We start from the raw sequence: 144,179 nt of genomic DNA, 5'->3' as shown, positions 1-144,179 counted from the left end.
ATACAAAATTTCGACAGGTTAACATGGTGACGATGAAAACAACAAATGGAAATCGGACATCCATAGCATTAAACTTACAATACTTAGTCACCAACAGGTTGAAAGGGTAACCAGTAATTGACAACACTTATGGACACTAACCTTTGAGAATGTACTGGAATGCCAAGCATATTAAAAAAACACTGGTGTGTTGAAAATTAGTTGTAAAAACCTCACAAAGGCACACATACACGGGAGGAAGAGTTTAGCTGATTACATTTTGAACACATGAAACAATAGCAAAACAATATGAGTTCTCTAATAACGATGATAATAAAATCACGAAATTTACAGATATATTAAAGCCGGTATGACAGGGTGAAATGATAGGGGTAGGGATAGGGATAGTAAAAAGATACATCACTAAAATTTATAATAAAAGGCTGGAGGTATTCAAACAATACTACAGTATTACATTACGAACATTAAAAACGTGGATTAAGTACACTTCATGTAACCTCCCTTACTTAATAATGACGTTGGAAATCGTCTTAATTATGTAAAGTTACTGTGAAAAGACTTCAGTAGTATCATTTGTATACCTAGAATCTACAACTGATGCATTAAATGCAATTAAAATCTCCTTGTTAGAAATCTTACTAGTGTTTATCAATTACGGCCTGTAGGTTGTGCCTTACTGCCACACGAAATCCACTTTTTCATAACAAACAATCTGAACCAGTAATTTTGAAAACAAAGAAAAAACGAATTCTGCATGATTTCATATATATATCAAGATTGACCCTCATCATTTATTTTAACAAGTTAAATCAGTGGTCAATGGGAGTTTGGTATTTGTTCTCACTTTGCCATAGGTGCCATCTCTACTTATCAATTAGTTTTAGGTGTAAAGCATAATTTCCTTACAATGTCACATTCATTTATCAAGTGTTAACAGTTTTTTGTTGTTACTACTTACAGAAGTAAAATATTATTTTTTGATTCAGTTTAAATCATTGTCATCGTTTTACCGTTCTTTTCCTTTTAACTGTGTAACACTAGAAATAAATTGACTTGGATTTACTTGAATTTATATCGAAACAGTTTTTGATTTAATCGAAAGTTTGTGAATTATGTTATAGAGGATTGTTTCCTTTTCTGTGTTGTGGAGAACTCTGCCCAATCTGGCATCAATTCAAAGTCAGCAGTATTATTTGTTAAACAGAACAAGCTATTGTTTACTAACAACGATGTCATATGTATACGTATCATAGTAAACATTTCTTATCAATATAATTCGTAAGGTTCAAAGTAATGAACCGCATTCATGAAACCCTACGACAGAAATAAAGCCTTTCATTCTTTTGCTGTATTTCATCATATTTATTTCACTGCACGGGAAAACTAAATGCAAATCATCCCAGAAAAAGATGTAAATGAGCTGATTATGAGGGTAGTTCTCGGGGCAATAATTAATGGAAATGAAAATATGCCCCGCCTACGTGTCCTGTCAACCAATGACTTTAGACGTAACATAACACGCTCCAATGTTCAGCCTTTATGTGAGTTTAATGAAGCTGAAAGCTTTCCTATTTAAGAATAAGTGAAAAGAAAAGATATTCAGAGAAATGCGTTTTGCTAGAGAGGACATGGTTGAAACGTGCGTAAATAAAACTCTGTAATCTTAGCTATTAACATATGGCCTCGAGGTCATCAGGCTACTAGGTCAATATATTTATACCCACACACATGTTGGTAGCTAACCAAAGAAACTGCTCTACACTTTACAGTCACACAAACATAAAGGATTATTTCAAAGTGTCCAACTTGAAAATATGATTGATCATTTAAGGTAATAAAGTATTTGTCAGATATCATTTTGTCTAGGATGAAACAAAATATATTTCACTGTTTTTCATTGACGTTACTACATAAAAGTACTAATACTTTTTATGTTGTTCAGAACTAGAAAAAAAACATTTCATTCATACTGGTGTTCTGAAGGAAAATCCTAAAGGGTGACTGTTTTGTTCGAAATAATCTAATTTTTCTGATATTTATTACTTATAAGTATGGATAGAGTTAACAAACAATGTATTTCTTTTCTTTCTTTCTTTCACTCATATTTAGCTTTTAATTTAGCATTGAAGTCGAATTTAAAAGAATTCGTTTATGATAAAATGATACGTGAAAAGCGTCGTGAATCAAATGATACATGAAATGTTGTGTGCCAGTACATAGTGTCGGAGATCTACAACTTCTTTTCATCCTGAAGTTTGTTACGTAACTTCTGTGTTAATGTTGAAATTTTGTCCAACTTCACACAACGTCAGTTAGTAAAACAACATACGAGTTATTGTTTAAGGATATGCACCTACCATTAAGATAAAAAGTTCGCTAGTTACACATATTAGGAAAATAGGGACTCCAGTGTTTTGATGGCTTGAAGTTGTAAGTTTACTTTGTTGTTTAATTCAACGCTTGATGAAAACCATTTGAAAGTGTTTCTTTTTTGGATATAATCAAATTGTTCAGTGTTGTGAATTGGATATTTTTTAATTTCTTTGATCCCTTTTGGATTCCAAATATCGTTAGCACCTTGTAACACTTAAAATTCTTGATTTATTATTATGAGTCTACTGAAATGCTTAATTCACTTTAAAACGTGTTTATTACTTATTTGTGACTTTGAACGAATAATATATCAATGTACAAATATATATATAACGAGACGTAGATTTTGTGACATGTATCTAGAATCTTACTGTAGTTCACAAAACTTAAAACAAGGTATTTGTTATACAAGTAGTTAGATATAACAAGTATCAATAAAAATGTGTGTGTAGTATAAGTATCAAATCAAAATGAGAACAAATAGTATTTTGTTAATAAGTAATTTTCTGACGTCATGATGAGTGATATGGCACGATTTTTATTTATAAAAAGGAGTGTGACGGTGTTGTTGGATCGCATACCAGCTTCAGCTTGCGAAAAAAAGTCATTTTGAAGTTTTTTGACACTTACAACAACGACAGGTATTAAGATATATACTATAATAAAATAGAAATAGAAGTAATAGAAATATAAGTAACTTTTAAAATAACTGGACTTGGTTCAAAGAAGCATACACACATACATATATACTGATACTTCATATTTTAAAGCATGATTTTTCCCATATCGCATTTTAAAGAAGTGTACAGATTTAATGCTATTTCTCTATAATATTATTTAAACTAAATATTAAACTAGTTGAGAATAGAAAGCGTGTTCTAGAACTTATTTTGAATTTCTTCCTCGTTGAAAATTTTGGAATAGCCTAATTGTGTTGCCAGTGCTATTTTGACATTCATTTCGGCGAGTTTGGAGTTCCTCCTTCTCCTCCTATTAAGGGGTATGTCAAAGGATCGCCGACGAGTCCTATTAGTTGTATGCTGTATTCTAATGTCTTAATTTGTATTGAAAGGTGATGTTTACTTGTGTGTCTTTTGCATAATATGCATCAAATAAACTGAAACTTTTTGGCAAGAGTCTGAATTATACGATTTTTATACATGTCGGATTTAACCAAGGACTCAATCCACTTTTCTTTGTCCTAATTTCAGACCCCCCTGTTTACAATGATAAAATAATACTTATTACTTTGATATTATATAACAGTTTATGTTCCTATATATAATTCACGAACCATTACAACTGTGTATTGATGTCGCCGCTAAGGAGACGAGAAGATTCATTCTGATGTCCCATTGATTCTGTATTACTGTGACATGACTCTGATATTCATTACAGCTGACGATCTGTCAATGGCAGACAATGAATGTCTTGTCATTTTATTAATTTGGCTATAGGATTTATGTGTTCATTACGTAGGTCATTCTCCTCCCTTCCAGCTCGAGCTAAGCCATGTTTCTCGAGATAATATGTATAAAGTCTGTATACATATATAGCATGTTAATTAACTATCCATCATTATGGATCAATTCCATTCCATCCCACTCCCTTCTACTTGGGTATTACACTTTGTGTTCAGAAGTGGAGGAATAGCGATTAATACAGGGAAATATTTGATATTATTCACACCTAAGGTTTTAAAGATTATATACACAGTTGGTTATATTTCTACTCTACTCACTGAAAATGTGATTGGATTTAATGTCTAAGAGTATCTTTTTACTTTGCAAGATTTGCAAATGAAACGATTTCATGACGTTTTCATATGACTTTTTTTGCGCTAAAGCGCGTGTGCAGATTTAAGGGGCTAGCTCGTGTACTTGTATCTGATATCAATTCCTAAGCATGACGTCCCAAGCTAAGGAGTGAGTAGGCATATTGTATCCATTATAAACTAAATTAAGGAGACGTAAATCATAGTGCAAGCTGTTACTATAAATAATGTTAATGCAGCCAATATAAAATTACTTTATTGATCGATTTTATATTACGTAAGTATTTCCAAGTTGATCAATTTTGTACAGGAGAATTTACATATTTATCGCCAATTTGATTGCATGGTTCAAGCTATTGTAACCGTGAAATTAAATGCATTTCACAATATCATAGTTTTTTTAATTTCAATATTCGTAAAGGCCATGTTTCATCATGTATTGACAAATGATAAAGGAAAATGTATTATTTTTATTTTTGGAAATAATGATGACATAAACTGCGATGGTAGACACCGTTCAGCATGAGATATACATTTGTTTAGATATTTCCTATATCTCAATCATTTGAATAGTGGTACATTTCGGAATATATACAGGTATGGGGTTCTAAAATTATCCCATATTGAAAAAATTATGAGATTATGAGGCTACTTCATTTTAAGAGATTTTAATATTGCGTTCGACCTGTAGTCCGTTTCCTCAGTCGCCGCTTAGAAATCAATATTTTAGGCAGCAGTATCACTGACGATTCCTATAAGGACAGCTGTATGAGACGCTTTCATTCAATATCTAATTCTGGATTTGTGCTGAAAAGTGTTAATGTGTTAGATTTTTGTTAAATCCTTTGAAATAGGAACAACATGTATTTCATGACGATACGTTTTTCTTACCATTTATCTAATTTATAGGAGCGTATAGATAAAAAAAATGTCATGAGAAACTAAGAGTCACAGCCTTCTGAACAGATGTACGAAAAATTAAGTTTTTTTTCATTTCGAAATTATAGTTTGTACACGTGATGGGAATCGGAGATAGAAATTGAATATCATAAAGTCTTATATATATATATATATATATATATATATATATATATATTGATTTCTTTTTCTATTAACTTAAATACGTCTGTTAAAATAATTACTATAACATTTGATTTCATGTTACTTATTCAACGATCGTCATCAACATATTTAAAAAGTCATTTTTCTGTCCTTTATGTAGGACAAAAACATCTATGATGTATATATAGTTTACAAGTAACAAATACACTCCCTCAATACAGAATGACAGGAAACAGATCCTAGGAAAATTAGGTAATAATGCGATTAATTCCTTAAAGGACTAAAGGAAAAAACACTATAAAACGTCTTGACTGGCATGTAATACAATTATTTCTAAGGTTTATTGCGGCAAGAACAAGGTTTGTATGGTCTATATAGCACGAATTCAATTACGACTTGTCCCGAACGAGTATATTCTACCTCCCCCCGAGAATTGTCGTCATGTTAAAGCATCGATCGTCTCAGTGTGTTAATTATGACGACGTACAGTAGAAGTGAGTGGTACCTGGGTGGTACCTTGGAGAAACTACGGCGAAATGATGAGATCATGATTGGCATAATCAAAGTTTTCTTTGTGGCAGGACAGCAAGGGAAACATAAAAAGTCTTAACGTTTACCATCAAATAATCATCAAAACTCCTTATATCTAAAAGGAAACGAAAAAGTATACAACTAGCAAGGAAAATTATACTCGGTTCACAGGTCTCATATCTCACTTAATTGGATTTGGTCCAACGTGCGACAACGTCAAAGGAAACTTTGATTAAAAACAACATGAAGTATAACGACTTTTTGTCATGTTTTAAGTAATTAATAGACCCATGTGAGTCAGACTATATTGTAGACAATAATATGAAATGTAATCATAATTACACACATACATATATTGCGTTATGACAACTTTCGTGTTAGTGTTGTCTCCTTAATTGTTTAAATTTGTACATATTTCGGTCAATACGTCTCTATCGTCGGTAGTTGACAAAGACGACCTGTCATTCAGTTCTATCTAAACGCCATCTGTTCCATGAATAAAACATGTCGAAGAAAAATAATGCCACATAATTTAAAACTCGTTATATAGGTCAATCACTTGGTTATCATTTGAATTCCAAAATGTACTACAAATTGCGACAGCTTGCCAGAAAAATATGAAAGTGTAATGTGATGAATGCACGAGATCAACATAACAACATTGGACTAACATATCCAGAATCAAGAATATAAAATTCCGAAACTGTTTTCTACTGTCAAAATTAATTCTTATCACTATATTACTGTATTTATATCACCATCTTCAATATCTCATTTTCAAGATTTTTTTTCGACATGATTAAGTTTTTATGGCACAAAATATCCATGATATATCCAACTATCCAACTGATTATATCATAACACTATGTAAATCAACGTTTAACATCGAGACGGCGGGGGTCGGTAACGAAGCAGAAGACCTTTCCGGAATCTATGGACGTAATTGTCCTAGTACTTTTCAAAGATCTATGTTTAAAACTTTCCTTTCTTCAGATTTTGCCTTCTTTTCACAATCTTGTATTAGAATTGTTATTTTGTAAGCGTTTCGGTATTTTCTTGTGTTTTGTTTTAAATATCTGCAAAGCCAAAATAACAACAAAATATCAACATGTCAGTATAGTTAAAATCCATATTCAATTTCAATACCACTAGAGCAAAATATGACCAAAAGAATTATTTACACGGGGAATCAAAGTACAAGAAGAATGAAACCAGTTGTTCCGGAAAAGTAAGCGGCTTCTACAGGCACATGATACAAAAGTCATGCAAAAGGAAAGAATTTGAAGACACACAAAAAAGGAAATCACTGACAAAAAAACTCGGTTCTATTAATATAGAAGCAAACGTAAACAAGAAAAGTAAGAGTTTTCTTCCACAAGTTCAAATAATGAATGCCAATGTGTTATGTATATTTGTATGTAGTATATAGATTTGCCAACATACTGTATAACACTTCTCTATGTTTGAAATAACTTCTATTCTAATAGCACGGCTGAAAATCATTTACATTCTCAAAGAACATTTATCCGGAATACAGATTTCCGTGTGTTTTGTGGGGTCTGTACTTTCATTTCTTGTTCATATTCCGTCCTCGTTTTATCGATGTCGAGTTTGAATTATGGTAGCATTTTGTTGACATATCGGTAATTTCTTTGTTTTAATTACCATGCCTATCTGTGTGACTTGCCAAGACTGATGTGTTATCTATTTACTATGCCGGTTATGTACAATCTGGATTGAAATTAATTCGTTAATGTGTGATTTATGTTCATAGATTTACAAATCACATCTGTACAGCATATACGTTCGCTATAGTGTGACCACCGTAGTAAGCCATCCTAATTCTTATTAATATACACGTGGCTTCTATCAAAACGGTTCCGGGTCACACACAATGCATGCACGTGACTGAAAATAAAGGCCGCCATTCCACCTGAATCAATATGGTTGTCAAGTGTTGTTGTCGTTTCGCTATTTTTCTGAATACAAAGCCTTCATGGTTGGCATGCGTGCTCGTGATTGTGTTATCATTCGCTAAGATGACGTCGTGGTATGCTTCCTCGCCACGAAAAAAGAAAGGATAATCTTGAACTTGCGCTGGCACCTAAAGTTAATAGGCCAAATAAGATACACATATAGATACATTGCATAAACGGTACTTGAATACTGTTAAACCAAACTATATTCAAACACTTCCATATTGATGGTTATGCGATCTACTCGCAATTATTTTCAAAGTATAGGTTAACTTGAATGATGAGATCAACCATTTTATGTTAGCCATCATGGCGTCTTGTATGTTCTGCAGTAGAGTTTAGTTACGGTAAAACGTCGTTTGTGATGATAAGACTTATATATTGGCATTACAGTAAGGGAAGTCAGCGATTTGATCTTTTAAAATAACCAAAATCTCTCTGTATGAAGAACTTCTTCAAGCCGATCTATTTATTGATACTTTCAAATCAAAGGTTTAATTTTCTTCTCAGAAGAGTTGTCATAAAAGCCGTAAAATGCAATATCTTTAAAACATTGAAATAATTAATATAAAAGCACATCCAGATTTAAGTAGAGATGGAAAATTACTTCGAAATGAGAAATGCGACATATAAAATTCATCTTTGCGATAGAGGCTTTAAATGAGGTCCAACATACTTGATTTACCCTGTGGAAATACTAGGGCATCTGACATGTGAACGATAAGACAGCACGGTGTTCGTGGTGAAGAGCAAATAAACCAAAGGCTGCATCACATCACAGCGTGCAAGAATTTAATACCATAATGCACATCAGTGACGGTATAACGAGCTCGGCTGCAGACATTTATTTTTATTTTATGAACAAACACTTCCAAGAATGTTTACTTACCCCGAGAGAAGTTCGCTCTTGCCCATACAATATCATGATGTTGTCATTATTTCAAATGCACTGTAGTAATTAATTAATACCTTTGAGGTCGACGTTGACAAGTAACACACTCTTGACAAAGACATCTTGCGCGCATTCTTGTCGATACTTCCTTCAGTTTACTCTGTAGATTGTTTTACCTTTCATGTGTCGGAATAAAGTGATTATTTCATAGGTATTTCTTTTACTTAAATGCTGATATGCTTCATTGAAGTGATTGTATGTTATTTGAATATTTACATATATTTCCCAACGTCATGGTTATCGGAAATTACTTCTAATCGCAATAGGCTTCATATTTAGTCCATTGTGATTCTAAAGCAAGCATCGCCACATCCCGAATATGCCATTATGTTTCATAAATTTCTCCATATCGATTGAATGTAGGTTATTTTATACTCTCTAAAATTCTTTCAGTATCATATTCGGATCAGCGTTTCTTTAATACAGTACAATTGAACGTTGTGCAGCTTGTTTTAGATATGTCAGTTGCGAAAAACTGGTCTATGTCTATTTTTAGTTTTCTTTTCTTAATACTAACAAAGAAAAATACTGCAAAAAAGAATCTAGTGTTAAAGTTTTTTTTCTAAAAGAGTACACTTTTTCTTAGAGAATTAGAATAAAAATCGTCAGAATGTTTTCCACAGCAACCTTTAGAAATTACAGTTATGCTTTTACTTTTCATTATTTTTGTCAGCCGTTATATGGAACTTGTCCTGGAGTGTAACCCGCCTTCTTTCTCCCCTTATTCTCTCATCGCGTTCCCTTCTGCTGCCTGTATACCGAACTAGTTTAATGTTACGTATCATATTATGCTTCACCATCTAAACTAGTTCTGTTTAAGCTCTTTACCGTCATAGCCAGTTCTGTTTGGAATCTTCACCAACCTAACATGTTCTGTTTGGTGTCTCCGCTATCCTAATAAGTTTTACATGAAATTCCTATCTAGCTAGTTTTGTTTGGACTCAATACCACTCTGTCTAGATCTCTTTGGGGTTTACACCTTTATACTTTGTTCTGTGTGGGCCCATCGTCATCGTTACTAGTTTTGGTAGGCTTTCTACCATCATAGCTAGTTTTGTTTGGACTCATTGCTAAATTACTGTTTTCTCTGTATCTTTCTAATTAGTTTTGTTTTTACTCTACGACCACAATAAGCTCTGTTTGAACTCTTATCAGATCATTTAGGCTTCCTACCATCTTTTTGTTCTGTGTGGATCTCTACCATCCCAGTTAGGGCTGTTTGAACTTTCTACTATCTTAGCTAGTTGTCTTTGGGATCTCTACTGTTTTATTAGTTCTGTTGTTGATCTATATCATCCTTATAAATTTTGTTTGGGTTTTCAACTATCCTCCTGAGAAGTTTTGTGTGGGCTCTCTACTATCCTTTTTGGTTATGTTTGGCTTTCTACCATCCTCATAAGTTCTGTTTACTAGCTTTTCGTTGGCTCTCTACCATCTTGATAAATTTTGTTTGGACTCTATATCATTATACCATCATAATTGATTATGTTTGGTTTTGTTTTGGTTCCCTACCGCCCTTACGAGTTTTGCATGGGATCACTACCATCCTAACTGGTTTTATTTGTTTTTTCTATATTAAGGTGGTAAATTAAACGAAATATTCCAATATGTTATTAATTGATAAGGAAACATAACAATGCTCGATTCTCACTCGTGACCTCATGAATCCCTATGGTACAAATTCCATATGTTTAAATTGTTTAAGATATCAAGCTGTAATTGTCATACTAGCTCAGCTTTATTATTGTTAACTGCATGCAGTGTTTTAAATTTCACTTTCTCCACACTTTGTGTTATATAAAATGTGTATTGAACTCTGATAAGACGCCCTGTCGTTTAAGTATCAATTTCTTTTGGCATTATCTCTATTGTATATGCTCTCCTCATATTGAAACATTATCTTGTCATAAACATACATCGAATGACTTAATGATTGAAAATACTGTACGCGATCACGGAGTAATACACATAGTAAACAGTATAAAACCTGCGAATTACGTTCGGAAAATATATATTGTCAAAACTTGAAAATGAAAAAACAGTTATAACTGGTGTCAAAATGATTGTACAGATGAAATAAACATAATTTAAGCTTTTTTCAATATGTTAAGGGGCGTCGTAACATTTCGGAGATTGCTTTTTAATGCATTTCCAGAGATAACTGATTCGCTGTATCCTGTATCGAAATCTACTTTGTGCACAGATCACATTACTTAACTAAAACTTTGTTTTATTTCATGTGATTTTGTTATGTACATGTAATCGTTAATCAAACTCCTATGTCTTGAACAACAACATCCATTTTGAAAACTATTAAGTTGGTAATAAAATCATGAGGAGAGAAAGATTACTGGAATATCAAAATGTTTATTTTTAAAGTATTTATTTGATACTTGCTGATATTTCGTTTGAAGTCATATTACTTCAGGTCCTGGTCTATACAGTGTTCTAAAGATATGAGGTTTTAGTCTGTGATGCCAAAGAAGTGTGTCAGTAAAAGGCCAGTTTTTTCTCTTGTGACATAGTTTTTTTAATTTCATTTATATCATTATTTAATTACAAAAGTACTTACTGTCATAAACTATACATTCATATGTCATGCAATCTACAACAAAATTCTGTAGTTAAGTATTTAAGTTTATTTTGTTAAATGATTTGCAAAGATTATCATTTTAAGATGTGAGGGTAATTCATCATGACATGAACTCCCTTGAAGTCCGTGGTATTTTCTACGATGTTGAATAACATGCACCCTCATTTTTCCATTTTTGAAATGATGTAACTACCCAAGTCATGATAATTATATTACCATTGAGTTTATGTTCAGGAAATGTAAGCTACTTGGTTATAACAAACAGCATCAGTAAATGTACGAAGTAGTCATTGTAACCAGTTATGAAAGCGCATGTTTCCTAATGAGAACACGTGTTTGTGCTCCAGTTAAAACAGTGTTTCCAGAATCCGACCCACCACGACAGTCTGTGTGTATCAGGTTGGCGCTTCTCCAGAACAATCATGTGAACAATTCTATTTAATTATTTATGCAGGTTTAAAATACAAGATTTAATCGAGCCCCGTGGAGCTAACTACTTGGGTGTAAATGCCATGGTATAATGCATCACAGTGCACTCAAAACACAGGACAAACCTACCCTTATGGGCAAGCTCATCAATGCTACATCACAAAAACTCGCCATCTATCTATTTTAGAATTGATGTTATCCTATGTATCGTATACATATCCGTACATTTCCTTTGGTGTTTGGCTTTCAATTGGTATAGTTTACCTCTTTCTTTGTCTTTCACATCAAACACTTCCCTTTCCGATATGGATCTTTTTTCTTGGCACCCAATGTTGGCTCTTTTCTCCTTCCTCCACCGACCTCCATGATTCTCTGTCACTATCAGCTCAAGCCAATCCACGTCCTCTGTACTACGGAGCACAATCTAGATTCTTTTATCTTGTTGTCCAATGTTTTGTGTTTGAATAGTATATTTTGATAATTCAATCAGGTTTAAAAGATACAAATAGGATCCTGTTTTGGGTACCACGTCAGTAAATAAATCTAAAGAGATTTTGCTCAGGAAATATCTATATATATGTGTGTATACAAAACCGTTCATAATACCTATTTGAATATCTACAGAACCGATACATTTTTTTTTTCTAGAAAGAATTCGTAGTCGTTTGATAAATCAAACAGGAATCTCGCAACATGTTATATTTCGTTTTAACTGGGTAATTAGGAACGCTATCATCAGGCGAATGTCTTGTACAAATCACTCAGGCAATACATTTGCTTTGATGAGCGCTGCTAAAATGTAGCAAAACAATGATTTTTTCATGAAAAGGTTTCGAAGTCTAAATGAAAAACAGCCGATATTTACTATACTGTGTTTACCAGAAATATAGCAAAAAGGGCAAGAAAATGATATTTCATAAAGATGACAGGCCTATAATTCTCGTACAACCACTATACATATAATATCTAATTTATTCATTGAGAGAAGAACTCATTATAATCATAATCCATTGTATTATTACGTAACTGCCATACAGTGGGTACATCATACTTTTTAAGCCCATCTGAGTATCGTCGAACTCGTCCTAAAGTAACAGGAATATACATAATGTAGAAAGTTTCTTATGAACATAGTTTCTGATTTACCATGTCTACATAGAATCATAGGTGATGTTCAAGTGAATGCTATAGTGTTGCTGGATAGGGTTTATACCAATTTTGTCAATTTGGCGGGAACGTAGTCGCCTACTACATATAAGACATGAACATTGCGCACCAATCAGTAGTGTTTTATGTGTTTTAATTCAATGAAATATAATCTGTCTAAAATGCCATTAAGCGTTGGTTTAGTGCGAATCATCGTGATATATGGCTCGCTTGTCACTCGGTTTATGCATTATGACAGCTTAGAGCATGCCGTAGATCGCCCTTCTGTTATCTATATGATTCAGAGCTTATAATGATATATCAAATCCTAGTGGTTTATCAGACATGTCTCCGATTTCTACGTATGCTTGTTTACCGTCTCAGTTGTATATGTATTCTAGTTACCCGACTTGTCTCTGTTGTCTATGTATCTTAGTTACCATATTTGTCTACCTTGTCTATTCAACTTAGTTACCCGACTTGTCTCGTTGTCAATAAAACTTAGTTATCCGACTCGGCACAATTGTCTAATGTATATTAGTCATCCGATTTGTCTCTCTTGTTGTTGTAACTAGGTTGTCCGAGTTGTCTACGTATTTTAGTTATCCGATTTGTCTCTCTTGTCTTTGTCACTAAGTTGTCAAACTTGTCTCTCCTACCTTTGCATCTTAGTTATCCCGCTTGTCTCTGTATCTTAGTTATCCGACTTGTCTCTGATACCCGACTTATCTCTGCTGTTCACCGGTCATTCGGTATGTCTCAGCTCTTTTCGTATTCTTATACAGCGGTCATTATGACAGAAATGAATGTGAAGCGGGTCCATTGCCCCCTACCGCAGGACACGACTGCTCTAAGTTGCTCTTTGTATCATTAATTTTCTTATCCATTCTAGATCTGATAATATTGAAACATACATTTCCATTTTGATCATATAAAAGTAAGAAGAGCCAAGCTATCTGAAGTCGGGTATCCATCATAACTGCACGCTGTAGTGACTTTCATGAAATCATGGGGCGAAAATGATAAATTTACCCTCGCTTTCCAATCTCCGCTTTCTCACATTGCTTTACTGGTAATGTTTTATAAATCTGAGGAAAATACAAGATTCGTATGATAAAAGATGATATTAAACCACCCATTTAGGCCACCGACAATTTCAGAGTCCCATTTAAAGGGAAAATGTGGTATACATTTCAACGTAAAGTAGTCAGAAATTCTAGCCCTCACCATATTATGCATATAAATTATTTTTAATATGATGGAATTGAATGTTTGGCGTCAACCCTCGTTTACAAAATTGATGCCATGCTGAAGCCCAATGGGGATTGTGGAGAAGTTCAAACGGTTTTGGATGAATAACACCGAAATAGTATTAACGATGACGGTATCTAATTATTAAATGCTAGAACAACACCATTTATTAGCTGTTTATTACAGTATATCTCTGTTAATGAACTGTTCACATGTGTACTTCTAACATGTAATGGCCAGACGTGGAAGTTCAGCACCAGTTTTAGGACTGATAAACATTTGTCAAGTAACTGCAGGATGGTCAACGCTTCAAAATCATAAAAGATTGTGTTAACGGTATAAAATAATTGATATTTCGAAATAGCTCTAAGGTGATATTACGAATTACAACAGTGTCAATACAGTAATGTAAAATCGGACTGAAAATCAGAGACATGAAAATGTAGTTATATACCCGTGTAAATAACGTATGTACATTTCTGGTGTATTATATCACATTCATGATTAATATTAATTTGTTCGCACTGTCATCCAGCACTGTAGTACGTAGTGACCGATATCTGTGTCTCTATCATTTCCTCTACTATTTGTGTTTCTGATGTTCATAAAATAAAAAGATGTGACATCTTTACTGCAGAATTTAAACCAAAACCTTGCAATAATTAATCGGCTTTCAAAACTGCGAAATAAACGTTTAATCAAGCACTTTATAACTGCATTCATGAAATATGATAATGACATACTATGTGCTTAAAAAGTGACGTAGTTACGATTTTATTCAAACAACATTTCAATAATAGACGATAACGTGATCATACTCATTAAGGATATTCTGTTTTACTCAGGTTGCTAGTTAAATTGTAATACTACCTTTCCTTTTTCTAGAATTTACCTTACAATTTTTTTCAGATAATAATATAAAATATTTTTTGTTTGGTATCAGACATATATTTTACCATGTGTCATACAAAAGTAAAAGTGAACAAAACACTATTAAAGTGATACGCTTAACATTTCTGTACAGTCAATATACAGTTAGGCATTTGTCACTTAAGTGTTTAACAGATATATACAAAAATACTAATGACCAAGCAAATACCTAGTTATGATATCAAAATGAATATTACGTGTTTCTGTATATATTTTGTCATAATTAGATTGTGACGTCTGACTGGAAAAAGATTTTTAGTCAAGTGGGGAATTACGATTTTAATCATCAATGAACAGTATTGTAATTATATGTAATTTCCGTCGTAATCTATACATAGTTGAACATATACTGCTTAATTAAATCTCTTATTTTATGTGATGAGCACGTCAAAGAATCTGTGAAAAATACTTGATATTTAAGAGCATATCCATTTATTGCATCATACTAAACATAAATATACTAGTATGTGCAGAACCTTCGACAGTTAGGATTTGGACATGTACATAACGATGGTTTACATGTACTGTTGAATGTTCCATTAATTCAATCTCAGGAAAACAAAAAGATCAGTTGATCACTAAATAATCACAACAAGATGTGATTATAAAACTATTAATCAGTTTCACACATATATAATCTTGACACATAACAGCAGAGATATTACAAAATTGATATTCAAATACATAATTAATATTTTGTGCAAAATCTTGTTTAGATTATTCATTTCTAATTTAACTATTATGAGGCATTGGTCAAGTCGCCTTCCTAGCCATGTTTTAAACAAATAAATGTACACACGTATTAAAAATTAGAAGAATAAAATAAATTAATAAACAATCAATGAATTAAAAAGTATTTTCGATAAACATGTACTTTATGTATCTAGAATCAAATGAAATAGTAATCATCTTTCCATTTCATAACTGTATATTTGGTCAACAGGTCAAGCGAAAATCGATTGCCTCAGGTCATTCTCTTTTATAAACTAGCCATTAACAGTAGGAAAACACATATATAAAAGTACATGACATTTAATTGTTCACTTTTATATTCAGGGGAATAAAACTGACACATTTTATGGTATATGTTTGAGAATATCACGCTATATTTACAGCCATATATGGATTAGTTTTATTCATTTTAGCATACGCAATGATTTGTTGGTACTTTTTTGCTGTTTTTGTTGAGTTTCGGATCAATGTTTAAGCTGTATTCCATGTATTCTGTAGAATATTTACGGGTTATTAATCTTAGCATGAATTTAATCAATGATTAATGAAATCCAACAAAAAAACGCACGAATTGAAAAATAGCACAATATACTCATGTAAATATATTAATGTAATGTCGCGATCTATACAGTGCATACTGGTGGTGGCCTTAAGGCCTTAAAACGTTAGCGATAATCAACTTATTCGTCATGTTGATTCTTTTTCTATATTTACATCAATTTATATATAATCCAGAGTATTCACTAGAAACGTGACTTTTCATTATCTATTAATGTATGTATTGTTCGACAGAAGCACTTATTAATCCAATAATGTGATCAGAGGAAAAAATATTGCTGAAACACATTGGTCATAATTGATATTGTGATAAAGCTGAATTAAGGAGAGTCAATACTTAGACATCTCTACATGTTCTTTGTATGTATAAACATTGAAATGAGGTACTTCCTTCTCACTTACTGAAATATTTAGATAAATTTGATTTTCATCTTCACATAAAATATCAGTTATTGATCGACAGCAGTTAACGCTTGATCAAAAAATGAGTACACTTAATTTTTAATTCACAATCTTTATTCTAAAATTCTAAAAGAATGATAACATGCATCCAACACAAACTAATAAGGCTAATTCATTTGTGACAACGAAGAAGTATTCTAGACTAGGAAATACCATTTAAAGTTTTTGTTTGTAGTGGAAAATATCATTTACAATATGAATAAAACTCATTCATATCGCTGTTTGTGTCATCCAAACTGACCTAAACTAATGTGAAACCATACAAAGGAGAAGGACTTTGAAACATTTGCCTATATTCTGAATCTGTTACTCTTTTCGCAGAAATTAAAATGTTATTTGCAGGTTTCCGGCAAATCCTGACACTACTTAGTCCAAACCAAACATCTACAATATCTAGGCACATGTTTTAAGTGTTGGACACAATTCTACAGATTTGTCAAAATACTGACATTGATATTAAAGAGAAATCGTCCTTTGAACCTGATTTGCAGCTAGCAGATTCTGTAGATTTGTCAAAATATCTACATTAGTATTAAAGCAAAAATGTCCTTTTAACCTGCTTTGCAGCTGGCAGAAATAAAATTTCGTAAGGAAAAGTAAAAATTGTTGGAATCGATGAGACAAAAGAGCTAAAAATCATAAGTTTAGGTTTGCAATTTTATCTTAGATTTGACGTTGATATTGTATCAGATAGATGACTGATATTCGATAGCGTAAAATAACATATACATACTATGTATTAGTTCTATAAATGGATCCTAACCGAGAATATTATATCTGTTTGTTATTAATCAGAAAAGGTCTTAAACAGACCTATTGCCTAATGTCAGATCCCACTGACATACCAAAAGTCAATAATATTATAAAAACAAGTCTTTGTACATTACGTTCGTCTCGTTTCTGACCGATACTAATCACAAGACATAGGTACATAGATATCGTTATTATAGGGGCATTTTGCATTGTACTGTAATTAGCTTTACTGCTTGATTTTGTTTTTTATATATATTCACTTCTATGTTTAACTATATTCCTATTAAATTCCATAAGGAAATCTGCATTCTCAGAAATGTGGAATTACAATTTACGAATTTCTTATTGTTTTCCCTTTAGTTAAATTGTAACTTGAAGTCGACCTTCTGTGATTTATAGCATGCATCTTAATTAAGTTATTTGTTAAGGACAATGTATGTTTTCATTTCAGAGTTTTACGAACTTGTCTTCTATTTACATATTGTTCACGGAAGATCCTTAAGCTGAGAAAGCAGTTGTAAGATGAAGGTTTATCCGTTTCATTTAATTCATTATTTATCGAAAGAATTTAACATAGTCTAGAATGACGAAACAGTTGTACGATGCAATTTTTTTCATTTATTTTTATTCGATCAATTTTGGATAAGGACTGTCAATACTTTTATTCCAATATTTATTCGATACGAAGTATACTGTCTTGAATCTTGGAATGCTTACCTAAGATCAATTTATGCTGAGATAACAACACCTAGATTTTTTTTATTTGGATGTAATTGTAGCGTATTGGAGTGAGAGCAAACGATCAGGGACATGGAATATCAGTTGATATTTTTTTCAATATGGGGTTAGAATACCTCAAAATGCCAATGAAAATGTGATGAAATCAACAAGCATCAATAGAACACAATGAAAACACCCATTTGTTCCTAATTTACATGTAAAACGATTCTCATATATTAAAAGCAAAATAACTGATGTGTCTTACAGATTGTAGTATTCACGTGTTATTGACTTCCTTAATTAATTATATTGATTAATTTTATATCTTTTAAAATGTAGTTAATTTCATTAATCTTAGATACTGCCAGTGCTTTGAAATGAATTTTATTGTGAAATTAGAATTGTTTTGAGTGTTCTTTTTTCTATTTAAAGATATGTAAATATGTCTTGATCTGTAACAGTATTTTCCATGTACGACTAACCACTGATCAGCCGATAAATAAATCCTTGTTTTGTTCCATATGATATGATTGTCGTCTGGTTGTGAGGTACGAGAAGTAATCGATGGAAGGCAACAACACTTAACTTCAACTAATAATCATTTTTACTGTGGCGTTAGATTCTAATATAGAAACGAATAAATATGACAAGAAGAGAAATAGAGACGCTTATATTTAGATGTTATTCGAAATAAAATTGCATCCGATTTTATTTCATTTTAATCAGTGACCTACATAAAGTGGATTTATTTATGGCTGTGGTTTGGCCGAGAGCGGCTCTGTGTGTTCTGGCCGAGGTAACGGCTGTGTGTGGAGTTGGCCGCCACCTAGCTTGGCTGTGAGAGATAGCACGAAGCGAGGAGGCTCCAAGCCCTTGGCAGCCACCCTAACGAGGTGAACCCGATCACACACTCATATATTCCGCAACCGTCTAAAAAACAAAGTGTCTTTTTTTCTCACGTTTCATGAAAACAACTTAGCATGATGGCGGCAAGAGAGGTATTCTATATTGCGTGCCTTTGAGATCTCAAAGTGTTTTGCCGACAGTCTGCTAAAAACGACAGTTTGTTCTATCGGGTTTCGTGCGTGCTGGTTTTCTGCCTACCGTTATCTGTGTTTATTTTATGACAAACAAATAGGATGAAAATAGTTACCCTGTGAATAACAAGCATATCCCGCTCGGACAAACGTGTGTATATACATTAAGTAGTCTAGCTAGGTCAATAAGAGGATAACAGACACAGGCTTACGGACAGACATTATCTTCCATATCAACCCTAATCGATATCGTTTTCATTAGATGGAGGACTCGCTACATCATTTGATTAGGGAGAAAATCCAATACATTTCCCTTTGTAATGCGAGAATCATCTCCGGGTTATAACTACAAGTGTAATAAATATACGCGGTGCAGGCTGAGTAGGATGAGAGTCGTGTATCCAAGTGGCAGGTCGACCACGATAATATGTACGTACGGCATTCGGGAAGGTAACCCGTGTTTTCTTACGTATTATGCATGACGACAAAGCCATTAAATCAATGGTTGCTAAGAATAAGACAAGAAAAATTAGAATTTAGTACCTTTTATCTGGGAAAATCCAGTACACAGCGTCACCTTGCGGTAATCACCGACCCTCACAAGCATATCATTAAATTCCAAGGCAAGCGTAAAGAACTAAGTCGTGGCTGTAAATTCGAAGAGGCGAGGAAAAGGAAAACCCTCTTCCAGCCAAGTACAATATGCATTAGTAGGAAGGCACAAACAACAATGGATATGCAGGCTTCCGTTGTACATAAATAACACAGACACATACGTGCTAGGCTAACTTGGTCTGCCTTCTTGCGTTATCTGTTTCCCGTGCTTGAACAAATGCAGTAATCCGGATTGCACGTCCATTGTTAAGAATGCTTGACATCTTAACGTAGAAAATATTGGCCTCTCGTCTCCGAGGAAATCCAGATGAGTATAATATGCATGACTGATGTATTAGCTTAATCTGACACACATTTCAAACAACCCTCACGGATCACAACCTTCTCGCTTTACATATCAATTACCCAGTCATTGTCCTACAAGGTCGCTTGCCAGCACTTCTCCCATTGGTGGATAGTAACTGCCAGCTCCGATAGGCGGAGCTCATGTCGGCAAAATTGTTTATTTTAGTGTCAGCGACTTTGGCAGATTTGGGTCGTTGGTGAATACTTGGCTCTTACACTTTGTGCTTCCCCTCCCGCTATGATTGAGCAATGAAATTTTGCGTTGATTGAATTTGATATTCATTGCTTTCCTTTGGATTCTTGCGAATCTTATCAACTTAAACGAACCGGTTATTGATCCTGCCGGGGCTTACAATGTGGTGTCGGTTGCGGTGATAAACGAGCTGGAGTATGTGTTTGTGGATACACAACAACCACTGGTACAAAGTCTTTGCCTATGTGAACCTTACCTACAGACGCCATGTCTTGTGTGTACCTGTCGCCAGTCAACCAGTGTTAGACTAACCATGTCAAGGGCTCACACACCAAACACCATTGCATGAACCTGAAAAGAACGTTATTAGGGTTTTGAAGTTATCCATTCAAGCTTTTGCAATTTTCCGCCTTGCCTCTCCGAATCAATGATAGTATTTTATCTTACTGTGTCATCTAAATGAATCCGTTTTGCTGTAATCAAGTAAAGTACATTTTACATCTAAGAAGGTTCTTTACCAACAACACATTACCCATGAGTGGAGACCGATACAGGCACATGAATGTCAAAATATATATCAAACGGACAAAATCTGGATATCAAGCCAACACAACACACTGGTACAACATAGTACTACAGTGGGATTTATCTACAGCCTTCGTAATAACTCGCTGTACAGCACGTGTCACTCATAAATAAAGGCATATTGACACACTGGGTACAATGTACATCGGGTATACAGATCAGATATCGTATTTTATTATCATATACTTGTGATTTATACTCGTCCAATGACAGATGTTGTCAGCTCAAGTCGGCGTAAGTTGAGTTACATTTGATGAAGCTTTAGTCCAGTATATGTCCTGTTTATATCATCAGTTTATAGACACGAGTCTATTATATCTAAACAGATGAAATAATGCATTCATGAATATTACGTCTAAACGGAAGACAAGATGTGAGGTAGAGCTGATCGAAGCAATTTATCGTGCTGTTTTCCATTGTAACACATTCTTTATTTTCTATCCTTCTGTTAGGAACCTACAAGTTTTCAGTCGCTTGCCAATTCACTTGGTAAAAAATACATATCTTCCAAAAAGAAATGTGACGTACTCAATCCACGATCCGAAGAATATCGTTGACCATTTTTCCAAGACAGGCTCACTGTGCACGTGGGATGTTAGGTTGTGATGAATAGATAAATCGTGTTTCTTTAAAGTTATCTCATGTTTGTTTTTTTGGTTTCAAAGTTTACACACCTTTCTATACAAACTGTATTTCTGAAATGTTTAATTCTCCGTGTATATGAACGAAATAGTCATGTCGCTTGGAGAAACAGTAATCTCAACGATATCCGTAGACGACAGCTTGATGTACGAGCATGAACAGAGACGGAGGTGGAAGATCGATCGAAAGCTCCTATACAACTTAGAATAGATGAATAACACGAACCACAAATGGAATGGAAATCATATTTTCAGCCTAAAATTAAAGATGACATGGGATGAATGACCAATTATAAGTGTACAAAACAACACCCAGTGTCATGTGCGACTCAGATTCATAAAGAAACCTCCTCAACATCAGAATAAAATGGGATGAGGGTTTTTTTTAATAGCGTGAACGTTTTCTAATCACACATGGCTTCCTGCAGGGCGCAGAATCATCAACAAAACATTAAAAAAAAACATAAAAATTCTTTTAGTCCTGTAATCATGGCCGACTACACTGAAGACAACGTTGTCCGGTGAAGAAAATGGGTTCATGATTGTCAGTTTGGAGTGAAAGAGACCATTACTAAATTTTTCACTACATCGTGGTGATCAGTTTTGTGCGTTTTATAGACGATGCAACGTAACATACGTACATAGTGATTTATACCCGTTTTTTCCTCCGAAACAAAATGTGTAGTTAAGGAAAGATAACTCTAATAAAAGCATCGTGTTTCTACCAGAATTTAACTTTACTATGTGTTTAATTTGTATACAGATATTAATTAATAGATAAACATGTATAAAAATCGATATTTATATATTTCATGGGTATTTTCGATGACAATTTCGCTTAATAGTGACTCTGAATGAGCCCTTTCCTCCATATACCGGCGCACAAAGGAAAATTATCTGGAGGTAAAATACATTATGTTACGTACGAAAGACATTCAGATTCATCATATCAGATGCTGTTTAGTTTATAGTTTACTCAGTATTTGTCATGATGTATAAGTTGTTATTTATCGGCTCAAAATGAGTTTAAAATGATACAGTTAGAGTTTATCAAAGAAAATGTAATGTCCTATCAGAAAGTTTAATTGTACCCTTATCTGCCCTTGATCAAAAAACATTAGGCAAAGTATTCAAATGATATAAAAGAGGGTCATAGTTTAAAAAAAAACCCGTATTTTCCAAAAGTGGAAAAATACTTTCAGTACCCACATTTTCTGTCCGGAGTTTTATATTACAATGCTAACATTACTAATAATTTCGGCGGCATCCTCTCAAGTGTATATCGGTATATGATATCTATCAAACCTAATTGTATCTATAACACTATGATGATTGGATTCGATCTTTACTGCCATTGACACGCTAGATCGGGAAGTTTTAAATGTCACTTTTCTGCTGATGTTCCAATCTTTGTGTCGTAGCAAGAAAAGTTACAGTTAGAAAAAAACTCGACACTTTAGAAACGTTATACATTTTAGTCAATGGATAATGGTCCTGATTCATTCCAATACTCAGTGGGTGGTTTATTGAACCTTAACAACAGCTGACAGAAAATTACAAAACTTAGGGGAGAAAAAATAAATTGTAAATACAAATGTACAGGACATAATACACATAATAAACTATAATTTAAGATAAGTAGAACTGTGTGCACTGTACAAATTGATTAATTGATTAAAACAGATGTATTATAATGTATATTAAACAAGTGTATCTCTTTTCTTCACGAACTATGGAATAAGTATCATGACCTAGAATATCCTAAGATCTCTAGTCTAACCCTAAAAACTTCATCGAATCCTCAAAACACTTAAATTAATTGGTCACATGATCACACACATCTCGTGTAATATTCAAAACTGTAATACTTATTTAATTCGTTTATTTTGATAACAGAAAAAATACCTCTTAATATTAATTGAGTTTTTATAAAACACGCACTGTTTCGTGAAATCGGCTTCACATGTTGATTTTTTTTTGTCAAACATCTTGCTGCAATCGAGGTATAATATCTGTACCACTTCCTTTAGTACATTACTTCGGTCTAATTTTCCGCAGATTGAAGGGGTCCTGATGTACTCTCTCTGTTCTGAATTAATGGGTCACTTCCTGGTAGTTAAATTCACGTTTGCTTTCTTCAAGATCTAGTAGTTTCCCCGTTGGTGTTAATTTGTTGTAGTTGTAGAAACACTTTCAGAAGACTTACAGTTTATTGTTACAGGACTTGTTATTGGCAGTAACATTTTAAAATAGTAGCTTTTGTAGCATTTAAGCCTTAAAATCATGTGTTATTGACACTTTCTGACAGGCTAGATGTTCACAAATTATATCGTCATCTACAAAAAAAAACAATACAAAACAAATTTTTTAAAAAAACCAAGAAAATACCAACATATCAACATAATCGTAATCCAAACTCAAATTAATACAACTAGGGCTAAATGTGAACTAAAGAAAGATTTACACGGACACTCCTGAAAAGGTACAAGGAGAAATAGACCATGTCTTCCGGAAGAAAAGGCTTCATCGGCAACACTCCATATAAATCTTGTTCAATCCAAGTAAGTAATGTCACGCTCTCAAATGAGAAGAAGGTATACAACTACGCAACCAACATGCAAACTAACGAGCATCAAACACATCCAGCTTCATGTAGCACAAAGAAACAGGATATTTCTCCATGAGATCACTATGACGATCGTAAAACTTCCCCTTACTTTTCATCAAACGGCATCATTTGAAACTCTGTGTTACGAGTTTGTCCGTCAGTTGACGACTTCTTGTTCGAAAATAGTGATAACCATAGATTGGGGATGCAGGAATGGTGCTATCAAGAAATGGAAAATTCACAATAGTTAAATTGAAATCATCACACTAATCATACAACCTTTTGGAAAACTGTCCATGTTGGTTTCGTTGTAGGAAATGATCGAGATAAGCGGCTGATTTATAAGAGTCTGTCGAGTCCTTCAATTTGATGGATATAGAAGATGGATGTGGTCTATACATTCTTTGTTATTTCATGACAATACGTCAACAATATATCGGCCAGAAATTTATTACCTGTTTTGATAAGCTTTTTAGATAAATTCAACCTCGTGTGAAAACAAAAACAAGTCAGTATAGAGAGATGCAATGGTTTTTTCACAAATGTATGTCAATAGTCTGTTGGAAGATCTTACCACCAAACTCGGGGAAGATGTTGTGAATCAGAAACTCGACCATTTTCACGATTTTCATCTTTCGTATATTTCTTCTTTGATTTGGACGTATTTTCCACGAAATGCACTATAGCATAGTTAAAAACCATATATCTGTACCGTCGCTCACCTTTCTTGGAAAAGAAAGCTCTCATAACTAGAAAACGAAGGCGTTGCATTGATTTAGAGTGTCAGCTGTCTCAGTAAAGTCTGTTGCTAGTTCTTCAGACGGTGTCAATATGTTTCCAACACTCGATATAGCTTTAGTCCAAGAGCGTGCATAATCCCAATATAGCTTTAGATTAGATAAAATGATCGAAGAGATCCTTAGCGTAGTGGTATTTTGAAAGTAAAAGGATTTTAATGATCAGGTTTCTTGCCTCATTCTATTTCTGAAATTTGCTTCTGTGTGGTGTAACTGTCTTGACCGACACATTTTCCCCGTATTTCCTTACTTACTGGTATGTTTCTGAAGCCTTTAGTTCAAGGTCTTTACTTACTGGTGTGTTTCTATAGCCTTTAGTTTTGGGTCTTTACTTACTGGTGTGTTTGTGTAGCCTTTAGTTTTGGGTCTTTACTTACTGGTGTGTTTGTGTAGCCTTTAGTTTTGGGTCTTTACTTACTGGTGTGTTTGTGTAGCCTTTAGTTTTGGGTCTTTACTTACTGCTGTGTTTCTGTAGTCTTTAGTTTTGGGTCTTTACTTACTGGTGTGTTTCTGTAGTCTTTAGTTTTGGGTCTTTACTTACTGGTCTGTTTCTGTAGCCTTTAGTTTTGGGTCTTTACTTACTAGTCTATTTCTGTAGCCTTTAGTTTTGGGTCTTTACTTACTGGTCTGTTTCTGTAGCCTTTAGTTTATGGTCTTTACTTACTGGTCTGTTTCTGTAGCCTTTAGTTTATGGTCTTTACTTACTGGTCTATTTCTGAAGGCTTTATTTTTTGGTCTTTGCTTACTGGTATGTTGTTGTAGCCTTGGTTTAATGGCCTTGCTTGCTCGATGAGTATTTTAGATGCCCATTGGAAATAACTGTGCCGTTCTCCCGGCTGACTTCTCGTTATTTTATCGAATATGTCATCAAAGCACTTGCCACAGTTGTCCTGCCAGACAAGATAACAATTGACTTATTGACCATGTCCATCGTTTGTATCCAACACACTTGGAAATCAAAATCACGACAAACTCTTCCTTATCTGACAGTTACCCCTCTTTGCCTGCAACACAGCCAACAGGTAGAAAATTACGATAATCGTGAAGAATTCCCTTTATCAACCTTGCTTCCCAACCTGGGATGCTTGCATGTCGCAATCGAATTAATATTCAAGGGTTTACGATTTATGTGAAAGACCAATACGTGTACAACACAGAGTTTCGATTGTCAAATGATGATGAAGACTATGGAGAAGATTTAAGGTCGCCATCATGACATCACTGGTAAACATTCTATTCCATTGCGCGGTATAGAAATAGATGTGCTCGACGTTCGTAATACGATAATCATGAACCAGGGTCTCATTTCAGAACGTGACATTGCTACTTGGGTTGACCAGGAGAGTACGAGACGTTTACCCATCCGGAACACCTGGTCTCATTCTCATGTTATTTGTTAAAGGGCATTGATGTAAATCTTTCTTTTGTTTACATTTTGCCATCATTTCATCAATTTTGAGTTTGACTGACAATTCTGTTAACATGTTATTTTTCTTTTATACGAAGTATGTACCGTTAAACTATCTCTATACATACCAATCAAATTCACTCCTCTCTGATAAGATCATGATTGTGACCATAAAGCTACTCCCCATAGTCTTCATCAACTTGCATCTCAAAACGCCGGCTATGTTGTCAGTTTACCTCAGTATTAGCCAATTCCTTTGCATGGCGAAGCGGAGATGTTGTCATACAGTTTAATATGTCTAGAATTCGGAAATTCGCAATAAAGAAAACCAAAGAAGATAATATACAAGTACATTGTATGATGTATGAAAAGATCGAGATAAACTATTCAGGTGGTAATTGCTAATTCAATTTTTGATGTCGCCCATTAATATATTCATTGTAGCGATAACACCAGATCATTTTAGTGATGTCAGCCACTTATAACTGTGATATCACCATACAGGATTTGTGATATATCACGCAGTATAACGAAATCACTAAATGACTAGATGTTGTCATCAATCCATTCTAATGATATAACATATTCAGATCTTCACCTCCTCGAGAGTCATTGGTTGAATGTAGTAAACGATTGTATTCTGCATTTGATTATAACATTGAAAGATTATGCCAATCAGCCGTCAACGAGAACATTGCCAATCAGAACTGAAAGTTTAGATGATAGATATATAATTCTCAGTATATATCATTTTCTTCTGTCAAGCGTATTTGGTCATATACTTAAAAGACCTCCTTTACTTTGGAAGGGGGTTTGGAGATATACAGAGTTGAGCTATTTATTTCCCTTTTTAAAAAAAACATGTCATTCGAAAGATGTTCCAGTTTGGTCAAAGTCTCGTTTGTTGTTTTCAAAATATAATCTATTACTTAGTGCACATTTATCTAACAATTTTTACTTAGTTCACATTTATCTAACAATCTTTACTTAGTACACATTTATCTAACTATCTGTCTCTAGCCTAGAAATACACGATTCTTTAATTATATCCAGTTTTCAATTTGTCCTTTAGTCTGGCATTTCACAAGTATGAAAAGTGCGAGAAAGAAGGAAATGATCCAGGAACGAGCATTGAGATTTACTGAGAGTGATTTTTATCTTATCTTTTATTCGTCTTTTAAAGGCAGCAAATACTACTTTTTTCCATGTCAAGAGGCTTAAAGTTATGGGCTGTGGTTTTTTTAAAAAATACTACACAAGCTGTCCCATGCATATATACAGGATTTAGTAAAAAATTTAAAATCTGCTTATGATTTCAGGAGATACTACAAAGTCAGCATTCCACGCGTAAAATCTGCAAGGTATTGACAGAAATCATTCTCTTATGAGGCTGCTCGGATGTAGAACAGCCTCCCAAATGAATTGTGGAGATGTCAATACTTTTTCAGAATTCCGGAGGCTGATCCACACATGGAGTGGTCCTATATGTACTTGCCCTATCTGTGTAATGATAAATTGATCTCTTTTAGCTATTATACTTTCCGTTTCCTTTTTATTTTATTTTTTGCCTGATCAAGGAATTTTGTTGGCAAGGACTTGTCCAACCACCTCAGTATTCTTAGACCTTAAGTTATATATTTGTTTTATTAGGATGTTTGTATTTTTACCAGAATTAATGTCTAACTGAATTAGCTTTTCATGTGATTATAATTTGATTTTGTATTTTTATTAAGCTATAGTTATTTTTAGTTGTGTTATAAATTCATTTTTATGTTGATGTCGTGCCTTACACATTACGCAAGTTCTGTTACTTTTATTGCAATATCCCTTCTGTAATTTTGTTCTTAGTGCAATATTTGTTATTTATTGTCGCAAAAATACTTCTTCTGAGCTAATGTTACATGTTTTATTGTATACGACAGAAAATAAATTTTCATGTATCTTGTATGACTCTTAAATAACCATTAGATTCCTTCGAGCATCATCAACAAGCTAAAGTAGCGTAGACGGCAAGTCTTCCGAATTATCCGAGATATATCGAACGGATTTTGTTTCGCTCAATTTCATTGGTAGAATGTAAAATAAGGAGCCAATTAAATTACATCTTGTATGTTCGCACGGGGTTTTAAAACAAGATGGCCTACAAGGGCAATATTAACGTCAGATAACCAAACACAGTATAAAATTGATCGGTAAGCATTCAATTCACAATTAATCAACTATTTGTATGAACATGTTGATCTGATCATTGAGTTGTGTGAGGTTAAAGTACCGATAAACATTTGTATTAGGCATGTATGTGAACTAAACATGGTGAATAAGATTTTCGTCTGCAATCAGGACATTTCACTGCTTTGCCTTTCAGCTGGACTTTTGCAATCTGCAGATCTGGTATCTTCGCTGCAAAATGTAGGCTGTCGTTGATGCAAAAATATATATACTATGATCTAATTCTTGCACTTGATTCAGCCATTGTATAATTTATCAATATTCAGTGTACTCGGTTCAGATTTATATATTTTGCAATGTACAAAGAAATTGCGAAATTGTGCACTGCTGTCTCATCTACAGAAAAAAATGTACACTATAGTGTGATATTCAACATGTAATGTGTATATCGTTTGTTATATAATGTGCACTCAGAAAACATCTGTTAGTTTGGAGCAAATGTGCATACTGTGCGATACTGTCATCATTAATAAAGAAAAAAACATCGATAGCAGAGTAAAGTTGTACACTAGATGATAGCAGACTGTTAGAGTTTGGTACTTAGTTTTTAACTAGCTTTTGCATTTGTTTAATAAAGGTATCTCTGGTATTACCCATTATTCATAGTTTGTGTCATATTATGTGTAGTCAAATGATTCTGAATTTGTTTGATGCATTAGTTGTGTGCCTTTTTCATAGTCTCTATTTTTTATTGACAGTTTATTGCACAGTTTTCACACACTAGTAATTGTCAGTTCCAAGTAATCACCATAGGATGGATGTGTTTGCATGATGACTGAAGGTTACTCAACAAGGGAGGCCCTTTCAGTTCTGTATGATGAACTTACCGCAGAAGTGGATAAGTATGAGGATGAAACTAAGCACAAGAAATGGAGGAGTTACCTTTCTCTTTTCCATCATGCCCACATAAAGTCTGCCTTTCACTGGACTAGTCTCTTGCTTCTGCTGGGCCTCTGCATTGCACTCTTTGTTGCATTCATCATCTCCAATGTTAAGTATGTCTTCTGTAACAATTCTGATTTTTAGAGTTGTTTATGATATTAAATTCTGGAAAATATTAAGATCCATATTGCAGTTTCCATTGTATCCTACATTTATATACCACAGCTGGAAAAGTAATAATGTTGATGTATATCCTATTAAAAAGAACCACTCAATATTCTCAATCAATGTAATTGGTTTTTTTACAGTAGAACCACTCTTCCTTACTTAAATACCCCCTGTTTTTTTTCTCAACTGAGCACTTAACCCTGACTATGTCCTGATATATTCATTGTTACTTAACCTCTGATTCCTTGACCAACTTTTTCTTGAATTCCCAGCATTCCTCAAGCTCATTTTTATACGCCCATCGAAAGACGGACGTATTATGGTATGGCGCTGTCCGGCCGGCCGGCATCCGTCGTAAACTTTGATTGTTCGGAGATCTCCTCCTAAATTTTTTCAGCCAATCTTTACGAAACTTGGTAGGCTTAATCACCATGATATGAAATTGTGTTTTCCTGAATGGGGTTCTGATAAGACGATTTGAATAAGAGTTATGCCCCTTTGCTGTTTTGGATATTCATGTGCGTATTTTGTTCCGCTTTGCGGTACTCTTGTTATTAATTTTTACACAACTGTATTTTTGATATACATTGTTAATGCTTTTTAGACAGTGGAATGTGGTAGAATTTTTGATCATTTTTTTTACTAAGTTTACCATGGCAGTGATATTTTGTTAATGATAAAGATGTGATCCAGTCAAATCTTTTTTTCCCATTTGTATATCTGTATTTATCTTAAGGGTATCCTTCTTTTTAACCAAATTGACTCTGGTAGTCCTGCTACTGAATTATTGATATTGACAGAAGCCATTTTACTTACCAAGTCTTTGAACAGAGTGTCCTTACAATTGTATCTACATGAAAAGTAAATTGCTGAATTAAATTTTTTCAGTGATGAAGATGTGAGTGGGCGTGGATGGTGGATGGCTGAAGTTGTGGTTATTCTATTGACAGTAACCACAAACATTTGCTTCAACATCTGGAATGGCAAGCAGGCACATGAGGAACTTATCTATGTGACTCGGTTGTCCCTTAGCAAACTAGAAGGTATGTATATTTGATTTTAACTCAATGAAGATTCTAGCTACATAATTCAGCCAAACAGTTAATTATGGGCAATATCCTACTTTAAGATGTTGGCAGTGTGGATGGTGTTGGGATTTTGTTGGGAACACAACTTCTTCTCAACTTCTATAAGTGGACTTTACGTGACACTTAATAGGAATACCATAGTCCTATTAAGATTACCTGACCAAGTGCTGTTATGTTTTGCCAGTACAAAATTTATTATGACCACCATTCCCTCTATCATGTAAAACCTATTTCCCACTTCCTTTGAAGTTTCATCGGTGGGTTTGATGTAAAATCTGGTAGTTATTTTCCTGAATTGATCTTACAAGTTTTAGGTTAGCATTTTTCAGGTTAGTTTCCATCATGGCCACCATTTCCATCATCTTGAAAAGTGCATTTGACATTTCTTGACAAGTTCTACCAGTGGACTTTTGCTGAAATACCAAGTAACCCTGATGTGATCTCCATTAAGGTGTATTAACTGTTTGTGTCAATCCAAAATCTTTCTCAAATTCATTTATTTTAACATTCAAACCTTGTGTGTGTCCATTTCTTGAGAAGTCTAGGACATATTTTTAATTTACACACAATGTAAAGGGCAGGAACTCTAGCATCAAACTTAAGACAATCAGGTAAAGTCAGGCACCAAGAATTAGAAACAAATTTATATAAACTCGTGTCCAAATTACTTTCTTATGTTGAAGATATGAATCTTTTCATGAAAATCTGTTTAAATTTTGGGAAACAATCAATATTTAGATATATTTTACATGTGGAACATATACCAAAGTTTATAATCTCTTAACTGATGTGAAACAGAATATTTTTAACTTGCAAGATACAAGTTAAAACTGATGTTTAAAATCTTTTATGATCAAAAGGAATATCCTTTTCAATAAAATCTGCATGGTGGTGCTGTTAACTGATTATGTGAATGGTTATGAACATTCCTCATCAATTATTAAATAGTTTATACCTGCTATTGTGCCAACAACAAATTATTACCATCATAATTTCCCTACTATTTTATGGTCTCTTTGTAACTTTTTAATAGTGCAAAATTGCTTGTTACAGCTGAATGATCATATATGATCATAAATCATGTGTGTGTTGTTCAAAGTTAAATCAGATTTGTGTATTCTGACTTTAGCAAACTTTCATGCTTTTGATATTTTTTTAAACCAGATTCAAAACTCATTCTTTGCTCTCAGTCATTAGTTCTTTGGAAGAAAATGTTACATTTGATGTATTGTTATTCAGAAATGAAATTAAATATTTTTATTAGCTTTGTGTATATTAATAATGAGTTCATTGTATCAGTAATGACTAGTCCCATTTACCTAAACATGTAAATAATATAGTTATGGTATATATATTTTACTGGCCATTCTTTGCTTGGAATTATGCTTACATTCTGAAATTGATAAGAATTCTGCACAGCTTCACCTTGCATACCAGTTTATTCAATTGGAAAATCACTCTCATTTAGTTTAACACATCCAATTGAGCCTGTGGGAAAACACTTGCTTCAGATTAGCTGACTGGATGGTATTAATGTAGTTATCATTGTGAATCAGAAGGAAGAACTTATACTTCTGCCAAATAATTAATGCTTGTTTCATTACTAGACTTTATAACAGTCCTTTTAATGCCCTGAAAATTCACATTAGACAAAGACATTTGTTTATAATCACTAATTAAGAAAGCTGATAGGAAATAACATTACAAAAAGTCATTAGTAGGTGATTATTTGTAGGCCATGCAATGCTATCATTATCTGATCAGAAAAGTTCACTTAAGAAAGGCAGTCAGTTTTGTATGATTACACATCAAATGGAATTAATGACTTTACAGATCAGTTATTTGGAACAGTAAACTTTTAAAATGTCTCCTGTTTGTGGTCTTTATTGACAATTCTATACTGAATTACCAGTGTAGCAGAGAAAAATGTATGTAACCACAACCGTTTTCCTTTAATCTATGTTGATGAGGATTGAAGGGTTACACTTGCTATTACAACATGTGGCAACCACTGTTATAATCATATCAGATCAAAATGGTATGTTGTCCCAAGTTCATTCACATACGCTTCCTTCAGTTTCCTCCATAGTAATATTGTTACATGTCCATATTTTTGGGGAATGTTGTACCCTTTTAGTGATATAATATGCATAAGTTCTGCAATACATGATTTTGTTGTAAGCCATGCAGGCCAAGCAGGTGATTTAACATTGAGGTTGTGATGGGCTTATTCTCAAATGAGATAATCCAGTCTGTTATTTTGTAAATTAAATCTATTTTGTACTGATTGAATTTTAACAGAGTGTATAGACAACAACACCTGGAACAACAGTAACTATCCAACACTGCATGCCCCCATTTCTCCCTGTGTCTCTCTCCAATGGACCATCCGTGACAAGGAAGTTGTCAACCTACCAACCACTCTGCTTGTCCAAGGTGACATTATACTCCTTAGGCCAGGCCAGGAAGCTCCAGCAGAGTGTCGTGAGGTTGAGGTCAGTATATCAAAGTCAAGGTCATTTTTTTTCAATAGTGGGTTATATAAAAGTAAAAAAATTAGTGCTAAAAGAAGACAACTTCACATTCAAAGTAGTATTTCATGAGTAAGGTGTTTTTGGTTCTTCTCTCTGTTTATCCTGAACATGTACATGGTTATTACTGTCTAATAGTTTGTAATTAAATGGAAGATAAATAGATTGATATATTATAATTATAGATATATAATGTATAATGATAGGTCAACCTGTTGTACAAATTGACACTGATAAGAACCATCAAATCATCAAGGTAAGGGTCACAGCAAGGATCACATGAAGTCACTTCAAGCTTTTCAAATTATTTTTCATCCATGGTCAGTCCATCCATTCAATGATTCCTCTAGGTGTTTGTCCATCAATCTGGACAGTCCTAAAGATATTTTTTGTGATCCCAATGTCTCAAAATCTTCAGAAGGGAATATCATTAGATTTTAATATCATTGACAAGTCCTAGATGGATGAATCAGCAGTAGTATGATACAGGTTTTCTTTGCCTGTTTATCTAACTCTAAATTTGTATGAAAATGTGCTATCAACTTTGTGTTTTGTACCATCTTGTAACTACTTAAGAGACAAGTTCAAAATGGGTCCTTTAACTTGTTGTATGTGCCTAATTTTTTGCATGAATGGATTGAAGATTTTGACATTTCAGTTTGTGATTTTTGTTTTCCTAGAACTATTCAGTACATCATCTTAAAACTTCAGACATTTTCAGTAAAGGTTTTAGTTTTGTATGTCATATTTGAGCACGGTTGTATTTTCAAGGTAGCCAAAATAACCATTTTGGGATTTGACATCTTAGGGAGGGACATATATGGGTGTCAAGGGTAAATGCAGCTATTACAAATTACATGTATCTGATGTTCGAGATGGCTGCCAGCAGCCACTAAAACTTTGACGTTTAAAGTTTGTTTCTTCTATTTCTGAAGTAATAAAGGGTATATCTGCTGATGTAGGAGGGGTCCAAATTGTGCATGCAAGACTTTGAGTCTGATTGAATTATTAAAATGGTTTGCAGTAGATAGATTATTTAGAGAAAAGAAACAAAATTAAGGACTAATGAGAATCACACTATGGAGAATGCCCAACCTCTGTGGAATATGTTGTTTCTAAATAAAGAATATTTCAATAGGTATTGATGAAGCAGTGATATATGAATATGTTTAATTTCTCAGAGTTTTAATTCTGTAAGCATACATGTTGGGTAAAATTCAAATGATTTATCTGTGAAAGGAATCCAATGAGGGACAGGACACCTTTTTGAAGATGGGGGATGTGTACTCACCCCAGGGAGAGGATTATACAGAAGAAATCAAGGGCCCTCATGGCAAATCTCCTCTCACTTCCAAGCAGTTCATACTCCTGGAGACCCCTTTCATTAAACACATCAGGTAAGTCACCTCTCGCTTCTAAACAACTTGTATATCTGAAGAGCTCCTTCACAAAACACATAGGTAAATCACCCCGCACTTTTAAACCATTCACTGTCCTGGAGACCCTGTCTTTGTTTCATAATCTCAAAGACCTCCTTCACAAAATGCATCTGGTAAATAAACCATCACCTCTAAACAATATTATATATCATTTTTGTTGGACTTTTCTGACAGATACACTGTAGATAGGTGTATAGATCTGAGAAGTATTGACATTTAGTTAGAAATGTTGCCCATCAAATGTTGATAGCTGCAATTCCATATTCAGTAAACCACCTGTCATTCCATGCAAAATTTAGAAATTATAGTTGGACATAATCAAATTATACAAAGATTTGTCAGTGAAAAGAAAATTGAGTTCTCTATGCCAAAATCAAGTATTGCAAAGTATTTGATTTTAAACTTTCTAGAAAGGCACCAAGCTACTGCATGTTAAAAATGTGACCTCTTCGGTTTTGCAGGCTTATTCTGGAGGACAGTACAAGGAGACCAGTTAGTAACACAGAGAAGGTGCGCTACATCATCTGCTCCAAGTGGCTAGAACACAGAATCCTGCCAGTAGTCTTGGTGAGTATGTCTGCAAGTAACACAGACAAGGCATGCTACATCATCTGCTTGAAAAGGCTAGAGCACAGAATTCTACTTTTTGTCTTTGTTAATTTATACATGTACTAGTATGTAACATAGTGAAAGTGTGATAAATAATTAGCTCACACAGATACATTCATCTATAGACTGAATTTTGTTCAGAGTAAGATTGTTTTTAATGATTTTTTCTGGAGTTATGCCCCTTGTATCATGTCATTATAGAATCGTGAAGTTTATACAGCATATTACTTAGGTGCAAAAGATCAGTACCTAAAATGGATGTGTAATGTTTTTATTTTGTATTTTTATTGCAATGATTTTCAATCATGTTATTTTGATGATGTCCATATACAGTTTGTCAGAGGTAGTCTTGTTTACTCTTTCAACCAATGCTTTTAAAACTTCGTACTAGTGGTCAGTACCTAGCTAGGTTAGTTGAGCACTCACATTTGAGTTATGCTCCTTTCTGATATTCTCGCATGAATTTCTATTTGAGAGCTTGGAGTATTAAATTAACCTTTGACTTACTATTTTAGTTTATTTCTTAAACTAGGATATTAACACGAATAAAGTCCTGCCTGATAATAAGTAATTGAGTTCCAATTAAAATTATTAGCAACAAGTGTTTCCTTATTGTCTAGCATTAAGTCAACTCCCTTATCTTGAACCAGATCTAATTTTTTGTATTGGCCATATGGCATATTTCAAGGCAGTGATAGTGTTATATATCATTAAAAGGGTTATGGTAACAGGAGCAGCACTACTGACATTTTTTGTTCATTGGTGAGATGTTGAGTTTTCTTAATCCTCCAGCACTTCTGACATAAACTTTTGTATTTCTTGTCCATTTCAAAAAATAAGCATCGAAAAATTGTATTCTCTCATTCACATATATTTGTAAAAATAACCAAAAAAGTTCAATGACAGTATATTGATATTACTTTTACAAATATTCTTGTCACTATGAGTAAGATGTTTTACATGTACATATATATACTGTGAAAAAGCTACAGCCTAAAATAAAGTGCTGATTCTTATAATTTCTTTTTTTTGCCAGATTTTGGTATTGATTACCAATGTTTTGCGCTTGGTGTATCTCAAAGGTCACTCTGGACACTGGGCAGAAATGATCCTTGTCTTACCCGTAAGTTTCACCTGTTCAGGCACAACAGATTAAAGCAATACAAGCTTTACAATTTATCCCATTGGTCATTGATATCAACTAATCTTTGTCTAAATAAACATTAAAGCATTAGGGTACAGAATGTCTGTTACTGTTTAGTGTAAGTTTCAGCTGTTATTACAGATTTCCCTTGACCTATGTATTGTTGTTTTCAGCTATTTCAGTGTAATGTCATAAAATATTTCATATATTAAGACTGTGTATATGTAAGCTGCCTTCTTTGATGGCAGAATATGGAATTATTGATTAATGTATTAATTACTGCTATATGTTTTGTTGTTCATTGTTTATTGATATACTGTACATAGTGTTGATTTATCTTAACTAGAGTCACACACTGCTCCCATTACTTCCCCTACTATTTCCTCTGGCCTGGCGTCTCCTCAACTTCTATGGACAGGCACGAGTCTTCACTGTATTCAGTGTTGCCAAGGATACAAAGGTATGTATCAGTTCTGTTTTAATTCTGATTCATTATATAACTAGTTTACACTTTCAAATTCAACATGGTCTAATACTGATCAATGTTTTCTTTTTATCATATTAACAGATTGGTCTTATACATGCATGTTGAGAGATATAACAACACTTCAAGACTAATATTATTGTGTCTTCATCTTCAAACACTGTTTTATAAAACTTGTGCATTTTCTGCATTGTTCACATTAAGGTGACTTGTGAGGACAGTTTTAGTACCAATAGTACAATATCAGTGGATGAAGCAAGAGTAGACATGGACTGGACACTGGTGAGGGACTGGTTCTGGCTGGTTTTGTCAGGCCGTGCTCCTGCCCCTACACGACGGGTGAACATCTCGCACATTCTTGGCTCTGTTACCGTATGTAAATTTATAACTTCATTACATCTGTCTAGAATCATTATATCTAAAGTGTTTTGGTCTATTGTATTAGTGTTTTGTTAGAATTCTAGATTGACAACCGTAAACAGAGGGCTATACATACAAAGCTTGACAGGCTTTTTCCATGAGTGATGTAACACCTTTAGAAAAAATACACATACAATCTTGACATATTTACATTATCATCTGAAACTTTTCCATTTTGCACATAAAATTTACATGGAAAAAAACATGTCTGGTAAGTGTACTTGGTCATTATATTAGTTTTAATACTTTTTTGATTCCGCTGTGCTAGGTTGATCTGTGTCATTCTATTTTTCAGTCGTTGTGTTGTGTTGACAAAAAGGGTCTATTGTCCTGGCCTAATCCCAGTGCCGAGAAAGTCTTCTTTCTATCCTCACATGATAAGGGCAATCCAACTATCGACATTTCATCCACAGACAACGACAAGAAAAAGGAGGGGAATGATACCAAACCTGCTCTTGTTAAAGGTAAATATGTTTATGGGAATTAAGACTGTACTGAATAAGTAGTTTAGGTCGGAAGAGTTTTCAGCAAGTTTGTGTACAATGACAGTTTCATTATGATTTCATATGAACTGCTTGATGGTTATTAGTATTTTATGTGGGAGTCAAAGATAATCTGAACTTTCCATTTACACCACCAATGAAAGAAGAATAATTCTCAATATTACTCTAGATTAATGGGAAAAAAAATTTGGTTCTATTTTAATTGATACTAAAAACGCATGTAGCTGCATTTAGTTTGAACATCTGTCACCCTTCTTAAAAGTCAATGATTAAATTTCGTCAGAAAATATTTAAAAAAAAAACAGAAAACAAAAAAATAAATAATATTTAAACTTACAATAGTTTAAGGGTCAATCAGATCAGATTATTTGAGAGAGAGGAAAAGAAACTGTTTTATAATGTCTGTATGAAAGTTATTGCTAGAAGTATTGTAAAGGTTATTTTGCTCACAGGACTGAATTTTTGCTGATTAAGTTTGAAAATTTCATTGGATTGATTTATTTTATGCTATCCATGTGCAGAAATATGAAGTATTACACAACTTGGATGGAGCATAAAGTCTGTTGATACAGTAAATATGTTATCTACCTTGGTCTAAATATAAGCTTTTACAATACTGCTTATCTAAGTCCACCATGATTTCATCAATTTGTTTTTATATTAAAAACTGGGTTTTAGTATTCGAAATCTGATTGTTTCTTATGGTGTGACTTTTACAATCAAAGCAGTTTGTATTTTCTGAGAAATTAGTGCAAGCACTATTTCTTTACACAAATGAAAATGATGCAGTTCCAAAGCACAAATATGATCCTCAAAACATTCTGCTAGATGCCTTTTGTTTACTGAAGATGTAATCATGTCAGTTTGAAATTTTTTCAGACTCTTAAAATCCATTTAAATTTCACATTTCTGTACTCAAAAAGGTACCAAGGGTATTCCAAAGCTATTAGTTGCATTTAGCTCTGTCTTCTTGAAAGCTTACAAACTACTGTAACTATCTGCATGTAATAAGCACATTTTCAGCTCATTTCGCCTTTCAGTGGCTGCAATCTTTGCACAAGAACAATGCATTCTTGAAAGTCTGTTTTCAGTTTACCTTGTTTGTGTCACTTTTATAGATAATGATAATGTTTCCATATTTATTAACAAAATTGTTTCATATCATATAGATATATTATGTGTCATGGGTGCAATGTAGTGCAGCATGAAATTTGATCCTTTCAAACAAGCATTAACAAGGTAGACCACAGACAAAAAAATATACCAAATGATACAATTATTTATTCTTACATCATTTTTTTCAATTTTGAAATTTTGAAATTTTGACAGTCAATGTATTTCTGATCACCTCTCTTCCTGAATACTTCTGTTAACAGCATGTCATAATAGCTCATAACTTACTACAAATGATTTCAAAGATGATCTATCTGTTTGCATATAAGGATATCCTGATGGTGTCTGCTTGACAGAGAATTAATGTCATAAAAGACAAAACTGGAAGTGTAGAGATTCCTATATTTCTATTGTCCTACATCGCTGATTGTAGATCTGTGAATCCTGTGTGGATCAGCTCCAAAGACAATCTTTATATCAATACTGTCGAGTCACTACTTTATCTTTGATAAATGTAATACAGGGAAATTCAAGTGGATAGTTAATGATGCACATGTACCAAGTGGCTGTGCACTTGTGGAGAAATACTAGACTTTGAAAATTTTCAGTTAGTTAATACTAAACTTGAGAAATTATATGTTACTGATTGTCTTAAAATTAAAATTTGTGAAAATATAACATAACTAATTAAATGTTCTTTATCATTGACTTTTCCAGCATATGAATCTCCAAGCCATGTAGAAGTACTAGACCTGACTCATGACAGCAAGGTAAGAAAACTTAGTATGAATCATTCAAAGTGTAGCTTTTGTAATTGTTTAATTAATTTTTTAAATAACCAGACCCAATGTCATAGCATGTTGGAATGGAGGTTTCTAAAGCTTGTTCAGTGATGGTCATTGACCTGTCTTCAATGATGCGAAGGTTGATTCTGCTTAAATAAAATCAACTGGGATTTCTTACATATAAGCAAGAGGTCCAGGGCCATGACTGTGACTGTTATGGTTTGCCAGTTAACCTGTTATGGATAACATGGTTTGAATGCCTTGGGATGTAAAAGTGCACTCAAACCCTGAAACTGAAGATGAATGAAATTATAAAAAGATTTCAGTATTGACAAACTTGCAATAAGATATTTATTAATGCGCTTTGAAACATGGGTTTTTTTGTGTATCATGTACTGGTGTATGTTGTGTGAACTGATACCTGGCATTGACCTCATAATTTGCTCTTCCAAAAGTGATCATCTGTCTTTTGTGTCTACTAAATTGATTGTTTTCAGCAATACAAATGTTTGCATTTATTTACTTTCATGAATTCTGAGTAACTTTTGTAAAACTGGAAGTGAACAGTCTCAATTTATATGCTTAAGGGAGCCCAGTTCCTTGTTAATTATTTTGGCCACAACAGGTACCATATTTTCTGGGTTGTAAGTTGCACCATTAATACTGTGTAGGCCGTAGAGCTCGATTTGATCCTGATTATTAGCGGCACTTGAAAATAAGCTGTAAATTTCCTTGTGATATGGTAATCACTATGTTGATCTTAGTTTGTTAATATAACAGACAACAGAAGGCAGTTTATCAAGATCATCAGTGAAACATATGATAAAGCTTGCAAATAAATTATGTGCAAATAATCCTTTATTTCATCGATTATTTATTCCAATTGTATTACCAAATATCAAATATTGACCTCGTTTGAGGTCTTCAAAGATTATCTTTGCACCAATATATGGCATAAAGTAGTACATTTTACTAAACATTCTCGCCATTGATGTTCGTACTGTTAAATATTAATGAAGAATCTTACATGCTGACCAAGTTCCTGTAATCCCATGATACTTCTTCATGAAAATTGCATTGATTCTATTCATATTGAAAACAAACATGGTGGATGGTCTTGAATCTGACATATGGACAGTATGCAATAGGCTATTGTAAACTAGCTTCTTTCATGCCTTCTTGCAATTGCTGTGAAGTTCCCACGAAAGTCAAGAAGACATTATTAGGATTCATATTAAAAGTTATGATTAATTAAATCCATGAGGATGTTATTTTATTTCAATTTTTAAACGATCCTGTACACAATTACAAGTGAAGGTTCTACATGATTTGTTTCAGTCATAAACATGGTGGGCAGGTACTCGTACTCAGGTACCAACAGCACCTGTCCGCTACAATTTTTTTTCTTTTTCATTCTCCTTTTTTCATTCACATTTGAGCTGTACCAGTACGTAAGCAGCACACCCAGCTCACAAAGAAAAAAGCCGCAGCTTATGTAACAGGGTCATATAACCTGAATTAATTATGTTCTCCGTGCTTCATTGTGTTCAATTATTACATATATATTTATGATATTTATGACTGTGAAATATAATATTTATTTGTAAATATAGGCACAGTGTAAGTGAAATTGTATATATGTACGTATTCTTCGCGTGTATTTATGTTAACGCGTATAGTAATGAGTTTGCCGTAATTTTATTACGTTATTACATTTAATACGGTACGATATGTGTGTATGTACTCCTGTTGTTTTACCGTGCTATTTTTTTAGATCTCTACGGACATTACCAACTGGACATTGGGTTGACTGATTCTTTTGTCTTTTCTCCTTTTACCATCGGTTCTTTCCTTCGTTAATCCATCTTTTCTATTTCCTACTCACGAAATTCAAATCTACACACTTTCTTAGAGATAGGTCGCATACAGACCTACACATTATAGCTTACCTGAATTTGATCAGAGATCCATATAGATTGTTGATTATTATAGCTTCATACTTCAAGTATCAAGATGTAGCTAGCCACCACATCAGACGTGATGGTTTGAGTTTTGAACCTGCTTAATAAATACTGACAGAATCCAGAAAGATTGTTGTTTAATCTGTGAAATCTGGGATTGTTACACTTATAATTCAGAAAATATGCTAAGCTTGCCAAAAGTCATACACCAAAATAGACTTTTGTCACTTCATCAACAGCAAATTTGGTAAAATACCATGACAAGAAAACAACTTGAATTAACTTCTAAATAACTTCTAACAAGATGTCAGGTGAAGTTTAAAAAGCTTCTATGTCTCTCATGTATAGGTGACCTGGTCATTGAATTCAAGCTGTTAGAATTTTTACCTGAGAGTTACCAAAAACAGACCCCTTAGATTCAAACATTCAGGGGAATTAATTGCCCTCTTCTCTGAAATTAGCAACATATTTTTTAAACATGCTATAGCTGTTTGTACCGTACATGTAGATTCATGATAAACTGCTCAATTTGATGGGATTTATTTTTTGCTTTTTCATTTGATTATGAAGTAAAGTTGGGCTACAATAGCTGTTCTGTACAGCACTTGTTCATATGTAGGCATTCTTATCTATAAAGATGTATGCTAATTGTGCTTTTACTATGTGTTATGGTTTCTATACTATATGTAACCACATTGTGTTATGTACTCATACCATATAGAGTAGAACCAACCATGTATAGGACATGATGATTTGGCTTGTTCAAGGAGGGTTTATTTTGTAGAAGTGATTGAAGTTGACTGGTCAGGACCCAGATTTCATTGACTGTTCTCTACATTACATAAACCATTCTGTTAGCTTTAAGCATTTATACTGCTTATGTCCAAATGAATACAAGAAAAACTTAATAAAGGGAAACCATTTTGATAAAGTGAAAAAAACAATATGTAATAGGTGACTTCTATTGAAAAGATATCCATGTATTGCAAGGCAATGTTGGCACTTTATGTTACTTACCATACACATGGCCAAACACAACTCCCTTTCCTGTTGGTTTGTCTGAAAGTGTTTATAGCAGATCTATTCAATGAACTGGTGATTTCGTTGATCAGTATAACAAATTATCATTTAGAAACAAACATTCATTAATGTTTCCATTTCACAGTTGTATTATATATTCTGTATGTACATAATATTTTATATTACATATAACATATTCAATGGCTCACAATTTAGATGCAAAACTGCAGCTTTCCGGCTCAGTATAGGTACTTTTTTTAACTTAGTTTATATCCCTCACATGTACCAGTAAAATGATGGATATGCTTTATATGGTTTCATCTTGTCATTGTTGATAATGCTAGAATAATGTTTATCATAACCCTCCTGATCAGAATAAGTCTTATGTCCAAAGCCAACATGCAACATGTATGTAGTTGGTCGCAAAGCTCATAACTGTTGCCACATGTGTTTATTTTACGGTCTGCTAGGCAGAATTCAGGTATTGTTCACTCAGGTGAGACAGATATTCAGAAGTTAATTTCAGAATGTTTCAATTACTCCAGACACAAAATAGCTTCAGTATTCTTAATCAAGAGGGATCAGTATTTTGAAGTTTCATTTTAATGAAGATGACATCATTCCAAACATCACCACCAAACATCACCATTTCATTTGGTTTTGAAATTCGATCAGTTTAGAGAAGGATATTGTTTTTCGAAGTTGTACTGTATGTATATCGGTGTAGCCCTAATTTGTATGCTGTTAGGACTATGATACAATATAGAATTTTGAACTAGGTATCAGAGTATACCTAATACATAAATGTAGTTACTTTGAATGAGTTATCTTCCTTTGTCCACTCCTTATGATGCCTACAAATTGCCCATATGACCATATTTTGCCTCTGTAGACATGATCACTAATGTGCTTACTATATGACTGTTGTGATGACTGTTGAGATTCGAACCAGATTCCAATAGAACATGAGTCTAGGATTCACTAGCAGCAAGGAATGTCTGTCAAGTTAGTGACACAACATTAAGAATACACAGAATAATGATAACCACTCTACCCAACACCCAGTCATACAACACAGAATAATGATACCCACTCTACCTTACACCAAGTCATACAACACAGAATAATGATACCCACTCTACCCAACACCAAGTCATACAACACAGAATAATGATACCCACTCTACCCAACACCCAGTCATACAACACAGAATAATGATACCCACTCTACCTTACACCCAGTCATACAACACAGAATAATGATACCCACTCTACAACTTACACCATGATACACTCTACAACACAGAATAATGATACTTACACCAACACCCAGTCATACAACACAGAATAATGATACCCACTCTACCTTACACCCAGTCATACAACACAGAATAATGATACCCACTCTACCCAACACCAAGTCATACAACACAGAATAATGATACCCACTCTACCCAACACCCAGTCATACAACACAGAATAATGATACCCACTCTACCTTACACCAAGGCATACAACACAGAATAATGATACCCACTCATACAACACAGAATAATGATAGCCACTCTATCTTACACCAAGTCATACAACACAGAATAATGATACCCACTCTATCTTACACCCAGTCATACAACACAGAATAATGATACCCACTCTACCCAACACCAAGTCATACAACACAGAATAATGATACCCACTCTACCCAACACCAAGTCTTACAACACAGAATAATGATACCCACTCTATCTTACACCAAGTCATACAACACAGAATAATGATACCCACTCTACCCAACACCCAGTCATACAACACAGAATAATGATACCCACTCTACCCAACACCCAGTCATACAACACAGAATAATCATACAACACAGAATAATGATACCCACTCTACCCAACACCAAGTCATACAACACAGAATAATGATACCCACTCTACCTTACACCCAGTCATACAACACAGAATAATGATACCCACTCTACCCAACACCCAGTCATACAACACAGAATAATGATACCCACTCTACCTTACACCAAGTCATACAACACAGAATAATGATACCCACTCTACCTTACACCCAGTCATACAACACAGAATAATGATACCCACTCTACCCAACACCAAGTCATACAACACAGAATAATGATACCCACTCTACCCAACACCCAGTCATACAACACAGAATAATGATACCCACTCTACCCAACACCAAGTCATACAACACAACAGATAGACACTCTACCTTACACCCAGTCATACAACACAGAATAATGATACCCACTCTACCTTACACCCAGTCATACAACACAGAATAATGATACCCAGTCTACCCTACACCCAGTCTTACAATACAACAGGTAGCCACTCTACCTTACATCCAATCCTGCAAACTGACACTAAAAAAGGCATTTTACACATTAAGTATATAGTCACCTTTGTGCCTCTTGCTACCTATATTTTATTGGGAAATAGATGTAAAATTCCTCTGTCATCTTTGTTATTAATTATTTTACATTAACGAATAAATTGGGCTACCTCTTATTTGCTGTGATATTAAGATAAAGTATATTGAATATTTTGGTCTTTTATAACTGGGCATTGGTGTCAAATGTGGAATTTAAAATCTGAATGTATGTAATGAATTGACACAATGAGGTGATAGGTTACTATTCATACATGTCAGAGCCTCTCTCTGGACCCCTTGAATGGATCAGTCCTGTCAATGGTACAGATTTAGGTTAAGTTCAGTTGATTTCAACATGAATGGTATTGATTTTATAGTGTGACTTGCAGCTCTAAGTCTGTCAACCAACACATATCTGCAGATGATAATGCTCATTTTTGTAATGGAACAATCAAAAGCTTTGTTTGTCTGAACCAAATGGGACAAACCACTTCATACAAAATAGGTAAAGCAAGTTCTTGGAGTGCTGCTGCACTTTAACAGAGATTTTTAGGGTTCTTAGAGAGAGGAAATATACAGATTATAGAGTACACCAGACAAGTGTAAAGTGCAGCACACACTGGAGAAGTTATGTAACTGGGCTGTGCCTCGCCATCAAACCATGATGTCACCAAGCAGACAACTTCTGTCTGACGAATGGTCACGGGGCCTCAAATTCAACACATGTAGAAACAGCATTCCATTTTATTTTTAGAATTATATAAAAAGATAACAGTAGTGACATACATCTCCCTTGCTACCATTATGTGTCTTAGTGAAGAGTCTTATGGCATTATAATGACCTCTGTTGAACATCAAACACAGAGTTTGCTGGTTTTATTGTAAGGTAAAGGCTAATTAATAATAATAGTGAACAGTTAGGTCTGGAACTAACTTGTTACTGGATATAGAAGGTACACAAGAGAGGACTAAAACATGGCCTTCATGTCAAGCTGGCCTTGGTCTACAAAGAAGGACTTCCTGTTTACATGCTAGTTCATGCTGTCTGATTCTGATTATGCAGCAGTATCAGTTAAAAATTAATTGAATTTTAATTGAAAATGAGATTTGTTATGTTAGATGTAGTTCAAACCTTTTATATCAGTTACAAACAGGTAAAGAGTATAGAAGTTTCAGTTATATATAGGCTTATAGTATAAATGTTTCAATTACAGATTGCAGTGGTTATAGATATTTCAGTTACGAATAGGGATTGGATATAGATGTTTTAGTTACAACAGACACTGGGTATAGATGTTTCAGTTACAACAGACACTGAGTATAGATGATTCAGTTACAACAGACACTGGGTATAGATGTCTCAGTTACAAATATGCCTTGGGTATAGATGTCTCAGTTACAAATATGGCTTGGGTATAGATGTCTCAGTTACAAATATTCCTTGGGTATAGATGTCTCAGTTACAAATATGCCTTGGGTATAGATGTTTCAGTTACAAATATGCCTTGGGTATAACTGTTTCAGTTATAAATATGCCTTGGGTATAGATGTCTCAGTTACAAATATGCCTTGGGTATAGATGTCTCAGTTACAAATATGCCTTGGGTATAGATGTTTCAGTTACAAATATGCATTGATTATAGATGTTTCAATAAAATTAAGCATTAGGTATAAATGTTTAGTTACAAATAGGCATTTCATTTAGGTGATTCAGTTAATATTGAGTATTGGGTATAGATGTTTCAGTTACCACTAAGCATTGATTACAGCTGTTTTAATTACAAATATGCTATGGGTTTAGATGTTTCAGCTTCAAAAAGGCATGTATCACTTACAACAGACAATGGGTATAGATGTTTCAATAACCAACCACGGCTTATAACCTCTAAAATATGGTACAGATATGCTTTAAATAGTTATAGATGCGTCACTTACAAATTTGTCTAGGATATAGAAGTTTCAGATACAACAGACACTGAGTATAGATGTTTCAGTTACAACAGACACTGAGTATAGATGTTTCAGTTACAACAGACACTGAGTATAGATGTTTCAGTTACAACAGACACTGAGTATAGATGTTTCAGTTACAACAGACACTGAGTATAGATGTTTCAGTTACAACAGACACTGAGTATAGATGTTTCAGTTACAACAGACACTGACTATAGATGATTCAGTTGCAAATTGCTGTTTCATTGGTAGTAATGTATCAATCATGAATCAGCTTCTAAGATATACAATTTAATTTAAACTAACATCTGTTATCTGCATGAAGTATAACTGGTTCCAAATCATTTTGTAACATAGTTACAAACTGTCTTTATTCTTGGACAGATAAAATAGGCTTACTAGTAAATATGCTGTTTTTAATAGGAGTTCTCAATGCTTTGTTTCAATATAAAACTATCCTAATAGAGGTTATTAAAGTTCACTGTATATATTATTGAAAATTATTAAAATTTTATCCTAGAATTTCCTGCCAACTCTGTCAGTGTTTTTATTATAGTGGCTTTGTCAGCTCAATAGGACAACTTCATTAAATGTTCTCAGTGGGATATAGGCCAGTCCATTTTCTTGGTAGAGTCCATCAGAACATGTACATGCATATCCTGACATCCCTGCAGATTGAGAAGTTGACATTTCCTTTCTGGACTAGGCCACTTCTTGACAATAGGTGTGTAAAGCCTTTTGATTGAACCTGATGTCAGCTGATTTCTGGGCTTGTTCTAGGAGCTGCTATTATCGACAATGTTTCCATGGTATCAGTGTATTGGTGTCATCCATAATATTTCCTGCTTTAATAGTTTGTCACATTCCATTGTGGAGTAACCATTGTCACCATCATGGCTTTGTAATACTCTATACTTCAATGGTGTTGTGTAGTGAGGCTATACATATCCACCATGTATTAAATTGATAAGGCATTTCGTGTACTTCATCGAATGGTGTGGTGATGTCTTATATGCCATATACTGCTAAATCTGATCCCTTGTCACTGTCTTGGGGTTTTGGTATACTTTATGTACTGCTCTAATTCTGTATTATACTAAAAAAAACTCCCCTTTTATATTGTACACCATATACTACTTCAGTGCTTTGTTACACTCCATATACTGCACTGGGGGTTTGTTATACTCAATATACTACCCTGGTGCTGTGTTATACTCCATATACTGCCCTGGTGCTGTGTTATTTCTATATACTGCCCTGGTGCTGTGTTATACTACATATACTGCCCTGGTGCTGTGTTATACGCCATATACTGCCCTGGTGCTGTGTTATACTACATATACTGCCCTGGTGCTGTGTTTTACTCCTTGTACTGCCCTGGTGCTGTGTTATACTCCATATACTGCCCTGGTGCTGTGTTGTTATACTACATATACTGCCCTGGTGCTGTGTTATACTCCATGTACTGCCCTGGTGCTGTGTTATAATACATATACTGCCCTGGTGCTGTGTTATACTCCTTGTACTGCCCTGGTGCTGTGTTATACTACATATACTGCTCTGGTGCTATGTTATACTCCATATACTGCCCTGGTGCTGTGTTAAACTCCATGTATTGCCCTGGTGGTGTGTTATACTACATATACTGCCCTGGTGCTGTGTTATACTCCATGTACTGCCCTGGTGCTGTGTTATACTACATATACTGCCCTGGTGCTGTGTTATACTCCATATACTGCCCTGGTGCTGTGTTATACTCCATGTACTGCCCTGGTGGTGTGTTATACTCCTTGTACTGCCCTGGTGCTGTGTTATACTCCATATACTGCCCTGGTGCTGTGTAATACTACATATACTGCCCTGGTGCTGTGTTATACTACATATACTGCCCTGGTGCTGAACTATTCTCCATATACTGCCCTGATGCGGAACTATTCTCCATATACCGCCCTTGTGGTTTGTTACACTCATTAAAGTGTGATGGTATTAGGTTATTATACTTCTTATCCTAACATGGTTCTATGTTAATTTCAACATACTCTATGTTATACTTAATACACTGTCCTGGTATTGTATTACTGTCATATACTATGAATGTCATGTTACACTTAATATACTGTCCTGGTCATGCATTATACTCATAGTATACTCAGAGCCTGTGTTTTAATCAATATATAACTGGAGTTTGTTTTAGTTCTACTGCGTAATATTTGATTCACTGCCATGGTGCAGTGCTATAAATTTTCAATCTACTGCCTTGGTGCTGTACTGTTGTACTATTCAGTGAATGATCCTTATACAAGTTTGTTCTGTTTAACGTTCAGATTTAAATCATCTCTGTAATTGTCTTCTAGCATAGAAACAGTATTGATTTTATCAACAAAGAATGGTTGTGTATTGATTGTGTGAGAAACAATATGGTTTCTTCGATATGAATTTTTACTTATATATATATATATATATATTATATATGTATTATTACACATATCTATTTTCATTTGAGATGATGTCATTAGCATGATCAGTCCTCAACATTCCCTATCATATTGTCCTATGTTTGTATCATATGTGACATAAGAATAGTGCAGTTCTGTATCCCTTCATCAGACAGACCTGCTTCAGTATATGGAGGCTGTCTGCCACTGACATGTCTAAATGACTGACCCAGACAAGTCATCAGGCAGTATTGAGTGGGTATTGAGGAGGGGTGGGGAGCAGATAGAAGTATGGGGTTAGAGTGTTCCCAGTAAGTGGCAGAGTGTGCCAGATACCAGACCTTGGGACTGTAAGCGGACAGTTGAGCTGTACCCTAGGAGAGACTGCCTGTACTTTTCTCTGCACTGTTCAGCTAACAGTACACACCAACCCTGCCTGGGCAGTTCCATTGTACTTTAGAGAACATGGACTAGTCCTGTTGAGGGAGGACAGGATCTCACCCAAATGTACTCTTCCATTTTCAATAGGCTGTAGGCCAATATGAGGTCAAATTTAGTATCAACTCCAGATCAGTGGGCCATAACCCCCAGTTGAACTTTCTACACTGGATATTGAATTGTTTACAAAATTGTGGGTGTGTTGATATTTTCAGTTGGTTGTTTACATGGGAGGTGGTTCATAAGGTTGTGAATACAAACACGTAAACAGGGTGTTTTGCAGAGTGATGGTAGAGAGAGGTCAGATGAAGAGGCTAGTGGTCTACTGCACTGCATCTGACCACTCGCCATTAGCCATATATTGATCTAGTTTATCAAAGCCTTATGCGAATCACCTTATAAACCATAGTTATTAGATTGTCAGCTGCAAGGAAGAGTTTCTTACTACTGCTGAGAGAAAATTTTTGTCTTTAAAAGTGGACTGGAGTGCAAGGTTGAAGATTACTGTATAGAGAGGTTATACTATGGTATGACAAACTTCAGTGATCAGTCCTTTTAATTGGAACATAATTATCTGTAGTGGATATTGTTAGAACAAACCCAAACCCTTTACAGACTATTGATCTAATTATGAATACACAATAAATTACCAGCAGGGTGTATTAAATGTATGTACTCATGTGTAAGGCCTTCTGTTAAATCTGACTATAAAGTGACTTTTGGACTTTAAGTGCAAACTTAGTACATTATTTCTTTATTACACAATCCTAGATACATAAACATTATTTCCCGTAAGAGTATTGCAATACCCTAATGTGAATGTATGAACAATGAGGACAGAAATGTTTTGAGTGACATGGTATCACCAGCCCTATAGTGTGCAAGATTGTAGATCAACTTTACAATAGGAGAAGTCATCTGTACTAGGATAATCAGCCAACAATTTGTCAAGTGTAAAAGTACACGCTCTGCCTCGAGGGGCTGTTTGATAAGGCTGTAATGATAATGCACACTTTTGAATGTTTGAGCCTCTATTCTGCTGTACTTTATAAATTGTTCTCAGCTGTTTGTTCTCATTCTGGAGCCAGTGAAAACCCTACTGGGAATCGTAAGGACTTACGTACCTTATGCACTTTAATGAGAATTTATCACCAATAAAATTATGCTGTAACATATTTGTTAATGCACTTTGCTTTCACCCTATGTTCCCCCATGTCATAGTAGACTAGGCAGTTCGTTGAAATGGACTGGACTATGTTATACTTACAGGGTTGTCAGCCCTGACAGAGACATGTGGGACATGAGAATGTTTATTCATTAAGACAGCCTTACACAATCTAAACAAAAGAATAATAAAAATCTGATTTTTTTCAGTAACATTGGCCTAAAGAAATCATTTCACATTACCGAGGTATTCTTACTTAACAAGAAGATCTTGATGAGATTTGTATTATAGTTATCCTATATTGACAGGTGTCTATGATAGACAGGTACATTAAAAAGATGTTCTATATAGACAGGTGTCTATGATAGATACAGAAATAGAGTTGTCCTCTATTGGCAGGATCTAATGAGGGATAGATACAGAAATAGAGTTGTCCTGTATTGGCAGGGTCTCAGAAATAGAGCTGTCCTCTTTTGGCAGGGTCCAATGAGGGATGGATACAGAAATAGAGTTGTCCTGTATTGGCAGGATCTAATGAGGGATAGATACAGAAATAGAGCTGTCCTCTTTTGGCAGGGTCCAATGAGGGATGGATACAGAAATAGAGTTGTCCTGTATTGGCAGGGTCCAATGAGGGATAGATACAGAAATAGAGTTGTCCTGTATTGGCAGGGTCTAATGAGGGATAGATACAGAAATAGAGTTGTCCTGTATTGGCAGGGTCTAATGAGGGATAGATACAGAAATAGAGTTGTCCTGTATTGGCAGGGTCCAATGAGGTATAGATACAGAAATAGAGTTGTCCTGTATTGGCAGGGTCCAATGAGGGATAGATACAGAAATAGAGTTGTCCTGTATTGGCAGGGTCCAATGAGGGATAGATACAGAAATAGAGTTGTCCTCTATTGGCAGGGTCCAATGAGGGATAGATACAGAAATAGAGTTGTCCTGTATTGGCAGGGTCCAATGAGGTATAGATACAGAAATAGAGTTGTCCTGTATTGGCAGGGTCCATTGAGGGATAGATACAGAAATAGAGTTGTCCTGTATTGGCAGGGTCCTATGATGAACAGTTACAGTGATAGAGTTATCCTGTATTTGATAGGTTCCTATAATAATCACTTTCAGTAATAGAGTTGTCTTTATTGAGTATTTTGAAAAAAGAAAGTTTGTTATCTCTATTTTTTGAAAATTCCTTAATGGATTGCTCATATTTCCTTATGGAAGTTCCACTTGGTCTTCAGTTGTACTCATTTGATTTCTGAAATTATCAGAAAAAACAAAATGGTTGACAAGCAGCCATCTTGGATTTCAATAGTGAATGTTTGTTATCGCTATATCTTGAAAAGTATTGGATGATCTTCTGCAACTTTTGTATGTAAATACCCTTGGTCCCTAGTTGTGCCTGTTTGATTTTGGGACTGATATGTGAGATGTTGATATGTGTAAGTAGATGGGTGCAAGAGTTCATGATGGAGTGCTTTTTTAATTGATATATGTTTTTATCGCAGATTCATCTTTTAATCAAATGAGACATAATAATTACAAGATGGCCAATTTATTGTTATACCATACATAACTGATTGTATTCTCTTCTTTTGTGATTTTAGAATGTGTTCGGCTTGCGCTTTGATGATCCAACATGGAAGAACCACTTGAACTCCCTGAAACCACTGGTTAGTATGGTTTTCATAGTTTTACTAAAAATTGTCATTTACTAATTCCAACTATTGTTCAGTATGTTTTTTATCACTGTATATCTGTCACTAGTAATCATTCTGGATGCTGCTTTCTGCATGATATCTCTTGAGGGGCTAGTCTGATTTTGATGAAACTTGGTTGGTTCACTTGTTACCTTAAAACCTTGCCCAAGTTCGATTAATAGCAAATTCAGCACATATTTAATGAGGCTGTTGTGACCTAATCTGATTTCTTTAATCACGCTCGGATGCTGCTTTACACATATCTTTTGAAGGTTTGGTAGGATTTTGATGAAACTTGGTTGGTATATTTGTTACCTTAATCCTTTGCCCCAGTTTAATTAACTGAGAATTCTTGCATTTTTAGGTCATCTGACCCGAAGGGTCCGATGACCTATAGTCATCATGCTTCGTCCGTCGTCGTCCGCCGTGCGCCGTGCGCCGTTCGCCGTGCGCCGTCCGTAAAGTTTTCATTCAAACGACTTCTTCTCAAATACTAGAAGGTCTAGGGGGCTAATACTTGGCACAGAGGATACTGGCATGGAGCTCTACCAAGTTTGTTCAAATGAATGACCTTGACCCACTTTAAAGGTCACAGGGGTCAAATATGTTAAAATCTTTAAACAACTTCTTCTCATTAACCAAAAGGCTCAGAGTGTAGATATTGGGCCTGTGACATGCTGGGATGAAGGACTACCAAGTTTGTTCAAATGAATGACCTTGACCCACTTTAAAGGTCACAGGGGTCAAATATGTTAAAATCTTTAAACAACTTCTTCTCAATAACCAAAAGGCTCAGATTGCTGATATTGTGCCTGTGGCATGCTGGGATGAAGGGCTATCAAGTTTGTTTATATGAATGACCTTGAACAACTTTCAAGGTCACAGGGGTCAAATATGTCAAAATCTTTAAATAACTTCTTCTCAAATACTAGAAGGCCTAGGGGGCTAATACTTGGCCCATAGCATGCTGGCATGGAGCCCTACAAAGTTTGTTCAAATGAATGACCTTGGCCCACTTTCAAGGTCACAGGGGTCAAATATGTTAAAATATACAAAGGACTTCATCTCAATAAGCAAAAGTCTATGAGTGCCGATATTGGGTCTGTAGCATGCTGGGAGGAAAGGCTTCCAAGTTTATTTAAATGAATGACCTTGAACAACTTTCAAGGTCGCAGGGGTCAAATATGTCAAAATCTTTAAATAACTTCTTCTCAAATACTAGAAGGCCTAGGGGGCTAATACTTGGCCCATAGCATGCTGGCATGGAGCCCAACAAAGTTTGTTCAAATGAATGACCTTGGCCCACTTTCAAGGTCACAGGGGTCAAATATGTTAAAATATACAAAGGACTTCATCTCAATAAGCAAAAGTCTATGAGTGCCGATATTGGGTCTGTAGCATGCTGGGAGGAAAGGCTACCAAGTTTATTCAAATGAATGACCTCAACCCACTTTCAAGGTCACAGGGGTCAAATATGTTAAAATATACAAACGACTTCTTCTCAACAAGCAAAAGTCCATGAGTGCTGATATTGGGCCTGTAAGATGCTTGGAGGAGAGGCTATATTTGTTCCTTGAATCCTCAACCCACTTTCTAGGTTTAATTGCTTTTTGTCAGAATTCTTGGCATTTTGTTAATGAGGCTACTGTAACCTGATTACTGATTTCTTTAAACACTGTATTTGAAATCTTTCTGCACATTATCTTGTGAAAGAATAGTTAGATTGTAAGGAAACTTGTTTTGTAGACTTGTTACCTTAACCCCTTGTTCAAGTTTGATTATCGGCAAATTCTGCACATAGTTAATGAGGCTGCTGTGACCTGATCGGCTGTTATCTGTCAGCACCCTTACTGAATACTTTCCACATGTTACCTCTTAAAGGAACAAATGAATTTTGATGAGACTTGCTTGATAAACTTATTACATTATTACCTCACTCAAGTTTGATCAACCATGAATTCCATGCATATTCAATCATGGTGCTCTTACCTATCTAATCTAAAGACATTTAAAAGGCAATAAACATATCCCTTATCAACTAAACTAAAGCATGGAAGAAGATTAAGAATAATAATGATAAGAAACAGAACAATAACAACAGGGCTCCGAAGTGTTTTTAGAAATCGAATGTTCAAAGTGATGTTGCACTATCACCGGTTATGATTTGCTTTACTGATAGTAACTTCACTGCAATTTTACATATCTGACTGTAAGATGCTGTATTGTATTTTATTAATGTGCTTAAAATTTCACTGTTTTGTCATACTTAAGAGGTAATAGAACTGTACTTCTTAACCTTTAGTTCTCAGTTTTAGCATTAATAACACTTTGAAGAAAGATAATCATCCTGGATTTTGAGAAAAGAGTTTTATTATTGCTATTCTTTAAGAAATACCAGATGGATCTTTCTCAAATTTTGTATGTTAGTTCCACTTGATCCCTGGTGCAGCTGTTTGATGTTGGGAGTGATCAGAAAAACAAAATGAATGATAGATGGGCATCATGGGTTTTGACAATGAAAGTTTGTTATCACTATTTATTGAGAAGTGCCAGATAGATCTTTCTCAAATTTTGCATGACATATCCTTTAGTCCCTGGTTGTGCCCATTTAATTTTGAGAAAAACCAGAAAAACAAAACAACTAACAGGCCGCCATCTTGGATTTTTATGATGAAAGTTTGTTATCTCTACGTCTTTGGAAACACGAAATGGAATTTTCTCAAATTTCATATGCAGGTTCCCCTGGTCCCTAGTTATGCCTGTTTGATTTTGGAACTGATCAGAAAAACAAATGGCTGACAGGTTGCCATCTTTGATTTTGATGATGAAAGTTATTTCTAATTTTGGGACAAATCAGGGGGAAAATATGGGTGACAGGTGACCATCTTGGATTCAGCAGTTAAAGATCATTATCACTGTTTCTTAAGAAGAGTGTTCAAATTTTGTATGATCTAGAGCAAAACAGAAGAGAGAAGAGAAAAGAAGGGGAAAGGCCGAACTTAAAAAGAAGAAATAAAAATCAAGCAATAATTGACAACAAGATATAAGATCGCTGCAGAAGAATCTCTTGTTTGAGGATTGATTCAATGAGTTCCCCTTACACAAGTGATAGGATCCCCTTAAAGTAATGGTAGTTGGAATGTTCCGTAGGGTTATTTTGGGATAAGTAGCTTTGTACTTTATATGGTACAAGCAGATGTGTCAAACAAGTGCAAATCAATACATGACAGGGCCTCTAGTTACGCATGTACTTTTCATATAGAAATATTCACCTACTGCAGCTACATTGTTGAGCAATAGCGATGATATTGAATATGTATGATTGTGTTACATGACGTTAATTGCCAGATTGGAATCCTGGGAAATCTTTATTAGGAAACCTATGGGCATTGTGATAGTGTAATGATATCCAGTGTAAGGTGTAGAACATGTTTTAAAGGTACTTTTAACATGAAGACTTATTGATGATGCTGGTAGGAGTGATCTGTCTGTGTAGTTAGTGTTACAGTCTGTAGACAGACCAGGTAAATTCTATTCTCCTTACGTGAGATCAGATAATTTCAGTTTTCTATTCAGTCTGTCTTGTCTGGGGTCTGGTCTGTCTGGTACAAAGTAAAATATTTAGCTCCAATTTAGATCATTGTTAAAATGATGTCTTATCCAGATGTCCTTTCAGGTACAAACCCCACAGCAAAGACCTTTCTGTTAAATTAGAAAAAGAAATTAGAAATATACCTGATAAAGAGTGCTAATGGTCTTTTTATGGATTGTTTTAAGTAATGTGTAAGAAATGAGATCAGTAATCAGTTATAGGTGGTTTGTATACATCTCCTTGTGAAAACAAGATCACAAACCGTACTTGGGTTACACAACATCACAACCCTTCCTTGGGTAACACAAGATCACAAACCATCCCTTGGTAACACAAGATCACAAACCGTACCTGGGTTACACAACATAACAACCTTCCATGGGTAACACAAGATCACAAACCATCACAACCCTTGGGTAACACACAACATCACAACCCTTCCTTGGGTAACACAAGATCACAAACCATCCCTTGGTAACACAAGATCACAAACCGTACCTGGGTTACACAACATAACAACCTTCCATGGGTAACACAAGATCACAAACTGTACCTGGTTTACACTACATCACAACCCTTCCATGGGTAACACAAGATCACAAACCGTACCTGGGTTACACAACATAACAACCTTCCATGGGTAACACAAGATCACAAACTGTACCTGGTTTACACTACATCACAACCCTTCCATGGGTAACACAAGATCACAAACCGTACCTGGTTTACACAACATCACAACCCTTCCATGGGTAACACAAGATCACAAACCTTCCCATGGTAACACAAGATCACAAAACTTCCCTGAATAACACAAGATCACAAACCGTACCTGGTTTACACTACATCACAACCCTTCCATGGGTAACACAAGATCACAAACCATCCCTTGGTAACACAGATTGCAAACCTTCTTTGGTTTACACAAGATCACAACCCCCCATGGTAACACAAGATCACAAACCTTCCATGTATAACACAAAATCAGAATCCTTCACTAGATGAAAAAAGATAAAAGCTGTTTTCTGGGTGAAACAGTTTTAAACATTTCCTTGGATGATACATGTAAACTTAAAATGATTTTTGAGTAAATAGATAAACCATTAACAAAATCTTTCTTCATTTGGCTAGAATATTGAAAACATAACCTACCATGACTTTTTGACTTTTATCTTTGGATAAACTTTGTTTTGTCACACTGGCACTACATAGACTTTGATATGTGATATTTTGTGTCAACAGGGTCTTAACATACTTTTGAATACCTGTAACATCAAGACTGTGGAGTGGTACACTCAGTTCACTGACCATGTGGCATCTGAGGCTCTGGAGAATGAGGAGACTGTGGCTGTGGTTAACAGAAGGTATTCAGAACTTTGTCATCTTAAATAATGGTGATAGCACTTATCTGTACATCCATCTGTTCTTACATTTGTGCTGTCCGTTTATGCATTACTATTATCATTCTACTTCAATGAAAAAAAAATCACTTTAATATAAACGTTTGAACGTGTTTGTCAGTTACAAACTATAAAGGATCAAAGTTCAACTACTAAAAAAGAAATTTGTTTTAATTCAATCAGCCAAATATCAATACAGGGTTTAAGAATCATTTGATGATGGCAGACTTTTCCCATATGTCTGCCTCTAATCATTTTTGTTTGCCCATAAACTTTTTCATTCTCAGTCCCTCTTATACAACACTAGTCATTTAGTCTCAAATGTTGTTACAAGGTTCTCCTTGTTGCCTACTTGTACAGAATGTCTTTCTTCTGTTGTGGACATGTAAAACAATATTGCCTCCAGTAATTTTTGAATTTGTGCTAAAAAATTATTAGTGTTACTTATGAGAAAGAATTAGGAAAGACTTATTCTCCTGATAAGTGTGCTTACTGCCCTTGAGTTCTATATGATTTGTATTTGTTGATATTAGGATTAATATGACTTATAACACCAATCCTTAGCAAAGTATGTTATTTTCAATGAGTACTAATTAATACCTGTCTGTGTTGGTGTGTTTTCTGCAGGTGTCTCTGTGAATTGGCCAGACAGATTGGTTTCTCTGATAAAGCTATGGATATTTTCACTTTAGAGCGCATCCTTGGAATGTATAAACATGTGGTAAGGACTACAATAAAATATAAAATCAAAAGGTTTTTATGCCCAGGTCATCGAAAAGGGGGGAAATTTAGTGTTACCCATGTCCATCCCTTTCGTACGTCCACATTTGATTTTCGCACTATAACTTTAGAATGCCTCAATGAAATTAAAAAATATTTTGCATGTATGTTGAAAGGACATGTCAAACTTTGTATCTACTCACAGACCAGACATTGTGTTAGATATGAACATAGACATTTATACCATGAATTTTTAATGAAGTTTATCAGATTATGCACAAGTAAAATCACCAACTCACATCAGTTGATCAACATGAGACCAAATATTGTGTAAAATAGACTATCCAGTACCAGAAACTTCTCTACTTATTTTATAGACCATTCCAAAGTGTATCTTTTATACCAACAGTGACAATTGCTGCAAAGTTTAATGCATATATTTTGTATTCTCCAAATTACACTGGACTTGTGTTTCCCTACACTTTTCTGGTATAAAAATGTCCAAAATATTCCATGTCATGGGACATCATGTCCAATGAACATGGAAAAAGAAGATGAAAATTGTTATGGAGAAATATTATGATGTGGAAATGGATAGATAGTTTCTTGGAGCCAAACAGTAGCAAACCCTCATGATCAAATCCTTTAAACATTTGTATTCCATATAGGTTGTGTACTCTGATAAAAAATTAAAATGTTTAAATTCCTCATTGCAATCCTTGAAATCAGGTTTCAGTGCATTAACTTTTAAAGGATTTTCTACAATTGAATGTATTTTGTAATGTCACCAATAAAAATCTCTGTCAAGTTTTAATTTGCTATAATTTCAAGATTATTCACTACAGGTTGAATTTATTTTGACAGAGTTATGCCCCTTGCAATTTGTAAATTTCATGCAGTATATAGCTTCTGCTCATTATCTCAGTCAGACATCTTGAATTAAAATTTGGTATGTATATGTCTTATGGGAAAATGCAGGTCATGTTTTTTTAGTTCAGTTGGGTTTAATGAGTTATGCCCCTTGGAATTAGAAAATTTAAAGAAAAATTAAATTTTTTAAGTCAATTGGCCTGAAGATCCATGTGATCTTATGGCATACTGCAGTTTCTGTCCTCCACTTGTACATCTTTTTTTTTGACAAATCGCTAGTTATCATGAATGACTGAGCAGATTTTTGACCATATTTGGTCAGAATCATCCTTAGGCAAAGTTTTTTTTTTCTGCTTGAATGTAGGTCTTTTGTTGAAATCAGTTTGGAGCTCAAAAATTTCTCATCTTGCAGGGAAAACATAACATTATAAAGGTGAATGAAAATGGTTTTACTGATTGGCCTGTTGTTGCAATTTTACCAAAAAAAGTGAGAAAATTATGTCAATAATGAGTGTAGCTGGTTTTGGTGTATATGTTGATATTGTAGCACCAAAATCATTCCATACCATTCTAGACTTGTAACTGAGAAAGTTTTTGATTTGACCATTTCTGACCTTACACCAGACCTACACTTCCAGAAGTAATTTATCTAGATTTCATTAATAATCAAGGTTGCAAATACTGAAATCCAACTGTTTTTTAATGCTGATCACTGTACTGTCCTGTTATTACAGCATCCTGATGAGTCAGCCAAGGAAAGACTCCATCGGGCCAAGTCTTTCATACAACACAAGATCCCAATGCCCAATTTGGTGTCTGTTGTGGTCAGGGAGAAAGCCTCAGGTCAGAATATCTTTCAGTAATTATAATATTGTTGTGATACAAGTATTATCTTGATTTAAAATGCTTTGTGTGTAAATTGTTATATTACCTGTCACAGGTATAATCTAACATAGCAATGTATCTTATGTTATAGGTTTAGGGCAGGTATTATCTCAGGGCACAGCTGACCTGCTGCTGGCATGCTGTAGTGACTACTGGGATGGGGAGGATGTTAGTGTTCTCACCGAGAGTGACAGGTAGCTAAACTGTGACAAACATTTTCTTTAGATTGGTAATGTCAATATAGTAGAAGTTCATATAACAACCAGCAGAAGATTAAAGTGCGACATTTCAAGGACAACCCTTTCACCATCATCATATCATAGACTGAAAAAATTCCAAAATAGTTGACAAGGAAAACAACCTTTTCAGGCACCTGATCAAGGCCATCTGGACACACCACAGCAGGCCACAATTAAACAGGAATTTATGGGGCCATAGACTCTTACACATCAAGTGTTAAACAAAGTATAGGCAAATCAATTACAGTACATTGTTACCCTTGTCACAATTTTTTATATATTAGTGTAGATAGTATTACAGTTCAGGAGTAGTACACTTCACACTGGTAAGATGTAGTTGTAGAAAGGTCACACTTAGATATCTTCTGTTGGTTGTGTTATAAGAACTTTCTTTCCGTAGGTAGCTAGCTTACCCCTACTTCTTTAATTACTATCTCCATCAGTGTACAAGGTTTAATCCCTGAATACAAGGTTTGTTTCTCACATAAATGATGACTTCTTGTGTGCAAACATTATTAGAACCAGAAATTGAGTTTGAAACCATTTATGTTTACATTATCAAGTATCAGTTAGCAAAAATGTCCTTAAGAGATGTATCTTTATCCATAAAATCAATCAGAATATGCCAAATTGTGAATTAAGATACATTTAATAATCAACAAATATTTGAATATTATTGTAGTAGCATGCAGGCACTGTATTAGTAGTGTTGTGATGTTTGTTTTTGAATACTGACCACCAGCATTGAGAAGATACATTTAACTGAGAATATGAGAAGGGATAAGGTTTCATGTTTATAAGGTGTTGTGTATTTTCAGGAAGAAGATTTTGGACTTTTACCACCGGACAAGCATGGCCTCTTACTGTACAGCATTCTCTTACCGTCCACTTACCCAACACATTTCCCCTCACCTAGATAACTTATATATCCAACTATCCCATGGTGGAAATGTTATCTTCAATTCCTGCAGTGAGACACAAAGGTATATTTTAAACTGACTCACCTAATGTATATGTTATAAAAAGTAACATGTATACTTATATTTAATCAAGAGAGAAAAAAAAATCAAAATCATAAATTCGTAGAAGTTGCATCATAGAAAGGAGAGTGTCTTTGCTTAATCATTGATATACATTCTCTTTAACAGGGATTCGAATACAGATTCCAATACGGACTTGGTGCACGAGACACGTTTGCTCAGTGACAGTTCTCGTGCATTTAGTGTGGACTCCCTCTTTGACACAACAAGCATCTCCTCCATTGAGGATATTCCTGGTTGCTGTCAGGCTCAGAACAATCAGATATTTATAGGAATGGTGTCCATGCAATACCAAGCCAGACAGGTAAGGGTCACCAGATATTTGTATGAATGGTGTCCATGCAATACCAAGCTCGACAGGTGAGGTTCACCAGATATTTGTATGAATGGTGTCAATGCCGTACCAGGTCTGACAGGTAGGGGTCACCAGATATTTGTATGAATGATGACCATGTATCATCCTTTCATCTACAGTCACCTTATTGTCACATTGAAAACTACTCTAGTTAATATTATACTATTGGTGTGACTCTTTTGTCATCATTCATGTGAGGAAGTGTGATAGAAATGGTCTGCACCTTTTATCTGCAGTTAAATACACACTTAAATAGGATTGAGAAAAGCTCAGATCTTGTACAAAGTGCACAGTATACTTAATAAATAATGGGAGGGAGACCAACACTCCTTATGTTGAACTTTGCAGCAGTATACCGGGGTTGATCTCTAAGTGATCTCCAAAGAATTCCTTACTAATTAAACATGATAAAATGAATCCTACTAGCTGGAGGTTTTGTGTTACTTACAATGTATGTGCCTGCAGTCAGCATCATGATTCTGATGATTGTCAAATAGCAGGCTAAAATATGTACATAGTAAGTAACACTGAACCTTTTTAAGGCTTTGGGATTGCTTTTATTTCATTTTTATGTACATTATACACTTGTTAATAAAATATACCAATGGTTCTCAATCAACAGTAATTCTTGATCCTATTTAGTCTACAAAGGATACTTAACTTGATAGTTACTTTTTTTCAGGAAGTTGTGCAATTGATAGAAAAGCTAGAAGTAGCCTGCATCAGATTTGTTCACTTTTCTCAAGAAAATGAAGTGAGAAGTAGAGTAAGTATTTTGTTCTATGTCTTGTTTTAGCCTTCTTACATCATGCAGTTTCTGTAGAAATCTTAACAAATACTTTACCATTGGCCTTTGATAATTTCACTTCCTAACTATGAACCATTGTTATGTGTTGACCTGACATTTGGCCTTTGATAAACCTATCTCATTTATTTGAATCAGGGTTGTGTGTTGGCCTCATTTGCTTATTGCAAGATGCATATGGAACGGTCCTATCCAATACCACATACTGTCATAAGTCATACTGTTATGTCCCTATGCTGATATTTTGATGCCAGACTTTGTACAGATCACAGGTGTAGGGGACAAGATAACAGACTTTGTTCAGGTCACAGGTGTGGGGGGACAAGATAACAGACTTTGTTCAGGTCTCAGGTGTGAGGGGACAAGATAACAGACTTTGTTCAGGTCTCAGGTGTTGGAGACAAGATAACAGACTTTGTTCAGGTCTTAGGTTTTGGAGATGAGATAACAGACTTTGTTCAGGTCTCAGGTGAGAGGGGACAAGATAACAGACTTTGTTCAGGTCTCAGGTGTGAGGGACAAGATAACAGACTTTGTTCAGGTCTCAGGTGTGAGGGGACAAGATAACAGACTTTGTTCAGGTCTCAGGTGTGGGGACAAGATAACAGACTTTGTTCAGGTCTCAGGTGTGAGGGACAAGATAACAGACTTTGTACAGATCACAGGTGTAGGGGACAAGATACCAGACTTTGTTCAGGTCTCAGGTGTGGGACAAGATAACAGACTTTGTTCAGGTCTCAGGTGTGAGGGGGCAAGATTACAGACTTTGTTCAGGTCTCAGGTGTGAGGGTACAAGATAATGGACTTTGTACAGATCACAGGTGTTGGAGATGAGATACCAGACTTTGCTCTGTAATTTCATCTTGTTTTACTTATAATCACATTGTCACCATAGATTTATTTTCCTGAAACAGTGTATGAAAGAATGAGTTTCAACCAAAGCTTGACAAGATTAATACTAAATTTGATGTGATCATAACTGTTTAATCACTTTTTAAGATTTTTCCTGACATATATTATAAATGAGAAATCATGCATATCATGAACTGCTGTGTTCTTTAGTAAGGGTTCAGCTCAATAATAGTACAATTCTGTAATAACTATTATACAAGTAATAGCTTTTGTGTCCTGATTGTTTTAAGAGCTACAGAACATGCATTGTTTTGGGAACTGATTTCTAATGTTTCTCTGATGAAAAACAAGTTGCTTGGTGTTAATTACACAACATACAACTTTATAAACAAATAGTAGAGTATATTTTTAAGGAAAAGAACCTTTGCCACTCATATTCATTTTGCTGTTTTTTATTAGTGCCACTCATATTCATTTTGCTGTTTTTTTATTAGTGCCACTCATATTCATTTTGCTGTTTTTTTATTAGTGCCACTCATTTATTTTGCTGTTGGTTGATTAGTGCCACTCATATTTATTTTGCTGTTGGTTGATTAGTGCCACTCATATTCATTTTGCTGTTTTTTTATTAGTACCACTCATATTTATTTTGCTGTTGGTTGATTAGTTCCACTCATATTTATTTTGCTGTTGTTTGATTAGTGCCACTCCTATTTATTTTGCTGTTGTTTGATTAGTATCACTCATTTCAATTTTACTGCTGTTTAATTAGGTGTTTGCAGAGAAGATGGGTCTAGAAGCTGGATGGAATTGTCACATATCTATGTTATCTGATCCAGCCCTTAAGGGGGAAACTGCAGCCTCGTCTGCAGCTGATCTGCCTCACCGCATGTCTCGTTACTCTAGCAGAAACTCATCTGACACTGTCGCAAAGGATACAAACATGGTGTCGTCAACCTACAAACATTCCCAGGATTCCATGCACTCACGCTGTCAGAGTGCTCCAAGCATTGTTAATTTAAACTCCTCTCAGGTTAGGTTTGAGATGACAACAGATACATCGAGTAGTGAACCACGGTCTCCCCGAGTATATATAGGGGAGAGAACTCCATTGACAACAGATGGGGAAGATGAGGAGGAAGTTCTTTTCACCAACACAGAACTTTCAAAGAGCTACAGTAGTCAGTGCAATACCAATCAGGACCTAGATAATATCACAGACATAGAGAGTCGTCATGCCTCCAGTTACTTTACAGAGAATACAGACAGTCTCACAGGGGCCCTGGACAACAGGGTAAGGCTCAAATGTACATTTCTTTGTAGATTTCATACAGTATATACGCTTTATAACACCATGAAAATCTCTTTTAAGGACTTCTCAGTTAAGAGGACTGTCATCACAAATGTTCACTAACAAATGTTGTCTTTATCTTTTCATAGGCAAAACTTCCTAGGGGAATAGAAAACATTCGACCTCATTTACAGACAGTTGATAATGTCCCTCTTCTAGTCAACCTATTCACAGACTGTACAACTCACAGTAAGTAGAACTATCAGCTTCTAGTCGAGAGAAATTATTATAACTTCACTGAAAAAGCTAGAATGTACAATATTTAAATACATTGTCATGGTTTTTTCTCTAGCAACACAGGAGATGATGAAGATCATGCAGGAGTTTGGAGAGGTGGTTATGTGTGTCGGCAGTTCAAACAACATCAACAACACAGCCATCTTCCTTCAAGCAGACTGTAGGTAAGTGTTGCATCACTGATATAAATAACACTGCAGATTTATATGGGGTTCATGTACAAAGAAATTTCAGTTATTTTGCTTTATAAACATAATGATTCAATGATTCAAGTACAATGTACCATCCAGGGTGCTACTCTAGGTTGAGTGTTAAACATAATGTTCAAAGCTATTTGCAATTTTGATTATTTCCATATGAAATTGATGACTGTTGCTTGCCTTATTCTGTTGAATTGTTGACCCCCAGCCTGGCTCTAGAGCCTCTGTACCCCCAGGTTTGTGCAGTAGACTCTCTGATGACAAAGCCATGGAAGGAAGACCAACTGACCCCAATGCAGCTAGCCAGTACCCTCATTAGCATTCCGTGCCCTCTGACTTTTAGGAAGGAGGACAACATCAGTCTTATCAAGCTTATTGCAGAGGTGATGAAGTGAAAAATAACTCAATAAATTAATAAATAATAAATTTAATTTACATGGTTAAACATATCAATCAGGAAAACACACTCCATTGCAATTTTAAAATGGCTGCCATCGATTTTGAAGCAAACAGGGAAACAGTATAGACATTAGTTTTCTGCATAGCTGATGTAGAATTTTCATTATTTCTAAATATACTGACAAGATTAAATTTAATTTAAGTTTAATAATGTTGAAGTCGTATTTTGCTTGAGTAATACTGTTTGATAATCCTCTAATTTGATATGTCAGACTATATTTTTTCAATGCAACCCATTAGACTTGCACAAGTTGTAACTGCAGACTTCATTTATTCAAAATATCAAAAACAAGCCATCTTAACTGAACTATAAACATTGAATCTTGCTTTTGATTTCATAGAATGATGAATTAAGTTGCTCTTGAGACAAATTTGACGTGAACTGCTTCACAGTTCATTAAAGTTGTCTTAGAGCAACTCAATTCATCACCCCATAAAATGGACAAAAGCAAGACTGAATGCTTAAAACACTTTTGGTTGAGCCAATACACTGCATTTATATAGAGAAATATATTCAAATTTATATTTACTTATGTAAATGTCAGAAAACTTTGTAGATGAGATTGTTATTAGCAGACGTTTTAATATCTTAATCTACATGTACACAGAAGGCATATAACCATTGAATAACATTCTATGATTTTAGGCACGGTCATTCCTGATGAGCAGCAGGAACTGTTTCTACCTAATGCTGTGTTACCACCTGTCCTTGAGCTTGGTCCAGCTGCTGGGCAGTATGGTCTTGCTGCCTCCTGTCCTTGCTTCACAACATCTTCTCTGGATCCTCTTTATCGTCATCCCCTTCCTGTCCTTAAGCATGATGGGATTGCCTGTTGATCCACGAGTCATGAACAATGCTACCACACACAACTCTGAGTATATCACCAAGGATGTAAGTAACATTTTTTACTATGTATACTTCTAGTCATACTAGAGCATTTTAGAATATTTATGATAGAAAAAACATAGAACTTAAACAATGATGTAAAAAGCCTGTAGGAAGTATTACAGAATGTGAGGTTTGTCTTCAGAGGTTGAAATTAAATACACAGATATACAATATGTATATCTTTAGCTTAAATCTGTAGCTACCAGACTTAAGTAAACATATTAAAGTAATAATTCTGTTAACATTAACAGAAAATCTATGTGATACTAACTTTTGTGTTGCTTTAGGTGGTGCAACAGTTCCTGTTATATTTTGTGACAAGATTTGTGCCAGCAGGACTGGTGTGTCTCCTGTGTTACGGTCTCACTCTACACTCCTTCTGTGCTGGGGATCACACACCCCAACCCTCCTGTGCAATTTTTGCTTTTGGGTAAGCTTTTGTATAGAATTTATATTGGTTTCAATTTCAACATTGATGTTATATATAAAGACTGATTTAGTGCAATTTTGTTAAGCTATATGTGTAGGATAATGAAATTGTTATTTAAAAAAAAAAAAAACATGAAAAATTAATGGATTTGGGAATTGGCAAGATCATTGATTTTCTAATTATACTATTATCATGAAACTTTATACACACTTTATACACACTTTCAAGACATTTCAACCTGGTTGGTTAAACTTATGTCAGATTGTTCTGAAACTTCTCTACTTTAGAAAGAGGAAACAAAAGTGAAATTTTCTTTGGGGCTTTCTTCCATTTATGACAGGTGTTATATCAAGTTTATTTAAAGTTCCAGTACCACTTGTCTTCATTATATATATGTGAAACGTAGCACACCTGATGTGTGTCTTAGGTATTGCTGTATCTCAATAGTTCTTATAATCTTTTGTTGATTTCCTAGTAAATATGTCCAAAAAAAAAGATAAAAAAATATTCATATTATGAAGAAATATTCATATGCATTTATCAACTTTTAAAATTTCCTGTATTTGTTCTTATTTTTAAGATTGTGAAAGTTGACACAAGTGTTTAATACACAGGAAGATGTACATATACAATCTACCTATTACTTATTACAACTGTTTATATAGTAGTTATGTCCCTTCTATCATTCTTGCCTTAATTGGTATTTACATGTTTTGTGCCTTATTTGAGACAATTTTTTCCTCAACAAACTTTCAACTAATTTCTTCCCTGAAATAATCAGTAAGCCTGTTACTTTTTAGTCCTAATAATTATTTATGATATTATCAACATAAATAAATGAGGAATGAATTTTGTATATGAGATATACTGTTTAGGATTTTAAAATGTATTGCACCAGTTAGACATATCTTGAACATCTCTCTAGAAACAGAGAAATTAATTTAGATCTATAGCTCACTTTGACTTCAGGTTTTCATATACTAGGTAGATACCTCTCTTAATACCAGTTAGAGTAAGATGAGCTTTGGTTCTTAACGTTAGCATTGATTCTTAATTTTTGGATATTCCTTTGTACAGTGCCAACAGCAGTAGTCAACTATGGTATGACAAGTATTCCGGGGGCCTGGTGCTGGCCCAAAATGTCTTTACTTTTTATCTCGTCTTTTACTTCGGTAAGTGTTGTGTTGTCTCAATTCTCTTGTCTATATACTGGACCTGATATTTTTAAGCCTATGCAATTTTATGCCCTTTCTTGATCAGAATCAGTCAACACATTCTCAAGCAACTTAACTTAAAAGGTCAATTACAGTTATACTTAGGGTTCATGTTATAAAGAAATTTAAAGCCAATGCCAAGTTCCTTGTTACGATCAGCCTGTACATAAATTTCTCACACTCCTATCTAAGTCAAGTTTTCATCCTGAGTGATGATTCGCTCTTGTTTCAGTTGTGATCTCTGTGAGTTTTGTACATTGGTCTGACCACATCTGGCAACAGAACCCCCTGACCAATCGTCTGTGGGTGTGTACCGTCTTGTTGCTGTAAGTAATTTTTTTCTATTGTCAGTCAGCATTGTCATGTATATTGATATTTTTAGAAAAGAAAATATTACCTGTCATCATACATGTATATTGTGATGGTTTATACTTGTCACCAGTGTAAACATTGTTGGATGTAAAGAAGTTATAGTGTCACCAATACAGTCTATACGGGTAAGACATTGTTGGGTTTTCTCATGTTATATATTTTGTGGTTACCACAGGTTATACTTTGTTAAGTTAACACAGGTTTGTACATTATGTGGTTACCACAGGTTATACTTTGTTAAGTTTACACAGGTTTGTACATTATGTGGTTACCACAGGTTATACTTTGTTAAGTTTACACAGGTTTGTACATTATGTGGTTAACACAGGTTATACATTATGTGGTTTACACAGGTTATAAATTGTTGGGGTTTACACAGGTTATACATTATGTGGTTTACACAGGTTATAAATTGTTTGGGTTTACACAGGTTATACGTTATGTGGTTTACACAGGTTATAAATTGTTGGGGTTTACACAGGTTATACGTTATGTGGTTTACACAGGTTATAAATTGTTGGGGTTTACACAGGTTATACGTTATGTGGTTTACACAGGTTATAAATTGTTGGGGTTTACACAGGTTATAAATTGTTGGGGTTTACTCATTTTATACATTATGTGGTTCACACATGTTGTACATTCTTGAATTTACTCATGTTATACATTTTGTGGTTCATTATAGGGTTTACACAGGTTTATACATGGTTGTGTTTACTTATGTTATACATTATGTGGTTTACACAGGTTTATACATGGTTGTGTTTACTTATGTTATACATTATGTGGTTTACACAGGTTTATATATGGTTGTGTTTACTTATGTTATACATTATGTGGTTTACACAGGTTTATATATGGTTGTGTTTACTTATGTTATACATTATGTGGTTTACACAGGTTTATATATGGTTGTGTTTACTTATGTTATACATTATGTGGTTTACACAGGTTTATATATGGTTGTGTTTACTTATGTTATACATTATGTGGTTTACACAGGTTATACTTATAGTGGTTAAACAGGTTTACACAATGTTATGTTTACACAGTTAATTCATTCTTAAGTAGACAAATGCTATACACTGTTTGGTTTATTTCTTAATACATATTTTAAATGAAATATAAATTTTTGTTTCATTCCTGCAATTTGAAATTTAGACTTACATATTTTTGCAATTTCTCACTCCTGTAAAAGGACTGAATATTTTCACCTTCACTCTCTCCTATTTATATAAAATGTATATATATTTCCTCTCTCAATTCTTTGTGCGAAATATTCCATAACCCACACGTCTTCATGTTAATCATGTATTTATACACACATCCATTTAGAAATACTTGCACTTTTACAGGATATGTGGCCAGGTGGTGCTCTTCGTCTGTGATATGTCTATAAGAGGGGCTGGTCAGCATCGACTAATGTCTCTTGGAAGTGTTCACCCAGCTGTGTGGGGAATCGGTTTCAGCTTCCCTCTTGTCATTCTTTTCATCAACGAACTGGTTAAACGTCATGAGGTTAAGTAAGTAACTGAAAGAATGATTTCAAAATATCTATACAACTATTGTGATTTAATATACAACTGAAATGTTGCAATGTTAAAGACAATAATTTTGAAATTTTTAATAAATGTATTATTTCTTGATTTTAATCCTTCTCCACATCAGTAGTCTTAGGTTTGTGAGAATTTGTTTTCCTTATCCACAGGATATGAATGAACAGTTTTTAAAAAATTGGAGCAAATTCTCTTTTTGAAAATCAAAAAAAAATATATGTATATAAAAGATAAATTATGTATTGCCTTTTCCAGACTGTACTCTCGATACCAGAAACGTACACGGCTCCACTTTGGCACAAAGCTTGGAATGAATTCACCATTTTGATAAGGATGGTCATCATTTATTATATTTATAAATGGGGCAGCACAGAAACTGACCATAGCTGTGTATGGAAAACATTATCGTGCTCCAGATATACCAGACCAATGGTTGTGAAGAAATCTGTAAACATCAGTAAGATCTATTAGTTGTCAGCAGTCCATCGCTGGGCATTTATTGGCTTTCAGCGGTCTGTTGCTAGATAAGAGGAATTAGAGGGGCAGATTTGGTGATCACAAATTGGCTGCTTAATTTTGTATACCCATCTACAATTATGACATCCCCACTTTTATGTTGTTGCTATGTTGACTTGCCGAAATTCATAATTTATTCTCCCTGACATCCTGAAAATCATGATGTGCCAACAGTGACATGTCTGATATGTCATGAGTCATTTTGATAAAAATCAAACTGGTAGGTGCTCTACTGACCTGTTGTTAACAGTTTCATTTTACCGAGTTTTACTGTGGAAGGCCTTGGAAACCAGGGCTTACACCTTTACTTGTAAAATAGCTGTCATCTTACAGTTGTCTAATCCTTTGCATTCCCATGTGTTATTATTAAAAGTACATATGCTATAATCTTTAATATACTATATATATATTTTTTTGGTCTTTAGTCTCAAACTTTGTTTGCTGGTGATAAGTCTGTCAATACTTAGCAAAATCCTGCGTCATATGGTTTTACAATGGAGAATCTAGCAGACTGCCTATGCTTATATCAAACCCTTCTCTGATATTGTTTTCTGAGGACTATCCACTGAGCTTCTCATCAGGAAAGTGTGGTAAAAGTTTTTATATTTTTTATTCACCATTTAATGGTAATATCTCTGGTATACAGTATACATAGGCTTTATTGTTTTAATATAAAATCCTAATGATAAAATATTATTTAAATATTTTTATTTTATATTTTTGTATGTCAAAGAGATTAATGACACAGCTGATGGGTCACTGCCTTGTGTTGTTTATACCTATGTTAGTTAATTGTTTCTACATCATTCTTGTGTATATTTGTAATATTTACGTTGTTTTAATGTCATTATCATCAGTACTACTGACTGCAAGATGATTGTGAATATTTTTACTACAATCTTAGTTTGAGACTGCAGTCAACATATGGTATCCTAATAATCAACTCATTTTGTCAAAAATTCTTTTATTCATTATTAACCAATAAAATTTCATTAAACCAACTACTACAGATAAAAAATCTCACTGGTCCGCATACTACAGCCAAAAATCTCACTCAATCGCCTACTGCAGACAAAAAATATGACTGGTCCACATACTACAGCCAGAAATCTCTCTCAATCGCTTACTGCAGACAAAAAACTCTCACTCGAATGCCTACTGCAGACAAAAAATCTCGCTCAACATACATTTTCAATTTGTCACAAACCAAACTTTCATCTAGCATTCATTAACATTATGTGTAATCATGTCATATCAATTTCTTTGTGAGTCTTTTTCTTGTGATTGATTTAGCCCTTCATGAGTACTGATTTTTTATAAGTGTCTAATCAGCTACATTGAACACATGTGACATGTTCTTTTTAAGTCACCATACCTTAATCAAAGTAAGAAATCTTTAAAGTATTGTAGTTGTGATGTCACACCTGAAACCAAAACAATCGCAACCTATAATCAATCACAGCCGTGTTAGCTGTTACATTAGGTACCTATAGCCAATCACAGCTCTCATGTTGTCAGAGAACCAACTCATGGACAATGCCCGGCAACAGGCAGAGTCACAGAGATGATAAACCATCATCATCATCATCTGCTAGGTGTAACAATAGGAACCTGTAGCCAATCACAGCTCTGCTAGATCAAACAATAGGAACCTGTAGCCAATCATAGCTCTGCGAGGTATTACATTAGGAACCTGTAGCCAATCATAGCTCTGCTAGGTATTACATTAGGAACCTGTAGGCAATCACAGCTCTGCTAGATTAAACAATAGGAACCTGTAGCCAATCATAGCTCTGCTAGGTATTACATTAGGAACCTGTAGGTAATCACAGCTCTGCTAGATTAAACAATAGGAACCTATAGTCAATCACAGCTCTGCTAGATCAAACAATAGGAACCTGTAGCCAATCATAGCTCTGCTAGGTATTACATTAGGAACCTGTAGGTAATCACAGCTCTGCTAAGCATTACATCAGGAACTTAAGCCAATCACAGCTGTAGCCAGTTATGGCTCTATATAATGAGTGTTTTGTCATTGACAACAGGAAATTTTAAGTGATGAGATTGTGTTGAAACCAAGAAATATTGAATTTTGCAATAATTCACGAGATTAACATAAGCATTACAGTGAACCCAGTATTCATGTATACACACACCTTTATACAGATATAATATAAATATGACATTTCAATCAAATACAGACTTGATTCCAAACTTTGCATTTTATTTAACTGAAAGGAAGGGTACCAATTTAGACCATCCTGCATCTGTTTAGTGATAAGCATAAGTGATAAGGGGTGGGATGGTTCAAATTGGCAACCTTCCTATGTTCTTGTAAGGTGCACATCAATAGTGCCTATTGCAGAAAATATATTTACAGTTGATTATCCCCTTATATCAAAATATTTTTATGATTTTTCATGTAGTAGCTGAAGTCAAAAGAAATATACTTGAGGATATTGTATGATGGTGTTATATTTCATTGTCCTTAATATTGTCAAAATAAATGTCTTTTTTCCCCTTCTTTATTAACATACATTAATATATTTTAGGGAAATTTATGTTTTTCCCTACAATCCACAAAATGTGAGTTGACACTGCTTTGTTTATTTTGAGTAAGTTTGTCATTTTGTAATTTATACCACCGATATATATGTATTCCTTTGTTATTGTTATGTTGGTGCTGTATACTTTTGTTGTCAAAAGTAAAGGAGTTATCTCCCCTGATAGCATGACTGAAGACTGTAACACTAACAACTGGAGAGAAAAATAACAGGCACCGTCTAATCTGTTTATTCCTCAATCCTAGTGTGATTATTGTAGGATCTCCTTTCACCATGGTAACAATATATGTGATGACAAATTTGTATCATGTCCGAGTTAGATTAGATAGTATGTCTGAGGCTACAGTATTAATGATCATAGTGTTACCAGCATGTATTTTTTAATGCAGGAAAATGCTGTTGTTTTATCTCTGTTTATGTAAAGGTGAAGCCAGAATGTGAACAGACTTGTTTTAAAAATAAAACTTGCATTTAATTTTTTTTTTTTTTTTAATCAGGTAAGTCTTCTTCCAACATAAATGGCTAAAGCCCTGTTGAATGTGTTATGATATAATGTAGTAAGTGGTGAAACTACTTACTTGTGCAATACCATAATGCATAATGTGGTATATATATGAGTAGATTATTCATGTGTGTTATGCTAATATAATACACAAGTGAAAAATGTGAGTAAATAATACAGATATATAAATGAGCTAGGTATGAGTTAGGTACAAAAGTGTGTCGTATAAGTAGGTCATATACATGTATGTAAACTGGTTAATGTGAGTCAAGTTGATAAGTATGTTATGTAAGGTAAGTATACATGTGTGTAAATTAATTAAATGTGAGTGGGGTTTATAAGTATGCCATGTGAGTTAAATGTATGTGGGAATGTTGTGTGATATGAGTGGGGTATTTATTCAAGATAAGGTGACCACAGTATATTGATGATTGACTGCTGCAATTATGAGTACAGAATTAAGGTGTATGACATGATGGATGTACAGGAAATTTAGGCATGTGTTGTGACGGAGGTACTGGATATGTAGGCATGTGTCATGATGGATATACTCGGTATGTAGGTATGTGTCATGATGGACACACTAGGTATGTAGGTATGTGTCATGATGGATATACTCAGTATGTATGTGTCATGATGGATACACTAGGTATGTAGGTATGTGTCATGTGATGATGATATACTCAGTATGTATGTGTCATGATGGATATACTCAGTATGTAGGCATGTGTCATGATGGATATACTCAGTATGTAGGTATGTGTCATGATGGATATACTCAGTATGTAGGTATGTGTCATGATGGATATACTCTGTATGTATGTGTCATGATGGATACACTAGGTATGTAGGTATGTGTCATGATGGATATACTCAGTATGTAGGTATGTGTCATGATGGATATACTCTGTATGTATGTGTCATGATGGATACACTAGGTATGTAGGTATGTGTCATGATGGATATACTCAGTATGTAGGCATGTGTCATGATGGATATACTCAGTATGTAGGCATGTGTCATGATGGATATACTTGGTATGTAGGTATGTGTCATGATGGATATACTCAGTATGTATGTGTCATGATGGATATACTTGGTATGTAGGTATGTGTCATGATGGACATACTCTGTATGTAGGTATGTGTCATGATGGATACACTCTGTATGTAGATATGTGTCATGATGGATATACTTGGTATGTAGGTATGTGTCATGATGGATATACTCAGTATGTAGGCATGTGTCATGATGGATATACTTGGTATGTAGGCATGTGTCATGATGGATATACTCAGTATGTAGGCATGTGTCATGATGGATATACTTGGTATGTAGGCATGTGTCATGATGGATATACTCGGTATGTAGGTCATGATGGATATACTCGGTATGTAGGTATGTGTCATGACGGATACACTCGGTATGTAGGCATGTGTAGGCATGATGGATATATTATGTAGGTGTGTCATGTATACTCAGTATGTAGGCATGTGCCATGATGGATATATTTGGTATGTAGGTATGTGTCATGATGGATATACTTGGTATGTAGGCATGTGACATGATGGATATACTTGGTATGTAGGCATGTGTCATGATGGATATACTCGGTATGTAGGTATGCGTCATGATGGAGACATGGAGGCATATCTACATGTGTGACACTAATGTTAGTAACTCCAGTCCCAGTGCCTGCCTCTGTAGAAACAATAACAAAATCATGTCAACAATACACAATGTTTAGAATGTTAATTTGAAATCATTTCGATGGAAATAATGATTATTTATTATGAAGATGACTCAGTGAGTTAGCAATAATGCATCTGACTCATATTTTGGATAGATAGGTAACATCTGATGTTATCAAATACCATAATGACATCACAAGTTATTTAACAAACAAACAGATTTCTGTTATCTAAGGATTAAACAGTGGCATGATATGTTTGCAGCTTACATAACAGAATGTTCCCTTAAACTTCCTATGAAGCGTCCCTTTTCTCACTTTCAGCAATTTTCTGTGAAAGCTTCATTGAATCAGGATCCCCAGATTTGGTATCTCAAATGGCATGATGCATTCTTCATATAAATGGCCTTGACCATAGTTGCAGTTGTGAAAAACATATTACGTTTTAAGAACTTAAGTTATACCCATAGGTAAACTGAGATGGAGTGTCTTTACATTTCCTCACATAAATGTCTAGGTTTTACACTTTAAGGAAAAGTCACAGCCAGTATTGCTTTAGATATTCTACTACCTGGTACATTTGATGGGTTGTCTTAGGATAATGGTAAACTGGGTGCTGACTTGGGCTAAAAGTTATAGCAGTATGGTGTGAGGCTGTCTTGGTTTCATCACCCCATTATCCTGATATTTGATGAAGGTCTTGTGTAATGGAATGTTATCAAGTTTTCCAAAAGAAATGACCTAGAGTTACTTTCAATGTCCTAGGAGTCAGATATAATGAAAACTCTAACAGCATTATACAAAGAACAGATGACAGTTTCATTTAAGAAAAAAACACAAAATTTTACGACACATACAAATATATATTGCAAATATTAATTTCTGAGGATCATCGATGTGATATATGATTACTATATTGAATGTTTCATGGCATGTAATTCATTAACCTTGAGTGAAGGAAAATATTTATTTTTAATCTTGATTGTCAATAACATGTTTTATTAACTTCACTAAATTTGAACTTAATACAATATAGTCTGTTACTTTAACAATCATTTATCATTAAACTTTATGATGATAGATGAGCAAACAGCAAGATTATGGTTCTAACCTCAAGTTGTATCTATCACATCACACATATGTTACCGGTATATTCATCTACCAGCCATTCACAGAACACTGTAATGATGACAAAACTTTCCTTTTCAATGTACACAAAGAACGTATTCAAATGACAAAAAAGTATTGTTTTTAATGAAAAGTTATTTTTTACATATGATTAGATAAAACAAAATATTATTTCTTTTTTTTTTTCAATTTTTTTACCAGATAAATAGCAGGCTTATTCCAAAACAAAGCTCTACATCTGGTAAGATACCATATTTGAAATGTTTGGAAAAGAAAAAAAAATGATATGCATGTTTTCTCGATGGTTATATCACATCATGTAACGAAATTTGTGTTTAACATGTTCACAATCTAACCCAAGTTTGATCTAACTATATCCTGAAAAAATGTTGGTAATGATTCCTCTAATATAGTTTTTGATGCCCTTTCCTACATTTCTTATCTCAAAGCCACAAGACATGTTCCATGTATCCTCTCCTGACTTGGACAATGGTCCCATATATATTTATTATGTCTCCATCTTGAGATATTGTTGTCGATGATGTTGATGCTTATGTAATATTTGAGTAAATTTATGTTTATGATATTTTTGGTCTTGGTGTTGCTTTCTGAGCATTGTAGGTAACCAGATCGTATAAACGGAACACCGAAACAATTCTAAATTACTAACAAAAAAAATACAATGTGTGATGATTAATCATCATGATTTGGTGATGGAGAATGAGTTTCAGGGACTCAGCATTCTAGTTAGGGTATCACTGGTCGAAAAATGCTAGACTTCAGTAAGTCGCGAGCTATGTATCATTTATAGCACAGAGAAGCCTGTGGAACAAAACAGTAATGATTATATCAACAAATCTCATCTAATTATTCTCATAAACTCAGAAAGTGTATACCATGTTCTTTTCTTGGATAATTGGATAAAAGATCTGGATAAAATTTGCAGTGACAGGTTTTAATCTGCGCAAATCTGGTGAGAGGCGGGCTACACATTTAATGGAAATTTTCTAATACTGGATTGATATTCTCAAAAATAATATGATGTAACACAAACATAGTTGTACACACAAATATATCTGTGTACATGTCAATATTCACCTGCTATTTATTAAACTTGTTTTTAATTACGCAATATTTCAGTGTTCAGATAAGTCATTCCACACAGTTTTGGACTGACAGAAAGAAAGCAACTATTAGAGTTCTAATAAATAAACTGGTAATGAATACGCATACCTACATTGAATTATATCTGTAAGGGAACATAAATCTCTTAATATTTCAGATGTTTAGATGTTTGCTGATTTTCTGAAGTGTAAGTTAAGATTTTTGAAATGGTTTTATTTTAACACATGCGTGGACAAACTACCATGATTGGTGAGGCTATACTTCATTGTAAACATATGCCATTTTGTTACTCTTACAACTATTGTTTTTCCTTTAACAATACTGTTTAATTGCAAGACATTGAATACTGAATAATCAGCTGTTTCAGTTTTATAGCCCTCCCATACATATACGTTTCCATATACGTGAGCAGCTTATTTTTGAGAACTCTTGATGACTAGATTTGTAAGTTACCTGTTTAAAGGCTTCTCTTGGTAATAAACACATGATGAGCAGCAGACACCAAATATGTGTATAGACAAAAAGATTGAAAGTAGATTGACATAGGAAAGACAGTGAATAGCCAATGTGATGGTAACAAATACTGAGTGTGAAGACAGCAAAAAGTGAACAAAGATACACACACACAAAAAAACAAATGAAGCAGGCATCAGGTGCAGAGATGATCCAAATGGTCTGATTATTGTTGGTATCAGACGAGTGTGAGGATAGCAAAATGTGGATGAAGATGAACATAATCAGAAGAAGACGGTGAATGTGAGGATAGGGAAGTGATTGAAGCACTGAAGCAGACATCAAGTGTGGAGATGGTCAAAGTAATGAGGTCACTGGTACCCGGTGCCGAATGTATGAATAACAAGAATTATTGTAACATCAAGTGTAGAGATGGTCAAACTAATGAGGTCACTGGTACCTGGTACCGCATGTAGAAATAACAAGAATTATTGTAACATCAAGTGTAGTGATGGTCAAAGTAAGGAGGTCACTGTTACCAGGTACCGAATGTAGAAATAACAAGAATTATTGTAACATCAATTGTAGAGATGGTCCAATGGTTCATTTGGCAGCATTGAGTAACATTGAGAAACCCAAGTACATACAGTTTGAATATGACTGGCATTGCTGGAGGATTAGTACAGATAACACCATCGAAAAATAACAAAGAACTGGTAGCACAAACAAAATAACCCACATTCACTACAGGTGGGGTGGAGTGGTGACTTCGGGTGGGGTGGTGACTACGGTGACTTCAAGTGGTGTGGTGACTACGCTGACTACAGGTGGTGTGGTGACTACGGGTGGTGTTCTGACTATGGGTGGTGTGGTGACTACAGGTGGTGTGGTGACTACAAGTGGTGTGGTGACTGGTGACTACGGGTGGGGTGGTGTTGTGACTATGGGTGGTGGTGTGGTGACTACAGGTGGTGTGGTGACTGTGGGTGGTGTGGTGACTGGGTGGTGTGGTGACTACGGGTGTTGTGATCACTACGGTGACCTCGAGTGGTGTGGTGACTACGGGTGGTATGGTGACTACGGGTGGTGTGGTGACTACGGGTGATGTAATGACTATGGTTGGTGAGGTGAGTACGGGTGGTGTGATGACTACGGTGACTACGGGTGGTGTTGTGACTACGATGACAACGGGTGGTGTGGTGACTAAGGTGACTTCCGGTGGTGTAGTGACTATGGGTGGTGTGGTGACTACGGGTGGTGTGATGACTTCGGATGGTGTTGTGAGTACGGGTGGTGTGGTGACTACGGGTAGTGTGGTGACTACGGGTGGTGTGGTGACTGGTGACTACGGGTGGTGTGGTGACTACGGAAAGTGTGGTGACTACCGTGACTACGGGTGGTGTGGTGACTACGGTGACTACGGGTGGTGTGGTGACTACGGTGTCTACAGCTGGTGTGGTGACTACAGGTGGTATGGTGACTACGGTTACTACGGGTGATGTGGTGACTACGGTGACTACGGATGGTGTAGTGACTACGGTGACTACGTGTGGTATGGTGACTACGGTGACTACGGGTGGTATGGTGACTACGGTAACTACGGGTGGTGTGGCGACGACGGTGACTACGGGTGGTGTGGTGACTACGGTGGTGTGGTGACTATGGGAAGTGTCGTGACTACCATGACTACGGGTGGTGTGTTGACTACAGAAAGTGTGGTTACTACAGGTGGTGTTGTGACTACGGTGAATACGGGTGGTGTGGTGACTACGGTGACTACAGGTAGTGTGGTGACTACGGGTGGTGTTGTGACTACGGTGACTACGGGTGGTGTGGTGACTGCAGGAAGTGTGGTTACTACAGGTGGTGATGTGACTACGGTGAATACGGGTGGTGTGGTGACTACGGGTGGTGTGATGACTACGGTGACTACGGGTGGTGTGGTGACTACGGTGGTGTTGTGACTACGGTGACTACGGGTGGTGTGGTGACTACGGTGGTGTGGTGACTACGGGTGGTGTGGTGACTACGGTGACTACGGGTGGTGTGGTGACTACGGGTGGTATGGTGACTACGGTTACTACGGTGACTACGGGTGGTGTGGTGACTACGGTGGTGTAGCGACTACGGTGACTACGGGAAATGTGGTGACTACCATGGCTACGGGTGGTGTGGTGACTACGGGTGGTGTGGTGACTACGGGTGGTGTGGTGACTACGGGTGGTGTGGTGACCACGGGTGGTATGGTGGCTACGGTGACTACGGATGGTGTGGTGACTACGGGTGGTATGGTGACAACGGTTACTACAATGACTACGGGTGGTATGGCTACGACGGTGACTACGGGTGGTGTGGTGACTACGGTGGTGTGGTGACTACGGTGACTACGGGAAGTGTGGTGACTACCGTGACTACGGGTGGTGTGGTGACTACGGTGACTACGGGTGGTGTGGTGACTACGGTGACTACGGGTGGTGTGGTGACTACGGTGACTACAGGTAGTGTGGTGACTACGGTTGGTGTTGTGACTTCGGTGACTACGTGTGGTGTGGTGACTACAGGTGGTTTGGTGACTACGGTAACTACGGTGACTACGTGTGGTGTGGTGACTACGGTGACTACGAGTGGTGTGGTGACTACGGTGACTACGGATGGTGTGGTGATTACGGTGACTACGGGTGGTGTGGTGACTACGGTGACTACGGGTGGTATGGTGACTACGGTTTCTACGGTGACTACGGGTGGTGTGGCGACGACAGTGACTACGGGTGGTGTGGTGACTACGGGTGGTGTGGTGACTACGAGTGGTGTGGTGACTACGGTGACTACGGATGGTGTGGTGATTACGGTGACTATGGGTGGTGTGGTGACTACGGTGACTACGGGTGGTGTGGTGACTACGGGTGGTATGGTGACTACGGTTTCTACGGTGACTACGGGTGGTGTGGCGACGACGGTGACTACGGGTGGTGTGGTGACTACGGGTGGTGTGGTGACTACGATGACTACGGATCGTGTGGTGACTACGGGTGGTGTGGTGACTACGGATGGTGTGGTGAAAAGTTATATATATCATGTAACTAAATGTATGAACAATGGCAAATTGTTTCATTACACCCTGTGTCTACTTAGAATATCCTAAAAAGCGACACGGAAATACAGTGATGATAATTACTTGATATCGTGTGGGGAAAAATACCACCAAGCTCGTATAGGGGTCTCGACTGTTTTTGGTAAGCGATCAAAATCTGGTATGTACAACAATTAGATATTATCGGACGCACTATTTTGGGGAGGAACGGCTATGACAAAGGGATCGTACACATGGAACTGTGATCTCTATACAACTCTACAAGGACTCAGTCCGTGATAAATTAACCGACGTGCACTCTATCACCTCGACAGCACAACAGTCAACTTAATACATTTATAGAATTTTCAACCATTATAACGTTTAAGTCCCATTGGAAACATAAGTACCGGTGTAGCAAACGGCCTCAATTCGGACTGGGTTTTATATATAAAAACATTTCGCGTAAATATTTAAAACAAATGAAAATATTCAATATCAAATTGTATGCAACTGACAAGCATTCCAATAAATAAAACAAATATATTTAAAATGTATGTCCCTTCATGAAACGTGATGGCAGGGACTTGCAGAGAGCAGTGTTATCTTTGGAGAGTGGCCTAGACACAGAGAAATTTCAAGAGTTGTTAACGCTAAACAGAGGTTCTATTAGGAAGCTTTTCAATAGTGCGATCATTTTGAAACAGGTAAGAATGTTCATGGATTATCTATCGAAACAAAGAGACATACATTATTTGTGAGTATGTGTAGTTATCATGGGTAGGTATTACATGTACTTACTATGAAGTATTCCAATATTTACTATCGTTATGTACTAGAAGTATTCTAGTATATTCCTTTGGTTTAGTACAAAAACTGTTCCTGTATTAACATTGTTTAAGTGCTATAAAAATTCCAATGTTTACTTTGGGTAAATATTATAATTATTCCAGTATTTACATTGGTTAAGTATTATAATTATTCCAGTATTTACATTGGTTAAGTGCTTAAAATATCCGGATATTTACTTTGGTTAAGTACCAGAAATATCCCAATATTTACTTTGGTTAAGTACCAGAAATATCCCAATATTTACTTTGGTTAAGTACCAGAAATATCCCAATATTTACTTCGGGTAAGTATTAGAAAAATCCCAATATTTACTTCGGTTAAGTACCAGAAATATCCCAATATTTACTTTGGTTAAGTACCAGAAATATCTCAATATTTACTTTGGTTAAGTACCAGAAATATCTCAATATTTACTTTGGTTAAGTACCAGAAATATCCCAATATTTACTTTGGTTAAGTACCAGAAATATCTCAATATTTACTTTAGTTAACTACCAGAAATATCCCAACATTTACTTTAGTTAAGTACTAGAAATATCCGGATATTTACTTTGGTTATGTACCAGAAATATCCCAATATTTACTTTGGTTAAGTACCAGAAATATCCCAATATTTACTTTGGTTAAGTACCAGAAATATCTCAATATTTACTTTGGTTAAGTACCAGAAATATCCCAATATTTACTTTGGTTAAGTACCAGAAATATCTCAATATTTACTTTAGTTAACTACCAGAAATATCCCAACATTTACTTTAGTTAAGTACTAGAAATATCCGGATATTTACTTTGGTTATGTACCAGAAATATCCCAATATTTACTTTGGTTAAGTACTAGAAATATCCCAATATTTACTTTGGTTAAGTACTAGAAATATTCCAATATTTACCCTGGTTAAGTACCAGAAATATTCCAATATTTACCCTGGTTAAGTAGTGGTATTCCAGTATTTACTTTGGGTATAGCGTATATCTATGCAATGAGCTATTAGTGTCGGTAGATACATCAAGATATGTCCTTGGTATTCCCTGTGGTTTTATTACATATGTATTCATCGAATGTCTACAATGGAAAAGTATTAATGTTTAGATGCATTCCAGTATTTACCATGGTGGGTAGACATACAGAATGTAATCCAGGTTAAACTATGGTAAGTAATACATATACAGAATGTAATCCAGGTTAAACTATGGTAAGTTAGACATATACAAAATATATTCCAGTTTTTACCATGGTAAGTTAGACATATACAAAATATATTCCAGTTTTTACTATGGTAAGTTAGACATATACAAAATATATTTCAGTGTTTATTTACTGTGGGTAAGTATTATATTTACAAAATGCATGCCAGTATTTAATATATAGAGGTCCCCGTGTGCTGTGGCATTCACCCTTCTCCAAACCCTTTCTATGTAGTGACACCTTACCCTCCAATCCCTCCGTGTGTTGTAATATTTCACCCCTCTCCTATTTCTATCCAATCCTCCGCCTTTGGAGTGACATCCATCCCTCCCCAAATAGAATTATCTGAATGTTGTATCTTTAGCCGTTACTCTCTGTATTTCAGTAATGGGTTCCGTGGCCAGTTTAATATTTCTGCCCGACTCGGATTGCCTGGTCGTCAAAGACAAGATTAAACCTACGGACGCTAACTGGATCACAACCCATGCGATAGCAACAGAACGTAAGTTAACTTGGCCCATGATCATTTAATCAATGTTTTATGTCAAAAATTGTCCAATTCCTAGCTCTTTTTAGGCTTATATCTAAAACTACATAATATAATGAAATACATGACATTAAGGTGTCGAACGCATTGATCAGTAATGTGAAGACGAAGTTTATTTTACGTGATTTCAATAAATAACGATATAACAGCTCACAATGAAAGCCTTGATATAGTGTTGGAGTAATTTTACAGTGTTTATATATAGTTAATATATCACTGTGGACGTTGAGAGTTTCTATAAACCTTGGTAGTTACAGATAGAATGATAATATTACAGTGAGTATTGCAGAAACGGAGAGATTATGGTTCCGGTTCCGTCAGCTTGGCTGTAATAAGGATGGAGTGATCACAGACTCAATTGTACAAGGTATCAAGCATGATGCCTTCGTCAAGGGGGTGAGTACATCACATCAAACGAGCACCCTCAGTAATAGTGTGAGTACATAACATCCAGTTGGCGCCTTCTGTAATGGGTAAGTACATTATATCAAACTGGGGCCTTCATTTACTGGGTGAGTACATCACATCAAACTGGCACCCTCAGTAATGGGGTGAGTACATCACATCAAACTGGCGCCCTCAGTAATAGTGTGATTGCATCACATCAAACTGGCATCCTCAGTAATGGGGTGAGTACATCACATCAAACGGTTGCCTTCAGTAATGGGGTGAGTACATCACATCAAACGGTTGCCTTCAGTAATGGGGTGAGTCCATCACATCAAACTGACACCCTCAGTAATGGGATGAGTACATCACATCAAACCGGCGCCCTCAGTAATAGTGTGAGTACATCACATCAAACTGGCATCACATCAAACTGGCATCCTCAGTAATGGGGTGAGTACATCACATCAAACTGGCGCCTTCAGTAATGGGGTGAGTACATCACATCAAACTGGCACCCTCAGTAATGGGGTGAGTACATCACATCAAACTGGCGCCCTCAGTAATGGGATGAGTACATCACATCAAACTGGCGCCTTCAGTAATAGTGTGATTGCATCACATCAAACTGGCACCCTCAGTAATGGGGTGAGTACATCACATCAAACTGGCACCCTCAGTAATGGGGTGAGTCCATCACATCAAACTGGCGCCTTCAAACTGGTGAGTACATCACATCAAACTGGCCCCTCAGTAATGGGAGTGAGTACATCACATCAAACTGGCACATCACATCAAACTGGCGCCCTCAGTAATAGTGTGAGTACATCACATCAAACTGGCAAGTTGGAGTACATCACATCAAACGGCGCCTTCAGTAATGGGGTGAGTACATCACATCAAACTGGCACCCTCAGTAATAGTGTGAGTACATAACATCAAACTGGCGCCTTAATAGTGTGAGTACATCACATCAAACTGGGATGGGTGAGTACATCACATCAAACTGTAATGGGATGAGTACATCACATCAAACTGGGGCCCTTCAGTAATCATCAAACTGGCACCCTCAGTAATAGTGTGAGTACATAACAGTAATGGGGTGAGTACATCACATCAATCAAACTGGCACCCTCAGTAATGGGGTGAGTACATCACATCAAACTGGCGCCCTCAGTAATAGGGTGAGTATCACATCAAACTGGCACCCTCAGTAATAGTGTGAGTACATCACATCAAACGGCGCCTTCAATGTAAGTACATTATATCAAACTGGGGCCTTCATTTACTGGGTGAGTACATCACATCAAACGGTTGCCTTCAGTAATGGGGTGAGTCCATCACATCAAACTGACACCCTCAGTAATGGGATGAGTACATCACATCAAACCGGCGCCCTCAGTAATAGTGTGAGTACATCACATCAAACTGGCGCCTTCAGTAACGGGATGAGTACATCACATCAAATTGGCGCCCTCAGTAATAGTGTGATTGCATCACATCAAACTGGCATCCTCAGTAATGGGGTGAGTACATCACATCAAATCAAACTGGCATCACATCAAACCGCCTCAAACTGGCGCCTTCAGTAACGGGATGAGTACAGTAATGGGGTGAGTACATCACATCAAACTGGCGCCCTCAGTAATAGTGTGATTTCATCACATCAAACTGGCATCCTCAGTAATGGGGTGAGTACATCACATCAAACTGGCGCCTTCAGTAATGTAGTACATCACATCAAACTGGCGCCTTCAGTAATAGGTGAGTACATCACATCAAACTGGCGCCTTCAGTAACGGGATGAGTACATCACATCAAACTGGCACCCTCAGTAATGGGATGAGTACATCACATCAAACTGGCACCCTCAGTAATAGTGTGAGTACATCACATCAAGTTGGTGTCTTCACTAATAGGATGAGTACATAACATCAAATTGGCGCCCTCAGTAATGGGATGAGTACATCACATCAAACCGGCGCCCTCAGTAATAGTGTGAGTACATCACATCAAACTGGCATCCTCAGTAATGGGGTGAGTACATCACATCAAACGGTTGCCTTCAGTAATGGGGTGAGTCCATCACATCAAACTGGCACCCTCAGTAATAGTGTGAGTACATAACATCCAGTTGGCGCCTTCTGTAATGGGTAAGTACATTATATCAAACTGGGGCCTTCATTTACTGGGTGAGTACATCACATCAAACTGGCACCCTCAGTAATGGGGTGAGTACATCACATCAAACTGGCGCCCTCAGTAATAGTGTGATTGCATCACATCAAACTGGCATCCTCAGTAATGGGGTGAGTACATCACATCAAACTGTTGCCTTCAGTAATGGGGTGAGTACATCACATCAAACTGGCACCCTCAGTAATAGTGTGAGTACATCACATCAAACTGGCGCCTTCAGTAACGGGATGAGTACATCACATCAAATTGGCGCCCTCAGTAATGGGATGAGTACATCACATCAAACTGGTGCCTTCAGTAATGGGGTGAGTACATAACATCAAGTTGGTGTCTTCACTAATAGGATGAGTACATAACATCAAACTGGCGCCCTCAGTAACGGGATGAGTACATCACATCAAACTGGCATCCTCAGTAATGGGATGAGTACACCACATCAAACCGGCGGCCTCAGTAATAGTGTGAGTACATCACATCAAACTGGCATCCTCAGTAATGGGGTGAGTACATCACATCAAACGGTTGCCTTCAGTAATGGGGTGAGTACATCACATCAAACTGGCGCCTTAAGTAACTGGATGAGTACATCACATCAAACTGGCGCCCTCAATGGGTAAGTACATGGGGGTGAGTCCATCACATCAAACTGGCACCCTCAGTAATGGGGTGAGTACATCACATCAAACTGGCGCCTTCAGTAATAGTGTGATTGCATCACATCAAACTGGCACCCTCAGTAATGGGGTGAGTACATCACATCAAACTGGCGCCTTCAGTAACGGGATGAGTACATCACATCAAACTGGCACCCTCAGTAATGGGATGAGTACATCACATCAAACTGGCACCCTCAGTAATGGGATGAGTACATCACATCAAACCGGCGCCCTCAGTAATAGTGTGAGTACATCACATCAAACTGGCGCCTTCAGTAACGGGATGAGTACATCACATCAAATTGGCGCCCTCAGTAATGGGATGAGTACATCACATCAAACCGGCGCCCTCAGTAATAGTGTGAGTACATCAGATCAAACTGGCATCCTCAGTAATGGGGTGAGTACATCACATCAAACGCTTGCCTTCAGTAATGGGGTGAGTCCATCACATCAAACTGGCACCCTCAGTAATAGTGTGAGTACATAACATCCAGTAAGCGCCTTCTGTAATGGGTAAGTACATTATATCAAACTGGGGCCTTCATTTACTGGGTGAGTACATCACATCAAACTGGCACCCTCAGTAATGGGGTGAGTACATCACATCAAACTGGCGCCCTCAGTAATAGTGTGATTGCATCACATCAAACTGGCATCCTCAGTAATGGGGTGAGTACATCACTTCAAACGCTTGCCTTCAGTAATGGGGTGAGTCCATCACATCAAACTGGCACCCTCAGTAATAGTGTGAGTACATAACATCCAGTTGGCGCCTTCTGTAATGGGTAAGTACATTATATCAAACTGGGGCCTTCATTTACTGGGTGAGTACATCACATCAAACTGGCACCCTCAGTAATGGGGTGAGTACATCACATCAAACTGGCGCCCTCAGTAATAGTGTGATTGCATCACATCAAACTGGCACCCTCAGTAATGGGGTGAGTACATAACATCAAGTTGGTGTCTTCACTAATAGGATGAGTACATAACATCAAACTGGCGCCCTCAGTAACGGGATGAGTACATCACATCAAACTGGCACCCTCAGTAATGGGATGAGTACATCACATCAAACCGGCGCCCTCAGTAATAGTGTGAGTACGGGAGTAACGGGATGAGTACATCACATCAAACTGGCACCCTCAGTAATGGGATGAGTACATCACATCAAACCGGCGCCCTCAGTAATAGTGTGAGTACATCAGATCAAACTTGCCTTCAGTAACTTCAAACTGGCGCCCTCAGTAATGGGATGAGTACATCACATCAAACCGGCGCCCTCAGTAATAGTGTGAGTACATCAGATCAAACTTGCCTTCAGTAATGGGGTGAGTACATCACATCAAACTGGCACCTTAAGTAACGGAGTGAGAATATCACATCAAGCTGGGGCTTTCATTTATGGGATGAATACATCACATCTAGTTGGGGCCAGCAGTATTTGAGCAAGTACAATACACCAAACTAAATGATTGGCCAGGGGATTAATTTACATGAAACTGACACCTTTATTATGTAATAAGACCTTCACGATACCGGAAGTAAACAGCTTCAGAAAAGACTCATTCGTTAAGTTTAAGTACATGGGATAAGTATATTCCATCAATACTGATCCATCGGTATTTTTTTCAAAGACCAATTTTTAAGATATCACCCTTCACACCATATAAACAAGTAAGCGATTTTCAGATTTTAAAGATGTTCCTGTCCAGTAAAAAGAAGTTGACATTTGAAAATTTCCTTAGAGGGATGAAGTGGTGCGAGGCCGGAGACACGGACACAAAGCTGCGAGGTTTGTTTGGACACTAACAGGCAAATAGCACAGAAATGAACGAACGCAAATAGGAGTATTACTATAGGGACCACTGATCATTTTCTATTTCTTGAATATTGCATTAATAGAAGTCAAAGACAATCTCGAATTCTAGCGGGAGAAGGACACTAAATTATTTCCTGCAGCAGAAGGCAGTGTTGATATAGTATGGGGTGTCGCTACGTTCTCCAATACCCCTGGAAGCCACGTCCGATCCTGTAGAATGCCACACATTATAAGATGTTTTAGTGTATCTATGGTCCTCTATCTTCAGGATTAGTATGTATTACTTTCGGACATATATTCATTTCCTATCATTTTCGTCATAGAAATTTCCTCGTGGAAGTACTTAAACAAAATATTTTGCAATGATTGAGATATTATTTAAAGAGATGTATAACTAATTGTCTCGAATATAGATAACTGCAATACATCGAGTGAACATTATTGAGCGGAGTTTCAAAATAACTATCTTTGACTTATTTTTCAGCTATATTCAACCTGCTAGGAAGTGCAAAGAATGTGACGCGGGCAAATTTTATAAAGGTTTTGGAATTGGTGTACAACAACCCAGAAGATAAAAAGGTACATCTAAATATAGCAATACTTAGTAAAAGTACGTGCATTTTCCCTTTATTTTTAGAGTTGCTTTTAGCTTTATTGCCTCTCCAAATTATACTCTTGGACGAGTGTTTCTTCTATACATCATTAAACCAGCATAGACGTTAAAGAAATATATCACTCCAACATTTAACTTAACTGTGTATAAACAACGCCTTTGAATGATAGTGTTACTTTGTATGATGTCACTTGTGTTAAAATGGCTGATTTTTACATCAATTTATTGCTTTCTTTGTTAGGCAATACCTGGAATTGCAGACGTCGTGTTTCAACAAATGGACTCCGACAAAAATGGTAATTCCAACCGCCAACGGTCCTATCGTACTCGTTATTTTCCTTTCTAGCAACATATTCCTTTGTATATCAAGTATTCTTTAAATGATTGCAGTTCTGTTCTGATCATCGTTATAGAGGTCGATTAGTACAATTATAAGTATATATTTACGCAGGTAACTTCAGCGAGAAGGAGTTTATTGATGGAATCAAAAGAGCCATTCCGGAAGAACTACTTCAGCAAGTTCTTGAGTTCGAAGTGTTGCCTAATTATATGAGGGAACGCCTGTATGAAGATTTGCCTGAGGTATTTTAGACAGTGTTTACCATTACCACCTCCTCTCCGACAACTTTCAATCGTATCCCACTTCGCTAAATTAAAGCATTTATTTGTCTTAAGCTTTAACTCCTCTCCGCCATTTCTACATCCATTGCCATGCTGAGTAAAATCTGTCTTTTGACAAGTTTTATGCGATATACAGTTCCAGATGGACGTAACGTTGCCAAGCGGAGAAACTAGTGCTGCACCATCTCCCTCCCCGAGTACGTTTATCGGTCGACCGTCGACGGCACGAGCTACGCCATCCGACCGAACTATCCGACACCTAACAGACAAAATATACACCAAGGATCTAGAACGCCTTAGCAACAAACTTGGTCTTACCAAGGAGGACCACGACGAGTTGAAAAATAAGTCTCGAGATAACAAGCACCTGGTAAGTATCAAACAAAAACCAATCACATCGAGATAACAAGCAACTGGTAAGTATCAAACAAAACCCAGTCACATCGAGATAACAAGCACCTGGTAAGTATCAAACAAAACCAGTCACATCGAGATAACAAGCACCTGGTAAGTATCAAACAAAAATCAATCACACCGAGTTAACAAGCACCTGGTTAGTATCAAATATAAACGAATAGCATCGAGATCAACAAATACGTTTGAGCTTCCAACATCTTCCCGTCCGTCGTCCAAGACTATTTTTTGCTATAAAGTAACGACAATAAAGAACGTTTGCAATTTTGGCCGAGAACATTATTAGGTGAAGGAGGCTCAATTTTGTATAGCGGGTTTTGGCACCATTTTTAGTAGAGGATCTTTGTCAATGGAAATCTCTCTGTTCGGGTTAAGAGATTTATCCCGAAGCTGATCTTTATCATCCTTGGAAAATAAGGTTCGCTTTTGATTTTTAGTGTTTTCTTCATTTCAGTCAATCCAACGTAAGACAATTATTTTTGTTCCTTTTTCAATTGCAGGCAACACTGATCCTGGTAAAGTATAGAGAAAAGAGTGGAGGCCAGACTAATAGCCGAGAGCTGGAAAGGGCGCTTCGAGATGCTGGCATGATTGAAGCTTCTCAATTATTGGCACCATAGCGACATAACATTTTTACATTCTAAAGCAACCATGTCTGTCGTAATGTAGGAAATATGTTAAACATTACGACAGCGTAAATTCCCAGCGATTAAGTCATCTTATGGCATCCCAGACAGTGTTACATCACTGTGATGTTGCTGCGGAGATCTTTCGCCATGACAGACTGGTCAGTGCAATATGGAGGACAATGTGATGGAAGTTTATCGTAATGAAATCAACATGGAAGACCTAATGAGGGTTCTTCTTTTTTTGTTAGTAGTTCCTGTCGGGATGCAATTTATTTTCACTTTACTACAAACACAAATGCCTATCCATGCAAGCATTGTTTTATAAGATGTAATGCTATATATATATCGTAGTTATTTCAGTTTAAACATGTTTCTGAACCTAGATGAAAAAAGTTCAAATTTGACATTACAGTTGACCAATGATAGATGTTAGCTTATCAATTAGGCCGTAGGAAGTTTGATATAAACTTATCTTTTCTGTGTTAGATCTTTTGAGGCTACCAACAACCATTATATCTAACAGAGTCAGAAAAATATAAAAGTTAAATAAGGTTTCAAGAGACAGGTTCAAGAAGACTTTGTTGAAAGCTGTATGGTCAAAATACATGTAATTTTTACATTTGCAAAAAAACGAATGTTCTGGTGCTGTTCAATATACTGAACAATATGACAGGCACTTTTGTTGTCACTTCATCCGTGATTTATTTTTTATCTATAGAATCGGTACAACTTCATAACTCATTAGAATAATTCTATAATAATTGGTAACATTGCTGTATTTTCTCAATAGACACCACATATATTTTTTCTTTTGTTTGTATTTTGGTTCCATATATGTCCGAAAAGCAAATGGATAGTAAAGAACAGTGTTCATATCTTGCTTGTCACAGGGAAATTAATTCTCAATACTATTGTGAGTTGGATTTTATGAAAATTAAATAATCTTAATTGACTTACAGCTACAAGACGAATCAGTAAAATGAGTATACTCAGTAAAAAGGTTAATATTGATAACAGAATGATAATTGTGAATATTGTCATTAAATTATTATGTTAGAGACAGAAATGAAGAACAAATTGACCAGACCCTTTTCTGCTCAAAGTATATTATAAACACTACTGTCGGTAGTCTTCTCCGATAGGAGGTTTTCCAACTGTTAACATCACGTTCAAAAAAGAAATATTATGCTGAAATATCGCAAATATGAATGATGTGTGTTTGTATGGCACTCCAACTCCAGCTGCTGGAGACAGTAATATCAAAATAGAGTAACTGAAAAAAGAACTATGTATACTTTTAAAACAAATATTTGTCTTGTCCATAATTTCAAAAGTCATGTATGGAAGTATTAAAAGCTTGTTCGATTACATTAAAACATTAAAATTTGCCTTTGTTGTGTTTCAATGAAAGGACCCATTTGTTCATAGTGAAGGACAACTTTCAGCAGGACAATGTAAGACCTTACACTGTACGTATTGTTGGGACATCTACAGCAACAGAATGTCTTTTTGCTAACTTGGCTTGTCATGTTCCCAGGTTTCTCTTCGATTGACCATGTTTGGAATGAAATGGAGCGACATCTGCGTCAGGAAAAAATACGTTCTTGCGACGTTGGACGTCAGGAATATGGCAAAACTTTACCCATGCATTTCTTTGTTATTTGATCAGTTCAATGTGTCACAAATGTGTGTCATGCATCACTTCGAATGGCATACAGTAATGAAGTTGTGAAACTTGATTTGCATCCCTTCCCCACTTTTCTTCTTTCCTGTGGCTATAAATATCAATCCTAATTGACCTATTATCTGGTTTATTTATAAACATATATTTATATAACGTATATTTCATAATTCATAAATTCAACCGTCAAAATACATAGTACACTAATAGGAGGTTAAGTTTTGTAAATGACATTCAGCTCATCACCCTTTATCTATGTCGTTATCATTGTTAAGAGACAGTGATGGTATTCCATCAAAACAAATGTTTGAGGTTTAATTTTGAATTAATTATATCAATGTTAACTTCAGTTGTAATCTGTGAACGATACACAAATGTATAATCGTTGAATTATAATATTATGACCGCTGAAAAGACCGAACATTGCAGATGAACATACAGCTTTGCTCTAGTGCTCAGATGTTTGCCTACAAAGCTCTGTCATTAAAACTGATTATAATTGTCATAACTATTCGAAAAATACCCAAGGTCTTTCATTTGGACAAATTTAATAGTCCTTTGCTCTTGCTCTTTACTGGCCTTATCATGACGCTGGGTTTTACAGTGTTGTTGGCACAGTGGTAATGCACTCGCCTTTCACCTTGGTGTCCGGAATTCAGATTCCCCTAGTGAACATGAAACGGTATGGGGGGGTCACCTCCCAAAGGAAAACTCCTCATGTGCTTCTATCTGGACTAACAAGAGTGATTAATGTAATAGCTTGTTTTGCAATCATTTGTAAAATATATAAAGTTTATACAAAAAAGGTTATTCAGCAATCACTGGAAGATCAAACATTTGATTCATGTGACATTAAAAGTGGGTCAAGATGACTTATTTGAACAAACCTAATCCAAGCATGCTACTAGCCGAAATTCCTGACCTTTCAGATATTACGTGTTTAAAGGTTTAATTACAAACGAAAATGGTGACCTGGACAAAAGCTTATCATCATTAATCCAAGAAACCTTTTGCAACATTAAAAAATATGACCCTTTGAACTTGAATGTGAGTCAAGGTCATTCACTGGAGAAAACATGAAAGCTGTTGAACCAAGCTTCCTCTGATCAATTACTATGACCATGCAACTTTTTGGTAATTGAGAAGAAGTCATTTAAAGACTGAAAGACATCAACTGGGTATGCCATAATTTTTATAAAAACTGTGTAGTTCTTTAATACCTACTCTGTAAATATCTTTGTTAAGATTCACATCACCACGTAGAATTAGTGTTTTCTTTGATGAAAAACACTTGTTACTTGCCCTATTTGTAGCACACTAAAAAAAAGTGTTACAAGAGATGAATTCTCGCATTACAAATGTACTTGAAAATCCCCACTGAAGTCAATTAGTTCAGTTAGTATCATTATTTAACCATTGCACTGAGGTGACATGACATATAGTTAAAGATTGGTTTAAAAAGCAATACATCTTTTGTTGTTATACTAATTAGCACACGATGCCAAGCTCTATCATTGAAAATGTATGTAAATGCTATATCACAAGACAATTCAATGCTTATATCTAAATTGAACTGTAAACTTTGATTTATTCTACAATATTTGTGTATGAGCTAACCGTTTATATTAATCACTCTTGTTGACCTGAATGACAACACTTGGGGCCTACCATTTGAGGAAATCTGACAACATGGTGAAAACCAACAGCGTCAGGTAGATATGTCAGGTCAGGAAATCGAGTAACTGTTGCTTAGGTGAAAGGCAAGTGTTTTATCTCTGCACCAACTTAGCACCTATGTATTTGTACATTTACATTCCATATGAAGGATGATGTCAATGTTATCTTGATATAAATCAAAATAGATTTTTCATTATTGATTATAATCTGTCAGCATGAAATGGTGCTTACAAAAATGATGTTAAGCCTATTGTCAAGTGCTAGGTGGCACTCATCATACCATAAGTCCCACTTTCTTCTTAAGATTACAAATACAGATAACTGGGGATAAACATAATCAAGCTTTTGACAGAAAAACGATTGTAGTTTCCTTCAGAACTGTTTTTAACAGAATTGCTTTCAAATATCAGGAACTGGGATGGAGTTAGAAAGAGTTTAAGTAATTTTCATGGCACTAAGGTTAGGTTTACTTTTCCTTTACTTAGAATTAATCAATCCCTAACCTATTCTTATACAGTAAATGAATCTCCTAGATGAATTCTTATAGGAAAAATCACCAGTGAAGCCTTTTTAGACTCAAACATAATCTTTATTGATCACACAATTCATGCACAAACAAAATCATCTATTTCTGAAGGAGGCAAATGCTTTGTTGTCATCACACCGCTTCAGTAGGTCTTGTTTTCTTTTTACACTCTTACCCTGCAACACAATAACCAACCTTCAATATTTAAAACAAAACCAATAACAAAAACAATCAACAATTATTAATACAATATAACCATTAAGCCCATAAAGCACACTTGCCTTTCATGTCTAGCTATTTTATGTTAAAAAAATGTTTATGTTTTATGGGTAGGGATGGAGAGAGCCTGGATTTCTATGATCATGTTTTCAATAAAGCAACATGTACCGGTACATATTTTATCTAAAACTGAACTCATAGCAATGAAATTTGTCACAAACTTTACAGTGTGGTTGCTAGGGATAGTATACTTTTATGTGGGAGGGAAAGACAGCTGGCACATGCTATAATGCTACTCAAAATAGAAAAGCGGCGTCATTTCATTTAGTGTGTACATCTTGCAAATTGATAACGTTATCAATTTTGACACACATTTAATGGGACATTCACAACAACTTACATTTTTTGCTGTTTTTTTTTAAAGTACTGGTATGTGAGAAAAAAGAGAAAACATTAATCTGTTTCATGGAGAATGATATCTCCACCTTTGTGTGAGAGTTTGGTTGGCTGGTCAGCACTAAACAAACCTGCGAACCTGCTTAACTCCTACACAAAGGTTGACATATCCCTGTCCCTGGATTAGACACATGTAATATTCTATTAACTACCTGCACACTAAATAAATACAAAAACATGTTATAGTTGTTCTTACTTCATTGTTACTGGCTTCTATGAGTTCTTTTGCAAGCATGTCTGGGAACTTTGCTTTTCTGTCTTTCTCTGCAGCACTCTTAATCAAGAATGTCATGGCTTTATATGTCTGTGTTTCAGGATTACATGCAATAGGAACCTGAAATTAATTATCATCATTACAAAAAGTATCACAAAAGAATATAGATATCTGCTTAATCTAAAGTTGTAGCATATACAATGTATCACCATAAAGTCAAGGTTCCATGTCTCCTAATCACAATTTTGTTTTATCTTGATTAAAAATGGTGTGCATTTTGTTTTCAACAAGTATTTAAAATGAATGCCATCCAATACTTCCGATCAACTATTAAATATACACAATCAGTGACAAAGGAGAATCCGAATTTCAAATCTGAAGACCCATTCAATATCTCCTGCAGAAATAGCAGTAGTGAGATATTTAAAGATTTATTGATGAAATCAGTTTTTATTCTACAGTGAATGGCTGAAACAAAAACATAAAAGCTCTGATAATCAGTTTCATAAAATTGATGGTGACTTGGCCATTTTGAACTGATACTAAACAAATTCAACACAACCAAACCTAAAAAATATAGGTCATTTTCAATTACTCTGATGTCTTTAACTATGATAGGCAATTTTACAACACATGTTATTGTTTTTTCTCCTTACCTCATACCACACCCCACCTCGCATGACTCTTGTGGTATGAACATTAGGGCGACAATTTTCCACCGCTTCAAGGAACACATTTACAGGATTAAGCTCTATTTCAGACTGCTCATCTTTATTTGCCTTCTTATATTTCTTTAACTGTATCACTTTCACCTTCTTAAAGGTCTACAAAAAAAGTACAGGAAAGTGTTACATTATACATCAATAAGATGATAAATATAATTAACAAGCAAGTCCTAATTACTATCATGTATTCATAAATCAAATTATTTTCCATTTTGCATAGCATTGGTGTTTCACTCCAAATTAATTTCCACACAAAATATCAGCATCCTAATAATTCTATCACCATTAATTAGTGCAGACTCTGTGACAGACTTAAAAGAGAAGCATGAACAAACAGTAATATCTTATACCTCCAGTTACTTCATAGCAGGGACATCAAAACAGCTTCAACAAGGAGCAAATGCTAAATAATTGTACATGTAAATTCATTTGCATACAGCACATTACTGAATGAAAATATGTAATTACCTCTTCCAACAGATTCCTGGATAACTCCTTCTTCCCCTTTCTCATCAATATGTTGATAAATTTCCTAACAATGCAAAAATGAAACAATAAATGTGAATTCTTCTTATCCATATTTCTTAAAGTATGACTTTACAAATTACATAATAATTACAAAACAATACATATACTTCAACATAATGGTTTATAAAAACAACAGTATTTCGTTTTATAAACAACATACAAATGCATCCTGAATATTATTTCTGTCTCAGATATAATGGTCATGCAATGCACTTGTTCAAGTTTTCCATCAACTGCTTAAATTTGTGTACTTTGCTCTTTGTTTGGAGTTATGTTTCCTGGTCTGATAAGGTCCAAAAATCTTACTCACTGAACTTCTGGTACATAGGTGAATGACAATGATTGTTCTGTCCTTGGTGCCATTATTGGTCGAAACAACCTAGGATCAGTAGCTGTGACTGGCTTCTTTAGTTCTTTTTCGTTTATGGTGGGTTCCAGGTATTGAGCAGAATACCATTTTGATCGCACTTGTATAAAACTGTAAATATTAGATATTAAATTAAGAAAAAACATCACAATATCTTATAAGTACTTAAAAACAAACAACCAGTTCTTCAAGTAGATGTGCTCTCTCAAATTATCAAAGTGATATTTTGATATTTTGTACAAGTTGTAAATTTGTGGATGTTCCGTTCCTTTGAAGAACGCTTTCTTAAGACATTTCAAATTGTTGTCAGCAACAAAATATCTTTCCTGTAAGCAATTCAGACAAGTAAAATCTATGGAAATAATTCTGAATGATAAAAAATTTGACGGTCTTAATATAGAATATTTAAAATCACAGAATGATGTGCTGTTTTGGAAAGGAAACTAAAAACATAGCATCTGATGCAAAAAGAACTAGAAGCAAAACTAAAAGTAAACTTGAAAATCTAGAACACATACATGCATACATATAAATACTGAAATGCATGGAAAATTGTTTGTGACTCTATAATTAGGACTCAAAGTTGAGATATATGTTTGCAGAGCATTGTGCATGTACAACTGTGTTTTAACACAATCAGGACCATAGATAAATTTACAAATGATGTTTTTAAATAGACTTAGCTAGACATATAGCGAATTTCTACTAATTAGATGTTTTATTGTTAATTTTTGTGTCATTTTGAGGCATACCATTTCTTCTAGATGGACATAAGCCTAAAAAACTACATCTCGTGAACTTAAAACAAGAATTTGGAAGTGGGGAGAGGGTTTGTATAAAATGCATTTTTTGTTAGTTTCGTATGAGTAGACAATCTGATCACAAGAAAACGCATTACTGAGCGATAATAACAAATTAGTCCTTACTTACGTTGATAAACGAGAATTTGATGACGCCAGGCACTGAAACAAAATTTTCCCTTTGCACAGAGTCATCTTGAAAATTGACTTTCAATGCTTATATAACCTGTTTAACCTGTACATTATCTCAAAGTGAGCGTTAGGTGTCGGTAACCTTTTCACGTTCTTGTGAATCAACGTCTTTGGTATGTTTGCAACAGTAGAGAGAAAGACATGTAATATGTAAGACAGAGGCTCTAGTGTTTATGCTTCCTATGCTTCTTATTCCAGTATTCTCTGGACGTATCGTTGTTTCAGACGCATGAAGTTATTGTCTGACATAACAGTTCTTCTTTAACGGTATTTATTTTAGTACGCTCTTTTCTCAATATAAAAATGGCATGTTCACGATTCTAATTTCCAAAGCACCCTTGCATACATTGAAATTTAATTAATTCCAAAATGTTATATTGGCCTTCACGATGGTTAAAGTTACTGTGAAGTGGAAGTGAAAATTTGACAATAATACGAAGGTGTCACCACTCATTAATGCTACGACATTCCTCTCATTAATAATAAGAGGCCACCTAAACATAATATTTTGCCCCTGGTAAATCATATATTCTGTATACGCATACAAAAAAAACTGATGTAAAGTGCTGAGTTTGGTAATGTATATGAGCACGAGGAGAAGTTGTTGCCTTGTTAGTTCTGGCAAGATGGAATCTTCAATTAGTGTGTTTAAGCCCAAACAAGGGCACTGTATTCCTTACTATCCTTATATTAACTACTGTGAATTTCACTTATTCAAGCGGTAGAATGTCCAGTTAGAGACTGAAAGGTCGCTTGTTTGAACCCTAGCGGTGGCAGACCTTCTATTGCATATGCATATTTCTTAACTTTAGATCAAGATTCAGTTCTGTAGAACAATTGTGTTTCATGTGTGATTTGTAGAAGATAGAGGTGATTTATTGAAGTTACAAAACTGAGATTGTGACTGGGGAAGTAGTATGGGTAAGTTTACAGTACAGATCATCCCACTTAAATCAGCTGACAGGAGTTCTTTTAGAATATCAGCCAAAGGGGACAAGAAAAGCTGATTTAACTTTTGTCCTGCCTATTGCACATCTACTGCATAAAAGAACCAAACATGAATTATCTTAACCTATTTGAAAGACCACAGGGGTAAGATATGTTAGAAAATTGTTTTAACGAATTAGCCATGAGTGCTCGGTGTAGAAGGTGGGCATTAAGGTTGCTTTACTAGCCCTGGCTAGTTGGAATTTCCCTTTGGTTGGGCAATAGAATGTTTTGCTAGAGACAGAGGGGTTGCAGGTTGTTTTTCATCAATCCTTTCTATTACAGATTTAGTGTAGATGTTGAGAGTTAAGGTCGCCTGTTAGCCCAGGATTGTGAGAATTTCCCTTTAGTCAAGCAGTATAGTGTTGAGCTAGTAACCAAAAAGTCGGTAGTTCAAATCGCGGTGGTGACAGGATTTTTTTTTTCATTACTCCTTCCTGTTACAGATTTGGTGGCATACTACAACACTTGAAGGATAGAAGCAGTAGGCGATTGAGATGCTTCCTTGGAAGATATTGAACCTTTGTTGATTTTGTCATTGAAGACACTGTGAAGAAGGGTGTAATGTAGATGTTGAGAGTACAGGTTGCATTTTTAACCTGATCTAGTGGGAATTTCTCATTAGTCAAGTGATAGAGTGTCCAGCTGGAGACTGAAGGGTTGCTATTTTGAATCCAAGCAGTGGCAAGGTGTTTTTTCATTACTCTTTCCTATTACAATTAATACTGATATTTGTCAGATAAATACTTTGGATGCTATGGAGTACTCCAAAGGCAAAGCTTTACATGATTAACATTGAACATTTTTACAGGCATCAAATACTTTGAAAACTTTTAAGATAATTTTTTAAGTTTCAGAAGGCCCAAGGTTCCGTTAACTTGCATTTGCAAGTAGGTACTTGAGATGGAATGCTACAGAATGTCCTCAAATAAATAGCCTTAAGTTCACTGGGGTCAGACTTGTTATAACCAATCACATTTTCCGAAAGAAAAGTATCAGATTATCAGGAGTGATTGAACACCATCACCATATATAATTTCTTACGCACATTTGCACCTTGAATACAGATTACAAAACACATTATTTTGTCATGGCATGTAATGCTTTAATATCCTTGTAAAAGAAACAGGCTCTTTTGCCTCTTGTGATAAAATAGGTACAAGTCTCTTGGTATTATGAAACAACTATATAATAGATATATCTTTATATCTTTTGTAGGTGAGAATGCTAGTTTTCTTGTGTTGGACAGCTGTAAACAGGTGACAGGATGCAGACATCCCTACAATATGACCATTATCAGGGGGCAGTGTATCCACTGGACCTACATGCAGATCCAAACTATGGCCAGTATAGAAAGACTAACATAAAATCACTGTTGAATCTGTGTGCAGAGTACATTGTGCGTGATGCCTCATTCACAAAAGAAGCAGTGCAACATATCCCCTACCACCTCAGTGTGGCACTAATGCAGGCAGCCCTTCTTGATAATCGTGACCGCTCCATGGAAACGCTCATTTCTCACTGGCCACTCAACAGTCTCACTCTAAAAAAGCTTGCCCCTAGTCTGTTCACATCTGCAGTGCCTCTATACAACTCAACATATCTGATGGACATTGTTCGCCAAAGTCTGCGGTACACAACTTGTCTATCACACACATTCCTGGAGTGTCTGAAAAAACGCACACCAACAAAGCTCAAGTATCTTGATATGACAGGGTTCCCAACAGGTAACAGCTTTTATTACAAGACTTTCATATACTTCTTTACAAAATGAATTGAACTATTTGTTTGATAATTTTAAGATTTTGAATTGTATTTGAATTTGAATAATTATTATATGCTATTTCTGCACACTGTATTATAGATGATGATTTCATTAATTTAGTGCTCACTTTTACATGTGTTTAAACAATGGAAAATGGTTAGATGATCATTCTGTTTATTTCTTTATATCCTGACCGTATCATTTCTATTTCTAATGTAGTCCTGTTCATTCTAGTCCTGTAAAGCCAACTGTATCCAATGCTTACATATTCCTGTTTCACCTGTGGTGCTGATGTATTACAGCGGAAGTCATCCTGTTTTACTTGGCGACTCACTGTATGTTGGCACACAATGAGGCCAGACAGACTGTCATGGTGGACATGTACAACAGAGTGGTCACCCTGCTCCCTGACCAAACAGAATCAGCAGATACTTCACATCAGCTGATGACTGCCGATACCACCATTCCAGATTCCAGCTGTAGGTGACTTGTCCATAACAATGAACATATGTAGCACAGTAGAAATAAAATCCCATTTTGTTCTAAAACTATATATACATTGGATAAAAGATATAGTGATATCTCCTGTCTACTGAACTGGCCATCTGTTGGGATATAGTCTTGTATGCATGATAATGTTGCTGTTTCTCGAGAAGGATTCTATGGATCGTTTTCTAATTTCATATGTATGTTCCCCTTGGTCATTAGTTTTGCATTCTCATTTTGGAACTGTTTTGAAGAAAAAAAGGGTTGACAGGAGGCCATCTTGGATTTTGGCAGAAAGAGTTTGTCATATGTAGGTTCATCATTACCCCTACTTGAGCAAACTGTTTGAAGACTGATTTGAAAAACAAGGAGGCCAGTATTGGATTTTGGCAGTCGTAATTTGTTATTGTTACTTCAGGAGAAGCACTGGATGGGTCTGTCTCAGATTTCATATATAGGGTTCCCCTCTGTTGTGCCGTTTTGAATTTTGGACTGATCAGAAGAAATGAATTCCTGACAGGCAGCCATGTTGGATTTTGCTACTTCTAAAGAGGAATTTAAAATTTGATGTAATGAAGAGATTAACAAAACATAAGTAGAGAAAAGAAGGGAAAAGATCCATATTTTAAAGACCAAATAGATTTAACAGTGTTGGACATTAAGATCCCTCTCTTATCTCTTGCTTAAGCTTATTACATGAATTGTTAGACTGTACAGTTGTGCTTAATGGCATGATTTCCTATCTTAAATAATAAAATTTGAGGTAATTGTATATCCTACTCTAAGGTAATGGGACGTGTATGTTAATCACTTTGTCCTTCTGTGCTTGTGTTTGTGCAAGCATACACAATGACCTTTTGTATTGGATATCTTATGAACACCACAACAGATTTACCTATTGGTCAAAGGTTTCCCTTGACTGCTTTGGGAATAGAAAGCTAGTGTAGAAGATGTCATGAACGCCCCCAACAGATTTAGAGTAATTAAAAACAATCACCTGATAACACTGGCTATTCACTTCCTGATCCATGTATGGGGGTATGTGACTATATGTGAACCCCTGCTAATACCAAGACAATTGTCAACATACAATGATTCTATAAGAGTTATGTCCTTTTCCAATTTCTGTAATTGCTTTTGTGTTAGTGGTTGAAAACATTGGACTGGCTAAACCGGCATGAGAAATGCTTGGCACTGGTCAGGACCGAGGTTGGACAGTGGAATATTCATCAGTTTGAGGGGACCCAGCTGTACCTTCTGAAACTAACTGACAGAATATCATTAACATTCAGAATTTTTGCATAAAACAATGTTGGTGGATGCTATTTCTAAAATTGTTATAATCCTCAGTACAGGTTAAAATGTAACATATTTTTGTTATTGGTAGATATTGCTTTTAATGTTTGACAGGAAATTCCAAGACTGTATGTTTAGCCTTACACGTAACATTTAAAACATCTGATATCAGTGCATTTGTTTATCATGCAACAATTCCATTCTTCCAGAACTGTTTCAACCAGGGTACACAAGTGTATATGTAGTCATTGTACTAATGTGTTTTTGTCTTAAGAATGTCATACCTGTCAGCTTTTCCAAATATTGCTGGATTATACAAGATTTTTGTACTGCCCTTAGATTATAAATATCTTTCAAAATTACACCTTTTATTCTTTTAAAGATGTTAATTTTCAAACTTCATATAAATATTCTATGCCATAGGTTATTTAGTTTATTAATGTTACTATGTTGGTAGCATTCACTTCTAGTTAAAATTACATTGACTTTCTCAGCAGACTTTGTTTCATAGATAAAGAACACACAAGGATATAAATACCCTACCTACAATAATTGTTTTGTTTTGGTATAAAGATTCTGCAAATTTTGATTATTTTATGTCATTTTCTAATTTAGACTTAAGCAAGATTGATTATATGGCTTGTTTATATTCTTGATATTTTATACTTTGTGTTGTAGTCACAGTAAAGATGGACGCCTTTGTTACCTCAGACCAGACTCATGCTGAACTATGTAAAGCTCTTAAAGTGTCTGGTTTCCAGGACAGTAAGCTGAAAATTGTCCTGGAAAAATTAGATGCAACTTGCCTTGGGGAACAGAAGCTCCATATACTGCTACAACAAATCAATCCAAAGGTATGGTATATATACTGACTGCTATGTCTCTATGCCAAGTGTAGTTCAATAGTGTCTCTGTTTTAGATTACTGCTACAGTACTTAGCAAAAAAACAAAGTGCCTTCAGTAGAAGGAATACTAATTTAAGTCTCTGGGAGGTGATTTTGTTGGTGTTTGTTAGCAAAAGGGACACTTTCAACAGCTGGTGAATATTTCATGAGATCTATAAAGCAAGATAAATTTGGCTTCCTTTTTTTTGTTCAAGACTTGACTTTTGCAATTAATATGTTATTGCTTCTCTCCATACATAAGACAGTTTGAACTGTACAGTTATCATCAAATTTTGGATTCATTATTGAATAGAAAAAATTCTTGGATGTTTGTTGTCTTAGACAACAGAAACTAGGCATATTTATGAGAAAATGCATCACAGTGAATTTATATTTGGTTATTAACATGGCTTATTTACTAATGGACCAAAAAATGTCAATATCCGGTACATATTACTAAATAAAATATAAATCAGTGTTTAAGCAGAGTATAGCATCTTTTGTGTGGTAATGTCATATTTCAATTTGCAATAAATATTAGGAAATACATTTGCAGATTAAGATCAGAAAATAAAATATATGGACTGAATCTGTTTATTTACTTTCTAAGGTATTGATGAATTCATAATGCAAGTGTATATGTTAATGTAGTATCAACAATCCAGCTGCAGGCAAGATTACTAATTTGTGTAATTCTTGCTTAAAATAAAACATACATGTGCTCTTGTAATGGTGTTATATATATATTCATCTTTGTAGTTCTTGCAAAGTCTGCGTCTGAAGTATAATGCTCTGAATTGTGAGGACTTCTGTAGGCTGTCACCAGTACTAGAGCGGTTTAATGGTTTAACAGCCCTTGATTTGTCCTGTAACAGCATCAGGCATAAGGACTCATGTGACAGTCTAGCCCAGCTCCTCTCTGCTTTACCACATCTTATTCGACTTGACCTCAGCAACAATCGTGTGAAGACACGTCTTCGCCAGATTTTGTCCAATATGCCCAGTACATTGCAGTACTTGAGACTGGTGGCATGTGGCCTTGCCTTCACGGATATTGCATATTTGTCAGTCTCCCATCATATCTCTGGACTGGAGGAACTGGATCTCAGTGAAAACAACCTACAGCCAGCTGCAGCCAACATTAGTAAACTATTAAGGGGCTGTAAGTCAACACTTCACACACTGGAGATGGAGGATTGTAAGTTGCGCGACGACACAATGGAGCTGGTGGCAGGCAACTTTGGCTCTATGGAAACCCTTATGTATGTGAATTTGTCTGACAATTCACTAAGCATGCCTGCTCATGAGTGTGTACTTGAAGCATTGATAGGACTGTCCAGTATTCAGGCATATCGCCTCTCCTTTTCCAAGGAGTGCTACAGTCTTGACATACCTGACTATGAACAAATAATAAGAAAGGATATGTGTGTAGCACAAATGTACCGTATAATGAGGGACAGTAGAGGGGAAGCAACCTTACCACATCTAATATTTGTGGAACTTGAGAGATTAGATCATGTGGAATGACAAAATGAGAAAAATCAGCATGTAAACTGGTGTCAGTAGAATTAGAAAACAAAAGATATATTTGCAACTCCTATAGAATTACATGATCTTCTTATACTTCAAACAATGTTAAAAGGGCTGTAAATTTGAAACAAGTCATGTGTCACACAATGTACCTATTGCGTAACCATGTTAGTTGTATATTTCACAAACCTAAAATATGTCTTGAATAAACTATACACCTAAGCTGTGATTTGAAATCAAAGCAGAGTGCAGTACACTTACGTATTGTCTCGTAATTGTTTATGAGAATCAGCATGAAAAGTGCCAAAATAAAAGATTCTCTTAAAGAGTTGCGATTACATTCCTCCAATAGTCAACTGCTCAATGTTTTATATCTCAGTTATGAGTCACTTTAAGTCGGACTACCTGGTACATCTTTCACACGTTGAGAGCACATCATCGTACTTGCCTCGTCAGCAGGTCTGCTTCTTAATCTGATCCTGGAGTATACCTTGGTTCTATTTCTTGCATGTAGACACCAGACCGTATGTAGTCTATTAATTTATCACACAATTGTCAGGTCATTAATTGTATATACTCAAACAGTATTTTCTTACATGAATTGATGTTATAAAACCTATTTGGTATGTTGTGACACCAGAGATGATGTTATGATACCAAACATTCACAAATTCCATATTGGTATCACAATGGAACCCTATACCAAGAATAACTACCAGAGTGATACATAAATAGCTCATCTGTAGCATTTACAAATATAATAGATTATGTGATCAAAGGATCTTACTATGGTTTCCTTTTTACTTTCAAAACTTGTATGAAACTTACCATTATTAAATTGTTTTAGACTCATTTTAAACATCTCATGAAGTGAAAACTCCTGTAAAATGTAGCACTACTGTTAACTCTTACAACCTCTATTTTAAATTGACACAAAGTGGTGAAATTCCTGTTTCTGGAGGATGTCTTTGTCATGAATACCACACTTATTTTATATAAACACCATGTGAAGTTTCTGTGTGAAATATGAATAATAAATACAATGAAATCCATTGGACATTTGAATTATTGAAATATATATGGATAGAACCACAGGGGCTTGTAACAAATTTTATGGTGGAGGGAGCTTGTGAATTATACCACAATTAGTTGGAAGGGATGTGTGTAGTATATGTAACAAGCTCTATACAACAGAAAAAATGTTACATGGGTAGAGCAAAGAATACTGAATATTTTGGGTTCTGATTGTAAGCATTTACATTTCCTCAGTCACTATGCCTTCTTTGGGAAATTCGTAAGTCACTGTTGGTCGTTGGTCACATGACTGAAGATAATGTCCAGGCAGAAATAAGACTTCAGGGCTGTCCAGGAAGCTTCCACTTCAAGTGACAAGACAGCTTTATTTAATAGATTTCAAAACACTGTGTGTATGTGTTATAGATTTTTTTAAATAAGAGAAACTGTTGTTTGGTGGTATGGAAACAAATATGAGGGCAAGACAAGAATCTTCTATGAATTGAAACATGAAAATATGTGGTGTGAGTGTATACAGTAATTTTAGCCCCAACAAAATAGGTTCAGACTGATTTATAAAATATTAAGAAGTCTGTCAAATACACCATGGAACAAATTTATGTCAAGATGCGAGTGGGAATGAATGTGCACAGACATGTGAGAAAATATTGTAAAAGTAATCTACAGATGAAAAAACTGAGAATAAACAAGGGGAAAAATGAATTGTAATCTTGTAAATGCAATGTGTAAACATCAACTTACCATATAATAAGTTACACTTGCCATTGTAGAATTGGTTACCCTTCATATCAGGCCACTATATAACTAGTTACACTTGCTATTTAGTTTACCAGACCACCTTAAAATTGGTTCCTATATAGTTTACAAGGCCACAAAGAATTGGCTACTTTATATAGCTTACCAGGCCACAACAGAATTTGTTACCCTTACACTTTAGTTTACTAGGTCACCATAGAGATGGTTACTGTTCGGTCTACCCCACATGTAGCAATTCCTTTTCAATATGGAGTCATGGATTAAGTTCCCATTTCTAACCTATCCCTCTGCCTCATGTTTTAATCATGACAAAGTTTAGTGTTCAAGTATTTTGTGTAATTAATAGTTTGCCTCAAATGAGGCACTTGTATGGGTTTGAAAAAGCTTTTGTATATTCCTCAGAGAGCGAATTGAACATAGGCAAATTTGTGTATAATGGTACAAGGGCAAAATTAACCTGGAGTGGAAATATCCTAGTATACAGTAACTTAGATAAAAAAAGGAAAAAGGAATCTCTAAGTGTAAATTCAGGATGACCGTTTCTTCCAATCAATTTTGAAATTTATCATCCACAACTAAGAAAACTGTCATATGAAATTGAGAAAGTTCTTTCCAGTTCTTAAGTTAATTGTGGCCATTATTACTTTCCTCTTAAATCTACACATAAAATGACTACTTAAGTAAACTTTAAATTTTTGTTCAGAGAGAAAAGTAATTTTCTAAGGATAGACAAAGACATTTGGATAAGAAAGGAACTGTCCAATATATGATGGTGGTAGGCCAAAAAAAAAGAACAAAAATTGATACATCTACAAATAATTTATTTACAATTGAAAACACACATACTGAAATTCTCTCAACAGTCATTGCAAATGGCTGATAACATTGTTATTTCAAAACATTTTCTAACATTCAAAAAATGCATCAACATCACATAATTTCTTTCATGCCAGATATCATGCTTATATCTTATCATACTTGATCAACTAGTCTGAATTTCCCATGAAGTCGGATAGGGTAGACATTAAAGAATTTTTTGTAAATAATCACACCCTTTTGTACAGGAGCATAGAGTGGACTGTCTGGCTTTGGATTGAGGCGTTCACAAGATACGATCACCTTTCCATCACACATGGCTGACATGGTGTAGTTTCTTGAAATATCCACCTGTAAATGAAAAGTTGATTGACACAAAATTCCTCAAAAAATATATTTACCTAGGTAATACGAAGAAAAATTTTGATGAAATGTCTGCAACATTTTACAAAAGTCTGTTTAAAGGTAAATTTTGATATTCAGTTGAATATTATCTTTAAACATGCATTTGATTTTGGATCAGGTTCGTTATATGACATTGGCTTGTTGTATAAAACATGTGGACATCCTTTTTTGTTGTGACTCCAACTTAAACTTGACTTTCCAAATTCACCATTTAATTATGAAATCCTATGGATTCAGCCTACCATTTTTTTTAATGGAAATACCTATGCCAAATCTGCTTATCATTTACATGTTGACAAGAAATGTGCCAATTTACAGACAACATTGATGCTTTATTGCCTCCGAGGAAATTACTTATCAGTCATCTTAAACTAAAATGGCTGTTACAGAGACAAATGCATTAGCAAACCTACATTTTCCCCTGGATAGAATCGGAGGCCTGTCTGCTTCACAAGAACTTGACCTTGATGAACAAATGTACCATCCTGAACTTTGATACCCCTGTTCCTCCTTCTTGCTCTTCCAGTATCCATGGTACCTCTCCCTGTTCCAACTTTCACTCTTTTAGCCGTCCTAATCTGGACAAGAGGCAAGCCTGAAACTGAAAACCATATTCAAAACTAAAGATTTTTTTTCAAATAAAGAAAATACCAACATGGCAACATAATCATAATTCAAACAGAAGGAAGCTTAACGCGGAGACTCGTGGAAAAGTACAAGCAGAATAAGACCAGGTGTTTCAGAAGAGTAAGCGTTTCAATGCATTTCGGTCGAATTAGTTTTGTTTGTTGTTAGACTTAGGTATCATGTTTTTAACACAAAATCATTTTTAAAATCTTGATATTCTGTGAGCCAAATATGTCCATGGACACCCATTGGGTACACTGCTTAAGGGGTCCGAAACTAATGCACCGAAGATATAGACAGTGTCCTGTCCGTCCATGGACATGCGTGCAAGTGGTGTGTTTTAGAAAGAATTTGATCATTTATGTAGGCGGTAATGATAAAATCTTGACCAGAATTAATAGTGAAACAATATCTGTTTGAAACAATTCACAAACCATTTAAAGGTGATAATAAATTTGGAACTGCTCGTTGACAGCATCTCGTCAAGGAGGCTGACATCTTGAAAATAGTGCAGCGGAAAATGTCAAATTAATACGCGAATGAGGTATTTTCCTGTTAGGGATGCACTAAAAACATTTTCACGACTATAGTTTCCAATATCAAAAACCAGAGAGTGTATAAATATGAATTCATCATGCAATGCTATGTTAAACGTGTAAAAATAATGAATTCGTGCACAGGTTTTATCTGTGCGTCTGTATTTCCGGAGGTGTTGTTGGGCACTCCGAAAAAAATTGAAATATAAGCCGAAGTTATACAATGAAAGTAAGATGCGATGCCTTATGATGGTATAAGTAAGAAAGTGCTAAAATTATCGGACGTGTGACATTCGACGACAGTTTAAATACGGTACCAATAATTTGTGTAATCCTGTTGTGATCTGTAACGTTTTCTACATAAAGTTTGGCGGGAAATTTGATTTTCAGATGAAGTCCAGAACTATATGCTGATCACAACGTGTTTATTATGTTATTTTTATTTTGTTTTTAACCTTCTACTTCAAAACCACAAACACTCCAGGTTAGACTTTCTCATTAGTTTTCCTTATCAAACACTGCTGAAGGTATTTCCACTAAACCAAACCTTACCAGGGGTTGTTCGTATATGATTTAAGCAGAGACATATATAACACATATATACGTCTCTGATTTAAGAAGCCACTAGCCTATTAAATACCAATTTTGGTATGGGTTGTTTACGGAAAATAACATTCACACATGCAAGTGAATTCTATTTTTGTAGTTGTATGATGTTTCATGATTCAATACATGTTTAAAGTGATTTGGTAACAAATAAAAACCCACTTGGTGTATTATAGACTAGTTTCTTGTTATATGAAAATTTGTGGTTTTCTCCGTCCTGATAAGAGCCATCATAATCATCGTTATTGTTGTTGCCGTCGTCATTGTCATTATCATCATCCATTGACAATTATTTCTAAAGACTTCCATCTATGTAATTTTTCATCATTTTATTTTACTTCCTGATGAGCTTTCATGATCTTCAGTATGATGAAAGAGATACATTAGTGTTTAGATGTAGATGAATCAGTTAAACATAAATATTTAATATCAGTATGTAAAAATAAGCATGAAATCATATCATTTTAGAGTCCGGAAGCTGTTCAATGGTCTCACCAATCATACAAGAATGATGTTACCATGGCAAACAAAATTGCAGTCTTCAAGTTTTGCAGTCCAAATTGTTATTGCAGTTTATTGAACATTTTTGAATGAATGTTCAAATTTGATATGCTGGCTCTGTTGTTAGTGGTGTTTTTTTCCGTTTTGAAACTTGTCATAAAAACGAAATTGGAAAAAGGTGGCCATCTTTGATTTTGAAAAGTGACAAGCATTGGGAGAGTCTTTCTCAAATATTTTAAATAACAAAATGGCATTGAACTTGTTGACATATTTGATTTTAAAATTGAAAATGTTTTAAGCTAATAAGATGATCAAATTTATAGATTCATAAGCTGACTTTGATTTTGTATTTATAATCACAGAAATTAGATGATAAATTTGTGCTTCAGAGACTGAGTATTCCAGTGTAACAGATAATATAAGGGGAGACCAATAACAAGTATTATGCATGTCACTCATGAATTTAAAAATTAATATATATACTGCCCTGTAACCTTGATTTTATGAAAGTATCCACTTGTAGAATACATAATTGTAAACTGCATATTCTAAGTAATTCTTATTCAAACCATTATCTTTTGTTCTTTTTACAGGTACTCTGTAATGGAGGATGACATGATATTGGGCATTTGATATAATCAGGTTATCTATTGTAATTTCTCATTTCTTTGTTAAAATTAAATGGCATTTGTAGTTTGCAATAGGTAATATTTTTTCAAACATAATTTATGTCAATCAAATATAAATTGAAAAGATGGATTGTGACATGAGTGACACTGACGTCAATAGTGATATGGACAGTGATTTACCAGATCTTGATGGACCTCAAACTGTGGCTCAACCAGCTCGCTTTGTTCATTGTTTATCAGACAGCTCTGACTCTGATGCTGATGAAGGTAAAAATAGACCCATGTACATTCCTCTGAAAGAAAGGTTACTAAATTGTCAAAATCAAAACATCAACACTACTCCAGATTTCTCTGATACATCAGACATTGAGATTGTAGATTATAAAACAAGCCACACTCTTTCCTATGGTGCAGTTGCTATAAGTGATGAATCAAATGACAGTTGTGTTGTGAGATGCCCCAGCAGTGACAATGATTTGGAGCGTCAACCTTTATCCAGTCTCACCAGACGGACATCCATGTCACCCTGTACTCCTTCACATACACCTAAGATACCTGATAATTCTGTTAGTCATCAGTTTTATGGTGCTGAATCTAGAACTCAGATTTCGAGATATTCAAATCCTTCAGGAGCTCAGACCACACTGTCTACCATACCCAGTAAACAAAACTCAAAGAAAAGAACTGCAGAGGAAATCATGCAAAGGAAACAACAAGCACAGGTATTGACATGTTATTGTTGTTTTGCCTGTCACACAATGACACTTCATTGGTTCAAGTGGCTAAACAAGAAATATATTGTTAAAGTTGTAATTTCTGAGTGGTTCTGTTTTTTCCCCAATTTTTTGAAAAAAAAATATGGATAAAAGACTCTTTTTCCTGTTTTCCTTGACAAGTTAAGCTTTTGTTAAACTGTATTTATTTGAACAGCTGAGAAAGAAGAGGGTTGTTAATGTAGCTTTCCCAAAGTTTGATGTGTACTTGTTCCAAACCTTAATCACTACCAACCACTTGATTTTCAGAAATGTTGGAGTATTAAGTTAAAATAGTGATGAGTAATAATGAGAGGAAAATCAAAATAAAAACTTTTATGTAACATGATTTTGACTGACAATGTAACAAATTTCAGATGAAGCGAGAAGCTATGGAAAAAAAGAAAATTGAAAGACAAAAATCAAAAGAGGAGAAACAGGCAGAGAAGGAGAGAGCAACACTGATAAAAAATGCAGAGAGAGACAGAAAGAAACAATATGGTCTGCTTAAGGACTGTCTCAATGTGAGGGTCTATTCTAATCACTTTCTGTGTTAACTATTTGAGTTCTTGAGAGTTTCATGAAAAGTGATCTTTTTAAAGAGTTAGATTTATCAGATAATTAGATTGGCACATCAGGCTGTCAGTGGTCACTATTTAGTTTTCTAGTTTCAGTTTTTAATTTAGTTACAGAGTAGCACATTGTTTGCCAGAAGTTTAATGGTGAATGATACGTTGTTTTAATTGTTCATGGTTTAAGTGAATATCACCATTTGGTCTTTAATACTAAGCTTTGATTATGATGTTGATCTTAACTAGGTACATGTAGTTATTGACATTTAGTATTGTTTGTCTAGAGTGAGAAAATAATTGCGATATTTGATTTTTAGTATTCTAAGTTGCCTCTGTGTACTTTTAAGTATATGAAGGTTATACTGGACACTCACCTGGTCAATGACCTTGGTCTTGGTGCCAGTATCTTCAAGAGCTGTGAGTCCCTTGGAGTACAATGTGTAGCAGAGCCACAGACCATCCCCTTCACCATTACCTGGCAAAGGACTGTTACAGAGTTTAAGGTTACTGAAGAAAAGGTATGATTTAATGTTAAGCTGTACAATGATAAATTTGTTCTATCAAATAACTGGCCTGTTGTGTCATGTCATACGTCCATGTTATAAATATAAAACACATGTATGATAACATTGTTGTGACATCAATAATAAGTCATGCCTTGATATGTCACATGATTGTCTCAGTAGTCAAAAACATACTGTCTCCATCTTAGTAAATCTGTCTTATAATCTACGGAAGTTTATTTCAGAGTTTTCATTTATTTTCTCGTAAATATGAGTTATGTGATAAACAGAATCTTTCACTAGGGCCTATGTGCTTAAAAGCACATGATTTATCAAATTATTGAACTCATTCAATTCCTTGAAACTTTCTCTCTTATAACAAATATTCTACATACTTAACAAATGAAACACCCTTAACTGTCTTATAAATACCCATATAACATTGCACTCATCCCGCAACCTGGCCATTTGTGGTTTTGTCCCATTTTTGTACTTAAAATGCTGAATAGTGACACATTTACTATATGATGATTGCAATGGCACAGATGAATTGATTTCTTTGACCAAGATCCTCCTACAAGCTTGTTAAATATTTGGAAATTGTTAATATATTTCAAGATTGTTTTTTGTTGTTTTTCTGCCTAAAGCATCATGCTCTTTATTTCCCATTGGAAATAACTTTATTAGAATTATCAGTATAGGATGAGTTTTGATGGTATGCATGTTTGACATTGCTTATTGTCATCAGTGTCACAATTTCTTTTTTTTGACATGTGAAAGCTATGTACCCATTAACATTTATGTTCACTATTGCTTATCTGGTGACTGCAGGTCCACTAGGCCTCTTGTTTATTTATGCCCTCTTCGTAAACACCAAATCATTTGGCCACAAATGCTCAAGAGTGACATATTTATTTCAAACAGGTAGACACCTGGACGAGACAGACAGTAGAAGATAATGTTCTTACACTTATACCTACTTCAGACTTTGTTCAATTTGTGGAAAATTTTAAACAGGTATCTTAATTTCTTAAATTTTCAAACCTCGTTACTCTGATTTGTGTATACATGTACAAAGCTCTGTAAATGCTGACAAGGAGATACTGCACACAGTTCTGAAAAAAGGTCCGTTTATTACCTGAACTGAAGACTTGAATGACCAATGTTAACGTAACTTTTCACATCAGTCTTGCTGAAAGTATTTCTAAAATAAATGTTCTCTATATGTAAAAAAATTGGAAACACAAAAATATTCTAATGGATAGATTACGGTTGTTGAAATCTATACCATATACTAGTTTGCCAATGTATAGTAAGAGTTAATTTTGGTAGGCACAGATGGGACAAGATCAAGGACAGGCAACTCTAAAGAAATATATACAGACCTTACAACAATATTACCAACACAAGCATGTAACTGCTGCTGTTTTAGGAATGGAGAAATATTTCAGGTATTTATAATTTATCAATAGGATTAGTATCCAAAGCATTGCATTAGACCTTAATTACCGATGCAATTTTTTCTGACATGTATGTTTCTGCTAAAGATATAGAAATCATGATATTTTTTATATACCCTTTGATTCAAATAACATCCAATTAAATGAACTCAGTTTACAATTTGTCATATGTTGATCATCAATTAGGTCTTTATGGTATTTCAGTGTCACTGATTTTGCTTATTGAAGATGAACGTCAAAATGTGTGAAAGGCTGCAATGATGGATTTCCAGTCTTAACATTTATTAATGATTTTGTGTAATCTTCATCGAATTGCACTTTCAGATTCCATTTGGTTCCTATGAGTAGTTTGCACATTTCTTTTGTATGATGCCCTCCCTTTGAAAGAACAATTAAAAATTTGGTAATACAATGTATTTCTTTTGTATAATGACCTCCCTTTGAATGGACAGTTTAAAGTTTGGTAATACAATGTATTTGTTTTTAAACATGTTACAACATGGTTCGTTTCCTATTGAGGAAAAGAGAGGAAAGTTTAACCAGGGCAGGGGCCAAATAGGAGAAATAGAGCAAATGCTTTAAAATCCTACTTCACCTGTAGGAATGATTGGATTTTACCCAAATTTGGTGCGAAGCATTCTTAGGTGAAGGGGAATCAGTTTGTGTTTCTGTTGGAATTATTTAATTTTTGTCCAGATTTGAACTAAACCAGATGAGCGATACAGGCCCTATGGGTCTATTGTTTTTCATTGGGATTTATTTGTATATGTTCAGATATGATACCTAGTTGGCTGAAGGCAACAAATGGTCTTTAAGTCAGTCATGTGATATTTTATTAGCCCACCATCATCAGATGGTGGGGTATTCAAATCGCCCTGCATCCGTGTTAGCCCACCATCATCAGATGGTGGGGTATTCAAATCGCCCTGCGTCCCTGGTCCGTGGTCCGGTCATCCATCCGTCCGTAAACAATTCTTGTTACCGCTATTTCTGGAAAAGTACTGGATGGATTTTTCTCAAATTTCATATGCAGTTTCCCCTTGGTCCCTAGTTGTGCATTGTACCTTTTTTGGACTGATTCAAATTCAAGATGGCCGACAGGTGGCCATCTTGGATTTTGGAAGTAAAAGTTTGTTACCGCTATTTCTTGGAAAGTACTGGATGGATCTTTTTCAAATTTCATATGCAGTTTCCCCTTGGTCCCTAGTTGTACCTTTTTTGTTGTGCAGAGATGGCCGACAGGTGGCCATCTTGGATTTTGGAAGTAAAAGTTTGTTACTGTTCTTGGAAAGTACTGGATGGATCTTTTTCAAATTTCATATGCAGTTTTCCCTTGGTCCCTTGTTGTGCATTGTACCTATTTTGGACTGATTCGAATTCAAGATGGCAGACAGGTGGCCATCTTGGATTTTGGATGTAAAAGTTTGTTACTGCTATATCTTGGAAATTACTGGATGGATCTTTCTCAAATTTCATATGCAGGCTCCCTTTGGTTCCAAGTTGTGCATTGTACCTTTTTGGACTGATCCGAAATCAAGATGGCTGACAGGCAGCCATCTTGGATTTTGAGAGTAAAATCTTGTTACTGCTATATCTGAGGAAGTACTGGATGGATCCTTCTGATATTTCATAGATATTGGTTTCCCTTGGTCCCTAGTTGTGCATTGTACCTTTTTTGGACTGATTTGAAATCAAGTGGGCCGCCATCTTGGATGTCGACAGTAATACAGCACAAATATATTGTCCGTTATCCACCTGTAACTGACTGCTATCTAATAATACTTTGGGATCTTTTTCAAATGATATTTGCTAATAAGTGCTTAATAAAAATATCTTGTGCCATCATTGAGTACATTCAATGAAGACCAGTTCATGAACATTTACAACACCTGTAACAAACAAAAAAAAATAAACAAATCTTCAAGAACTGAAAATAGATCCTCAAATGGTGGGCGCCAAGATCCCTCTGGGATCTCTTGTATCTATTCTTATGAAATAGGGAACAGAAAACTGTGATACAAAGGAAACACAAGGAGACAGTACGCTCTAAGGAGATGAGAGAACCGTCGCGACCAAAGAAAACAAAAAAAGGGGAGACAAATACACTGGTGTCTAAAATGGATGTTGAAGAGGTGAGATTGTTCAAAAGGCATGTATATAGCATCTTTCAATAGAAATAAAAAATTAGTATATAAACAAATGATGGTAGGGCCTGAAGTGTTGGAATATAGGATATGTCTTATATTTATGTTATTCTTATTATCAGAAATATAAAAAAATTGGATCGGTGTGAATATAGAGAAGAGTATGTGCCTTTACTCCATTAATGAAATAGATTTATCATTTTCAGTATTGAATGGTTCTGAAAAATGTGAATGCAAATAAACCTTCAACAGTCGTGTTAAATAAATCACTAACTTAATTTGAATTATAGTTTTAAAGCTCACTTGTGAGCCTATGATTTTTGTTCATTATGATGTTGTGATTCTTTAACATATATTTTCTATGAATTATAGGCTGTAAAGTGTTTGTGAAAAAAATGGCCCCAGCCATACTGTATATATAGGAATATTTGTGAGGGATTTAATTTTGCTCTATTCGAAGTAAAAAAAGAAAGAAAATAGTGGGAAATAAGATACCTGACAAACATTGCTAGATTGAATGAAGATCTCAGAAAATATCTTTCATGTCTGTATACATGGATATCAGCTCATTGATATGTGAAAAATGTAATAACTGCTACCTTGCCAAAACAAGGACAACTGCAAAATATTTTATAATCTTTTATTCCTTCTGAAGGGTTTCAAGTATTTCTGTCTTTAATTTCTTTAATTAAGAATCTCTTAAGATGACAGAGCAATGAAGATCAAAATGTGTTTTTGGACAGCTATGTAAATCTCTTAATGTGAAAGAAAATGAAGTTTTAAATTGTGTATTGGATTTTATACAAGATGTACTCAGTATTCATTCTAGATAGGCAACATAAAATCAAATCAATGTAACAAAGTCAGATGGATTGTCAAAGTTCAGTATGAACAAAATTTTCTCAAAATATGCTGAAAAATGTTTTTTTGTCATGTGTCCTTCAGGCAATTGTTGAAACACAGTTACAGACAGGAACCATGGTTCATATGGTTGAATCCAATGAAGAGTTTGCAGATATTGTCAAATCGTTCACTAAAGCTGTAGCTGAAAAACCTGCAAAGTAAGCTATCTTTATAAAGTTTCATATTTTTAATTACAAATCCTCATTCCATGCATACATTAAGTATGTTCTCTGACGAAAAGGCAATATGTGTATTTCCTGCATACACAAAAAATTCTTAAGATCATAGACCAAACATGAAACTGGCGGTGTATTTGGAGTTATCTCTAATCGTAATCCCATTTCTTTTGGTTTCGGTTCTTCAAATCTCTGATGGACAAAGTTATAAAATTTGCAGTTAAATTGTGGTATAATCCAGATCAAATTCATATTTTGTCATCCTCAGCCTAACAAAGTTGGCAAAGGATATTCAAATGGGTTCCGTCGTTCCATCCTTCCGGATGCTGCCTTCTGCATAATATCTTTTGAAAGATTGGTCAGTTATTTATGAAACTTTGTTAGTATACTGGTTACCTTAATACTTTGCCAAGTTCAATTACTGCAAATTCTTTGCATATTCAATGAGGCTGCTGTGACCTGATTAGCAGATATCTTTAATTACTCTCAGCTGTTGCTTTCTGCATGATATCTTTTAAAGGACTGGTTAGATTTTGTTGAAATGTGGTTAGTACACTTTATACCTTAACCCCTTGCCAAAGTTTGATTAAAGGGAAATTCCACACATATTTAATGAGACTGCTGTGACCTGATTGGCTGATTTCTTCAATCACTCTGATGATGCTGCTTTCTACATTCTTTTAAAGGAATGGTTGGATTTTGATGAAACATGGTTGGTAGACTTGTTACTTTAATCCCTGGTTCAAGATTTACTATCAGAATTCTCTTGCATATTTAATGAGGCTGCTGTGACCTGATTGGCTTTAATCTTTCAGCACCCTTCTGGAATGCTTTCCACATGTTATATTTTGAAGGAACAAATGAATTTTGATGAGACTTGCTTGGTAAACTTACTACATAGTCTCCTTACTCAAGTTCAATCAACCGTGAATCCTCACAATCCTTACTATGGATCTTTTTACAATTGACTAAAAATTTGGTTCTTGCCTTCATTGAACATTACCATTTTACATGTTAGAGGTTTTTTCCTTGTTTTTTGCCAGGTATACTAGAAACATGTTTTACTATACTCTATGGTTATTCAACAGATTTTACTATTTAACGAAAGTCAAATAGTATGACTTATTAAAATCTGTAGTAGGATACATTAGGTGTTTCAGAAACAGTTATTATAGCAACACAATCCTGGCCTCTGATTAATTTTCAACTGTTTTTTTATGGTGTTCTGAACACATTTGGTATACAGAGGTCTTCACATCTGCTGGGAGTATTAGTTATCCTCAGTATGACAGTTCTAGTTAACCTTGATTAGATGTGATCGTTTAATTTAAGTCCTAGTCAATAGTTAGGAGTACAGCTCTCAGAAAAATAATTCTTTTAAGAAAAATTCAAAACTAGCAATTTTAGGATAACAAATTTGTAGAATTTCTGCAAGTCAAAGTACACAAAAGTCAAGACGAAAGTCATCATAACCGAGCAACATAGCCAACCCTATTGACTATTTCTGTAATCCCTTCTGTCTAATCACCAATAAACAGAATACAGACTGACATAATAACCTCAACTTCTAATAATTATCTTGGCTACTACATCAGGAGCATTTGTGTCACATGATCCTTTTGCAATTTCAATGTAAATTGCTATTGATGGTATGTCTCAATGAATCTGCACCACTGTTATTGTAGGAAAGACAGATTAGAGAGTGTGTTCTCCTTTCATGAAGATGGCACAACTGGTGTCAGAGTTGATAAGTCTGGTCATGGCCTCCTCAAAGTCTGGAAACAACAGCTCCTCCAGTTTAAAAACATCAGTCCAGACATTGCAGATGCAGTGCTAGCAGAATATCCTTCTCCTTATCTTCTCTACAAGGTAAACTGATCATGTATACTAAACAAAGCTTCCACATACATGGTACAAACTTTCTGTATCAAGTTTATCCATGCCCTTTGTCACTTGTGTGTTGTCCAAATGAAAACACTTAAAAATTTAACATCTCCATAAAAAAATTCACATATGTGATCATTTACTTGGAGTTTGAAAATAAGTGTGAATTCTCTTTGTCCTAAAAATTAAAAACATCATCTGACTTGTCTCAAGTTTGTTTCTATTGTGACTTTAAATGACCACCTAACTACAAACCTAAAGGTATTGACATTTGTCCACTTTGTATATGAGATTAGGTACTTTAAATTGTACATGTGATTTTGCAGTTGAATGATATACAAGATGCTGTCATTGGCCATCTGGTCTTTCAAAAATTAAAAATGTCAACACTTTTGATACTTTTTAGTAAGTAATGGGTGGATCTTTTAAAATTTTGCATGTTCCTCTTAAAGTCTTATGTTATTTTGAGATAAACTATAAGTTCTAAAACAAGATATCCACCATATTGCAACCATTTTTAAGTATAACTTTCCAAGTTTTATAATGCTATTTCTGTAATATCACTGGAAATTTTTTCTCACATTTCACCTATGGTTCCCCTGAAGAATGAATATGCTTTTCATTAAATTGAATGAGAGACATGCAGACTTCAAATGAATGTTAAAAGAACGGTGTAGCGAGTGTAGGTGACAAGCTGACAGTCCTTAGTAATTTAGCTCATATCAACTGGCCCTGAAGGTGATGAGTGACAGTATGTTATAACTCTCACTGTTGTGTACGATGGTCAAGCTATAGAAAGGATGTATGCCCGCTGTTCAAGGCATATCATACACTTGCTCTATATAAATTCATGCATAATATATGTATTATCACCAACAGGTGTATAAGTCCTGTGATAAGCCCATCGCTGGACATATTAGCCTCCTGTGCTTATTGCATGACGAAGACAGTAGTCTAGTCCCCTTGAAAAGAAATATTTGCATTTAATTGAGTTTCTTCAAGGTACAAGTACTGCCCTGTGGAGTTTGAATGTTCTCAGACCATAGCCATCTGCTTTGATAATGATAAGATTTTTTTCTTTTATTATCTAGGTGAATGCCTATGACAAGACATTCAGCTTGACAATAACCAGTAAAGTGGGTTTGCTTTTCCACAAAGACTACCTCCTTGTCATGAACTAATTATTAACTCTTTCAGGCATTGACTGAATGTACAGATGAGACTAGTGCCTCTCGCCTTTTAGAGAACATTGTGGTAAGTGTTGACTTTCATAGTATCTTACTGTAATATCTTTTCTAACTTCACACCCTATCATTACACCAGAAGCAGCAAGCATCAGCAAATAATGAGTAAGCAGTCATTATCTTTCATCACATTTGATCACAACATGGAATTACATCTTTAATTGTACCTCCTGGTTACAACAAGCTGTTAAAAGTTCTGTTACATTTGTAGTATGTGTTTATTGATTTTCTATCATCACCTTTCCAAAGTGACAGCATTCGCATTCGTCTAATGGCTGTCTATGGCTATTGTATTTCACAAGTAACTAGATAATGGATTGTATATCACAGGAAACCTGATATTGATAGAGTAAAAGTAGCAACTTGTATTTACAGGTGAGACGTGGAACAGGTGTGCTTGGAACAACTCGTCGAATTGGCAAGGAAATGTCTCGTAGGATATACCTGTTTTTGACAAGCAGAAATCCAAATGTCATCATTAAATAACCTAGTTTTCTAGGGAGATTCCTTATTTTTTTCACATACAATTATTAACACAGTGTGACTGACAACTGGAGCCATCGTTACTTGATTTACCATTTATTTTATAAGAAACAAAGTAACAACAATATTTAAGAGATATCAACTTCTACAAGACTGAATACCTATATGGTAGTAAAAATACACTTTGTGTCATACAAATCTATTACTACAGAATAAAATACTAAATTCGTCAGTTTCTGAGGCACATATTAATAATTGTAATACAAATGCAGAAGTTGTCAGATTGTATCTGCATAAAGGTATGAAAAAACACATTTATTTTTCATTGCTTAATACATGATAAAGGTACATAAATGAGTATTTTCACTATTGCACCTTCCGGTACCTAATGCAATTTCCATTTACCTAATTATGTACATCAATATTAATTCGCTTTACTTCTCAGGGTAGTGACCACTGGTGATTCCTTTCTTAATCCGGTATGAAGAAATCTGACAAATGTACAACTACTGTATTTTTATATTTAGAACTATATTGTTTTAAAAGCAAACAATGAAATATGTTATTTATACTTATGACCAATACAATTTGATAAATAAAATATAGACTTTCATTTAATGGCAGTCATTTTATATGTTCGCAATCATAATTTTGATTGGCATCAGAACAGTGATTAGCCTCATCTGTCAATACACACTTATTGCTTGTGCCAGTGTTATGAGATGCAAGGTGCAGAGTAATTAAATGTTTATAATAAATAGGTAAAACTTCACTCTGGATATTCAGGAACACCTTTGTAATGCACAGCTACAGAGGAGGTGAGGCTTTAAGAGATGTGGATGCATCTGATTTGCATTCAAACAAGCATAAACTGACTGTTAAATATCTTTCATTCATTTACATACAAGCTGAATTTTTAAAAAAGGCAATGGGTTTTTGGAGTAATTCCTATTCTACCTACTCCAGATTCTGTGAGTGGACACAAGATCAAGTGTGCAGCACTGTCAAGGTAAATGCAGGTTTAAAGTATGTGAGATTCAAAATGTATTACTTTAGTGATGAAAAATGCTGCCATTAAAATGGGTACTTTCATGCAAAACCTGACAGTTATGAAAGCTTTTTTGGACTGGCATATATGGTTTTCAAACCTATAAAACCCTCTTAAAGTGCCTTGGGATGTATTACCTACATACAATGACTACAGTATGAATAATTTGTTAAGTCAGTGTGAACAAACCTTTAATATTGAGTAAAAAAAATAATGTCATGATGTTAATGGTTTGATGAAATGCATTTTTTTCTGATTTATATTTACAATACTTAATCTAATTGGTATACCTGCCCCTAAATAGTGAACGACACCATTCATTTATTTCTGGGAAAGAAAATGGGCATGTGCAATTAAAGCCTGTTAAAAGGTTGCTTATTTCCCCGATGTCAATGTAGTACTTAGGCTGCATTCGTGTAACCCAGATGAAACGGTTGAAGTGATCTGGAATTATTCTACTATACCGAATGCATTGTACCAGATGTTGAACCTGATATATGTGGAGTTCAATATGAAGTTTCAGAAGTTACTGCCATGCATAAATCAATCAACTAAAAGGAACATACCATCCATTTCACTCATACTTCAAAGCACAATGCTCCTGAAAATATATGAGTGTACTGACTCTAAATTTTATGCTGAAATTCTGAAAACTAATGGTATTAAGCAAGTTAGATTCACAGAGGTACTGTTGGACCCCTCAAACTGCACATGTCAAATATTCTGCAGTCCAGCCTCCGTCCTGAACTGTACCTGGCATTTTTCTTGCAGGTTCAGCCAGTCCAACCGTTTAAACTGCTTACACGAAAGCACCCTTAGTCTTTAAATTGGTGCCTCTCATTTGATCTGTCAGAGTAACTTTAGAAATGTTTTTTTGTCACCAAATTGCATGCCCAAACAAATTTCATTTGAATTAAGTATCTTTAATGAGCATGCCCTCCTCCCCTACATTTTTTCACTCTTTCATTATAACTCATGATTAATGTAAACATATGATGCTGTGGATATACAATGTGTTTTTTTAAACAATTTGACAAAAACTAAGAAAAAAAATGTATTTACAATGATATACATATTGCTTTCACAATAACTAACATTAAAGGACGGCATGATGTTGAAAATACAAAACACAAGAACTATAACATTGATAAACAAAGTGTAACTGGAATATTTGAATTTTTTCCACTTCATTCAGACTTGTACACATCACCACCTTCATTGTTTACGCGTATAACTTCATTTGTTGTTGGACTTCGTCGAGGCTATTGACTCCAAACTTTTCATTCTGTGTCTGCATCAGTTGGAAAATGTTTTGAAGTTGTTGTTGCTGAATCTCCAGTTCTTCTTTTACCTGTTCTGGTGTCAGCTCCTCCACAATCTTCTTTGTCGTAACTCGTTGTTTGGCCTTCTTCACTTCACTCTGAATATGTTCACAGTACTCTACAGGATCTATGTCATCCAGATTAACCCCTCCTACAAAAATGAAAATTCAGATCGACAGTAGGAATGTTGTACAATTCCTGTCTTCTTAGTAACTCTACTAATAGTATTTCACCATTTTTTCAGAGGGTAGTGTAGGGATTGTTTTTGTCAAAAGTGTTGACTATCCTGCCAACATATTATGAAATAACTGAATTATATCACACAAGATGATGTATCAACCATTATTACATTATTTTAGTATAAACAAATGGGCATCCATGCATGCTGCTTCCAGCAGTCTTCATTAATATTTATTTAAAACATGCTTTAAACAAACACGTTTAGATGACATTTTATTCGTCATGGCGTCATTAGTCAATATCGATCATAAACTAAAGCAGACGAGGGACAATTCCTCAAACCAAATAAGACGAATTTCGCGTATAGATATACATTTTCAAATAGAAGCAACTGTTCATACCATCACATTATCTTGTGGCCATTCATGTTTGTTTCCATAGAAACGTCAGAATGAAATCACGTTAACCATATTTTTATATGTAAAAGATACAATACTGATAATGTATTTTCGCTATCAAATAGACTGAACGGAAGACAACAGTTATTAGACAGCAAAACTTTATGATACATCAGTTATTCTATAACTTCAAACCATTACGCCTACCATTATCTTCCGAATCGATTTCCGACACAACACCTGCTGGCTTCGCTGGATTTTCTTCGACAGAATCTGTCGGAGCTGCTGCAGAGGCGACATCATCTTCTTGTGTCGCGTCAGTCGTAACTGGCTTCGGTTGACCTTTTCTCCATATCCGGAGAATGTTTCTGAACGTGTAAACAGTTGACAAAGAAAGTATAACTACTGTTATCACAATTGTTACAGAGCTTGATAGCGAAACGTTAATCCCCAAAATCTCCATCGCCATAAAGCAAATTTACCGTCTGCAGCGTTTCCTGAAATCACGCAAATTCTCAAATGACACGAGATAATAAAAAAAAGCGTCCAAATGATTCAGTTCAAGATGTCTGCGCCCATGACAGGTATTCTGATAGTGTTCAGTCACATTTTTCCGGGAAGCTTTTATTTGAAATATATAATTTTCTTAACGTTCCACTGTAACTTTATATTTCTTTCATTGAGAAAGACATATATCTACCAAGAACTGAAGCAACATTATTCAAATAAAGCAAATATATAAAATAACATCCCTTTTGGATTCCTCTTCGACGGGGAGATTCACTGGAATTAAATATGTACTGACAGGGATGTATAAAAGGCGATGGGAACTATGATATCTTCACAGCTCAGTGCACAAAAACAAAAGCTAAGGCCAGATCAGCCTCCATTGGGCCTTGTTTCCAGTCTTTACATTATACACTGATACACGATAAGGACAAATCCGCATATGGGAAACAGCACTGCATTTGAGTGACACTCACTGCTTCGAGTTTCTCAAAATGCGTCATCTTTTTAACATGTCCCAATGTCCAATATGATTGTATACATTTGCGTAAGAAACATTTATGTATGTTATCTAACTTTGCTGAAACGGCAATTTGAAATGTCATACGCAAAGTTGCCAATTACACGCCAATTGGGATGTGGATTTGTCTCTAAAAATAGCCCATATTCTTTAAACAGTAACTTTTGTAACTTATTTTTCAAAGTCGCATTAATCTATGACAATGTAAATATTTTTTATTGAAAGATGTTTCAAGAAAGTTCTGGCTATCTAGAAACTTGATATAACAGTGGCTCCTTTTGTAACTGTACTTTTGTAACATAGGTCATATAGAATGTAATTATTGCATCTATTTTTTATATGTTTCCATGTTCAAAGAAAATTGCAGTTATATATTTCATGGCAACTTAAGTTAGACTTGGGCAAAAAAAAAAAAAAAAATGAAAAAAAAATCAGTTTAAAGTGATTTCAGCTGTTTTTAGTAACAAATCCATATCCCATTTGGCATATGATAGGTTAGCTTGCATATCATACACATGGTTTTCTCTGACCTGATAAAGCTATTGAGAGCATATAGTGATAATGTCATAGGTGAGTATAAATTAACCATTGTTCTATCTTAGCCACACTACAAGCAATGGAGGTTATAATGTTTATAATTTTTGCAAAAAGTAAGACACCTTAATAATGATCACTTTGTGTAAAAGTATAAAATGATGTATTGGTTAATGGGGTATTGTCAAAAATATGACACCTGTTTTTCTGTTAAAAGTGTTTAAAAGAACATCATATTTGAAGTATGCCCAATTTGAGTAATCAATTTATTACCCAAAGCACTAACTGTCACTCAAATGCAGGACTATTACTCAAATGCAGGATTGTGCCCAACCTGTTATGCAGTAAAGAGAGAGTCCAGGTCATCTTACTGGCCTTAGGTAGTCAAGATTTTCTTCCATTCCAGCAGTAGACAGAAGGGTTGTGAGTTTAAACACAAGCAGGCTATTTATCATTACTCTTTATTACAAATTTGGTGCTGTTGAACTGATCTCACTACATTATGATAAAAAATCTAGATTTCAACATGTTTTGTGATTTACCAGAGTACTTAAACAACTCAAGTCCTGGATTAGAAAAATAATTACAAAGTATATACATTTCACAACTTACAAAATGAAGACTAAAATCTGAACACAGCCATGTTTTGGTATCAGCATCAGTCCCCATTAAAAATTAACCAACTAATGGATTGATACCTGGCTTCAGAAGGAGGGGATAATAAATGTCATTAAAAGGAGATCACCATCATGCTGCTGATTATAGGAATAACCACAGTATAAAATTTAAACATTTGCTTGCCATGATAACATGGTAAATATCATGCTACAAATGACCCCATAGCCACAAAATGTTTTCTATTGCTTGGTATGAAAATGTAAATCAATCATAATATGTAATTTTCCATGGTGTTTTTGTCGAAAGCTACAGCATACAAAGCATAAACAGTTTGGTTAGTGAGCATGAAGAGATGATTTTGAATGTCCTGCTATAATTGGCCCTGGGCTCTACCCAACACTTGGTTTATTTGAGGGATCTATTGACAAATATGTTTTTGGTCCAACAATTTACAAACATATATATAATACTTATATGTCCTACTTATTGGCATTTAAATATTTCATTGGTGCTATCAGGACTTACTGCCAGGAGATTATAAATATGTGTACTGGTTCTTGTTTCATATTAAAAGATCTTATCAACTTAGGAGTGTATGGCTGCAAAATGTGGCATTTGGGAAATAGAAGGTACATGGATGACTAACATTGAACTAGAGGTGAAGACCTTTTTGTCCCATATTGAACATGTCTTGATTGTCTTGTGAAACTGAACTATATTTGATTGTTAAAGGTACAGACCACTTATCCCACATTGAGCATGTCATTCTTGTCCTGTCTGGAAAAGGTGGTGTTGGTAAGAGCACTGTGGCCACACAGATAGCTCTCGGTCTGAAGCATGCTGGGAAGAAGGTAGGTGTGATGAACATTTTACTTGTTCACTCCCATACACTGAAGCAAAATAATGCATCAAATTATGTCTGTCACTTCATCCTAAATGCCAATACATTCCAAAGTCTCCTTTTTGTTAACATTTTCTACCTATGTCCTCAAACTCTTCAAGTGTTCCTCGAAATTTCATAGAACTTATATAATGTGATGATATGACTAGTCAAATAGTGGTTGTGTGTTCTGTAAGTTTCCTTCCTCTATGTTTCATAGATTAGAAATTCTGTTCTGTTTATGGAGAGAAGAAATTCTGAAATACTGTCATATATGTTGCAGGTTGGATTATTGGATCTGGATTTATGTGGACCAAGTATTCCTCGTATGTTTAACTTGGAAAACCAAGACATCCACCAGTGTCCTGAAGGGTTTGTACTTTAAAATCAATTATCTTAACTTTTTCCAAACAGATGGTAATTTGCATCTATTGATGTGAGAATTCTGATCATATGTTGTATGACGGAACGTATTATGGTATGGGGTTGTCTGTCCGTCCGTTCGTCGTAAACTTTCCTTGTCCAGGCCATAACTTTGTGAGTCCTTGTTCTATTGTCACCATACTTTGTACACATATATATCTCAAGGTGATGGAGTATCGCATATAAAAATTGCCTGCCTTGCATGCATAGTTTCTGAGTTATTCCCCCTTAGTTGATTTTTCATAAAATTCTCTTGTTAGTATATAGTGAATGTAAACTATTTTCACATACTATATTAGCAAATGGTGGTATGACATGACTGAAACTTCCCCAAAGGATATTTAGATTATTCCAAGGCAACTTACTTATTCAGTCAAATACTGCTTCTCCATCAAAGACGGTCAGGCATATCAGAAAATAATCTTTGATTATTAAAGCTGAAAATGATTGAAATTATTTCTTGAGAAACAATGAGACACCATCTCAAACAGCAGACTTTAGTCACCTTTGTAATGCATGTATGATTTTATTATTGATTGGAAGAATTATATTTTGAATATTGATATATTCTCATAAAATACTGGTGGGATCTTTCTGAAGTTTCATATGGGTGTGAGATCAAATTAAAATTGATTAATATAGTTGCTTTGGTCAGTATTATTCCATTAAAATTGGTTGCAAAATTCTGAACCAACATATCACAGGTATCAACACAAGAAATAATTAAGAGAAATGATGAAGTTTTCATAGAACCAAGCAAGAAACATCAAGATGGTTACCAAGGGCCCCCCATTTTGATCTATCATAGTTACTTCCCTTTCCGTATAGTATAGTATAGAAATAGGCTCGACAGCTGCAAGAGGCTGAAAATGAGATCCATCTGGATTCCTTTTTTTATTTAGAAATTTGTCTGCATTCATTACAAATCTGATGACATGTCAGATATTATGCATAAAAGTTTTATATCAGCACCCAAATTCACCTCTAATAGCCAACTCAGGCTAAATGGTGGTATCAACACAAAGACTTAATCTTTTCCTTAAAATCCAACATACCTGTATTATGTAGAATGAGTCTAATTAAGTACAACAGAGATATTTTAGTCTTCTGGTAATTAGATCATTTTGTGATTAGATGGCTGCCTGTATTTGTGGACAAGGACCAGCACCTGTCAGTCATGTCCATAGCATTTCTCCTAGAGGATGCCAATGATGCCATTGTGTGGAGAGGCCCTAAGAAAACAGGTGACAAAATCTTGCCAATTATTGTGGAGTTCTGCAATGTTTTCTGAATCTAGGAAACACTTCAAACATATGTCAATTATTTAATTCTTCTATCAGTTACTTAACTTTATATACAGTGTATAAAAGTATAAGCATACTCCTTAAAAGTTTAGCGAGAATATTTGCAATTATAATTTTTAATTTAAGATTAAGCCATATACAGTGTATAACAGAATTGGTCTGCTGAAGCCAAATTGTTTCAAAAAGTTCCAAAGTAATAAAGTGTATAGTGGCCTGGTTTAACTACCATCATCATATAAGTACGTGTACTTCAGCTATGATAAAGCAGTTCCTCAGTGATGTGGTTTGGCGTGATCTTGAGTACCTGGTGATAGACACGCCTCCTGGCACTTCAGATGAACATATCAGTGTGGTAGAGAGTCTCAAGTCCTACAACCCTGATGGAGCTGTTCTTGTTACTACACCTCAGGTACACCATTATCATATATATCACAGTGGAGATTGTGTAGTGAAATAAGTCTCCAATCTCTATAAACTGTCTATATTGTCCATTAATCCCATTACCTGGGTATCTATTCTTAAACTGAACAATTATAGTTTTGTCTCTTATTTGGCCAGACTCTTCAGAAAAATATTTTTATGGTCCTACCACAATAGTAAATTGGCTAAAATTATATTTATCCATATCAGTAACAACTTTGGGAGAAAATAGGTCAATCTGTTCTTAACTGTCATTGATTATTTAGCCAGCAAATCTATTTGCTACAAACCGGATCAGATGGTATGGATATGAGAACACTTTTAAATTGTGATTGTTGAAACCTAAAAACATTCAGCTCACCTGTCAAGAAAATTGAAATTAGATATTAGGAAGAGGTCATGAGATGACTTCTCCCTTGAATTTTCTGAATTTCAATAAAGTGGACAGCAGTGTTCTGGAATAAGTTAATATAGATGTGTATATTGTTATCTGTTACAAATTTATATACAATGTACTTGCTTGTGAAGGGTGGGAGTAGCATGTGGATTCATGAATGAAGTGTTTCTGATATTGTTACTGTAGCATGGTGCGATGAAGGGCTACCAAGTTTATCCAAGTGAATTAATTTGACCCACTTTCTAGGTCACAGGGGTCAAATGTTTGAGTATTTGTATTCATTTTCAGTTGGAATTACAAAACAGGTTGGAATTTCATTGTCAAGGAAGTTCAATGTTTTGAAAACTTCTATGCAGGACCCTAACAGTTGGATATGTTCAAATTTCTGTAATGGCCTTTAAATCCAAACTTGCTACAAACAATACTGTATAGAATTTAATATTTATGCTAGATATTGGTTAAGGCAGTTTTGTTAAGTTTGTGCTTGTCATTTGTTGAAAACAAAAAATTCAAATTGGGTGGACGTTAAGGCCCATGGGCCTCTTGTTTTGTTCAACCCTATGTTAAGCTCCATTTCTCTGATGCTATCACTTAGAAAGTCACATGTTGTAAGAGGATTTCTTCTACTGAGAAGTACACTGTCCTGCATTGTCTGGTCCAGTCGCACAAAGTTAATTTCTGCAATGCAGAAGAAAGAAAGGGACATAAGTCAATATTCTGATTGGTTGAAATATGAATTTATTATATCAACAGGCAGTTGCTGTTGGAGATGTTCGCAGAGAATTAACCTTCTGTAAGAAGACACACATTCCGGTCATTGGTATTATTGAGAACATGAGTGGTTTTGTCTGTCCACATTGTACAGTAAGTGTGACCTTGTTAATTTTGTCTGTCACATTGTACAGTAAGTTTGACCTTGTTGATTTTGTCTGTCACATTGTACAATAAGTTTGACCTTGTTGATTTTGTCTGTCTACATTGTACAGCAAGTTGTACCGCATTAATTTTCACTTAGATGTACATTAAGCAAGTTCTTGTTTAGTATACCACATGTCATTGGTTATTTCTGCCTCATTTTACATGATAAAAAATACCATTTCAAGATATTATTTGCATGTATGTGTGTAACTTTCTTGGAAAGCAATTAGTTTCTAGATTAAGGCTTTATTGAAAGATGTTCAGTCATTACATGGAAGGTATACTGATTTTCATTGTTTTCAGGAATGTACAAACATTTTTTCAAAGGGTGGTGGGGAGGCTTTGGCGAAGCAGTTTCATGTTCCTTTCCTTGGTAAGTGTACAGCTACATCGTTCATAAGATAATTTTATAGTGCATGATATGAAATGTTTATTTTTTTTGTTTTCTTGGCAATAAAAAAAATCCTGAAAAAAAATTGCAATGGGAAAAGGATTTAAATTATATTTATATGGTATCCTCAAACATTTCTTCTTCCTGAAAGCGATGTCTCGGGCTTAAACTGTGAAAGGAAGTATTTACCAAGGTATGAAGATTTCCCTCTTATACAGTACAACATTTCATAGCATGTTTTTGGTAGAAAGTTTAAACAACTATTTATAACACCTCAGTGTTATACTTTGGTGTAAAACATGGCCCACCTCTGTGGATAATACTTTGATGTAACATATGACACACTTCTGTGGATAACACCTTTTGATGTGACACATGACACACCTCTGTGGATAACACTTTGATGTAACACATGACAGACCTCTGGATAACACTTTGATGTAACACATGACACACCTCTGTATAACACTTTGATGTAACACATGACACACCTCTGTATAACACTTTGATGTAACACATGGCCCACCTCTGTGGATAACACTTTGATGTAACACATGACACACTTCTGTGGATAACACTTTGATGTAACACATGACACACCTCTGTGGATAACACTTTGATGTAACACATGACACACCTCTGTGGATAACACTTCGATGTAACACATACCACACCTCTGGATAACACTTTGATGTAACATATACCACACCTCTGTATAACACTTTGATGTAACATATACCACACCTCTGTGGATAACATTTTGATGTGACACATGACACACCTCTGTGGAGAACACTTTGATGTAACACATACCACACCTCTGTGGATAACACTTCGATGTAACACATACCACACCTCTGGATAACACTTTGATGTAACATATACCACACCTCTGTATAACACTTTGATGTAACACATGACACACCTGTGTGGATAACATTTTGATGTGACACATGACACACCTCATGGAGAACACTTTGATGTAACACATACCACACCTCTATGGATAACACTTTGATGTAATACATACCACACCTCTGGATAACACTTTGATGTAATACATACCACACCTCTGGATAACACTTTGATGTAACATATACCACACCTCTGTATAATACTTTGATGTACCACATGACACACCTCTGTTCATAACATTTTGATGTGACACATGACACACCTCTGTGGAGAACACTTTGATGTAACACATACCACACCTCTATGGATAACACTTTGATGTAATACATACCACACCTCTGGGTAACACTTTGATGTAACATATACCACACCTCTGTATAATACTTTGATGTAACACATGCCACTCTTTTACAGGTTGTATCCCTCTTGACCCCAAGTTAACTCACTGTCTGGAGCAAGGGAAGAACTTCTTGGAGGCCTATAGCGATACACCAACTCACAAAGCATTAGATGCTGTCATAGAGAGACTTATCCGCATTGACAGAGATCTTCCCTGATCTTAGAGAATCTTTCGCCTTTGATCTTGTACCTGGGACCACAAGCACTCTTTTGGCCAATACTGGTCAATAATGATGGAATATGCACTGAAGCAAGAGAATATGCCACTGTTAATTGGAACACCTAAGAATTGTATTTATTGATGTTTTGAACACCTAAGTCGACTGGTATTGATGTTGGTATTATAGTATTAGTGATATATACCCTGGTATTTATTTCTGTAATTGTCTGCTTTAAACGTGTGTATTGTAATGTTTTTGTCCAAAACTCCTGCCCCACTCTAGACTTGTGGATACAATACTGTGAAATACACCTCTTATAGTCTCCCTTCTATTTCCGTACTTTACTGAAATATCTGCTATTTTCACATTTCCCTACCAAGAGGTGGTGGGACTAGTCATTACACAAAATGTGTTGGAATAAGGAGATGAACTAAACCTTGACAATGCCAAAAAATATGTGGTCCAGGTTCCACCTGTTGTATCATTTATCCTCCACGAAGTTATAATTATTTTAGTACTCCTGAATTGTGTTGTAGGCCATTAGCTGATATTGATTGCACCTAACCCATGATATATATTGGTTGGTCTCATTTGAAATGTGGTGACCTCTGCTACAGTTTTTCACACTGTGCCTTTCACAGTTGTCAATATTCTACTATGAAATCTATGCAAGGTATTGTCAAAGCTTTTATAGTTTATTTCTGCAGGTGCTTTGGCCCACAACAGTGTACTGTATCATGGCATAGAGGACATGGTCTCCTACTCAGTGTTGTGTGTCCTGTTATAGTCGATGAAAAAGAATTATCTTGATAATTTATGTTCTAGAGCTATTTGATATCCAATATTTTTGTTATTACATCAGTAGGGATTTGTTACTGGTTACTGAGAAACCAAAGAGGATTATTTCTGGTGGTGTATAAAGTGCTTAAACCTTAATACGAGTGCAATTTACTTATATGTGAAAAAAGTATGCAGTGTGTAAAACATAAGTTTAACAGCGATATATGTATATCTCCATGATGAAATGTAAAGGTGAGGATTTTACCAAACCTATAGTGACATTTCTCATAATGTTGATTATATAAAGTTTATCTTCAATCTGTAATTTAAATGTATTGTTAACAGAAGTTAGAGCATTGTATGAGAACTGAACAAAGGACGTGGTGTTGGGTGATTGTTTAGCTTAATTTACATGGAAAATGTAAAGTTTTTGTCCTGTTTTTGTCTGTTTGAGCTACCGGGTAGGAGTTGATATTATTCTTAAAAAGACAGAAAATTAGTTAGAAAATGATTCCAGAAGCGTAATAGTTCATTTGTCTGAAAAAACTGTCTCTATTCCACTAACAGGAGAGTTAAGCATGTATAGAAATAATTTTTGCTGTTTTCAGATATGACAGGTTGTCCTCTTTCAACAGTTGTAGGCAGAATGCAGGATTTTATTATCTTGAATTTTATTTTGTTCAAATGTAGGTGTTTGTTTTGTGTTAACAGTGGTAAAACATGTGTATGATGTGTGATGTTTAAGGGTCAGTTCAATATAGTTAGAATGTTTTTATCAGATTAAAAGTCTTTCATAAAGATAAAGTATGATGCTTCTTCTGTAGCCATATCAGAATTCTATTGATCACAAAATCTGATGGACATTCACAAATGATTGATAGTGTAATAGTAACTTCCAAGCTATGTCTCAGTCATAGGCACAAACAGGTAAGAACAATATGATACCGTAATATGTACATAGGATACAAATTCTTACTCTGTTGTAATGGATTCAGGCCTTGAATTATCAGTGTGTTTCATTAGAAACATTTACAAGTTATCAACTATGCGATATCTTGTCAGTATCTTCATGATTTTAGATTTGTAAGATGATTAAATTCTTGAAAGCTTCACAAATTACCAGTAGATTACAAACATTCTTGTTATCCTTGGTTTAACACTGGCTGGATACATTTTATATCATTGGTACCTGCAATATTCATTGAAGTCCTATGATTACGTGGATTGAGTATTCGTAATATTATTTAATTGATAAAAATATATCAATAATCAGCAACGTAGTAAATATTCCAACCACAGTGTCCATCATCTCGGTGAAATTTCTCCGTGCATTTAAATTTGGTTTTGTTGAAATTGATTGTTTTAAACATAACAAAGCGTTTTAAAAATATTTCAATTTCAAAGAGAAAACTATGCTTAATGTATTGTAAATTGTGTTGAGCTTTATATTTTACATGCATCAATCCTGATGTACTTGGTTATATGGTTATGGACAGAAGATAAAATAAATGCTATTTGAGAAAACCTTGTTCTCTGTGTTGTTTGGTCCGCAGTATGTGATCATGACAAATGTGAATTGTTGGTCACACATGTTTTTTCTACTGTATACAGCAGATAAGAGCACAGAAAATGGAATAATTTACAAGACACTCACATGATTTATAACACTCGCGATAAAATCTGTTATACATTGTCAGTTTATGTGGAATTTCTTAATATACACATATTATAATTACATTGATTCTGAAAATCTTGACACATAACATGACTCACTATTGGCATGTGGGTGTGTCTCCATGCAGACATGAAATGCGACATATTCATTTATCTCTTGAGACCTATAAGCTAGACTCCACAAAAATCAACTGATGTATCTTGACAAAGACGCATATTGCGACATGTCTCTTTACTGACACGACAAAGACGCATATTGTGACATGTATCTTTACTGACACGACAAAGACGCATATTGTGACATGTCTCTTTACTGACACGACAAAGACGCATATTGTGACATGTATCTTTACTGACACGACAAAGACGCATATTGTGACATGTATCTTTACTGACACGACAAAGACGCATATTGTGACATGTATCTTTACTGACACAACAAAGACGCATATTGTAACATGTCTCTTTACTGACAGAAACTGTGCCGTTAGTTTAGTATGTTTGTAGTGCTTCCAGTTAAAGGTAACACAATCCTGTTGGTGAACAATACTGGTAGATATTGTTTTATAATGATTACCTATACACAGCATAAGATAACGTACATTGTTACTGAGAACCTCCATACATTCATGGCTGTTGTAACATGAAATCAAGTTAATGATACCATTAAGGAGAATAACAGTGCCACTTTGAAATAAAAACTAAGTCTGTGGTTCCTGGTGCTTCATGACATCAGAAAATATAGAAATCATGACAATTTCTAAATAAGAATTGACTTCGGCACCTAATCTGAAATATTCAGCTTACAAAAACATGGGAAATAATTGCACTTTAACCAGACACTCTGGTTAAGAGGCACATAAGAGATTGGGAAATGATTTTAGGAATAGGATATTCCTTGGGGGCCAGGCAACATGGTTGAAGGTGCCCTAAAATGGTTGCACTGTTTGATAGGGTTGGTGATGATGGAAAGTTCCTGACTGATGGGATTTTTGTGATGATGGAGGGTTCCAGATATAAAAAGGGGTTTGTGATGTTGGAGGGTTCCAGACACTGATGGGGTTTGTGATGATGGAAAGTTCCAGGCACTGATGGGGTTTGCAATGATGGAGGGTTCCAGACACTGGTGGGGTTGTGATGATGGAGGGTTCCAGACATTGATGGGGTTTGTGATGATGGAGGGTTCCTGACACTGGTGGGGTTTGTAATGATGGAGGGTTCCTGACACTGATGGGATTTGTAATGATGGAGGGTTCCAGACATTGATGGGGTTTGTGATGATGAAGGGTTCCAGACACTGATGGGGTTTGTGATGATAGAGGGTTCCAGACACTGAAGGGGTTTGTGATGATGGAGGGTTCCAGACACTGGTGGGGTTTGTGATGATGGAGGGTTCCAGACACTGAAAGGGTTTGTGATGTTGGAGGGTTCCAGACACTGATGGGGTTTGTGATGATGGAGAGTTCCAGACACTGGTGGGGTTTGTAATGATGGAGGGTTCCTGACACTGAAAGGGTTTGTGATGATGGAGAGTTCCAGACACTGGTGGGGTTTGTGATGATGGAGGGTTCCAGACACTGAAAGGGTTTGTGATGATGGAGGATTCCAGACACTGGTGGGGTTTGTGATGATGGAGGGTTCCAGACACTGAAAGGGTTTGTGATGATGGAGGGTTCCAGGCACTGATGGGATTTGTAATGATGGAGGGTTCCAGACACTGAAAGGGTTTGTGATGATGGAGGGTTCCAGACACTGATGGGATTTGTAATGATGGAGGGTTCCTGACACTGATGGGATTTGTAATGATCCATGGTTCCAGATTATAGTTAATCTAGAAATCAGTTATAATTTTTAAAGCTGTGTGAAATATGAAATGTATGTTGTCGAACACACTTTATAGAATGTCGGCGGTTACCATCAAATGCAAAGAAAATATAAAACATTTTATTGAATAATATGATAAACATTGGATCCCGTTTTTGTTTAAGAGAGAGCCTGTAATTAAGCTAACATGCATTTCTGTTACACTTCTAAACATGTCACGTGTCCCTAATGGGGCTACAGTATTCCAAACAGGGCAGTTATAAGTTTTGAAGACAAATTCTTTTGTCTTTCTGTTGGACATTTAAATGTTCCTCCTTATAAATCTGATACACTTGTCTGACCATGTTGACAGGCTAGGAAACAAAGCCAGTTTTGACGTGCCGATCTAGGAATCAGATAACACTTGGTTCACATTCTGTATATTGAACTCGTGTCCTTGGTGTCCAGTTTTAGTAGGTTTTACTCTGTGACGTTAATTACGTGTCCGGTTTTTGTAGGTTTCACTCTGTAACATTACCTAAGTGTCCGGTTTTTGTAGGTTTCACTCTGAAATTACCTACGTGTCCGGTTTCTGTATATTTCACTCTGTGACATAACCTACGTGTTCGGTTTCTGTAGGTTTCACTCTGTGACATTACCTACGTGTCCGGTTTCTGTAGGTTCACTCTGTGACATTACTTATGTGTCCGGTAGTAGGTTTCACGCTGTGACATTACCTACGTGTCCGGTTTCTGTAGGTTTCACTCTGTGAAATTACCTATGTGTCCGAGTTTCTGTAGGTTTCACTCTGTGACATTACCTACGTGTCCGGTTTCTGTAGGTTTCACTCTGTGACATTACCTACGTGTCCGGTTTCTGTAGGTTTCACTCTGTGACATTACCTACGTGTCCGGGTTTCTGTAGGTTTCACTCTGTGGTATTACCTACGTGTCCGGTTTCTGTAGGTTTTACACTCAGTGCTGTTGCCATCGGTGTAGTCTTCTTCATTGTTTTAAGATATGTGATATACGTGTGTATCGACCGAGGGTCTGATTTTGAGGGTTCTCGCTACAGTTTGGTGTTTGTAAAGTTTCAGTCTCTAGCGGCGGCTTAATCATTAAATACGTCAGTTTACACGAGTTGCTACGTTTTTGGACACATGCCTGCATGTTATACAATAATTCAATGTATTCATTTCTTGTCTCTAATTGATTTCCTCTGCTCTGCTTAACACCAGTTGTCCTAATATTATGTACTCTCTGAATCGATTAAGTTCATGATTATTCCCTTAGTATTATCAACCTATCATGTTGGTTTGATATCACTTATTACCGGTAACTTTCTATCATATATTTATTTCATTTATTCAGCCAGTTAAATATTAGGACGAATGGTCTTTTTTTATCCACTTTCATGATATTACTGATCGAATCTCTGAAGATATTTACGACATTTAAACAACTTATGAAATATTAAGCAAAACGTCCAAAGTTATTTTTCACCATTTGGAAAACTTACTGAACTGACGATGGAAACTCTTTTTCTAGCAAAGATACCTCTTCAGGGACCACATGTAGAGCACAGGGGCTTGTAACAATGTTTCTGGGAGATAAGACCTTGTACATAATGTAACAAGTCCCTGTGTTTCAGAGCAGGCGAGCTTTGCCCATTGTGGCTATTGTTTATAGACTTGATAGGGTAGTTCTTTGTCCGGTGACATGGCAGATCATAACTGAAATCATCACCCAGACAACCTAAAAGTTTTTTTTTAACTGTTCTGTTTTAATATCCAAGCATTATGAAATACAAATTCGAGAACCAGTTTTGTTTATTTCATTATACATCCTTTATCTGATCGTATTTTAGAGACGTGGGGTTTTTGAATAGTCTAGGTTTATACTGACCTATCCCAATGTTTAGTTTAACAAGGGTTAATATTCGTTACAAATGAAACCTCCAGACGTATACACCCTGTGCATGTTTCCGTAGACCGAATTGGATGCAAGAGAGACAATTTTTTTAAAAATATATAACATTATATATATATATATATATATTATATAGATCCGTGATGTCATGTTAGTATGCATCTCGAATCGCAGGCGCTAGTCATGTCTGTGGAGACCCGAAGGTATAATGCATGTATATATTCTAACATTAATGTTCGTGTAATTATTAATATATGACCTCAAAGTTATCAGATTCGTATGATACTCACCAAAGACGTTTCATACGATATAAAAAGAACTCCATCGAAAGCAAAACCTCGACTGTTACATATCCTTTGGTCTCTTTGTCATCTTTAAAGAACACCCACCAGTCACAAGTGGAACTTCCCACTGCAATATTTTATCGCCTTACAGAACACAAGTATTACATAAAATTTCAAGAGTCACATCCGACATATTCAAAATGTCAGCCTCATATCTTTATACATATATTCTCTGCGTACCACAGGTCAGCCATGAATGTGCACAACTTGTAGAAAGGACAAAACAGATTCTGACAAATAGATGATACAAATGATATTGATATTGATGGAAAAAATAGGTCCATAATTTCCACACGGACAATAGATCATTTTATTTTAATGAGCATATAGATTCATCATGTAGATCTACATAACATACCAATGTTTTCGTTTTAGATATTTTAGACACACACACTGAGGACATTTTGGTGTTAGAAGACGATCCCGACTGGTCAGTGTCCTCACTCATAACACAGTATCACACTGTTTCTACTATTAAGCATTCTCCAACAGAATATTGCGGGTTCTGAAGAAGACGACAAAACACGACTCGTTCTCTTTCATCTCTCACTGTGATGACTAGATATACACAGACAAAAGCGAGCGCGTCAGATCATCTAATATTTGCACTCGATCTTCATATGCCATCGCTTTCCTTCTTTTCCAGTTCATTGAGAATCGCAAGCTACTTTTACTTGGTATACTCGTTTAGCCGTAGCGAAAGACCTTGACTTTCCCGCGGTCAAAGCCGACCCAAAGGATGTTTTCGTTTTGGAGGCTGACAGCCACAGGCCTAGCCTGGTCAACATGGAGTGTACTGAGATAGCGTCCTTCCCTATTCACCAATAACAAGGATCGGTTGTTCCTATCCGCCACGATCAGATTCCCGCTGGCATCGAAACACATATCATATGGATCAAAGAACGGTCCAGATTTCTTCTTGCCAGCCGAATCGCTCTTGTTGCCTCTGTATCGGAACTGGAGGAGGAGGTTGGAGTCCATAACCATGACATGAGGTTTGTCATCACCACCCCATTCCGGATCGTCACCATCAGCTACTGCAATGTTCCCAGACATCGGACACTGAGCGATGTGGCGCGGAAAAGTGACCATCTGTCGCTTCGTGCGGTCTGTAGTGGTGCGCTGAACTACCTCGCCTTCTGGTGTGTAAACCGTCACCGTTTTGTGTGTACCGACCATCACCTTGTTGTCACGAGTGATACAAATAGAGAGCGGCAGGTCAGTCGAGTGGAACCTTACCCGCGGTGTCTTCTCAGATGGTCCTGCCTCCCTAATCTTGTAATCGTCTTCGGTTGACACCCACATATTACCTGTGACTGGCGACAGGCAGAGGTCGTCTGGAATAACCTTGAGTTCGCGCTTGTCCTTAACTTTGCCTTTCTTGTTTACGAGGAGGATGTCATACGTGAATATGTCAAGGATCCAAGTATATGGAGTGTTGGACACAGAATGCAGAGAGTGGATGTCGGTCATGTGTTCGAACTCGGACAAACAGTACACCGTCCTGTTCCCGTGGTGAGGCATGTTCAGCAGACCAGAATCGCTCCCGTCAAATATACCTGAAGCAGAGTCATCAACATAGTCCTGCATTAGTTTCGTGGCAGGGTGTCCCATAGCGGTCTGTTGGTCAACTTCCGTCTGTTCATCCGGCATTGTAAGTCCACCAAAGCTCTGTTCTATCTGATCGAGTGAGAGCGACCCGGCATTGAAAAAAGTCGGTCGAATAGTTGGTGCTGTCGGTAGTTTTAGAGCAGTGCTCACCTTTTTTTCCACTGCGTAAACTTGGGTAGGGGTTCCCGCCTCTAAAGTCTTACGGCACTCGTGTACAGATAAGTTCAGTTCCGCGTATAAGGTATGTAACTGTTTCCGGTACTTCAGCATCTTTTCTTCGTTTTCCTTTCCGACCTCCTCGCATTGCGTTACGAATTTTTCGGTGATTCGGTCAATTTCTTCTTTGAGTGTCTGTCCCTGTTGACGAATTTTTACAACGAGTTCTTTGTACATCGTTTTATTCTCAGCCAGTTTCTCGTTAGCGAACTCTACCTGTTTTCGTACCTTCGGAATGGCCGTTCTTTCGGCCTTATCCATGAATGTACGTATGTTTTCTCTTTTGAGAGGAGCAACATCAATGAGCTTGACCAATCCATGACGTTGATGTGTCGACGTTACGCAGTCGACACAAACAAGTATTCCTTCACAATCCTCACAGACAAGTGTCACCTCGTGATTAGGGTGATGCTTACAGTATATTGCCCCATTAATCCTGACAGGAATCAGAGATCTCGGAGCTCGGACTGGCAATTTCGACCGTTTGGCCGGAGTCTTTACTGAAACGCTCTTCATGGAAGCGCTCTTAACGGACGCGCTCTTCATGCTCCTAAACGTGGCTGGTGTAGACCGTTTTGACATGCTGGGGTAGAATATATCAGTTTTGAAACTGTAATCCAATATGTCACCTCCTTGGTCGGTTCATTTTGTCTGTTTGCCGTGTAGTTATGAACATAGTATGATCGGGTATTGTCTAAACAGTCATAGCCACTGAGAATTGGCCAACATATTAGATCGAAGTGATAAGTATATCAGAGTCAAATTAAACAGACCGATCACAAAGGCAGCGACCGTCAAAGGTCCGGTGCAATATGTATGTGGTTTGTCACGATGGAGGAACATTGTTTAACAGGGGTTAGGTTTGTCTTCATGTGTGTTAATTATATATGTGTATAAGTTTCGGTCAGGTGATTCTAATCTTGATAACAGATCACGAAGAATCACATTATAATCACTGTATTTATTAACTACATAGTGTTAATTATAGTATATCTGGTGTGGTATATTTAGTCTCAAGTCTGGTGGTACTGGGGCCGTTTTACTGGTTTACCTAAGCATTAGAGCTTTACAGACACTGATGACTCGGGCAGTCATTCCACTCTTGGCCTTTTAGAGCTAGGCTTAAAATTTCAATAACAAATATCAGTTTGTATCAAGTAAAATTCTGATATGGCTCTAATATGGGCTAGTGAGGCTAAGAAACGCTTTCCCACAATTGTCTGTACACATCAGTTCATTTTTACTATATTTGTGTTGGACAAATCAGATTGTCGTGGTGGTCATATTGGAAAGATTGTAATCACTACTTCTGAACATAAAATCTGAGATAGAACTTTCATCTAGAAGTTGAGCATGAGACACAAATAGCCCCATATCACATAAAGATTGTGGTGATGGCAACCACATTTGACACTCGAATCGAATCGATCGAAACTGTCTTTAATGTTTATGGTCTGCATGTAGTCTCAAATTTAATTTGGAGATATCCAACATTTATGGAAGATGGCTGCCATGGGCATCTATTTTAATCTTCTTTTCCTTTAAATTCAATATAAACTGTTTTGGGTACTTGATGTTAACAACTTTTTGTGTTTTATTGAAATGGCACTGATATTTCTGATTGTTTTCAGTGTTAGAAATACACTTGCATAAGAAAATGTTAAAAGCTGCACAGTGGTTATAAGATATGTAAATGATTACCATTAACATTATTGTAATTCTCAACATCTATCGTATTCCAAAAATTCATACCAGAATTAAACACTACAACTCATAAAATATGCTTAATTAAAAACCAGAGACCCAGAACAGTTTATATAAAACAAAAGAATATATATTTGAAAAAAGCCTCATGAAATGAAATGGCAAAAGAAACATCACAGAAGTACACAAACAGACCATCCATGTATTACATAAACCAACTGTGACTTACACACAATAGGAGAAGGGATCAAGAATTTCAGCATTTCTAAGGGAAAGTCACCATTTTCGACCTGTAGTGTTCCGTTGGTATGCCATACTCTGTTGAAACATACACACTTTAGGAAGAGGAATCCAGGATTTCAATCTCCATAAATGGAAAAACTGTCCTACTTGGTATCTAAGTAAGCAGCTGCTGGTAAATGAGTTTGTAGTATCCTTGGTCTCCATTTTAGGGTATGTATAAATGAGCAGTAACAGAGCAAAACATCCATCATATATACGTTCTTGTCAGTGTGTTTTTATAGACAAGGTGATTACCTGTATGTTACAGACCTCTGTGCCCACGCTAGGAAATGTAAGTGTTGTAGGTTATGAATTTTCGAGTTTTGGTATGATTTTTGAGAGACAATGGAAAACTTGTAAATATCATTTTATTTTGAAATATTTTATTTGTTCCTGTCATGAAGATTAAACAATAAAAACTTCAACATATAACATCTAACTTTCTTTCAACACAGTCATCATATATCACAGAGTTTTCATCACACAATATCCCTGTAAAATATATTACATTTAAAACCACAGGACATTGACAATACATCATGTCTACAAATTATTTCATCTAGTAATGAAATCACCAGTGATTAGACATTGAAAAATGCCTTCAGTCTGTAGATTATAATTTTTAACTCTGACTTCTGATCACTTGTAGAATCTTGTAAAATACATACCAGTGGTATATGTAAATGTAATACATCTATGTGTCCGGAGACAATAAATTCAATTTCTTCATACGTAGAAATGTGTATA

The 144,179-nt window shown here is 35.5% G+C and overlaps 9 protein-coding genes across 9 annotated transcripts; 5 read left to right on the top strand and 4 right to left on the bottom strand.

Annotated features, from left to right (window-relative positions):
* Window positions 1-29,471: 29,471 nt before the first annotated feature.
* LOC132551291 (transmembrane protein 94-like) lies at window positions 29,472-74,655 on the top strand. Its single transcript, XM_060215417.1, has 28 exons — window positions 29,472-29,695; window positions 30,639-30,793; window positions 33,140-33,333; window positions 34,609-34,766; window positions 35,270-35,375; window positions 36,454-36,540; window positions 36,908-37,021; window positions 37,250-37,417; window positions 37,761-37,929; window positions 39,799-39,851; window positions 52,854-52,919; window positions 57,781-57,902; window positions 58,566-58,659; window positions 60,263-60,371; window positions 60,505-60,607; window positions 61,471-61,635; window positions 61,801-61,996; window positions 62,730-62,813; window positions 64,477-64,998; window positions 65,145-65,244; window positions 65,348-65,456; window positions 65,701-65,875; window positions 66,598-66,843; window positions 67,128-67,270; window positions 68,348-68,442; window positions 68,717-68,810; window positions 70,212-70,379; window positions 70,668-74,655. Exons 1-28 carry the CDS (start codon window positions 29,472-29,474, stop codon window positions 70,738-70,740), a joined length of 4,092 nt encoding a protein of 1,363 aa, XP_060071400.1. The 3' UTR covers window positions 70,741-74,655.
* A 9,230-nt stretch (window positions 74,656-83,885) lies between these two features.
* On the top strand, window positions 83,886-91,380 carry LOC132551246 (uncharacterized). Its single transcript, XM_060215359.1, has 8 exons — window positions 83,886-84,000; window positions 84,323-84,441; window positions 88,983-89,085; window positions 89,597-89,691; window positions 89,967-90,021; window positions 90,177-90,307; window positions 90,483-90,716; window positions 91,261-91,380. The coding sequence occupies exons 1-8, from the start codon at window positions 83,886-83,888 to the stop codon at window positions 91,378-91,380; spliced, it is 972 nt and encodes a 323-aa protein (XP_060071342.1).
* A 3,934-nt stretch (window positions 91,381-95,314) lies between these two features.
* LOC132551271 (small ribosomal subunit protein uS7m-like) lies at window positions 95,315-98,835 on the bottom strand. The gene is made up of 6 exons (XM_060215395.1): window positions 98,713-98,835; window positions 97,726-97,893; window positions 97,356-97,419; window positions 96,819-96,986; window positions 96,145-96,282; window positions 95,315-95,449 (listed from the first exon to the last, which is right to left on the bottom strand). The coding sequence occupies exons 1-6, from the start codon at window positions 98,775-98,777 to the stop codon at window positions 95,369-95,371; spliced, it is 684 nt and encodes a 227-aa protein (XP_060071378.1). The 5' UTR covers window positions 98,778-98,835; the 3' UTR covers window positions 95,315-95,368.
* Window positions 98,836-98,951: 116 nt separating this feature from the next.
* Window positions 98,952-106,854, top strand: LOC132551258 (leucine-rich repeat-containing protein 14-like). The gene is made up of 6 exons (XM_060215373.1): window positions 98,952-99,041; window positions 100,208-100,450; window positions 100,980-101,488; window positions 101,829-102,005; window positions 103,987-104,162; window positions 104,953-106,854. Exons 3-6 carry the CDS (start codon window positions 101,029-101,031, stop codon window positions 105,718-105,720), a joined length of 1,581 nt encoding a protein of 526 aa, XP_060071356.1. The 5' UTR covers window positions 98,952-99,041; window positions 100,208-100,450; window positions 100,980-101,028; the 3' UTR covers window positions 105,721-106,854.
* A 1,464-nt stretch (window positions 106,855-108,318) lies between these two features.
* LOC132551281 (large ribosomal subunit protein bL27m-like) lies at window positions 108,319-109,860 on the bottom strand. The gene is made up of 3 exons (XM_060215405.1): window positions 109,797-109,860; window positions 109,149-109,336; window positions 108,319-108,681 (listed from the first exon to the last, which is right to left on the bottom strand). The coding sequence occupies exons 1-3, from the start codon at window positions 109,858-109,860 to the stop codon at window positions 108,487-108,489; spliced, it is 447 nt and encodes a 148-aa protein (XP_060071388.1). The 3' UTR covers window positions 108,319-108,486.
* Window positions 109,861-111,759: 1,899 nt separating this feature from the next.
* LOC132551285 (crossover junction endonuclease EME1-like) lies at window positions 111,760-121,758 on the top strand. The gene is made up of 10 exons (XM_060215412.1): window positions 111,760-112,356; window positions 112,764-112,910; window positions 113,306-113,476; window positions 114,386-114,478; window positions 114,794-114,912; window positions 116,921-117,053; window positions 118,011-118,126; window positions 119,830-120,013; window positions 121,226-121,282; window positions 121,648-121,758. The coding sequence occupies exons 1-10, from the start codon at window positions 111,760-111,762 to the stop codon at window positions 121,756-121,758; spliced, it is 1,728 nt and encodes a 575-aa protein (XP_060071395.1).
* Window positions 121,759-121,813: 55 nt separating this feature from the next.
* On the bottom strand, window positions 121,814-125,180 carry LOC132551247 (uncharacterized). Its single transcript, XM_060215361.1, has 2 exons — window positions 124,911-125,180; window positions 121,814-124,276 (listed from the first exon to the last, which is right to left on the bottom strand). The coding sequence occupies exons 1-2, from the start codon at window positions 125,170-125,172 to the stop codon at window positions 124,026-124,028; spliced, it is 513 nt and encodes a 170-aa protein (XP_060071344.1). The 5' UTR covers window positions 125,173-125,180; the 3' UTR covers window positions 121,814-124,025.
* An 88-nt stretch (window positions 125,181-125,268) lies between these two features.
* LOC132551250 (cytosolic Fe-S cluster assembly factor NUBP2 homolog) lies at window positions 125,269-135,394 on the top strand. The gene is made up of 8 exons (XM_060215364.1): window positions 125,269-125,287; window positions 127,615-127,733; window positions 128,046-128,134; window positions 129,320-129,429; window positions 129,744-129,898; window positions 131,060-131,170; window positions 131,528-131,597; window positions 132,945-135,394. Exons 1-8 carry the CDS (start codon window positions 125,269-125,271, stop codon window positions 133,085-133,087), a joined length of 816 nt encoding a protein of 271 aa, XP_060071347.1. The 3' UTR covers window positions 133,088-135,394.
* Window positions 135,395-140,306: 4,912 nt separating this feature from the next.
* LOC132551278 (uncharacterized) lies at window positions 140,307-142,028 on the bottom strand. The gene has a single exon (XM_060215403.1). It carries the CDS (start codon window positions 142,026-142,028, stop codon window positions 140,307-140,309), a length of 1,722 nt encoding a protein of 573 aa, XP_060071386.1.
* Between the last annotated feature and the right edge of the window lie 2,151 nt (window positions 142,029-144,179).

Source organism: Ylistrum balloti, unplaced genomic scaffold (assembly GCF_031769215.1).
Source record: "Ylistrum balloti isolate Yb309-2 unplaced genomic scaffold, AGI_CSIRO_Ybal_v1 Utg370190, whole genome shotgun sequence".
Classification (NCBI taxonomy): domain Eukaryota; kingdom Metazoa; phylum Mollusca; class Bivalvia; order Pectinida; family Pectinidae; genus Ylistrum; species Ylistrum balloti.
The sequence above is the reverse complement of the archived record's forward strand: the minus strand, read 5'-3'. Positions and strand labels throughout refer to the sequence as shown.

Coding starts and splice junctions, on each gene's coding strand:
- LOC132551285 (XM_060215412.1), top strand. CDS start 111,760: ATGGATTGTGACATGAGTGACACTGACGTCAATAGTGATATGGACAGT. Junction 118,127..119,829: donor GTAGCTGAAAAACCTGCAAA/GTAAGCTATCTT, acceptor CTGTTATTGTAG/GAAAGACAGATTAGAGAGTG. Junction 121,283..121,647: donor GCCTTTTAGAGAACATTGTG/GTAAGTGTTGAC, acceptor TTGTATTTACAG/GTGAGACGTGGAACAGGTGT.
- LOC132551247 (XM_060215361.1), bottom strand. CDS start 125,172: ATGGCGATGGAGATTTTGGGGATTAACGTTTCGCTATCAAGCTCTGTA. Junction 124,277..124,910: donor AATCGATTCGGAAGATAATG/GTAGGCGTAATG, acceptor TCATTTTTGTAG/GAGGGGTTAATCTGGATGAC.
- LOC132551281 (XM_060215405.1), bottom strand. CDS start 109,860: ATGTCAGCCTCCTTGACGAGATGCTGTCAACGAGCAGTTCCAAATTTA. Junction 109,337..109,796: donor TTTATTATCACCTTTAAATG/GTTTGTGAATTG, acceptor TATGGTTTTCAG/TTTCAGGCTTGCCTCTTGTC. Junction 108,682..109,148: donor GATTCTATCCAGGGGAAAAT/GTAGGTTTGCTA, acceptor TTTCATTTACAG/GTGGATATTTCAAGAAACTA.
- LOC132551278 (XM_060215403.1), bottom strand. CDS start 142,028: ATGTCAAAACGGTCTACACCAGCCACGTTTAGGAGCATGAAGAGCGCG.
- LOC132551291 (XM_060215417.1), top strand. CDS start 29,472: ATGACTGAAGGTTACTCAACAAGGGAGGCCCTTTCAGTTCTGTATGAT. Junction 37,022..37,249: donor GTGTTGCCAAGGATACAAAG/GTATGTATCAGT, acceptor GTTCACATTAAG/GTGACTTGTGAGGACAGTTT. Junction 61,997..62,729: donor TGCAATACCAAGCCAGACAG/GTAAGGGTCACC, acceptor ACTTTTTTTCAG/GAAGTTGTGCAATTGATAGA.
- LOC132551258 (XM_060215373.1), top strand. CDS start 101,029: ATGCAGACATCCCTACAATATGACCATTATCAGGGGGCAGTGTATCCA. Junction 101,489..101,828: donor TATGACAGGGTTCCCAACAG/GTAACAGCTTTT, acceptor GATGTATTACAG/CGGAAGTCATCCTGTTTTAC. Junction 102,006..103,986: donor CACCATTCCAGATTCCAGCT/GTAGGTGACTTG, acceptor TTTGTGTTGTAG/TCACAGTAAAGATGGACGCC.
- LOC132551250 (XM_060215364.1), top strand. Junction 128,135..129,319: donor ATCCACCAGTGTCCTGAAGG/GTTTGTACTTTA, acceptor TTTTGTGATTAG/ATGGCTGCCTGTATTTGTGG. Junction 131,171..131,527: donor TTGTCTGTCCACATTGTACA/GTAAGTGTGACC, acceptor CATTGTTTTCAG/GAATGTACAAACATTTTTTC.
- LOC132551271 (XM_060215395.1), bottom strand. CDS start 98,777: ATGACTCTGTGCAAAGGGAAAATTTTGTTTCAGTGCCTGGCGTCATCA. Junction 97,420..97,725: donor ACCTATGTACCAGAAGTTCA/GTGAGTAAGATT, acceptor TTGCATTGTTAG/GAAATTTATCAACATATTGA. Junction 95,450..96,144: donor TAGAAGCCAGTAACAATGAA/GTAAGAACAACT, acceptor ATTGTGTTGCAG/GGTAAGAGTGTAAAAAGAAA.
- LOC132551246 (XM_060215359.1), top strand. CDS start 83,886: ATGGGTTCCGTGGCCAGTTTAATATTTCTGCCCGACTCGGATTGCCTG. Junction 84,001..84,322: donor CCATGCGATAGCAACAGAAC/GTAAGTTAACTT, acceptor ATAATATTACAG/TGAGTATTGCAGAAACGGAG. Junction 89,692..89,966: donor ACAACCCAGAAGATAAAAAG/GTACATCTAAAT, acceptor TTTCTTTGTTAG/GCAATACCTGGAATTGCAGA.